Genomic DNA, 109,297 nt, shown 5'->3' with positions numbered 1-109,297 from the left:
AAGCCCTTAACTTGCCAAACAAATTGGCTTAATTTTCCTAGAGAATTTCCCATATTCTGGATTTCTGCTTTTTCGTGGCATAATCTAACTTGTTTCCTTGTATTTCCTATAAATGGAATCCTCACGGCTTTTCTCGTTACATATTATCATCATCTAAACCACAAAATAGTTGAGTGATTATGTTCTTAATTCCCTCAAGGATGGTTCATAAATAACTAGTACCATTCTAGATCAACAGGAGAGAAGTTAATTTATTATATACAATGGATTCCTTAGAACATTAGGGCTTTTCTCCCAAAAACCAAGTGAGAACGACTGACAAGCTCGATTGTATTTAGTTTCGACATTTTATTTGGCAAAAATACTTTATAGAAGGCACTGCAAGATTCATACTGCATTACATCAGATGGCCATATTTAACAAGTTCATCCATTAATTATTGTTGTAGTCATCTGAGCATGGGGAGAATCTATGACAAGAATTGAGTGGTAACTTCTACCAGGAGTAGGCTCATCTTGGGGCCTATATAAGATAACTCATGTGGTACAACACCACGTTGTTTTAATCAAAAGGAATCACTTTGGCTTCTCCTTGGCAGGGTGTGAGCTATGTTAGAGAGCTTCCATACAGCTCACCTCAAACAGTGGTCAGTAATACAGAGAACAAGACCAGAGATGGACCATTCATTTCCACCTTAAGAGAACTATAAAAATCTGAACCAACATATTTAAACTCTTTCACCCAACAGAGTGGGTCCAGCATGCCAGGAGGCTATTTGCTTTTCTCTTCCTCTATAACAGCTGCAATCTCCCAATGTTTTTTTTTCTAAGAAGCATGAAAAAATGTTTAAGATAGGGCACAAGTAAATTATGCTCACCACACTCGGAGAGAAACTGAAGGACATATTTTACTTCTAAAAACAGAATCTAAGTAAATAAACACAGAAAAATAATACCTGCTGCCTCCTTTATCAAACCTTAAATGTCTAGAAGATATAAAAGCAAGAGTTTCTAGCCTCTGTACCCAGTGGGTCATCAATAAAGTTGTTGACTGTCCATCATAAAAGTGTTAAATAGGTAAGGGTGAGGCCTGGACAATTAAGTAATATCCAGGAACAATGGAAGGGAGAGGACACAGAAGTTTACTAAGTCAAAGCAACTGGAGCAAGCTGTTTCACATTGCATGCCTAGGAAAACATGTCATACATGCTTTCTGATTGTTGTTATAGGAAAAGTACAGCATATATATCCCCTGCTACTACCATAATCCTGGAATTAACTCTATCACATATACATTTTCACCTCTTGCTATGGGTTCTGGAAATTAATAAAGTTCCCTTCTAGGTAAGAGCTAAAGCTAAGCTTTCATGGGGTTGTGCCTCTCTTGGTGGGCTCATGTCCACATGATCCTGTAGCCGTCTGTTCTGCCCTTCTATTCCACTGTGACCTACAGAAATTGCATCTACTCAGACAACACAATCAATCCTGGAGTTACAGTAGAGGAGAATAAACTTGTTCCACCCTTATCTCACTGTCCACAAGTAAAACCTACCATCACTCCACATATCAGCATGAAGAACGAATGAACTGAAAAATGAGAAACAGTGAGGTCAAAACTATAAAACAAATAATAAATCCCTAGAAAGTTAGAACTATAGGGTAGATGGAGGCCACTTAGTATAACCCTCTTATTTTACAAAAGAGGAAAGTGCTGCCCAGAGAAACCAAATTATTTGCTCCAAATCACTATGGCAATGAAAACCTGGAAAACAAAGTAAAATGATTCCTAATAACCTTTTTAGTAAACAGCATATTAGGTAAAAGTACTAATCATGTAGAAATATTTGGAATGTTTTAAAGACAAATTTATTGATTCATTTAACAAGTATTGATCGAGAGCCTATTACACAGCAGGCATAGCCTTAAGAACTGAGGCTGCAGCATTAAACAAAAAGAGACAAGAATCTCTGTCCTCATGAAGTATACAAATTAGTGGGGACAGAGAGAAAATAAACATTAGCAAAATATATAGTATGTCATACAGCTGTAAGTGTCATGAAGAAAAAGAAAGGAAAGGGGATATAGAGTACCTGCGTTTGGGGGCCAGGGGGAAGACTGCATTTAAAAATAGCATGGTCAAGGAAGGCCCTCTGATAAGCCATATTTGAGCAAAGATTTGAAGGAGGTAAGGAGGTGGCCAAAAATTTTCTAAGGAAGACATGTCTCCAGGCAAACAACAAATGAAAAAGCCCTGAAGTAAAAGTGTCCCTAGAATGTCCAAAGAAGAATAAAGTCAATGGGGCTGAGTAGAGTGAATGAGGAGAAGGGCAGTTGGAGATAAAGCCTCAGAAGTAACAGGCATCAGATTGTGTAGGGCCTGTATGACATTGTAAGGGCTCCAGTTTTCCCTGAGCAAAATGCATAGCCAAAGGAGGCTTTGAGCAGAGAAATGGCATGATCTTAATTATTTTCACTGTTTTGGCTGCTGTGCTAAGAGCAGTTTATAGGAGGCAAGTATGGAAGCAAGAAACCAACTTGGGAGCTACTGCAAGAACTCAGATGAGATATCATGATGACTTGGACCAGGGTTGTAGTGGGGAAGGCACTGAAAAATAATTACATTTTGAGTATATTTTCAAGGTGGAGCCAATAAGGATTGGATATGGGTTGTTTAAGAAAAGAATGAAGGTTGACTCCACACTTTTTTTTTTGGCCACAAGAAACAGAGGATGGAGTTGTTGTTTTCTGAGATGGGGAAGACTATAGTAAGGAAAACATTTTTTTGTTGGTTCGTTTTATTGGTGAGTGTGTGCAATGATAGAGATCAGAAGGTTGGTTTTGGGATATATTAATATTAAGTATGGCAGCTGTATTGAGAAAATACATAAGGTGCAAACAGGAAGATTACTTGGGAAACTCTTACAATAATCCATGAGAGAGAGAATGGTAGGTGGATCAGGCATATGGCAAAGGGAGCCATGAGAACTGCAGATCTATTATGAAGGTAGAACTGAAATGATTTGCTGATGGAGTGATGAAAGATGAGCAGCGGAGGAGGGAGTCAATGATTTTCATGAGGATTTTGGCCTCAATAACTAGAAAGATGCAACTGCTATTAACTGATATGAGGAAGACTGTGGGAGGAGCAAATCTGTGAAAAACTAAATGTCAAGTAGGCAGTCAGGGTTAGATGAGTCCGGAGGTTAGAGAACAGCTGCAGACCAGATATATAAGTTTGAGAGCTATCAGTATATAGATAATATTTAAAACCATGAGATAAGAAGAGATCAACCAAAAGATCAAGTGAAAAGCAAGACAGAAAACAAGTCCAAGGATTGAGCCCCAGGATACTCCAATATTAAGGGACTGAAGATGGGGGAGAAACAGCAAAACAACAACAACAAAAACAAAAACAAAAAACCTAAGAAGCTATAGCCAGTTGAAGTTGGAAGAAAAATAAAAAGCTCTAGTGTTGTAGGAACCAGGTAATAAGGTACTTCAAAAAAAAAAAGATTGATTAATTATGTTTAATTCTGTTGACAGGTAAGTAAGTAAGACAATAAGATGGAGTCTGAGAATGACCATTGGATTTAGCAGTGTGGAAGTTTTGGGTGACTTTAATAAGGGTACTTTTATTAAGAGGTAAAGGCAAATAGTCTCACTAAAATGCACCTGAGAGACAATGTGAGGAGAGGAATAGGAGCAGCAAATACGCACAACTCAAGGATTTTTGTTATGAAAGGAAGCAGGGAAGTTCAGTGGCAGCTGAAGGAAGATGTGGGATAAAGAAAGGTGTTTTTTTTTTCTTCCTCTCTCCTTTTTTTTTTTTTTTAGTTGGTTGGTTTTTAAGATGGGCCAAATTAAATATGCTTATAAACTGATAGTAATACTCTAGTAGTCAGAAGAAAAACTGATGATGCAGAAGAGAGAGGGAAGAAATGCTGAAGAAATGTCCTTGAGTAGATGGGAGGGAATTGGATCTAGCCACATGTCAGGGTAGGCCTAAGATAGGAGAACGAACAGTTCATCCACATTAACAGGAATTAACAGATGCAAGTAGGTGGGTAGGTATGATGGTGGAAACTTGTGATGTTTCCTTTTGATTGCTTATTTTTTCAGTGACACAGGAAGCACTGTCATCAACTGGTAGTGAAGGTAAGGAAAAACCTATAGGAAGTTTGAGGAAAGTTTGAGTAAGATGAAACAGTCATCTAGGAAATGTTCATTCTTACTTAATCATTTTTCAATTGAAATGCCTGCCATTTACCCTGTTTGAAATTCGGGACTCAAATTTAATCCTGTCCCCCTTGCACTCCTACTGCCCAAATCAAAATCTACTCATTTTGGCTCAGTTCTTTATCTTTACCTCTTCTTTCTTATAGGCCCCTGCTAATCTAGAAAATTGGTAGAATATTTCCATACAACTCTGATTTCACACACTTGTAAACTAAAAAACAAAACAAAACAGAACAAACAAAAAAAAACCACTTAAGATTCCAGGCTCCTTTCCAAAGTACACTGATCCAATCCAAACAGGATTCACCATATTACCATCACAAAGGGTCATGAGACTCAGGTTTCCTCGTTGGTAGCTGCTACTCAGCATTCTCTAACTTCACAAACATAAATCATTAGACATTGTCTACATATAACCAAATTATAATGCAAAAGCACACATATTCTCAGATGAAATTTATATTCATAGGCTAAAAGAAGACTTGAAAGACTCCTAATCTAATGCAAGATCTAATCCCATCATAATTCTACTACTAACTTGATGTCAAACAAGTCAATTCACCTGTTTCAGATTACCAAACCAAAAAAAAAAAAAAAAAAAGTATAATCAAACAAGCAAAATAAAATTGTTGTATAAGACCAAAGAAAGAAATAAAAACCAATACAACTTATCCTGGTAATGCAAAGTAATTTAACACCTGAAAACAATGTAATACAGCATATTAACAGAAAAAAAGGACAAAGAATACATGATAATAATAAATGCAGAAAGAGTATTTGACAAAATTCAACACCTTTCCATAATAAAAACACTCAACAAACTAGTAATAGAAAGAAACTTCCTCAACTTGAAAAAGAACATCCACTGTTAACATCCTATATAGTGGTGAAGGACTAAATGCTTTCCACTTAAAATCAGAAACAGGACAAGGATGTCCAGTTTGCCATTTCTATAAAACATTGTATTGGATATTCTAGCCAGGGCAATTAGGCAAGGAAAATAAATAAGAGGCTATTTATAGATGACAAGATCTTATATATAAACAATCCTAAGGTTTTCTCTAAAAAACTAGTAAGTGCAAAAAAGTAAACTGTATTTCTTTATACCTGTGATAAACAATCTGCAAGAAAACAATTCAATTTACAAGAGCATCAAAGAATAAAATACTTAGAAATAAACCTAAGAAAATAAATGCAAATGTTATGCTTTGAAAACTATAAAACATTGTTGAAGGAAATGAAAGAAAATCTAAATGAATGGGCAGACACCCTATGTTCATTAGTCAGATGGCAACAGTCCCCAAATTCATCAATAGATTTAATGTAATCCTTATCAGAATCCCAGCCAGCTTTTTGTAGGAAGGTGATCTTAAAATTCATATGAAAATGCAAGGGACTCAGAGGAGCAAAACAATCTTGAAAAAGAACAAAGTTGGAAGCCTCACACTTCCAAACTTCAAAACTCACCACAGAGCTACAGTAATCAAGACAGATTGCACTGGCGTGAAGTAAAACATATAAATCAATGGAACACAACTGAGAGTTCAGAAATAGAAGTTCATGTGTATTTTCAATCTACTGGGGCAAATAATAGTCTTTTTCAACAAATAGTGTTGGGATCCTGGTTATATACAAAACAATGAAGCTGGAATACTACCTAACACCATACACAAAAACTTACTCAAAATGGCCTACAGACCTAAATATAAGAGCTAAAACTATACGACTTTTAGAGGAACACTTAGGAGTAAATATTTGTGACCCTGAATTAGGTAATGGTTTCTTACACAAGACAACAGAAGCACAAACCACAAAACAAAAAGTAGATAAAATAGACTTTGTCAAAATTTAAAATTTTTGTGCTGCAAAGAAAATCACAGAGAAAGTGAAAAAACAATCCCCAGAATGGGAGAAAATATTTGCAAATCATACATATGATAAGAAACTTATACGTAGAATACACTGAGAACACTTACAACTCAATAATAAAAAGACAAGTAACCCAACTACAACGTGAACAGAGGATCTGAAAAGCCAGTTCTCTGAAAGACTTAAAGTATATGAAAAGATGCTCAACATTAACAGCCATGAGGAAATGGAAATTAAAAATACAGTGAAATATCACTTTACACCCACTGGGATGGCTATAAGCAAAGACACAGATAATGACAAGTGTTGGTGAACATGTGAAGAAATCTGAACCCTTATATATTGTTGGTGGAAATGTAAAATGCTGCAGTCATTTTGAAAAGTTTGCGGTTTCTCAAAAGGTTAAACAGAGCTGCCAGAAGACCCAGTAATTCCACTCCCAGGTATATATCCAAAAGAAATGAAAATATATGTCGACAGAAAAACTTGCAAACAAATGGTCATACCAGTGTTTGTAATAGCCAAGAGGTAGAAACAATTCAAATGTCTATCAACTGATAAATGGATAAATAAAATGTGGTATATCCATAGAATAAAGCACTATTCAGCAATGAAAAGCAATGAAATACTGATACATGCTACAAGACAGATATGTTTGAAAACATGTTAAATGAAAAAATCTATCACAAAAGATCACATCTGATATATTCCATTTACATGAAAAGTCCACAATAGGCCAATCTATAGGGCAGAAAGTAATTAGTGATTGCCTATGGTTGGAGGGGCATTTTGGGAGAGAAAATGGGGAATGACTACCAATGGGTATGAGGGATTCCTTTATTTTCTATTTAAAAAATTTTTAATTGTGGTAAAAACACATAACCTAAAATTTAACATCATAACCATTTTTTAAGTGTACAGTTCAGTAGTGTTAAGTGTACTTACATTGTTGTGAAACAGATCTCCAGAGCCATTTCATCCTGCAAAACTGCAACTGTATACTCCTTAAACAAAGCTCTCCATATCCTCCTACTTCCAGCTCCTGGCAACCACTATTTTACTTTCTGTCTCTACTAATTTGACTACCTAAAGTACTGCATATGACAGTATTTGTCCTTCTGTGACTGCTTTTTTCACTTAGCATAGTGTTGCAGTGTGTGACAGGGTTTCCTTCCTTTTTAAGACTGAATATTTTATTGAATATATCATATATTATTTACTATTTATCCACTGATGGACATTTGAGTTGCTTCCACCTTGGCTATTATTAATAATGCCACCATAAACATGGGTGTGCAAATACCTGTTTGAGATTCTACTTTCAATTCTTTTGGAGATATACCTTGAAATGAGATTGCTGGATCATGGGGGCTTCTTATTTTAGAGTGAAAATTTTATAGTGGTTATGGTTGCACAACCAGTGAATATACTAAAAACCACTGAATTATACACATTAAATGTGTCAATTATATATAATATGTGAATGATATATCTCAATAGAGCTGTTAAAAAATACAATGCTTAAAGGCTGAATCAAGTTATAATTACTTCAAGGATTTTGGCTGAACTAGATAATCTGGTTACATAACTATTCAATCTTGTTCATGTAATTCTAATTATTTTCAAAGCCTTGGCTAGATGTTTAGGCTTTTATTTATTTATTTTGAGCACAAGCCTAAGTGCTTCTTCAGCACTGTACATCAGAGAAAGTAGAAAAAAGAAACTGTCAGTATGTATATTCAATCATAATATTAAACCTTTTCATATTTTGTATCAGGAAAAATTGCAAGGAAATAACAAAAAATTACGGCAATTTTTATTTTATTTGCCCTGTAGCCATGTCATTCACCAGGATTTTAAAAATAGGGAAATAAAGAATTTACTCACTTTGACTTGAGATTCACTTTTTCAAATGTCACTCACAATTATTTCACATAGAGGATATTCAAAAGACAAAGGATTTATTTACCTTTTCTGCAACAGAAAATTACACAATTAAAAATTCCTATGTCTAGTGTCACTGAATGGGGAAAGAGGCAATATATTTTTAAAAACAAGAGAAAAAATTTTGAGAAAAAAAAGTGCAACAAATTTAAATTCTTATAATCTTGAATTCTTATATACATCTAGAAAAGGTAATGGCAATATAGATGGCCACTGATGTTCAGAAACACATTTCATCACTTTCTTTTCTGCTTCATCCAGACATTTTCAGTATTGTCAAGCTCAAAAACACAGTTTTAGAAAGATGATAAATGAGAGAATCTCAAAGATTTCACATGAGCTCTCTGATCAGAGCAGAGCAAAGTAAGAGAAGCCTTACTTGTCTGATCATATTTTAAAATAATAGGCTCCATATGGTTCACAAGAAAGAAGAGACAAGTAAGTCAGCTTTCAATCTTGGTTCCAAGGCAGATTAAAACAATGATTACAATCTAATTATAAAGACAGTTATTACATGAGACAGTATTTCTTTCCAGAGTATATATTTTATAACTTGAACAGCTTTTCTTAAATAATCTCTCAGGGCTGATTTTAAGTAAAAGCCAAAATACTACCAGTTAGTTTCAGATTCTTATTATAGATTTTTCAAAGTCCGCCTGTGTGCAGAAGCAAAATTATGAATTGCGACTCGAAGAGCTGAATTACCCCCAGGGACATCACAGGAATTGATGAATGAATGTAGTGCCCGAGTATATGCTGCAAAAAAAGGTTTGCACAGCAATGAATAAAGTCAAATTCTAAACAACTCTACCAGCCTCCATCTTATTAGTACTGCTTCTCTACCAAGAGTCTTACAAGTAACTATCTATCGAATAAATATTTATTGAGTACTTACTATATGACAAGCACTCTGTGAGGACAGAAAAGATAATAAAGAGTATGGACACAAAAATAATTAAGTTGCCATGTAATACTTCCAAACCAGAGGTATATACAAAATGTTATCATAGGCCAGGCACAGTGGCTCACACCTGTAATTCCAGCACTTTGGGAGGCTGAGGCAGGCGAATCACTTGAGGTCAGGAGTTCGAGATCAGCCTGGCCAACATGGCAAAACCTCATATCTACTAAAAATACAAAAACTAGCTGGATGTGGTGGCGCAAACCTGTAATCCCAGATATTTGGTAGGCTAAGGCACTTGAACCAGGAGGCAGAGGTTGCAGTGAGCTGAGATCGTGCCACTGCACTCTGGCCTGGATGACAGAGCAAGACTGTCTCGAAAAAAAAAAAAAAATGTCATCATAGAATGAAGCTGGGAATGAATGTACAACTACCTAGGACAGGATGGAAGACTCCCAGAAGTGGTAACACTTAAGATGAGTTTTGAAGAAATAACAAGAGTAAAGGAAATAACACAGAGAACTGAGTGTGTCAGGTGCAAAAGGAGTGAATAATATGGCACATACTGGGAATAGCAACTTTGATAAGGCTGGAGTAGGGCCCAGAGCCAGAGAGAAAATACACCAAATATGCCATGCATCTTATACCGCAATGGGGAGCCCTAGAGGTTTTAGAATAGGGAAATGGCATAATTAGATTTGTGTTTTTTAAAATAAAGCTGGTAAGAAACTCATATCATACAGATGAAGCACTAGGAATATATATACTGGCAGTATTCCTAGTGTATACATGAGGGCTACATAATCTTTACACTATATAAATCAATGTATTTAAGGATGCATAGGAAATAGAAATATTAAAGACAATATGAAGGACTAAGTTTTCTCTACCTGGGATGCTCCTGATAGAGTTTATACTGTTTCTTATTTTCCTCAGTCCCTCCTGGCAGAACCAGCAATCTAATGTGGATATACATGGTAATACATCCATGTTACATACCATTAAAGTATTTGGGTAATAGGGAATTCAACTGGATAGAGTCCTAACTTACATAAAAGGCAAATTCTAATAGTCTTCAGTTAAAGGACCTGGAACTGAAGTCCTTCTACAGTAGAATGAGCTGAAAATATTTCCCCAGCATAAATGGAGACAAGAAGATAACAGATCTCCAAGAGAAATATAACTCATTATAATTTTTTCATTGCCTCATATAGTTATTTTAAAAAGGGTTTATAACAGTCTCTGACACATAGTAAGCACTCAATAAATGGTAAATTACTACTACCACTACTCTTATTGATTTTTCTTATTGCCATTAGGCCCTGACTATTCCTTCAAGAAACTTACCCCTGTGGTTTTTATAGAAAATACAGTTGTTGGCACAGGTATCAGGATGAGCATCCCAAAAATCAGGACCACAACAACATAGTGGAGGTAAAGTAATATTATACAGCTGCATTTTCTCCTGGATTTGGGCTCGTAAAGCTTCTACATATCTGTAAAAATAAAGTATGATCAGGCAAAGTGAACTACTAGAAAGAAAGTGAGCATGAATCCTGACTTTACAGCCAGCTTTAACTGTTAAATCTATTTCTATCTCTGAGCCTTGATATTTCCTCTTTGTACTGGGAAAAATGCAGGGCTACACCCAAGAAGTATTAGGCAATCAAAAAATTTGGTTAAGTTATGAACTCCTAAATGAGGAAAAGTATGAAAAGACACAATCAATTCTCTTCTAAGGAAAATGAGAACAATGACTTTCTACCAAGTCTCCTCTAGAGCCAGAATATCATGAAGACTTTTTCAAATTACCTCAGGTATTCTTTTTCTCTCTGTTGTTGTTTTTCTCTGGCTCCTTTTATTTCTTCAAGTTGTAACTGGGCTAATATCTCACTCATTTTCTCTCCTGAATATGGATCTTCATGAAAGTTCATTCTTAGGATCCTCTGCTCTTCAGCATAACGTTCTTGCTCTCTCTTTTTCTTAATTCTGAGAATAAAATCATAACATGGTTAGGAATTTCCTAAAATTATTATTTAAAATTAGCTTCTTTATCCAAATAACTCAAGAAATTCCCAGAAACTAAGGAGTCAGGAAATCAGTTTAATATCCCAAGGATATCTTCAAAAATTTCTGCTGGCTGCTTTATCTCCTCTCAAAGAGAAATGAGCAATAGCTACTATTAGAAGAGTTTTTCCAGGCTAGGTGTGGTGGCTCATGCCTGTAATCCCAGCACTTTGAGAGGCCAAGGCAGATGGATAACATGAGGCCAGGAATTCCAGATCAGCCTGGCCAACATGGTGAAAACCCATCTCTACTAAAAATACAAAAATTAGCCAGGCAGTGGTGGCACGGACCTGTAATCCCAGCTACTCAGGAGGCTGAGGCTGGAGGATCACTTGAACCCAGCAGGCAGAGGTTGCAGTGAGCTGAAATTGCACCACTGCACTCCAGCCTGAGCGACAGAGCAAGACTTCTATCTCAAAAAAAAAAAGTTTTTCTGTAAGAATGGAGCACAACAGTCTTTTCAGATTAAAACTACAAGTAAACAGGGCTTCTGCTTCTGACCAAATCTGCTTCTGACCAAAACAGAGTAACAGGAACCACATTTGCCCTCCAATCTTAAGCCACCAAAAAAATTTTAAAAGTTTTAAAAAGTACACAAATCAAACAAATACAAGAAATGATGGTTTTCAAGACATTGGACACCAGGTAACAAATGACACTGCTCTTTGACAGACGGGAAACAAGTGAAGTAAACCCTATAACTGCCAGAGATTACTGCCTTGGAAGGTTCCAGGCAGTGGCGCAGGGCAGGGAAATTGAAGTGAAGTCTGATGGGCTCTATGAATTGAAGAGATGGAGTTAAGAGTGCAGGGAGACAAAGGCAATTAGAGTTCACAGGACAAAGTACCAGAGAGAAGAAAGTTGCCCAGACACAGCATCCCAGAGATGAACAGAGAGTCTCCTGGTACACAGCAGAGCACTGATTGGTGTATGTATGCGGTGAAATAACCTGAGGCTAGGGAGAGAACCATCCAAAATAAAAGAGAACAGTGACTAGAGTCCACATAGCTCCAGGAATAATTGGTCCTTATTTCCACCAATCAAACTTGAAAAACTTGTATTTCACAGAACATTAGGTAGAGTATTCAGAATGATCTTATCTGAGCAGTAGGGAATAAAAACTAATCCTAGACTGAGTACTGCACCAGACTCACCTGACAAGTTATAAAAGCAAGTCCTCAAATGAACTTGACTGTATGCCAAAACCAGGTTCAAGAATGTAAAGACATCCAGCAACTAACATGGTAAAACTCACAACATTGGGCATCCAACCAAAGATTATTAAGAACACAAAGAGGCAGAAAAACACAACTCACAATCAGGAGAATAATCAATCAAAACGACCTAGAACTGACACAGTTGTTAGAATTAGCAGAGAAAAACACTAAAGTAGTTACTACAAATATATTTTATATGTTCCAAATGTTAGGATATAAAAAAGACAAATCAAACTTCTAAAGATGAAAACTACAATTTTAAGACTATGATTCGAGATTTAAAAAACAGTGGATGGGAATACTACCAGCATAGATATTGCAGAAGTAAATCTGAAAACATAACAATAGAAACCATCCAAAGTGAAACACACAAAAAAAATCTGAAATGACAAAAAGAGTACAAAATAACACCAAACTAATCATATTAAAAATGGACAAAGGACTTGAATAAACATTTCTCCAAAGATGATATACAAATTGGCTAACATGCATACGAAAAGATGCTCAACATCACTAATCATCAGAAAAAGGCAAACTGAAACCACAATGAAATGATCACCTCACACCCAATAGGATACTTACTATCAAAAAAATAAAAAATAACAGGTGTTGGTGAGGATGTGAGAAATTGAAAGCCTTGTACACTGTTGTTGGAGCTATAAAATGGTATAACCCCTATGGAAAATAGCATAGACGTTCCGTAAAAAACTATAAACACAGCCACCATATAATCTTACTTCTGGGTACATATTCAAAAGAAAGCAAGAGTCTCCAAGAGATGTCTGTACACACATGTTCCTAACAGTGCTAATTCTTAATAGGTAAGAGGCAGAATCAGTCCAAATGTCCACTGATGGATGAATAAACAAAATATATTCTATACATAAAATGGAATATTATTTAGCCTTAAAAATAAAACTGTGTCACATTAAACAACATGGATGAGCCTTAAGGACACAATACTAAGTGAAATAAGCCAGTTACAAAAAGACAAATAATGTATAATTCTACTCACATGAAGGTCTAAAGTAGCTGTGATGGTTAATACTGAGTGTCAGCTTGACTGGATTGAAGGATACAAAGTATTGATCCTGGGTGTGTCTGTGAGGGCATTGCCAAAGGAGATTACCATTTGAGTCAGTGGGCTAGGAAAGGCAGACTCACCTTAACCTCAGTGGGCACAATCTAATCAGCTGCCAGCAAGGCTAGAATACAAGCAAGCAGAAAAATGTGAAAAGAGAGACTGGCCTAGCCTCCCAGCCTACATCTTTCTCCCATGCTGGATGCTTCCTGCTCTTGAACATTGGACTCCAAGTTCTTTAGTTTTGGAACTGGGACTGGCTCTCCTTGCTCCTCAGCCTGCAGATGGCCTATTGTGGGACCTTGTGGTCATGTGAGTTAATACTTAATAAACTCCTTTTGCGTGCGTGTGCGCGCGCGCACACACACACACACACACACACTCCATTAGTTCTGTCCCTCTAAAGAACCCTGACTAATATAGATTTAGGTACCAGGAGTGGTTCCAGAGGAACAGAGTATTAAAGATGGAGTTCTTTTGTTGGTTTGGGGGTTTCTGCAGTTGGCTACTTAATATGATGAAACCCAAAAATGCTAAGGACTCTACTTCTAATAGTATGAAGAACACTGATAGTCCTTGGCGTGAACTGTGTAAAGAGTTATGTCAAATAAATCCATTTGACATTCGCAATTCATCGCTCGTGAGAGGCAAGGAGTTTAGTGACTCTATATATAAAATACCTTTGACCATATGTGGAGCATCAAGGAACATAATGAAGTTGGTTGGCTACTCCTAAGTTCACCGGACAAAGTGATGAAAGAAAATGATGAACTCACGGATTCTAACTCCTGACTTCAGAAGCAGATACTGAGCCTCAAATCTTCTAAGATTGCCCTGAGTAAGAGTCTTATCACCTGTAGAGAAAGACCTGAAATTGTGGAAAATCAGACATAAGCTCTTATCATGCAAGTGGCTGACCTGCAATGAAAGTTGCAGGCACAGCCTTGACTGGTGTCTACTGTTAAAGTGAAGGCATTGATTGGAAAAGAATGGGACCCTGCAACTCAGAATGGGGACATGTGGGAGGACCCTGATGACACTGGGGACACTGAGACTGTAAACTCTGATGAACCTTTTTTGCCAGAAGAAACAGCTTCCCCATCCCCAAGGATAGTGGCAACATCCCCTCCCCAACCCATGCTGCCATCAGCATTTCCACCTTTGTCTGAGGAGATAAACCCTGTGATGCATGAGGCAACAGTGATGGCCTCCCCTGAGGCAGTTGCCAGGCAAGATAATGTTGATTCTCCTCAGGAGCCACCCCCAAAATCCTGTTTGTTTCTAGACCTATAACTGGATTAAAGTCCCGGTGGGCCCTTAGAGGTCAAGTTGAGAGTGTGACCCATGAAGAAGTGTGCTACACTCGAAAAGAACTGCTTGAGTTTTCTAATTTATGTAAACAGAAATCTGGAGAGCAGGCACGGGAATGGATATTAAGGGTGTGGGATAATGGTGGAAGAAACATAGAGTTGCATCAGGCTGAATTTATTGATTTGGGCTCGCCCACTAAGTAGGGACTCTGCGTTTAATGTTGCAGCTCAGAGAGTTAAAAAAGGTTCTAATAGCTTATTTGCTTGGTTGGCTGAAATATGGAGTAAAAGATGGCCCACTGTGAGTGAGCTGGAAATGCCTGATCTCCCTTGGTTTAACGTACAGGAAGGGATCCAAAGGCTTAGGGAGATTGAGATGATGGAGTGGATTAGTCACTTTAGACCTACTCATCCCAACTGGGAGGGTCCAGAAGATATAACCTTGACCAATGTCTTGCGAAACAGATTTGTAAGGGCAGCACCTACATCTTTGAAGAGTCCTGTAATTGCTCTTCTCTGTATGTCAGATCTAACAGTGGGAACCACAGTCACTTAACTACAAAATTTAAATACAATGGGAATAATTGGATTCCAAAGTGGCAGGGGCCAAGTGGCAGCACTCAATCATCAAAGGCAACGTGGGTGTAGCTACTGTAATAGACAGCAGAGGCAAAGTGGCAATTAGAATAGTCTGACTTATGTAGAGCTCTGGCATTGGCTAATTACTCATGGTGTTCCTAGAAGTGAAACTGACAGGAAGCCTACTGCATTCCTACTTAATTTATATAAGCAGAAAACTTCTATGTCAAATGGACAAAAGATTAATTTGAAGTATAAAAACAGAGAATCATGGCCCCTCAATCAATTTCCAGACTTAAGCCAGTTTACAGACCCAGAGTCCCTTGAATAAAGGCGAGGCCGGTACCCTTGAGGAAGGACCCCACTACATTACCGACAATTTATGCAGTGAATCTTTCTCCCATCCTTTCCCAAGGAGACCTCTGGCCTTTCACCGGGGTAACTGTGCACTGGGGAAAGGGAAATGATCAGACGTTCCGGGGACTACTGGACATTGGCTCTGAGCTGACACTGAATCCAGGGGACCCAAAACGTCATTGTGGTCCTCCAGTTAAAGAAGGGGCTTATGGAGGTCAGGTAATTAATGGAGTTTTAGCTCAGGTCTGACTTACAGTGGGTCTAGTGAGTCCCCAGACTCATCCTGTGGTCATTTTCCCAGTGCCAGAATGTATAATTGGCACAGACATACTCAGCAGCAGGCAGAACCCCCACATTGGCTGATTGGTAGGGTAAGGGCTATTATAGTGGGAAAGGCCAAACGGAAGCCATTAGAGCTGCCTCTACCTAGAAAATAGTATATCAAAAACAATATTGCATCCCTGGAGGGATTGCAGCAATTCGTGCCATGATCAAGGACTCGAAAGATGCAGGGTTGGTGATTCCCACCACATCCTCATTCAACTCTCCCATTTGTCCTGTGCAGAAGACAATGGATCCTGGAGAATGACAGTGGATTATCATAAGTTTAACCAAGTGGTGACCCCAATTGCAGCTGCTGTACCAGACGTGGTTTCATTGCTTGAGCAAATTAACACATCTCCTGGTACCTGGTATGTAGCCATTGACTTGGCAAATGCCTTTTTCTCCATTCCTGTCCGTAAGGTCCATCAGAAGCAACTTGCCTTCAGCTGGCAAGGCCAGCAATATACCTTTACTGTCCTACCTCAGGGGTGTATTAGCTCTCTGGCTTTGTCATAATCTTATTCAGAGAGATCTTGATCACTTTCTACTTCCACAAGATACCACGCTGGTCCACTACATTGATGACATTACGCTGATTAGATCCAGTGAGCGAGAAGTAGCAAACACACTGAATTTATTGGTGAGACATTTACATGCCAGAGGATGGGAAATAAATCTGACTAAAATTCAGGGAACTTCTACCTCAGTAAAATGTCTAGGGGTCCAGTGGCGTGGGGCCTGTCAAGATATTCCTTCCTACAATCACAAAAGAGACACAATGCCTAGTGGGCCGATTTGGATTTTGGTATCGACACATTCCTCATTTAGGTGTGTTAACCCAGACTGGCTCTCCTTGCTCCTCAGCCTGCAGATGGCCTACTGTGGGACCTTGTGATCATGTGAGTTAATACTTACTTTCAAGTGACCTGAAAGGCTGCCAGTTTAGAGTGGGATCCAGAACAGAAGGCTCTACAACAGGTCCAGGCTGCTGGGCAAGCTGCTCTGCACTTGGGGCATATGACTCAGCAGATCCAATGGTGCCTGAGGTGTCAGAGGCAGATAAGGATGCTGTTTGGAGCCTTTGGCAGGCCCCCATAGGTGAAACACAGTACAGGCCTCTAGGATTTTGGAGCAAGGCCCTGCCATCTTCTGCAGATAACTACTCTCCTTTTGAGAGACAGCTCCTAGCCTGTTACTGGGCTTTGGTGAAAACTGAAGGATCATCAAGTTACCATGTGACCTGAACTACCTATCATGAAGTGGGTGCTTTATGACCCATCTGCCATAAAGCAGGTCATACAAAGCAGCAGTCCATCATCAAATGGAAGTGGTATATACGTGATCAGGCTTGGGCAGGTCCTGAAGGCACAAGTAAGTTGCATGAGGAAGTGGCTCAAATGCCCATGGTCTCCATTCCTGCCACCCTGCCTTCTCTCCCCCAGCCTGCACCAATGGCCTCTTGGGGAGTTCCCTATGATCAACTGGCAGAGGAAAAGAAGACTAGGGACTGGTTCACAGATGGTTCCGCGCAATATGCAGGCATCACCCGAAAGTGGACAGCTGCAGAACCTCAGTCCCTTTCCAGGACATCCCTGAAGGACAGCAGTGAAGGGAAATCTTCCCAGTGGGCAGAACTTCGAGTAGTGCACCTGGTTGTGCACTTTGCATGGAAGGAGAAATGGCCAGATGTGCCATTATATACTGACTCATCGGCTGTAGCCAATGGTTTGACTGGATGGTCAGGGACTTGAAAGAAGCATGATTGAAAAACTGGTGACAAAGAAATCTGGGGAAGAGTTATGTGAATGGACCTCTCTGAGGGGTAAAAAACTGTGAAGATATTTGTATCCCATGAGAGTGCTCACCAACAGGTGAACTCAGTAGAGAAGGATCTTAATAATGAAGTGGATAGGATGACCCATTCTGTGGACATCACTCACCCTCTTTCCCCAGCCACCCATCATCACCCAATGGGCCCATGAACAAAGTAGCCATGGTGGCAGGGATGGAGGTTACACATGGGCTCAGCAACATGGACTGCCATTCACCAAGGCTGACCTGGCTACAGCCACTGCTGAGCGTCCACTTTGCCAGCAGAAGAGAGAAACACTGAGCCCTCAATATGGCACCATTCCTCAGGGTGATCAGCCAGCTATCTGGTGGCAGGTTGATTATACTGGACCTCTTCCATCATGTAAAGGGCAGAGGTTTGTCTTCACTGGAATAGACACTGACTCCAGATATGGGTTTGCCTATTCTGCACGCAATGCTTCTGCCAAGACTACCATCTGTGTACTCACAGAATGCCTTATCCACCGTCATGGTATTCTACACAGCATTACCTCTGACTTTACAGCTGAAGAAGTGCAGCAGTGGGCTTCTGCTCATGGAATTTACTGGTTTTATCAGTTCCCATCATCCTGAAGCAGCTGGATTGATAGAATGATGGGATGTCCTTTTGAAGTCACAATTACAATGCCAACTAGGTGACAATACTTTACAGGGCTGGGGCAAAGTTCTCCAGAAGGCTGTGTATGCTCTGAATCAGCTTCCAATATATGGTACTCTTCCTCCCATAGCCAGGATTAATGGGTCCAGGAATCAAGGGGTGGAGGTGGCACCACTCACCATCACCCCTAGTGATCCACTAGCAAAATTTTTGCTTCCTGTTCCCACGATATTACATTCTGCTGGCCTAGAGGTCTTACTTCCAGAGGAATGCTGCCATCAGGAGACACAATCAACTGGAAGTTAACCTGGCTACCTGGACACTTTGGGCTCCTCCTGCCTTTAAGTCAATAGGCTAAAAAGGGAGATACAGTGTTGGCTGGGGTGACCGACCTGGACTTTCGAGATGAAATCAGTCTACTACTCCTCAACAGAGGTAAGGAGTATGCATGGAATACAGGAGGTCTATTAGGGCGTCTCTTAGTATTACCATGCCCTGTGATTAAGGTCAATGGGAAACTACAACAGCCCAATCCAGGCAGGACTACAAATGACCCAGACCCTTCAGGAGTGAAGGTTTGGGTCACTCCACCAGGAAAAAACCAAGACCCTCTGAGGTGCTTGCTGAAGGCAAGTAGAAGAAGGTGGTCATCATACCAGCTACAATCATGTGACCAGTGCAGAAACAAGGACTGCAACTGTCATGAGTATTTCCTCCTTCTTTTGTTAAAAACATGTTTGTGCAAGTATACACCTGTACTAATAAAATATCTTCATTTTATTTCCTCTCTCCTTTATCATGTGACATAGATTTATTGATTTCACATCAGCATTTAAGTATTGTTAACTTTATGTAATAGTATTTTGGTTGGGGATTTGTGTGTTTCCGGTTGTATGAAGAATAGTTGAAGCTAGGCATAATTAGGATCTTATTTTTGTCTTTATTTGAAGATTATGTATGATCTCAGGAGATGTGTATGGGCTCAAGTTGACAAGGGGTAGACTTGTGATGGTCAATACTGTCAGCTTGCTTGGATTGAAGGATACAAAGTATTGATCCTGGGTCTGTCTGTGAGGGTGTTGCCAAAGGAGATTAACATTTGAGTCAGTGGGCTGGGAAAGGCAGAGCCACTCTTACTCCGGGTTGGCAAAAATCTCATCAGCTGCCAGCAAGGCTAGAATATAAGCAGACAGAAAAACATAAAAAGAAAGACCAGCCTAGCCTTCCAGACTGTATCCTTCTTGTGTGCTGAATGCTTCCTGCCTTCAAACATCGGACTCCAGGTTCTTTTGTTTTGGGACTCAGAGTGGTTGTTCTTGCTCTTCAGCCTGCAGATGGCCTATTGTGGGACCTTGTGATCATGTGAGTTAATACTTAATAAACTCCCCCTTATATATACTTATCTATTCCATCAGTTCCGTCCCTCTAGAGAACCCTAACACAGTAGTCAAATTCATAGAATTAGAAAATGAAATGGGTCCTAGCCAGAGCAATCGGACAAGAGAAAGAAATAACATCTAAACTTGAAGAAGTCAAACTGTCACTGTTTGCTGATTATATGATCATATATCTAGAAAACCCTAAAGACTCATCCAAAAAGCTCCTAGAACTGATAAATGAACTCAGTAAAGTTTCAGGATATAAAATCAATGTAGTGCTATACACCGACAATGACCAAGCTGAGAATCAAATCAAGAACTCCATCCCTTTCACAACAGCGGCAAACAAACAAACAAACAAACACCAGCCTTAGGAATATACTTAACTAAAGGGGTGAAAGATCTCTACAAGAAAAACTATAAAACACTGCTGAAAGAAATCATAGATGACATAAACAAATGGAAACACATCCCATCCTCATGGATAGGTAGAATCAACATTGTTAAAATGATGATACTGCCAAAAGCCACCTACAGATTCAATGCAATTCCCATCAAAATACCACCATCATTCTTCACAGAAATAGAAAAAAAGAATGCTGACATTCATACGAAAACAAAAAAGGAGCCCACATAGACCAAGCAATACTAAGAAAATAGAACAAACCTGGAGGCATCACATTATTCAATTTCAAACTATACAAGACTATAGATACCAAAGCAGCATAGTATGCGTACATACTTAGTACCTGTAGTACATACATGGTACAGGCACATAGACCAATGGAACAAATTAGAGAACCTAGAAATAAAGTTGAATACTTACAGCCAACTGAATAGGGTAAGGACACCCTATTCAGTAAATGGTATTGGAATAACTGGCAAGCCACATGTAGAAGAATAAAACTGGATCCTCATCTCTCAGCTTATAAAAAATCAACTCAAGATGGACCAAAGACTTAAATCTAAGACCTGAAACTATAAAAATTTTAAAAGATAACATCAAAAGAACTGTTCTAGACATTGGCTTAGGCAAAGAATTCATGGCTAAGAACCCAAAAGCAAATGCAGCAAAAACAAAAATAAATATACAGTACCTAATTAAACTAAAAAGATTCTACACAGCAAAAGAAATAATTAGCAGAGCAAACAGACAACCCACAGAGTGGGAGAAAATAATTGCAAACTGTGCATCCAACAAAGGACTAATATCCAGAATCTACAAAGAACTCAAATCAGTAAGAAAAAAAACAAATAATCCCATTGAAAAGTGGGCAAAGGACATGAATTTGAAATTCTCAAAAGAAGATATTCAAACAGCCATCAAACATATGAAAAAATGCTCAGCATCATTACTTATCAGGGAAATGCATATTAAAACCACAATGAGATATCACTTTACTCCTGCAAGAATGGTCATACTTTAAAAATAAAACAAAATAGATGTGGCATGGATGTGGTGAAAAGGGAACACTTACTCTGCTAGTAGGAATGTAAACTAGTACAACCACTATGGAAAACATCATGAAGATTCCTTAAAGAACTAAAAGTAGAAATGCCATTCAATCCAGCAATCCCACTACTGGGTATCTACCCAAAGGAAAAGAAGTCATTATATGAAAAAGACACCGGTACAGGCATATTTATAGAAGCACAATTTGCAACTGCAAAAATATGGAACCAACATAAATGTCCATCAACCAATGAGTGGATAAAGAAAATGTGGTGTTTATATATACCATGTAATACTATTCAGCCATAAAATGAAATAAAATAATGGCTTTTGCAGCAACTTGGATGGAGTTGGAGGTTATTATTCTAAGTGAAGTAACTCAGGAATGGAAAACCAAATATTGTGTGTTCTCGCTTATAAGTGGGAGCTAAGCTATGAGGATGCAAAGACGTAAGAATAATAGAATGGACTTCTGGGGCTTTGGGGGAAGAGTGGGAAGGGGTGAGAAATAAAAGACTACATATTGGGTACAGGGTACATTGCTCGGGTGATGGGTGCACCAAAATCTCAGAAATCATCACTAAAGAACTTATCCATGTAACCAAAAGTCATCTGTTCCCCAACAGCTACTGAAATAAAATAAAATTTAAAGAATAAATAAATACAAACAAACAACATAAAACGGTAGTTACCAGGAGCTGGAGGTAAGAAGAGTTGCTTAACAGGTACAGAATTTCAGATGTGGAGGAAGCAGGGCAAGATAGCCAAATAGAAGCCTCCACCAATCATCCTCCCCAAAGGAACACCAAATTTTAAAACTATCTACATAAAAAGCATCTTCCAAAGGACCAAAAATCGGGTGAGCAATCACAGAACCTGGTTTTAACTTCATATTGCCGAAAGAAGCACTGAAGAGGGTAGGAAAGACAGTCTTGAATTACCTACACTACTCCTTCCTCATTCCCCGACAGACACCACATGGCGTAGAGGGAGAATCTATGCACTTGGGGGTCGGGAGGTAGAGCATTTGTGGGACTCTGTAATGGAACACAGTGCTGCTAACACCAGGCAGAACACAGTTGGTGGCCAAAGAAGGTGCATTTAGACCAGCCTCAGCCAGAGAGGAATTGTCCATCAAGGTGGTTGGAATTTCAGTTTCAGCACACCTCACCACCACAGGCTAAAGTGCTCTGGGGTCCTAAACAAACTTGAAAGGCTGTGTAGGTCACAAAAACTACAATTCTTGGGCAAGTACTATTGCTGTTCAGGGCTCAAAGCCAGCTAGTGAGATGCCAGCTGGGGTAGCTAAGGGAGTCCAGGTGCCACCCCTCCCCCAACCCCAGGCAGCATAGCTCACAGCTCCAAAATAGAACCCTATCTTTGCTTGAGGAGAGAAGAGAAAAGAGTAAAGAGGACTTTGTCTTGCAACTTGGATACCAGCTAAGCCACAATAGGATAGGGCACTGGGCATTGTCAGGCCTCCATTCCAGGCCTGACATAACTCCTGGATGATATTTCTAGACAGACTCTAGACCAGAAGGTAACATGCAGCCTTGAAGAGAAGAACCCAGTACTAGCAGGATTCATCACCTGCTGACTAAAGAGCCCTTGGGCCCTGAATAATCAGGCGTGACCCAGCACACATTCACAACTGTGGTGGCTACAAGGAGCGATCCCCTTCTATATGAGAAAAGAAGAGGAAAGAGGTAAAAGGACTTTATCTTGAGCTCAGGTACCAGCTCAGCCACAGTGGGGAAGAGCCTTAAATCGACTCTTGGGGTTCCCGATTCTAGGCCTTGGCCCTTAGACAAGATCTGTGGACCTACCCTGGGCCAGAGGGGAGCCCATTGCTCTGAAAGATGAGTCCCAGGTCCAGTAGCATTCACCACAAGCTGACTCAAGAGCCCATGGGCCTTAAGTGAACACTGCAGTACTGTGGCAGTACTCCCCATGAGCCCATGGTGATGGTAAACATGGAAAGACTCCTCTGCCTGGGAAAAAGGGGAGGACAGCGTGGGAAGGTCTTTATCCAGTAGTTTTGGCACTAGCTCAAGCCATGACAGAATAGAGCACCAGGTAGATTTCTAAGGTTCCCACCTCCAGGTCCTGGCTCCCAGACAGCATCTCTGGACCCACCCAGGGCCAGGGGGAACTCACGACCCTTAAGGGAAGAACACAAGACTCACTAGCTTCACCACCTGCTGACTGTAGAGCCCTAGGATCTTGAGGAAACACAGGCAGTAGCCAGATAGTAGTTATAGCTGGCCTTGGGAAAGACCCAGTGCGATACTGCTTTCAGGTCAGACTCAGAGTAATCCCAGTGTGGTGGCCACAAGGGTGTTTGTGTTACCCCTCTCCCAGCTCCAGGCAGCTCAGCACAGAGACAAACTCCATTTATTTGAGAGTCTAAGAAAAAACAACAGAGTCTCTACCTGGTAGTCCAGAGAATTGTTCCAGATCTTATCCAAGACCACCAAGGTTGTACCTACACAAGTCTGCAAGAACCACAGCGTGAGTGCGCTTCAGATACCTCCTAATGCAGATATGGCTACTGTGACCAAAAACTTAGATTATAACATGCAAGTATCACTGAACACCTGGAAAGCGTTCCCAAAAAGGATGAGTACAAACAAGTCCAAATTGCAAAGACTACAATAAATACTTAATTCTTCAATAGCCAGACGCTGATAAACATCCACAATCATCAAGACCATCCAGAAAAAGATGACAGCACCAGATGAACTAAATAAGGCACCAGGAACCAATCACAGAGAGATAGAGATATGTGACCTCTCAGACACAGAATTCAAAATAGCTGTTTTGAGGAACTCAAGGAAATTCAAAATAACACAGAGAAGGAATTCAGTATCCTATCAGATAAATTCAACAAAAATTGAAATAATTAAAAAGAATCAACCAGGCACAATGGCTCATGCCTGTAATCCCAGCACTTTGGGAGGCCGAGGCAGGTGGATCACCTGGGGTCAGGAGTTCAAGACCAGCCTGATCAACATGGTGAAACTCCATCTCTACTTAAAAAAACACAAAAATTAGCCGGGCGTGGTAGTGGGCACCTGTAATCCCAGCTACTCGGGAGGCTGAGGCAGAAGAATAGCTTGAATCCGGGAGGTGGAGGTTGCAGTGAGCCAAGATCACGCCATTGCACTCCAGCCTGGGCGATAACAGTGAAACTCCATCTCAAAAAACAAAAAAAACACACACACACAAAACAAAACAAAACAAAACAAAACAAAAAAACACCAGAAATTCTAAACTTAAAAACTGCAACTGACATACTGAAGAATGCATCAGAGTCTCTTAGTAGCAGAAATGATGAAGCAGAAGACAGAATTAGTGAGCCTGAAGAAAGGCTATTTGAAAATACACAGTCACAGGAGACAAAAAGAAAAAAAGAACAGAAAAGAATGAAGCATACCTACAAAATCTAAAAACTAATAGCCTTGAAAGGGCAAATTTAAGAGTTATTGATCTTAAACAGGAGGCAGAGGGAGGAGGTGGAAAGTTTATTCAAAAGGATAATAACAGAGAACTTTCCAAACCTAGAAGACATCAATATTCAAGTACAAGAAAGTTATAAAACACCAAGAAGATTTAACACAAAGAATACTACCTCAAGGCATTTAATAATTGAACTCCCAAAGGTCAAATATTTTAAAAGGATCCTAAAAGCCGCAACAGAAAAGAAACAAATAACATATTTTAAAAGGATTCTAAAAGCAGCAAGAGAAAGGAAACAAGTAACATACAATGGAGCTCTAATACATCTGACAGCAGAATTTTCAGTGGAAATCTTTCAGGCCAAGGCCAAGTGGCAGAACATAGATTTAAAGCGCAGAAGGAAAACAAAACCTTTACCCTAGAATACTAGATCCACAAAAACATCCTTCAAACATGAAGAAGAAATACTTTCTCAGAAAAAAAAAAAAAAAAAAAAAAAAAAAGCAGAGGGATTTCATCAACACTAGACTTGTCCTATAAGAAATGCCAAAGGGAGGTCGTCCTCAATTTGACATTAAGAAAAGGATGTTAACGAGCCATAAGAAATCATCTGAAGGTATAAAACTCACTGATAGTAGTAAGTATGCAGAAAAACACAGAATATTATAATATTGTGATTGTGCTGTGTAAACTTACATCTTAAGTAGAAAAATGAAAAGATAAACCAATCAAAAATAATAACTTTTCAAGACACAGACAACATAATAAGATATAAATAGAAACAACAAAAAGTTAAAATGCAGGCAGACAAAGTTAAAGGGTAGAGTTTTTACTAGTTTTCTTTTTGCCTTTTTGTTAGTTTGTTTATGAAATCAATGTCAAGTTGTCATCAGTTTAGAATAATAGGTTATACTATTTGCAAGTCTCATGGTAACCTCAAATCTAAAACCATACAACAGATACACACACAAAAAACAGAAAGAAATTAAAACATACTATCAATAAAAAAAAAAAAGTCAGGAAGGAAGGAAAGAAAGAAGAGAAGACCACTACCAAAAAAATAAAAACAGAAAACAAATAACAACACGGCAGGAGCAAGCCCACATTTGTTAATAATAACATTGAATGAAAATGGAGTAAAATCTCCAATCAAAACATGTAGAGTGGCTGAACAAATTAAAAAACAAGACCCAACAATTTGTTGCCTACAAGAAACAAACTTCACCTATAGACACACATAGTCTGAAACTAAAGGGATGGAAAAAGATATTCTATCCAAATGAAAACCAAAAGAGAGCAAGAGTAACTACACTTATATCAGACAAAATGCATTTCAAGACAAAAACTATAAAAAGAGACAAAGTAGGTCACTATATAATGATAAATGAGTCAATTCAGGAAGAGGATATAACAATTGTAAATATGTATACACCCAACACTGGAGCACACAGGTATATAAAGCAAATATAATTACAACTAGAGAGAGAAAGAATACTAGCTGGAGACTTTAACACCCCGCTTTCAGCATTAGAGAGATTACTCAGAAGAAAACGAGGAAACATTAGACTTAATCTTCACTACAGACCAAATGGACCTAATACCTATTTACAGAGCATGTCATTCTCAATGGCTGCAAAATTCCCAGAAATGGGAATTTAAAAAACAGCACTATTTATAATAGCACGGAAAATATAAAACACTTGGGGATAGATTTGACAAAAGACATGAGTGACCCATGCACTGAAAACGACAACATACGGCTGAGAAAAATTAAAGAAGGACTATATAAATGTTAATGGGTCAGCAGACTCAACATTGCTAAGATTTCAATTCTAAATTTTCCCAAATTATTTCTAGATTGAACATAATCCCAATCAAAATCTAAAAATGCTATTTGTAGAAATGGAAACACTAATTTTTAAATTCACACAAAAATGCAAAAGGCCTAGAATAGTCAAGAAAACTCTGAAAGCAAAAATTGGAGGGCTAAGACTATCTGATTTCAAGCTTTATTATAGAACTGGACTAATCAGAACCTCATAGTATTAACATAAAGATAGACAAATATATCAATGAAAGAAGAGAAAGTTGGGAATAAATGCATATAGAGAGATGAATGTACGTATGTATATATAAATATGCATATATATGGATGACTCATTTTTAATGTTATTGAGATGTAATTTTCATATCATAAAGTTCCCCACCACCATAATGTGATTTGAGAACATTTTTATTATGCCATAAAGAAAGCTTATACTTATTAGCAGTCACTCTCACACTCTCATCTGTAGCCCTAGCAACCACTAATTTTTCCATCTCTATAGATTTTCCTAGTTTAGACATTTTATATAAATGGGATCACACAATATGTGGTTCTTTTTGGATTCGCTTTTCATTTGGCAGAAGAGTTTCAAAGTCTACCCAAATTATAGCCATACTTCTTTCCTTTTTATGCCCACATTCTTTTGTACAGATATGCCACACGTTATTTTTCCATTCATCAGCTATTGGACATCTGGGGTGCAAGTTTCCAAAGTGGCTGTACCATTTTACATTCCTCACTAGGAACATTTGGGAATTCTAATTTCTCCACATACTCACCAAAACTTACTGCTATCTGTCTTTTTTTAAATTATAGCCAATCTAGTGAGTATGAGCAGGTATTTCATGGTTTTGATGTGCATTTCCCAATAACTATGATTTGAGCATTTTTTCATGTGCTTATTAGCCACTTGTATACTTTCCTGGGAGAAATGTTAATTTAAATCCTTGTCCACTTTTACATTGGATTAATTGTCTTTTTATTATTGAGTTGTAAGAGTTATTTATATATTCTAGATATAAGTCCCTTATTGGATATATGATTTATAAATATTTTCTCCCATTCTGTAGCTGTCTTTTCACTTTCCTGATAGTTTTTAATTTTGATGAAGTCCAACTTATCAATCTTCTCCTTTATTGTTTGTTGGACAACCGATTTGTGACAAACACACAAAGGCGATGCAATGAAGAAAATATAGCCTTTTCAACAAATGGGTATCCACATACAAAAAATAAGCCTCACACCATACATGACAATTAACTCAAACTGGATCACAGAGTAAATGTAACACTTAAAATTATAATCTTTCTAGAAGAAAACAGAAGAAAATCTTTGTGACCTTGGGTTAGGCAAAGACTTGTTAAATAAGTCATCAAAAGCACAATCCATAAAAGAACAAACTGAAAAACAGAAATTCATAAAAACATATCAAATCCTTTAAATATGTACAGTGTATTGTACGTCAAGTATACCTATTTAAAAATTCCTACTAACATGTAGAGAGGAAATAAGCAGCTCAGTGAGAAAATCATCAAAAAAATACGTAAAGAACTTTTGTTAAGAAATATGACTGACTCAAGACTAGAACTCATAACTGAGTTATGTGCTGGTGAAAATTCTGGGCCTCTATCCATTTGTGGCAGGCTATTGACTCCAGGGGAATTACAGCCTTCCATTTTGTTAGATTAACACAGGTATAAGTTAAAAACCAGGAAGACATCCTACGAAGGCTGAAAGATCAGGCATTGGAAAAACACACAATAAGTGGTATTTGTGAAACCAAGTCTGTCCAGATTCTGACAGCTAATCACTGGCCATCTCTAGCAAAGTGACAAAGCCACTTTAAACAAAGATTTTCTTACAACTACTCTACCATATTTACCAGTTTTTCCTGAGCAACAACTGTAAACCTAATTGACTATTCCTCAAATAGTACAGGACATAAACATCACTTTTATGGTATGATTCAAACTCAAAAGCAACATAAAGTTGTAATAGGGGAGACGTGAAAAATATTATTGCAGCTTTGGCAGAGGGAGATGCTTTTATACTAGTGAAGATAAAGATTTAAAGGCATATAAAGCAGTGTACTAGGAATGTGAGGAAGGCAATATAGAAAAAGGCCAAAACAGACATATAAACATATCACACTTGACTTTAAAATATATGTCATCTTGCTCTCTTAAAAGATCATGTGTAAAATAAGTTAAAGAATGAAAGAAAACTATTAAGAGTACAAAAGTTAAAAGACGAGCCTAAGATCACAGGTGCTCTTGGCTAGGGATCTGCATATATAGAGATCTTATTCCAATAAGAGCCAGTAAAGAAGAGTAAGCATTTTGAAGACATTTATATTTGTTAAGTTTGGTAACTCCAACCTTGTGGAAAAAAGTAAATGATAAAAGATTTTCCTGTAAATAATGAATCAAACTGAAGTTTTCAATGATGGAATTTAAGCAGAGCCAAGTCAATGATGACAGAAAAGTTTAGTTACTGGTATAATTCTCTATATGAATTATTCTCTATACCAGTAAACTAAGGGCTAAGGGAACATGTCACCATTGTTTTTCAAGTGTCAACACCATAGGTCTTGGTAACAGAATGGTTACTAGAAACGATGGAGTCAGCCCCATCCCTCTCCTTGTAGCTATTCCTCTCCTCACAGATATTCCTCTCTTCACAAACATCTCAGGAGTGAGTAGATTTTCTGTCTCTATTTCCTCACTTCTTCATCTGCTCCAATATGGCCTTAAGATCCATCTGCTCCAATATGGCCGTAAGAACTATCACTCCACCAAAACAATTGGTGACCTTAATCACCAGTCACTAGGTCACTTAATCCATCCAGTACATGCATTTTTATTAGGTGCAATATTGTCCCCAAAGAGGCAAAAAAAACCCTTAGATATTAATCTGTGGCTCTCCAAAAACTCACAGTACATAAACAGAGTTATATCTGTGTATTAAAATTATATTGGGGGGGGCAGTTAGAAAAAAATGTCTAAAAAGGTTCAATAGGGGGACCATAATTAAGAAAAAGTTGAGAAACACTGATGGAACATTTTTTCAGTCCGAATTTTACTTGCCCTCTCAGACACATTTACTATTGCTAACCACTCCCTCCTTCCGGAGACTGTTCTGTTCCGTAGCCTCTGTGACACAATACTTTCCCTGAATTTCCTCATATACTTCCTTAGACCATCCTTCTCTGTTCTTCGCAAGCTCATCTGCTCTACACTAGGTGTTCCTCAAAGCTCAACTTCAGGCCTTCTCCTTTTCTTACTCAATACCTTCCCCCCAGGTGATTTTATGTATGCCCTCTGCTTCAGTTACTATACACTACCATCTATAACTCACAAAGCTATAGCACCATCACAGATCATTCCTCTGAGAGTCAAGCCTATTTATCTACCTGCGAATTGGACATCTCCACTTGATGTCTCACAGGTATTCTCTTAGGAAAAAAAATTCACAGCTTTGGTCAGATTCACAGGTTAAGAACCACTGCTTTGTTTGATTTAAAAAACAATTATTCCATAAACAAGTTTCTATTCTCCAATGTCTTCAAAGCCTCTGTTGTAAATACATGTTTTAGTTGATACACAATAGAAACTAGACTAGATCAGAAATCAATATGTCAATTTATCTGTTTCTCCTAGAGCAATGGTGTGAATACAATTATAGTGATTCTCTGGCCATGCCAAAAGGTATTCTGAAACCAGCATCAGGCTTTCAGTAAAAGAGAGGTTAAGAATATAAAAGACTGCAAACAGGTTTATAAAGTGCTATACTGGGTGTTTGCACAACTAAAAAATATGTCAATATTTACATTTCAGAGAGAATGAAAATAGGTGATATCAAAGGGAAACTGGATTTAAAATATATTTTCTTACAATTTCAACAACTTAAAAACTCTTGTTAGTTGTCTTTCATATAATGCCACAGCACTAATCCTTCAATCCAAGTTGAAATAGAGACCTAGAACCAAAAGCAAGGACTATTTCCAAAGCAATCACAGAAATCTGCCAACATCAATACTTTCAAATAAAAGGATTTCTGCTTCTAAGATTAAGAAACAAGCTTATTTACTTCAGGAGTGAAAGAGGTGCCCTGTTGGAAAAATAACTTCCCAAGGAAGTGGAAGAAATCTGCCTCTTTGATATAACAGGATGAAGGTCTAACTTAGAAGTCTAACTTTTTTTCCTGCTGTTCCTGTTTTTTCTGTTCAACCTTTCTCTTGTCTCCCAGTTCCATGATTCTGACAGTATTCTTCCTTATGACTTCAAATGGAACAAATTCTAATGTTTCATAGCAGAGCAGGGTGACTACTGTTAGCAACAATATATTGTATCTTTCAAAATAGCTAGAAGAGAGGACTTGAAATGTACCCCCCACATAGAAATGACAAATACCCTGATTTGATCATTACGTATCCTATGTATATAACAAAATTTCACATAATATGTACTAATATGTACAAATATAATGTATCAAAAAAGAGAGAAATCACTAATAGGAATAATTTAACATTTCCTACCGGTACTCTCTACTTGGATTTCCTTTTAGCACTTCAAGCACAATATGCTCCAAACTAAACTTATCCTCGTCACCTCTACCACCTTCCTGGCAAATCTGTTTTATAGTACAACATGTACCCAGTGGCCTATGCCATAAATCTGGTAGTTATCCTTGAATTCTCCTCTGACAAAATCCTATCAAGTCTCTTAACCACTCTTAAAACTACCTCCTCCTCTTTGCCTCCCTGGCCTTGTCTTATGTGGCAGGCCATGTTATAAACTTCAAAGACGTTAGGTGATAAAGTCAAATAAATCTGGGGTTGAATCCCAGTTCTGCCACTTGCTAAATGTACCCTTAATCCTAGGCAAATTACCTAACCTCTCTAGGGCTCATTTTCTCATCTGTAAAATGAAATGCGTAATAAAATCTACCTTAAAAGGTTATTGAAACAAGTAAATAACCTAGTGCCTCTAAAGCACTCAACACTACGCCTACCACATTGTAAGCACTCAGTGAATGCTAACTGCTGCTACCTTGCAGGATTACTGTGTCCATTAAGAGGAGATAATCTATGCGAAGTGCTTGACACACAGGAAGGACTTACTACATAACAATCTTTTAAAAAATTAATTTCACCTCTCTTCTCTACATATATTATTTCAATAACCTCCTAACAGTCATTTCATCTTATCCCCACGATGCCACTGAGCTCCCTGTTTTCAAGATAAAGTCAAATTTTCTTCTCATGACATACTAAGGTCTTTACAGTCATGTCTATCCTTATTTCTTCAGGCTCACCTATTGCCATTCCTTTAGCTCCAATCACATCAGATTCAGAGGTGTCACATTCTTTCATGAAGCACTGCTTTTGCAATGCTATTCCTTTTTTCTGGAATTCCTGTCCAGCCTTTCCCCTCTCAAATTCCCATTTTGTCTTATACTATTCCCACAAATCCTTCAAAACTCAGCTCAGGAAGTCCGCCACCCCATATCCCCAACTTTGGCTTTAAAACAGTCTCTGTGCTACCACATATTCTTGTACTTTTTTCCTTCTAATGATAAGCAGCAGCTAACATTTATTGAGCACATACTATACTTGTGATTCTGTACTAAGCACATTTACATGTTACCGCATTTAATCCTTGCAGGAACTTTATGAGGTATATATCATTATTATCCTCATTGTATATAGAGGAAACTGAGGATTACAGAAGTAACTCTCAAAGTCACACAGCCGGTAGGTGGCAGAGCTGGGACTTGGAAACATATCTCCCTATGTTCTTAACCATGTGCTGTATTGTCTTATAATACTAAATATATGGTATCATAATGATCTATTTCCAGTCATGTGTCACCCAATTATGGAGATAACATTCTTAAAAAAAATGCATCTTTGTCATGAAAACATCATAGAGTGTCCTTCCACAAACCTAGACTAAAAAATATGTCAATATTTACATTTCGAAGAGAATGAAAATAAGGTGACATCAAAGGGAAACTGGATTTAAAATATATTTTCTTACAATTTCAACAACTTAAAAACTCTTGTTTTTATGGTATAGCCTTATTGCTCCTTAGCTACAAACCTGTACAACACATTACTGGACTGGATCCTGTAGGCAACTGTAACACAATGGTAAGTGTTTGTGTATCTAAACATAGAAAAAGTACAGCAAAAATACAGTATAAAAGATTAAAAACAGTATACTTAAATAAGGCACTTACTATGAATGGAGCGTGCACGACTGGAAGATGCTCTGGGTGAGTCACTGAGCACGTAGTGAGTGAATGTGAAGGTCTAGGACATGATGATAACAGTACTGTAGACTTTATAAACACTGTACACTTAGACTAAAGTTACAAAAATTCATTTTCTTTCTTCAATAATAAATTAACCTCGGTTTACTGTAACTTTTTAACTTTATAAACTGAATTTTTTTACTTGACTCTTATTTTATAACTCTTAGCTTAAAACACAAGCATGTTGTACAGCTGTACAAAAATATTTTCTTTCTTTGTATCCTTGTCCTATGTGCTTTTTCTATTAAATTTTTTTAAACTTTTTAAACTATTTTGTTAAAAACTAAGACATAAATACATGTTAGCCTAGGCCTACAGAGGGTCAGGATCATCAATATTATTGTCTCCTGCCACCACATCCTGTCCCACTGGACGGTTTTCAGAGGCAATAACACTCATGGAGTTGTATTCTCCTATGATAATGCCTTCTTCTAGAATACCTCCTGAAGGACGACCTGGCTGAGGCTGGTTTACAGTTAACTTTTCTTTTAGAATATGACAGTAAATATATAAACTAGTAATATAGGTGTTTATTATTGTCATCAACTATTATGCATTGTACCTAACTGTATGTGCTATACTTTTACACAACTGGAAGCACAGTAGGTTTACACAAGCATCACCATAAACACATGAGGAATGCATTACAATGGCTACATGACTAGGTGACAGGAATTTTTCAGCTCCACTATTATCTTATGGGACCAACAGTGTATGTGCAGTCCATCACTAACCAAAACATCTTTATGTGGGGCATGACAGTATTTATCTACTTCCCCATTGGTTAGTCAAACTTATCTAGCTAGATTCTTGAAGATAGGGATTATGTCTTTTCATTTCTTGCATACCCTATGTCTAGCACCATCCCTACCAATTACAGATGCTCAATAAATAGCTACTAAATCAATGAATGAAACCATATCATTTCATTCTTATAACCACTAAGTGAGGTAAAGTATTACTGTTTATAAAACAGATGTATGATTATTTTAGAATGCTGCTAAGGTGGTTCTGTCTTCAAGTTAAATTATATAACTTCCATGCAAAGAAGGCATAAATGATTTAGTTTCGTAAATACGTAAAAGGCAAAATTAATTTTTAATTATTTGCCAACTAGCAATACAAGATTAAGTCTTCTGATACCATCTGTAAAGCAATCAGTCCTTCATATTTTTTCTGAGGTCAAGAGTATAAACCCAAGAAGAAAAAGATTATCCAGTAGGAAATGGCGATAAAACAAAAGCCTTTAGCAGAAAAGCTTTCAAAGAAGGTCAGAAGTATTGCTCAAGAAAAGTCTCCCACTGACTATGCCATGTGGTAGGCATGTCATGAGAAGATTTAGGTTAGACATCAAACACCCACAGCAGGGGTGTGTTGGCTTCAGTTAAATGAACTGGACTAAATTTCCATTTTGTCTTTTACCTGTTAGCCTGTAAAATGCTTACATATGAGCAATACAGAACTGAAAAGATCTTTTGATGCAGATCAGATCACAATTACAGCTAAAAGATTAGGCTATCATAAGACAAATCTGGCCTAGGTGAGAGAGTGAACTTCCTGAGCTGAGCATCAACATGCTTAGATGCTGAAATTGTTATACTACAGCTCTAAAGAACATTAAAAATAGAAAAGTTCTTTGAAATATTTAAAGAGAATTCTGCTTAAAAGTCACACTAGACAACTTGATGAAGATTTCTTTTTCCAAGCATCCCAACCCCATTTCACACACTTTTTTTTATTTACTTAAAATTTATTATTATATTGAGACCATACAGGAGAAGAAAAGTTGAAGGAAAAACACACAGACCATTTAAACAGTCTCACATACAGACCTACACTCGTACATCCAACAGGTGTTATTTTCCCAAGTTCAGCTAACTTTGCTCTTTGATGTCTTGTGGCAATTTGGGAACTGACTGACCAAATTACCAAGGGTTCCCAGATGTTTTATATATGATATATTTCCCCATTAGATCACCTCCATCATGCACTAAATTATGTCTTTATTATTCTAAAAGAAAATCTAAATCCTTCCCTATTTTGGATTATAGTCTAAAGTCTCATTAAATTAATTTGATGCCCAACAATATTAAGAATAGTCACTCATTTTGATTTTCTAATTGCACCTTCCTCCCAGTGAATGGGTAGAGGGTGGGGCATAAGTAATGCCAGGGCTGTTGTCCTTTCCCAAGTCAAATGGGTCCTGCCTCTTTGTAAAATACCTGTATGCCTTGTGCTCTCAATATTACAATATAGTAATAATGAATTAAATATTTTGTGGCATAGTTTTGTTATAGTTTTATTTTTTAATTTAATCTACCCCCATGTAGAAAAGCTGTATAATATAAGAAACTGACTAGGTATCCAATTGAATCCTTTGTTTTGTTTTGATTTTTGTTGTTGTTGTTTTAGCAGTAAGCTCAAAAAGGACTCTTAAAATAAATAGGCTTCCTGCTATTACACTTCAGTCTACATTTTATGTTTGATAGCTCTAAGAGCTGCTTTTATTTGTACTAGTGCTTTATACTCTTTCCCCTCAGGCCTCATTATCAAGTGAATTTCAAATCTTTACAGTACAAACCTTTTCCTAATTTTACGGCAGCACAGTTTTGTTTTGTTTTTTTTTTAATACTTTAAGTTCTAGGGTACATGTGCACAACGTGCAGGTTTGTTACATATGTATACATATGCCATGTTGGTGTGCTGCAACCATTAACTCGTCATTTACATTAGGTGTATCTCCTAATGCTATCCTTCCCCCCTCCCCCCTCCCCACAATAGGACCCGGTATGTGATGTTCCCCTTCCTGTGTCCAAGTGATCTTATTGTTCAATTCCCACCTATGAGTGAGAACATGCAGTGTTTGGTTTTCTGTTCTTGCGATTGTTTGCTGAGAATGATGGTTTCCAGTTATATCCATGTCCCTACAAAGGACACGAATTCATCCTTTTTTATGGCTGCATAGTATTCCATGGTGTATATGTGCCACATTTTCTTAATCCAGTCTGTCACTGATGGACATTTGGGTTGATTCCGAGTCTTTGCTATTGTGAATAGTGCTGCAATAAACATATGTGTGCATGTGTCTTTATAAGTAGCATGATTTATAATTCTTTGGGTATATCCCCAGTAATGGGATGGCTGGCTCAAATGGTATTTCTAGTTCTAGATCCTTGAGTAATCACCACACTGTTTTCCACAATGGTTGAACTAGTTTACAGTCCCACCAACAGTGTAAAAGTGTTCCTATTTCTCCACATCCTCTCCAGCACCTGTTGTTTCCTGACTTTTTAATGATCGCCATTCTAACTGGTGTGAGATGGTATCTCACTGTGGTTTTGATTTGCATTTCTCTGATGGTGAGTGATGATGAGCATTTTTTCATGTGTCTGCTGGCTGTATGAATGTCTTCTTTTGAGAAATGTCTGTTCATATCCTTTGCCCACTTTGTGATGGGGTTCTTGGTTCTTTTCTTGTAAATTTGATTGAGTTCTTTATAGGTTCTGGATATTAGCCCTTTGTCAGATGAGTAGATTGCAAAAATTTTCTCCCATTCTGTAGGTTGCCTGTTCACTCTGATGGTAGTTTCATTTGCTGTGCAGAAGCTCTTTAGTTTAATTAGACCCCATTTGTCAATTTTGGCTTTTGTTGCCGTTGCTTTTGGTGTTTTAGACATGAAGTCCTTGTCCATGCCTATGTCCTGAATGGTATTACCTAGGTTTTCTTCTAGGGTTTTTATGGTTTTAGGTCTAACATTTGAGTCTCTAATCCATCTTGAATTAATTTTCGTATAAGGAGTAAGGAAAGGATCCAGTTTCAGCTTTCTACTTATGGCTAGCCAATTTTCCCAGCACCATTTATTGAATAGGGAATCCTTTCCCCATTTCTTGTTTTTGTCAGGTTTGTCAAAGATCAGATGGTTGTAGATGCGTCGTATTATTTCTGAGGGCTCTGTTCTGTTCCATTGGTCTATATCTCTGTTTTGGTACCAGTACCATGCTGTTTTGGTTACTGTAGCCTTGTAGTATAGTTTGAAGTCAGGTAGCGTGATGCCTCCAGCTTTGTTCTTTTGGCTTAGGATTGTCTTGGCAATGCAGGCTCTTTTTTGGTTCCATATTAACTTTAAAGCAGTTTTTTCCAATTCTGTGAAGAAACTCATTGGTAGCTTAATGGGGATGGCATTGAATCTATAAATTACCTTGGGCAGTATGGCCATTTTCAAAATATTGATTCTTCCTATCATTGAGCATGGTATGTTCTTCCATTTGTTTGTGTCCTCTTTTATTTCACTGAGTAGTGGTTTGTAGTTCTCCTTGAAGAGGTCCTTTACATCCCTTGCAAGTTGGATTCCTAGGTATTTTATTCTCTTTGAAGCTATTGTGAATGGGAGTTCACTCATGATTTGGCTCTCTGTTTGTCTGTTACTGATGTTTAAGAATGCTTGTGATTTTTGCACATTGATTTTGTATCCTGAGACTTTGCTGAAGTTGCTTATCAGCTTAAGGAGATTTTGGGCTGAGACGATGGGGTTTTCTAAATATACAATCGTGTCATCTGCAAACAGGGACAATTTGACTTCTTCCTTTCCTAACTGAATACCCTTTATTTCTTTCTCTTGCCTGATTGCTCTAGCCAGAATTTCCAACACTGTTGTACAGGAGTGGTGAGAGAGGGCATCCCTGTCTTGTGCCAGTTTTCAAAGGGAATGCTTCCAGTTTTTGCCCATTCAGTATGATATTGGTTGTGGGTTTGTCATAAATAGCTCTTATTATTTGGAGATACGTTCCATCAATACCGAATTTATTGAGTTTTTAGCATGAAGGGCTGTTGAATTTTGTCAAAGGCCTTTTCTGCATCTACTGAGATAATCCTGTGGTTTTTATCTTTGGTTCTGTTTATATGCTGGATTACATTTATTGATTTGCATATGTTCAACCAGCCTTGCATCCCAGGGATGAAGCCCACTTGATCATGGTGGATAAGCTTTTTGATGTGCTGCTGGATTTGGTTTGCCAGTATTTTATTGAGGATTTTTACATCGATGTTCATCAGGGATATTGGTCTAAAATTCTCGTTTTATGTTGTATCTCTGTCAGGCTTTGGTATCAGGATGATGTTGGCCTCGTAAAATGAGTTAGTGAGGATTCCCTCTTTTTCTATTGATTGGAATAGTTTCAGAAGGAATGGTACTAACTCCTCCTTGTATCTCTGGTAGAATTCAGCTGTGAATCCATCTGATCCTGGACTTTTTTTCGTTGGTAAGCTATTAATTATTGCCTCAATTTCAGAGCCTGTTATTGGTCTATTCAGGGATTCAACTTCTTCCTGGTTTAGTCTTGGGAGAGTGTATGTGTCCAGGAAATTATCCATTTCTTCTAGGTTTTCTACTTTATTTGCGTAGAGGTGTTTATAGTATTCTCTGATGGTAGTTTGTATTTCTGTGGGGTTGGTGGTGATATCCCCCTTATCATCTTTTATTGCGTCTACCTGATTCTTCTCTCTTTTCTTCTTTATTAGTCTTGCTAGTGGTCTATCAATTTTGTTGATCTTTTCAAAAAACCAGCTCCTGGATTCACTGATTTTTTTGGAGGGTTTTTTGTGTCTCTATCTCCTTCAGTTCTGCTCTGATCTTAGTTATTTCTTGCCTTCTGCTAGCTTTTGAATGTGTTTGGTCTTGCTTCTCTAGTTCTTGTAATTGTGATGTTAGGGTGTAGATTTTAGATCTTTCCAGCTTTCTCTTGTGGGCATTTAGTGCTATAAATGTCCCTCTACACACTGCTTTAAATGTGTCCCAGAGATTCTGGTATGTTGTATCTTTGTTCTCATTGGTTTCAAAGAACATCTTTATTTCTGCCTTCATTTCATTATGTACCCGGTAGTCATTCAGGAGCATGTTGTTCAGTTTCCATGTAGTTGAGTTGTTTTGAGTGAGTTTCTTAGTCCTGAGTTCTAGTCTGATTGCACTGTGGTCTGAGAGACAGTTTGTTATAATTTCTGTTCTTTTACATTTGCTGAGGAGTGCTTTACTTCCAACTATGTGGTCAATTTTGGAATAAGTGCGATGTGGTGCTGAGAAGAATATACATTCTGTTGATTTGGCGTGGAGAGTTCTGTAGATGTCTATTAGGTCCACTTGGTGCAGAGTTGAGTTCAATTCCTGGATATCCTTGTTAACTTTCTGTCTCGTTGATCTGTCTAATGTTGACAGTGGGGTGTTAAAGTCTCCCATTATTATTGTATGGGAGTCTAAGTCTCTTTGTAAGTCTCTAAGGACCTGCTTTATAAATCTGGGTGCTCCTGTATTGGGTGCATATATATTTAGGACAGTTAGCTCTTCCTGATGAATTGATCCCTTTACCATTATGTAATGGCCTTGTCTCTTTTGATCTTTGATGGTTTAAAGTCTGTTTTATCAGAGACTAGGATTGCAACCCCTGCTTTTTTTTGTTTTCCATTTGCTTGGTAGATCTTCCTCCACCCCTTTATTTTGAGCCTATGTGTCTCTGCATGTGAGATGGGTCTCCTGAATACAGCAAACTGATGGGTCTTGACTCTTTATCCAATTTGCCAGTCTGTGTCTTTTAGTTGGATCATTTAGTCCATTTACCTTTAAGGTTAATATTGTTATGTGTGAACTTCATCCTGTCATTATGATATTAGCTGGTTATTTTGCTCACTAGTTGATGCAGTTTCTTCCTAGTATCGATGGACTTTACATTTTGACATGTTTTTGCAATGGCTGTTGTTCCTTTCCATGTTTAGTGCTTCCTTCAGGATCTCTTGTAGAGCAGACCTGGTGGTGACAAAATAAGCATTTGCTTGTCTGTAAAGGATTTTATTTCTCCTTCACTTATGAAACTCAGTTTGGCTGGATATGAAATTCTAGGTTGAAAATTCTTTTCTTTAAGAATGTTGAATATTGGGCCCCACTCTCTTCGGGCTTGGAGAGTTTCTGCCAAGAGATCTGCTGTTAGTCTGATGGGCTTCCCTTTGTGTGTAACCCAACCTTTCTCTCTGGCTGCCCTTAACATTTTTTCCTTCATTTCAACTTTGGTGAATCTGACAATTACGTGTCTTGGAGTTGCTCTTCTCAAGGAGTATCTTTGTGATGTTCTCTGTATTTCCTGAATTTGAATGTTGGCCTGTCTTACTAGGTTGGGGAAGTTCTCCTGGATGATATCTTGCAGAGTGTTTTCCAACTTGGTTCCATTTTCCTTGTCACTTTCAGGCACACCAATCAGACGCAGATTTTGTCTTTTCACATAATCCCATATTTCTTGGAGGCTTTGTTCATTTCTTTTTACTCTCTTTTCTCTACACTTCTCTTCTTGCTTCATTTCATTCATTTGATCTTCAATAGCTGATACTCTTTATTCCAGTTGATCGAGTCGATTACTGAAGTTTGTGCATTTGTCACGTAGTTCTCGTGTCATGGTTTTCATCTCTATCCGTTCTTTTAAGGTCTTCTCTGCATTGATTATTCTAGTTATCCATTCATACATTCTTTTTTCAAGGTTTTTAGTTTCTTTGCACTGGTTATGTAGTTCCTCCTTTAGCTCTGAGAAGTTTGATCGACTGAAGCCTTCTTCTCTCAACTCATCAAAGTCATTCTCCATCAAGCTTTGTTCCATTGCTGGCGATGAGCTGCGTTCCTTTGGAGGGAGAGATGCACTCTGATTTTTTTAAATTTCCAGCTTTTCTGCACTGCTTTTTCCCCATCTTTGTGGTTTTATCTGCCTTTGGTCTTTGATGATGGTAACATACTGATGGGGTTTTGGTGTGGGTGTCCTTTCTGTTTGTTAGTTTTCCTTCTAACAGTCAGGACCTTCAGCTGTAGGTCTGTTGGAGTTTTCTTGAGGTCCACTCCAGACCCTGTTTGCCTGGATATCAGCAGCAGAGGCTGCAGAAGATAGAATATTGCTGAACAGCGAGTGTTGCTGTCTGATTCTTGCTCTGGAAGCTTCGTCTCAGGGGTGTACCCCACTATGTGAGGTGCGAGGTGTCAGTCTGCATCTAGTAGGGGATATCTCCCAGTTAGGCTACTCGGGGGTCAGGGACCCACTTGAGCAGGCAGTCTATCCATTCTCAGATCTCCACCTCCGTGCTGGGAGATCCACTGCTCTCTTCAAAGCTGTCAGACAGGGGCATTTACCTCTGCCGAGGTTTCTGCTGCTTTTTGTTTAGCTATGCCCTGTCCCCAGAGGAGGAGTCTACAGAGGCAGGCCAGCCTCCTTGAGCTGTGGTGGGCTCCACCCAATTCGAGCTTCCCGGCAGCTTTGTTTACCTACTTAAGCCTCAGCAATGGTGGGCACCCCTCCCCCAACCTCGCTGCCACCTTGCAGTTAGATCTCAGACTGCTGTGCTAGCAATGGGCGGGGGACCCTCTGGGCCAGGTGTGGGATATAACCTCCTGGTGTGCCATTTGCTAAGACTCTTGGTAAAGCGCAGTATCAGGGTGGGAGTTACCCGATTTTCCAGGTGTTGTGTGTCTCAATTTCCTTTGGTTAGGAAAAGGAATTTCCTTCCCCCTTGCGCATCGCAGGTGAGGCGATGCCTCACCCTGCTTCAGCTCTCGCTGGTCGGGCTGCACCCGCGGACCAGCTCCAACTGTCTGATACGCCCCAGTGAGATGAACCCAGTACCTCAGTTGAAAATGCAAAAATCACTCGTCTTCTGTGTTGCTCACGCTGGGAGCTGGAGGCTGGAGCTGTTCCTATGCGGCCATCTTGGGCGCGCCCTACAGCATGGATTTTGTTTGTTTTCATGCCATATCTGAAGTTATTAATGGACATTTTAATTAAATAACATGAATAGCATGGTCAGTGGGTTTGCAGTTCTCCCACTGTCTTTTTGCATTGGCCATTTATTCTTTATATAAAGTACAATTACAATGTCTTCTGTCTAATTCAAACTAGTTTGCATACGCAAATCTTTCTATGACCTCAGTTTATTTTTATATTTTATTTACTTATTTTTTTAAGTTCTAGGGCACATGTGTACAACATGCAGGTTTGTTACATATGTATACATGTGCTATGTTTGTGTGCTGCACCTATTAACTCGTCATTTACATTAGTATTGCAACAGTTTTTGTCAGGTTGCTTTTAGAACAACAGTATTATATTTCAAGGGGGAAAAAAGCATGTGAGGAAAAAAACATACACAAAGGGAATACTAAACACCTCACAGGAAATCTGTTTTCACTAGTGGGATGCCACATTAATATTTCAGGAGTCCTTGTACCCTCTTATACACAATAAACAGGATATTCAGCAGCAAGAGGCCCTCAATCATGCAGATACTGCTTAGTCTTCCAATGTCAAACAAACTAGTGATAAAATATTTGAGAAATTAAGAAATACAGGAAAGATAGGAAAAAATGATTTATCATCCACAGACAATTCTTTAACATCTTCAAATATTTTATTTCAGTATGTTATTCACTGTATGATTGTTGTTGTTGCAAAAAGCTTTGTTTCCATCTGGTCCACAGCTTGGGAGAAGTTCAGGGGCGGTTAAGAAGCTGCCCTGGGGCTAGAGGCGGAGGCTCAGGCAAAAGCTGCAAGTACAGGGGCCTGCAGCAGTGCCCCTCAAAGATCACTGCCAATATTTCACTTGAGGCTTTTTTCATTTATGCTCACAAGAAAAATTAGTCTGTAATGCTGCTTTCTTGTAATGTCCCTGTCACGTTGGTATTAAGGTTATGCTGGTCTCTATAATTATTTGAGAAATATTCTACTTTCCATTCTCTGGAAGAATTTATGTAAAACTTTGTTATTTTTTCCCTTACATATTTAAAAAGAATTCCCCAGTGAAGATATATGAGCTTGAATCTGAACCTGGATTTTTCTTTCAGGATTTTTAATAACTGATTTTATTCCTTTCAGTGATATGGGATTACTCAAATATTCAATTTCTTCTTGTGTCCATTTTAGCTGTTTTATCTCCATAGGAGTTTATTTTATTAAAATTTTCAAATTTTTAAAATGTAAAGTTGTTTATAATGTTCTCTTATTGTGATTTAATGTCTGTAGGCTCTGTAGTAATGGCTCCTTTTCTATTCCTAATACTGGTAAATTGTGTTTTTTTCTTTTTACTGATTAGTAAAAGTGATATATCCTTGGCAAAACAAAATCTTTAAAAGAACCAACTTTTGTCTTTGATTTCCTCTGTTATGTATTTGTTTTAAATTTCACTGATTTCTGCACTTATTCCTATGGCTTCTTTTTTTCTGATGTAATTGGCAGTTTTTCCCAAGCTTAAGATGGAAGGTTAAAACATTGACTTGTAGCCTTTTTTATTTTATATTAATTGTAATCAAGGCTCTGACATTCCCTTTAAGGACTGCTTCAGCGACATCTAAAAAGTTTTAATATGATTTATCTTCATTATTATTTTCTCAAAAGTATTTCCTAATTGCCATTATAATTTTTTCTTTGATCCATGATCCTTTAGAAATACACTGCTTATTGATTTCTAGTGTAATATCACTAAAGTTACAGAACAGACTGAAAAATAACCCAAAGTAAGATCAACTTTGGAAAATGTTCCATGGGCACTTGATAGGAATACATTCTGTCACGATTCAGTGTTTTTACAAATGTTTCCACTTTTCTTAAATTTCTAGGCACAAATTGGTTGGGTCATATAGTAGGTCTATATTTAACTGTATAAGATATTAAACAGTTTTCCAAAGTGGTTGTGCTCTTTTCTACATATGATACTAATACATGAGTTACAGCTGTTCTTCATCCTTGCCACTATCGGGTACTGTTAAGTTTGTTGCCTTTCCCTCCCTAAGCTAATCTAGTGAGTCTGAAGTGGTACCTCATTGTGTATATAGTGAGTTCTTATTTTAAGATTATATTTTTGGCTGGGCGCGGTGGCTCAAGCCTGTAATCCCAGCACTTTGGGAGGCCGAGACGGGTGGATCACGAGGTCAGGAGATCGAGACCATCCTGGCTAACATGGTGAAACCCCGTTTCTACTAAAAATACGAAAAACTAGCCGGGCGAGGTGGCGGGCGCCTGTAGTCCCAGCTACTCGGGAGGCTGAGGCAGGAGAATGGCGTGAACCCGGGAGGTAGAGCTTGCAGTGAGCTGAGATCTGGCCACTGCACTCCAGCCTGGGTGACAGAGCGAGACTCCATCTCAAAAAAAAAAAAAAAAAAAAAAAAAAAAAAAAAAAAAGATTATATTTTTGTATTTGATTCTATTTTATAGATTCCAGTTCTTTGGTGAAATTCTCCATATTTTCATCAATTTTCTCCATCTCTTCCTCTAGTTACCTGAGCACATTCATCAATTATTTTAAAGTCTACTAATACTAGTATCTTGTGTCACTGGAGTCTGCTTCTGTTGTCTTTTCTTTCTCTTGGCTTTTGGACATCTAGTTCCAAGTATGTACTTAGAAACTTTTGATTGAACACTGAATATTGTTTTAATTTTTTAGAGGCTCTAAATGATATTATCCATAACCAGAGAAAGTTCATACTTTTCTCAGCTAGGCACAAAGTACACAGTTCATCATCTTAATCTAGTCCAGACATCAGCAGAATCAAGGCTGCTTTGTAATTTAGGTACAGTTTATTCTATTGCCAGCTAGACTATGTTCTTAGTGTATGCTCTCCCTAGCTCACCTGAAAGCCTGGTATGTACATTGAGCCCTTTCTCCCCTCCCCTAACCCAGTGGGTCCTGAACTCTACATCTCCTTGTCATCACAGACTAATAGATTCTTAGTCTGTTTTCCACATATTTTCCATTTAGCCTTCATGTTTTCTTAGACTTTGACAAATGTCTTGGGGAGAAAACTGATAAAATGTTTGAGACCCTCGAGTCTCCAATTTTGTTACTGCAGCTCCTTAAGACCACCAAAATCTCTGCTTGTTTCTCTGTCATCCAGCAGCAGCCCTGTACCTTATCCAATGTCATGCTGAAACATATTTTGAAAACTCCTTAAGAAATATTTAGTTCCTATTGTTCCCAGAACTTTAGTTATTTTCACATGCATATAAATCAGACCTCCCTTAATATTTCACATGCTCCTTAAGCTCATGGTCACAAACTGAACTCACTAGCTTCCCGAAAAACCTGTTCTTTGAACATTCCCTATTTATGTTAATGGTACTAACCGTTCATTCAATTATCTAAGAAAAAAGTTAGAAACTACCCTTGACCCCTCTCTCAACACCAAAGCCATCAAGACTAAGAATTTGGTTATCAAAAATCTATGGATTCTACTTCTTAAATATTATTAAATATGTCACTCTCTGTTCCCAGTGCCCTCATCATCCCCCACAACTACTACAATAACTTCTTAACTGGACTCTGCCTTAGTTTTCTTTTTTAGATTATTCTATATGCAGCTGCCAGACTGATCTTTCTAAGATTCTAGTCAGATTATAAGACTTTTGCCTTAAAATCTTTCAACAACTTCGTTATAGATTCTCTGCCACTTCACTTCACTTGGGGTTTAGCCACCCCAAATTTTTATTTCCCAGACATACCTTATGCTTCATACGAAGCTCCTTGACCATCTGACAAACTTCAATTCATCCTTTAAGATCCTTTAAGATCCTTAAGGATCCTTAAGATCCTACATCCTTAAGATGTAGCTTAAGTATTAACTCATCTATAAAGCATTTCTTGACCTCCCTAGACTATCCCTGCCTCACTTTAAGCATTATAATTATTATCTCTTTTTCTCCTACTGTCTGTCCTCTCTTGGTGCTCATCCTATTAATCTTCATCATCATCACTACTACCACCACTACATCATCATGGTAGTAACAGGTACTTTTTATTGAGATCTTATTAAATGTCAGATACAATGTTAAGTACTTTACATACATTTCTCCATTTAATGCTATCAACAAACTAGAATATCAATATTATAATCTCCATTATATAATTAAGGATATTGACGCTCAGAGATGAAGTTACTTGCTTAAGTTTACGAAGTTCATATGGGATACATTCAAACTTAAGTCCATTTGTAAATATGTACTATCCTGTCATATATTCTAGTTTTATATTCTTAGCATATAGGACAGTCCCTGGCATGTTGTAAGTTTTCAATAAATGTTTGCTTTGTTGTTGAAAAGTACTAAACAAGATAATATATGATACTCCTTGTCAATTACAAAATTCTGCATGAATACTACTATTATTTCCTCTCACCTTGACTCTGTTTATGTATGTTTTCCTAATTCACCATCCTTATCCCCTTCCCTGCAAAACACGTATTTATCCACCCACACCCAACTGAAGTATAATATTTTCTCTAACTCTCCAGATAAAATCATTAACCCCTTCTTCTGTGCTCACATGGACTCTGTACCTATCTCTGCAACTGCACTAATTATATTACTAATTTGAATAATTTGTTTCTCATCCTCCCTCCCCAACTTAAGATTATGAGTTCTTCAAGAAAAGGAATGAATTTTATTTATCTTTGTATCATCTGAGTCTAGGACAGTGCCTATGATATGGAAGATAAAAAATAAATGTTTTCTGAATAAATGCAGAATCCCTCTTAGACCTGGGTAAGAGGGGAGAGCTTATCACGAGACCCACATTTTTAATAGTCCCACTTTGGCCTGTCTCTGACCATATCTCTTCCCATAGTCCTCAGAGACTAAGCGACTAGGGGAAGGTATGCACCTGAAGCCTATGACTGCCCATCTATACTCTGCTCCAAGTACCCAGGCCCCTGGAATTCTTTACTCAAACTTTCCAAGGCCATTTTTAGGGTATACACAGTTCTGTTCCCCACCTTTGTCTTCCTCAGAGCAGACTGCAACTCTCGTGTGCATCTAGGCTCAATGGGACATTAAGGGGTGACTACTTACAAGGCATATACTTAGAACTTGGAAATCTGGGCTGAGTTGAACCATAGCATGTATCCAAAATTCTTTGAGTACAAAATATAGGCATGAGTAAGAATAGAAAGCAGGTGGACTGGAGGCTGACTCTCCCCAAACTGCCACTCATGTTCCTTCAGGTAACTCAGGGGAGTTCAAGAATTACAAATTTGAGTCTGACCTTCTAGTCACTATGAAATCATATTTGTCAAGGTAGGACAATAGAATATCTGTCATTTAACAGTTTTTTTTAGCTCAGCTTATAACATTTAAATACTTAGATGTAAGGTACATAAACTTGTATTTGTAACGTAAGCCCAGTACCGCAAATATTAGAGGCAGGTTTAAATCAATTATTCCATGAATAAACTATACATAAATGAAAATACATGTGAAAGCACTTAAAATAACACAATAAATATTTCCTTTGACATGGCTACTATACCAGCAGTCACTGTTTTTTTAAATGAATTGTTCTAAATAAAGAATACTTCTATTACAGAAACAGCTGCCCATTAAGATGAAGGAAAACTTATTAGTAATACAAGAGAAGAAATGGATTACTAATTAAAAGGTTTTTTTTTTTTTTTTTTCACTGAGATGAAATAGCATTGAAAAGGAACTAGGAAACTTTTAGGTCCAATGACGACCTATTAGGTAAAGGACTCTTTATTAAATAAATGTTGCTGGGGTAACTGGCTAGGCAAATGCAGAAGAATGAAACTGGACTCCTACCTTTACTATACACAAACATTAACTCAAGATGGATCAAATATTTAAATGTAAGACCTCAAACTATAAAAATCCTAGAAGAAAACCCAGGAAGTACCATTCTGGACATCAGCTTTGGCAAAAACTTTATGACTAAATCCTCAAAAGAAACTGCAACAAAAGCAAAAACTGACAAATTGGACTCAAACTAAAGAGCTTCCTCACAGCAGAGAAACTATCAAGGGCATAAACAGACAACCTACAGAATGGTAGAAGATATTTACAAACTATGTACCCGACAAAGGTCTGATATCCAGTATCTGTAAGGAATTTAACAATTTGGCCAGGCGTGGTGGCTCACACCTGTAATTCCCCCAATTTAGGAGGCTAAGGCGAGTGGATCACCTGAGGTCAGGAGTTCAAGACCAGCCTGGCCCACATGGCAAAACCCTGTCTCTACTAAAAATACAAAAATTAGCCAGGCGCGGTGGCACATGCCTGTAGTCCCAGCTACTTGAGAGACAGGCACGAGAATCACTTGAACCCGAAAGGCAGACGCTGCAGTGAGCTGAGAATGTGCTGCTGGACAGAGTGAGACTCCATCTCAAAAAAAAAAAAACAAAAAAACACCAAGCAAACCAAAAAACAACCCCATTTAAAAAGTGGGCAAAAGACATGAACAAATACTTCTCAAAAGAAGACATACAAGTGGCCAATAAAGAAGAAAAAATGTTCCACATCACTAATCATCAGAGAAATGCAAATCAAAACCAAAATGAGATACCATCTAACACCAGTCAAAACAGGTATTACTAAAAAGTCTAAAAATAACAGATAATTGCAAGGCTGCACAGAAAAGGGAATGCTTATTCATTGTTGGTGGAAATGTAAATTAGTTCAGCCACTGTGGAAAGCAGTTTGGAGACTTTTCAAAGAACTTAGAACTACCATTTGACCCAGCAATCCTATTATTTGGTACAATGAATCCTTCTACCAAAAAGACACATGCATTCATATGTTCATCGCACCACTATTCACAACAGCAAAGACACAGAATCATCCTAGGTGCCCATCAGTGGTGAACTGGATAAAGAAAATGTGGTATGTATACACCATGGAATACTATGCAACCATATAAACGAATTAAATCATGTCCTTTACAGCAACATGGATGTAGCTGGAGGCCATTATCCTAAGCAAATTAACACAGAAACAGAAAACCAAATACTGCATGTTCTTACTTATAAGTGGAAGCTAAACTTTGGGTACACATAGACACAAAAATGAAAACAATAAACACTGAAGGCTACTAGACGGAGGGAGAGGGGAGAAGTAAGGGCTGAAAATTACCTATTGGGTACTATACTCACTATCTGAGTGACAGAATCATTTGTACCAGAAACTTCAGCATCATGCAATATACCCATAAAACAAACCAGCACCTGTACCCCCCGAATCTAAAATAGAAGTTGAAATTATAAAAAACAAAACCAAAAAGACCCCAAAAACTATTCATTATGCTATTTGAACACATTTCTAGCACTTTACAGTAACCTATAGCGATTTTGTTATAGTATTATATAGTATTTCAAAATAAAAGTGTTATTGCCTTATACTTTATAGCACTTCACAAATTTCAAACTATTACACATATTAGCACTTTGTTTAGTGCGTTATGCATAGTATGTCAATAACATCTGATGAAGTAAATCCTCATATTAGATTTCATTATAACTTTTTTTTTTTTTGAGACGGAGTTTCACTCTTGTTGCCCAGGCTGGAGTGTAATGGCGTAATCTCAGCTCACTGCAATCTCTGCCTCCTGGGTTCAAGCAATTCCCCTGCCTCAGCCTCCCAAGTAGCTGGGATTACAATCATGAGCCACCACACCCAGCTAATTTTATATTTTTAGTAGAGATGGGGTTTCTCCATGTTGGCCAGGCTGGTCTCAAACTCCTGACCTCAGGTGATCTGCCCACCTCAGCCTCCCAAAGTGCTAGGATTACAGACGTGAGCCACCGTGCCTGGCCCATTATAACTTTTTATGCATTGTTTATAAGTCAGTAGGCACAATGAAGTTTGTCAAGACAATGGGGTTGAGCTCTAAGGAACACAGTAAAAACCCATAGCCTGTAGTCCTAGCTACTCAAGAGGCTGAGGCAGGAGAATCGCTTGAACCAGGGAGGCAGAGGTTGCAGTGAGCTGAGATTGCGCCACTGCACTCCAGTTTGGCAACAGAGAGAGACTCCATCTCAAAAAAAAAAGAAAGAAAAGAAAAGAAAGAAAAGAAATGCAACTGATAGAGAAGAACTTCTTCAACTTGATAAAGCACATCTACAAAAAATTTACAGCTAACATCATACTTGATGGTAATAAATTGTAAGTTTACCCACTAGGATAAGAAACAAGGCAAAGATGTACCCTCTCATTAACATCATACTGAAAGTCCGTGCTAATGAAATAAGGCAACGAAAGGAAATAAAAGGCATACAGATCAGGGAAGAAGAAATAAAACTATCTTTGTTCACAGGTGATATGATCATATAATAACAAAAAAGTCACTGAACAAGCTACTGGAACTACTAAGTGATTACAGCAGGGTTGAAGGATACAAGTTTAACATACAAAAGTCAATCACTTTCCTATATACCAGCAATGAACAGGTGGAGTTTAAAATTAAAAGCATAATACCATATAAATATACCAGCAATGAACTTTCCTATATACCAGCAATGAACAGGTAAAGTTTAAAACTAAAAGCACAATACCATTTATATGATTTCCAAAATGGAAGACCTAGGAATAAGTCTAACAAAATATATGTAAGATCTATAGGAGCAAAAACAACAAAACACTGAAGAAAGAAATCAAAGGACAACTAAATAAAATGGCGAGATAATCTATGGTCATGGATAGACTCAATATTGTCAAGATGTCAGTTCTCCCCAACTTGATATATACATTAACTGCAATCTCAGTAAAAATCTTAACAAGTTATTTTGAGGATATTGACAAACTTATTTAAAGTTTATGTAGAGAGGTAAAGCCAACACAACATTAAAAAAGAAAAACAAAATTGAAAGACTGAAATTACCCGACTTCAAGACTTATTATAAAGCTACACGCCACACCCACTTACGCCAGCACCCAGGTAGAGAACCAAAGGGCCTGAGGACAGGACTGCCTCACCCACTACTGCCAATGCAGGCACTCATGTTTGTCATCTGGGTGCCTGGGGATCAACCACTTATCTTATCCACAATGAGATACCATCTCACCACAGTTAGAATGGTAATTATCAAAACAACAAAAAGTAACAAAAGCTGGTGAGGATATAGAGAAAAGGAAACTCTTATACTCTGTTGGTGGGAATGTAAATTAGTACAGAAACTATGGAAAACAGTATGGAGATTTCTTAAAAAAAACTTAGAACTTCCAGATGATCCAGCAACTCCACTATTGGGTATCTATTCAAAGGAAAAGAAATCAGTGTATCAAAGGGCTACCTGTACCTCCCCCCATGTTTACTGCGGCACCATTCACAATTGTCAAGATACTGAATCAACCTAAGTGTCCTCAACAGAGGGACACAAAGAAAATGTGGTATATATACACGATGGAATACTATTCGGCCATAAAAAAGAATGAAATCCTGTCATTTGCTGCAACACAGATGGAACTGGAAGTCATTATGTTAAATCAAACAAGCCACACAGAAAGGCAAACATCGCAAGTTCTCAATCACATGTGGGAGCTAAAAACGCTGATCCCGCAGAGGTAGAAAGTAGAATGAGAGTTAACCAGAGAGTGGGAAGTGAGGAGGGGATGAAGAATGGGTTAATGGTTAATGGGTATAAACATACAGTTAGATAGGCAGAATAAATTCTACTTATTGGTAGCACAGTAGGGTGACTCTAGTTAACAATAATTTATTGTATATTTCAAAACAGCTAGAAGATTTGAAATGTTTCCAACACAAAGAAATCATAGTGTTTGAGATGACAGATATCCTAATTACTCTGATTTGATCATTACACATCACACATTTGATCATATACATTGCATGGTATCAAAATATTACATGTATCCCATAAATATGTACAATTATTATGTATCAATAAAAATATGTAAGTAAAGCTATAATAATCAAGATAGTGTGGTACGGCAAAAGACAAATAGATCGATGGAGTAGAACAAAGAGATCAATGGAACAGAACAGAGAACCAAGTCCAAAAAACAGAACCACATAAATGCAGTCAACTGATTTTTAACAAAAGAGCAAAGGCAATACGATTAATAAAAGATGGTCTTTTCAACAAATGCTGCTGGAACAACTGGACATCCACATGCAAAAAAAAATGACTCTAAACACAGATCTTACACCTCTCACGAAAATTAACAAAATGCATCACAGAGAAAAATGCAAAATGCAAAGCTACAAAACTCCTAGAAGGTAACACAGGAGAAAATCTAAGTGACTTTGGGTATGACAGTGACTTTTTTTTTATATATAACACCAAAGGCACAATCCATGAAAGAAGGAACTGATAAGGCGGACTTCATTTTGCTCTGCAAAAGATACTGTCAACAGACGAGAAGACATGCTACAGACTGGGGAAAAAATGTTTACGAAAGACTGATAAAGCACTGTTATTCAAAATATACAAAGAACTCTTAAAATTCAACAATAAGAAAAACAAATGACTCAAAAAATTGGAAAAAGATCTGAACAGACACATCATCAAAGAAGATATACAGATGACAAATAAGCATGTGAAAAGGTGTTCCATATTATATGTCATTAGGGAAGTGAAAATTAAAACAATGAGATACGACTAAATACCTACTAGAATGGCCAAAATCCAAAATACTGACAATATCAAATGCTAGCAAGGATGTCGAGCAACAAGAACTCTCATTCCTTGCTGGTGGGAATGCAAAATGGGTATAGCCACTTTGGGAGATAGTTTGGTATTGTCTTATAAAGCTAAATATATTTTTACCATATGATCCAGCAATCATACTCCCTCAGCAACCATACTCCTTGTTATTTACTCAAATGAGCTAAAAAGTATGCCCCCACAAAAACTTGTACATAGATTTTAAAGTAGCTTTGTTCATATTTGCTAATATTGGTAGTAAACAATATGTCCTTCAGTAGGTGAACAACTAAACTGTGATACATTCAGATAATGGGATATTATTCAGTACTAAAAATAAATGAGCTATCAAGTCATAAAAAAAGCACTAGAGGAAACGCACATGCATATTTCTAAGTATAAAAAGCCAATCTGAAAAGGTTACATACGTACTGTATGATTCCAACTATATGACATTCTGGAAACGGCAAAACCACGGAGACAGTAGAGAGTTCAGTGGTTACCACAGGATAGGGTGTAAAGAGGGAGGAATAGGCAAAGCACAGAGGATTTTAGGGAAGTGGAAGTACTCTCTGTAATACCATAATGGTAGACACATGACATTATGTATTTGTCAAAACCTATAGAATGCCTAAAACTAAAGGTGAACCCTAACGTAAACTATGGACTTTGGGTAATAATAATGTGTTAATGTAGGTTCATCAGTTCTAATAAATTGTAACACTATGGTGCAGGATAGTGACAGTAGGAGAGGCTACGCGTTTGTGGGGCAGAGGGTATACTCTCTGTACTTTCTGCTCAATTTTGCTGTGAGCCTACAACTGCCCTTAAAAAATCAAGTCTAATAGAAAATCAAACCAAAAAACCAAACCATAGCTCTTCACCATCTTCCAATACTTCCCCCAGATCGTTAAAAACAGCTGTTTTCAACATGGATCAGAGGGCAAAACCATTACCTTTTTCTAAACTTCATCTTCCAAAAACATCTTAACTGGCAATTTAAGGCTCACAGGGCAGATCAAATAACTTACTTTTCAATTTTCTTCTTTTGTTCTTTTTGCCTTTGTTGTTCTTTTACTTGTTCTCTCTCAATATCCATGAAAAGTCGTCTATGTCTCAGGTACTGCTTTTGACGCTAAGGAAAGAAGTTAAAATTACTAAGATTCTGCTTTCAGAGGAATTTCCAAGGAAGAAAAATATTCTTATACCATAGACAAAAACAAACAGCGAGCAAACAAAAATAGATGATATAGAAGTTACATGGGATTAAGTCTTTAATTTCCTTCTGTCTGTGGTCACTCAGGATGTCACATACACAAGAATTTTATATTTTCAAGCACATAGCTATTATATGTTAATAGGCAAACCAGAGAAAGTATTTACTCTGTGTTACTCTGAAATATTTATTCTGTGTTCCCAAGTAGTAAGTACCATAAAAGCAGGGCCACAGAAAGAATGTAGAAGATATTTTGTAACAGAACAATAGTTACTTTAACTTTTCAAAATTAAAACAGTATCACAAAAGCATACTCTAAGCCTAGCCTAATATGGCACAGAGGAGGGTAGAAGGGCTGAGGTATAATAAAGCCTCAGACTCATAAACAACATGAGTAGAATAAAAGCAAGTCCTACTAGACTGTATGTGATCTGTTCGTACCTCTGGATTTATATACACTCTTTTAAATACACAAGCTATTCAATGAGCAAAAAGCATGTCTATGTATATACCAGAGTAGTACAGGGCTTTTTGCTAAAAATTATTGAAGGTCTATACTCAATACTGAGGATGCATGAGAATCACCAGTGGTATTTTTAAAAAACAAAAATGCCCTAAACCTCCGTTTTCAGATATTGATCTGGTGTATCTGGTTTAGATCTAGGCATATTTGTATTTTGAAAAAAACTTCCCATCTGATTCTGGTGCATGGCCAGGTTTAAGAACTATTGGTTTAAACTAACTTTAGATTGAAAAGAGAGAGAGAAAAAAAAGAAAGCCATAAAGTAATTATCTTCCTTTAAATAAGTTACAGTGGCAAATATACATTAGCTGGAGAAATTTATTAGTATCAAATAATTGGTTTCATATCAATGTACCCTAACTCATAGGAGCTTGGAAAAGAAATTCAACACATTATAACGAGTGAAGCAACTTTTATTTTATTTATGAAATTTGTGGTATTAGCTCTTTTATGTGTTAGGACACAACAAATTGTTTCCAATTTCTCATATATTAATACTATCATAGTAGAAATATTGGTGTCCAAAAGCAGTATCATTACATACCTCTTTCTTATCTTCTTCTTTATCTATGCCAGACTGAAATGCGAGTGGAGCTTGGAATTCAGTGCTCAATCCTGATCGATATCCATCATAAGCCTGTTAGAAGGTCCAGTCACACAAAGTGACAAAATTACCAAAAACTACCTCATGAGCCATTTTGATATTTTTATCTAGTCTTTTCTTTTGCAAACTTGGGCTCAATTGGATAAAGCAGCAAAAAATAAATAAACAAATAAAAAGGGGGATATAAAGAATAAAATCAAAAAAGAATGAAAGGAAGCCATTTCAGAAGGAATTAACCAAACACAAAATAATAAATTGAAGAAAAGGGTTCAGGTCAAAAATATGAATAAACAAAAAATTAAAATGTTCAGAATGAAAATTCTTTTAAAGTGGTCACTTGAAATCACTGTCATGAGTGTACTTGGAATAGAATCTAGGATAAATAGCCAGATTCCTTAATATTTCAATTCTACATATGACCACTTTGAATTTATAAAACCCTCTTAGTGTGCATGAGTTGAGAGAAAATATGATATCAACAACTGGAATGGCATGGAGGAAACAGGCTAATTTCCACCCATGTTTACTGGGAAAGCCTTATAACTTGGTATATCTACTTGGACATTATATAGGTCAAATGATGATCTCCAACTTTTAGAAATAAAAAGTTTAAAATTATTTAATCTCTAAAGTTTAAAAGTTATTTATCTTTCAACAAGGTTGCAGGATACAAGATCAATATACAAAAATCAATTGTATTTCTATACTTGTAAAGAAAAATCTAGAAAGTAAATTAAGAAAAAATTTACAATTACAATATCTTAAAAAAGAATAAAACACTGAGAAATTTAACAGAGGAAGTGTGAATTTTACACTCTGAAACACACAAAACATTGTTTTAAAAAAATGAAAGATGACCTATATAATGGAAAGACATCCCACGCTTATGGACTGGAAGACCTAATATTGGCAGCATTCCCCAAATCGATCAACAAATTTAATAAACCTCCATCAAAATGTCAGTTGATTCTTGGCAGAAATTGACAAGATGATCCTAAAATTCTTATGAAAATGCAAGGGACCCAGAATAGCTAAGACAGTCTTGAAAAAGAACAAAGTTAGGGGACTCTTCCTAACATCAAAACTTACTACAAAGATACAATAATCAAGACAAACTGTACTAATTCAAAGATAGATATGCTATAGATCAATAGAATAAAAGTGAGAGTTCAGAAATAAACTCTTACATTTATAATGCATTGATTTTCAATAAGAGTGCCAAGACAATTCAATTGAAAAATAAACGTCTTTTTAACAGATGATTCTGGGACACAGGTTATGCACATGCAAAAGAATGAAGTTGGACCTCTCCCTAACACTATACACAAAAATTTACTCAAAATTGATCATAGGCCTAAATATAACAGCTAATACTATAAGACTTAGAAGAATGCATAGGAGTACATCTTCATGATTTTGGGTTAGGTAATGGGTTCTTAGATACGACAATAAAAGCACAAACCATGAAAGAAAAAGTGGACAAATTAGACTTTGTCAAAACTAAAAACTTTTGTGCTGCAGAGGAAACCACCAAGAAAGTGAAAGGCAACACACAGACAGGAGAACATCTGCAAATCATATGTATCTGATAAGGGACTTGTATGTGGAACATATTATGAATTCTCACACTCAATAATCACAACACAAATAACCCAATTACAAAATGGGCACAGCATCTAACAGTTCTCCAAGCAAGATATACAAATGGTCAGTAAGCACATGAAAAGGTGTTCAACATCATTAGCTATCAGGAAAATACAAATCAAAAGTATAGTGAGGTGCTACTTCACACCCACTTGGATGGCAATAATTAAAAATACAGATAATACCAAGTGTTGATGAGGATGTAAAGAAATTTGAGCCCTCGCATACTGCTGGTGGGAGTGAAAAATGGTGCAGCCACTTTGGAAAAATCAGTTTGGCAGGTCCTCAGAAGGTCAAGCACAGTTACCATACATTCCACCAACTCCACTAAGAGGTATACGCCCAAGAGAAGTGAAAAATATGCCCACAAAAAAAAATTGTACACAAATGTTCACAGCAGTATTATTCCTAACAGCCAAGAAATAAGCCAAACTTCCATCATTTGATGAATAAAATGTGCTATATGCACAAAATAGAATATTTCTCAGCAGTGAATAGGAACGAAGTACTGCTATATGCTACATCAGTGGATTTTGAAAACATCTGCTAAGTGAAAGAAGCCAGTCACAAAAGGTCATATCTTTCATGGTCTCCTTTGCACAGACTATCCAGAACAGGCAAATCTGTAAAGACAGAAAATAGCTTAGTGGTTGCCTAGGACTGGAGGTGGGGCTAAAGGGAAAAGGGGAGTGGTACAGGACTTTTAGGGGGTGATAAAAATGTTCTGAGACTGATTGTGGTTAATGCCACAAACACAACCTGTGATTTTTGCACAACCCTGTAAATACTAAAAACACTGTATACTTTAAATAGGTCAATTGTATGGTATGTGAATTACAATCATTCATTATTTGCATATTATATATTTGCAGATTTGCCTATTCACTAAAATTTGTGTGTAATCCCAGTACTCAAGGTGTTTTTGCAGGCCTTTGCAGACATGCACAGAGCTGTGAAAAATGTGAGTCACCCAACATGCATGTTGCCAACTGAGGCTGACCAAGGTGATACTCTGCCTTTTTGTTTCAGCTGTCATGCTGTAAACAAGTGTCCTTTTTGCAGTCTATTTGGTACCACGTGTTTGCATGTTTGTGTTCTATGTTGGTGATTTCACTGTTAAAATGGTCCCCATGCATAGCTGAAGTACTATCTATTATCACTAAGCACAAAAAGGCAGTGGTGTATCTTATGGAAAAAATATGCGTGTTAGATAAGCTTCATTCCAGCATGAGTTACAGTGCTGTTGGCTGTGAGTTCATGTTAACAGATCAACCATGTATATTAAATAAGGTGTTTTAAAGAGAAATATATATAAAATAAGGTTATGTAGTGATTAGCTAACAAAAATTGTATGACCAGAGGCTTGCAGGAATCTAACCCAGTTATCTCCCCTAGGAGCAAAAATTCAGTATTTCCTGATTCAGTGTTTGTAACAACTTTATATAACACAACTACTATGAATAACAAGAATAAATTGTTTATATCAATAAAGCTATTATTATTTTAAAAGTTATTTGTTTTGTGACTCTAAAAGTCTGAAAATCTACACAGCAAAATGTTAATGAGAAGTATCTCTAAAATTTTGGTTATCTTTTTCATTTGTGCTTATCTTCTCTATAATAAAAATGAAATTACTTTCTGTTTTCAATAAAGGAAACTGGACTCCCAGTACTCGCCAACGATGAAGCACACTTTGGGCTCTCTCTCTTGCTCTCATTGATTGTAACTAAGACTTCTAGGAAATGTAGCTCCTGGGATCTGGAGAGCGTAGGGGGTAACCTAGAGAGAAGTGAGCTAGAAAGTGGACCCCTTAATTCTGTGTGTGAACTCGCACATATCTCAGAATCACCCCTGAACTGTGCGTGCATGGGACAGACCTATAGGAATATATTAAAAGCTTTGAAAACTAACTAAACATTGGAGCCACTGTGCACAGGAGAGATCACTTACAGTTGGAATTTAACCAGGTTGACTGCCTGCTAGAATAAACAACAAAAGAGACAATATTCTTCAGAGGATTTTAACAGAAACCAGAGTCTCAAAATATAATATTAAAAATGTTAGCCTGGTGGCTAACATGGTGTCTCATGCCTGTAATCCCAGCACTTTGGGAGGGCAAGGCAGGTGGATTACTTGAGGTCAGGAGTTCAAGACCAGCCTGGCCAACATGGCAAAACCCTGTCTCCACTAAAAATAAAAAATAAAAAAATTAGCCAGGAGTGGTAGCACACGCCTGTAATGCCAGCTACTAGGGAGGCTGAAACACGAGAATCACTTGAACTCAGGAAGCAGAGGTTGCAGTGAGCCGAGATCACGCCACTGCACTCCAGCCTGGATGACAGAGCAAGACTCCATCTCAAAAAAAAAAAAAGTCTAGGATACAACTTAAAGTTAGTTGACATAGAAAAAAGCAGGAAGATGTGACCAACTTTGAGGGGTGAAGATAATAAACAGATCCCAACTCCAGGGTGACCCAGATGTTGAATTAACAGACAAAACCTTTAAAGCAGTGATTAATACTATATCTATGAGGAAAAGGCAAACCCAATTGAAGTGAAAGAAAATACAGAAGTTCTCAGCACAAAAATAAAAATTATTTAAAAATACAGATCCAAATTTTAGAGACAGAAAAACACAATACGTGAAATCAAAATTTCACTGGATAGACTCAATAGAAGAATGAAAAAAAAGTCAGTGAACTTGAATCTACTGGATCAATATAAATGATCCAATGTGAAGAACAAAGAGAAAAAACAAGACTGGAAAAAAACCGAACAGCATGTCAATGATGCATCTGTGGGACAATATCAAAAGGTCTAACATTTGTGTCAATGGAGTTGCAGAAGGAAAGGAGAAAATAATTGGTACATAAAAAACATTTGAAGACATAATGGCAAAAAACTTCCCAAATTCGGTCAAAGATACAGATTTACAGATTGAAAATGTTCATCATACCTGAGATGGGATAAACTAAAAAACATTAAGCCTAGACACATCATAATTAAACTGCTGGAAACCAAAAAATAACAAGAGTTCTGAAAGTAGCCAGAAAAAATAGACATATTACATATAGAAGAACAATGACTCAAATAATTATAAATTTGCTATCAAAGACTGGAAACCAGAAGACAGTGGAACAGTATTTTTAATGTGCTGAAAGAAAAGAACTGTCAATCCAGAAATCCATATCCAGTAAAAATAAATTTTAGGACTGATGACAAAAGAGATATTCTCAGATGAAAGAAAATTAAGCAAATGCATTGCTACAAGACCTGCACCACAAGAAAAGGTAAAGTTAGCTGGAAAATGATACCAGGGAGGAATTTGAAACTTCAGGAATGAAAGACAAGCAACAAAAAGAGTCAGTTAAGTAGAGACTCTCGGCCGGGCGCAGTGGTTCACACCTGTAATCCCAGCACTTTGAGAGGCGGAGGCGGGTGGATCACCAGGCAGGAGTTCGAGACCAGCCTGACTAACATGGCGAAACCCCATCTCTACTAAAAATTCAAAAATTAGCCAGGCATGGTGGCATGCACCTATTATCCCAGGTACTCAGGAGGCTGAGGCAGGAGAATAGCTTGAACCCGGGAGGCAGAGGTTGCTGAGCCGAGATCACACTACTGCACTCCCGCCTAGGCAACAGAGACTCTGTCTCAAAAAAAAAAAAAGGTAGAGACTCTCTCAAGTTTTTCACAAAAACATGTATGATTATTGAAGGCAAAAAAAAAAAACGGAGTTTTCAGTGTAGGCAGATGGAACACCTATGACAATTTTAACATAAAGGGGAAAGGGTAAAATGACCTGTCTGATTATAAAGCTTCTACATTTACTTAATGTGGTAAACTATTAACTCAAAGTAGACTGTGAAAGGTTTAGTATGTATACTGTAATCCTCAGAGCAACCATTATAAGATAATATGAAGAGATAGAGCCAAAAAGATAATAGGTCAATTAGAATGAAATTAAGTAATATTCAAATAAAGAGACTTCTGCTTGAAGCCACAGTACAATAATAGAACAGAATTTACCTTCCTCCTGAAGACTGAAGAAACAAAAAACAAACAAAAATCTATAAGACAATGGTTTTTAAACACTGGCTATAAGGAAGCACAGGATAATTATTTCTCATAGACAGGAAACAAATGTGGTCAGCACTACAATTGTCCCAGCTTACTGCCTCAATAATTTCTAGTACACGACATGGAGAGAGGGATTCCAGACAGACCTTGGCAGCCTCTCTGGGGAATAACAAGAAGAAACCACACTGTACCTTTAGCATTTTGCTTGCAAATCTCAGCTAAATTTCCAAGTTCATTGCTTGCAAGTTATGCCTTCCATACAACTGTAGGACACAATTTAGCTAAGCTTCCTACCACTAAATAACAAGGATTACCTTTCCCCCAGTTTCTAATAACATGTTCCTCATTTCCTTGAGCTTCACTGGCAGTATTTTTATTTATTTTTTATTTTATTTATTTATTTATTTATTTATTTATTTATTTATTTATTTATTTTTGAGACAGAGTTTTGCTCTTGTCGCCCTGGCTGGAGTGCGGTGGTGCGATCTTGGCTCACCGCAACCTCCGCCTCCTGGGTTCAAGTGATTCTTGTGCCTCAGCCACCCTTGCAGCTGCGATTACAGGTGCATGCCACCATGCCTGGCTAACTTTTATATTTTTAGTAGACAGGGCTTCACCATGTTGGCCAGTCTCAAACTCCTGGTCTCAAGTGATCCGTTCACCTCGGCCTCCCAAAGTGCTGGGATTATAGGCATGAGCCACCATGCCCAGCTGGCAGTATCTTTAATGTACACATTTCCACCAATATTTTGCTTCTAAAAATGAAGATATTCTCTAAAATGACGGCCAGGAGCAGTGGCTCACACCTGCAATCCTAACACTTTGGGATCCTCCTCAGCCTCCTCAGGCAGGAGGATCACTTGAGGCCAGGAGCTCAAGACCAGAGTAGGCAACACAGCAAGACCCCGTCTCCACAAAAATATAAACATTAGCCAAGCATGGGTAGCACAACCTGTAGTCCTAGCTACTTAGAAGGCGGAGGCAGAAGGATCACTTGAGCCACCCATTTGCGCTTCAATGAGCTATGATTATGCCACTGCAATCCAGCCTGGGCAACTGAGTGAGAGTCTGTTTCAAAATACAACAATAATTTAAAAAATGATAAAGGCTTTCTCTGTCAGGGGCCTCAAAATTCTTCACCTCTATCCATTACCCATTTTTTTAGCCATTTCCACATTTTTTCAATATTTGTTGTAGCAGCACCCCATTCCCAGTACCAAATAGCTACAAACAGGAAACAACCCAGAGGTCCATCAATAGGAGATTGAATAAACAAACTGTGATATATTCAAATAATGGAATGCTACACAGCAATGCAAAGAACACATTATTGATGCAGCAACATGAATGAATCTCAGAAACATTATGCTGAGTAAAAGGAACCTTACACAACAGGATTCATACTGTATAGGAAGGTCTAGAACAAAGAAAACGGATTGTGAAGAGTCAATGGATATATGGGTAAACAAAACGTAGTATATACATTCAGTGGAATGCTATTCAGCCTTAAAAAGGAAGTAACTCCTATAATATGCCATAGCATTATGCTAAGTGAAATAAGGCAGGCATAAAAGGACAAATACTGTATGATTTCACTTACATGAGGTACCGAGAGTAATCAAATTCATGAAGACAGAAAGTAGAATATGGTTGCCAGGGACATGGGGAGAAGAGACTGAGAAATTACTGTTTAACGTGTATACGGTCTCAGTTTTACAAGATGGAAAAAAACTCTGGAGATGGATTGTGGTGATGGTTGCACAACAATGTGAGTGTACCTAACACCACTGAACTGTATACTTAAAAAGGATTAAAATGGGAAATTTTATATGTATATTTTATCACAATTTTTTAATGTGTCTACATTTACATGTGTATAAATGCTTATAAAGAGGACTCAAAGGATGCATACAACTCTTGACAGTGATTAACTTTGAAGAGCAGAGAATATAGCATGTGGGGCTTGAAGAGAAAACTTTTCCTCCGAGATAGTAAGAATAAGTAATAACAGCAACAAAAAGAAAGTAAATGGTTAAGGTAGTTATTGTGTGATAGCTTTTATTTTCTGTATGAAAGTTGAGAATATGCGGGTGCAGCAAGAAGTTTAAGGAGTGTTTAAGATTTAGAATAGTCAGTGTAGAGCACTGGAGAGCAAGGTGGTAGGGAATAGGCAAGAAAAAATACTAAGCAGCCCTGGGAACCTAGCTGTGACTGGAAACCCTAAGTATGAATATGGTATAAATCTATACTACTGAAGTGTTTTGTTCAAAAAGGCTAGATTATTTGGCAGCGTAAAAGGAGAAAAGATGGCCAGGCGCAGTGGCTTACACCTGTAATCCCAGCACCTTTGGAAGGCTCAGGCGGAAGGGTCACCTGAGGTCAGGAGTTTGAGACCAGCATGGCAAACACGACGAAATCCCATCTCTACTAAAAATACAAAAATTAGCCAGGTATGGTAGGACATGCCTGTAGTCCCAGCTACTCAGGAGACTGAGGCACAAGAATCACTTGAGCCTGGGAGGCAGAGGTTGCAGTGAGCTGAGATTGCACAACTGCACTCCAGCCTAGGTGATAAAGTGAGACTCTGTCTCAAAAAAAAAAAAGGAGAAAAGGCTATTCCAGGGTTGAAAATTTCCAGGGACAGTAACAGCAGAAGGACAACAGACTCAGACCACCAAAGCTGTAACCTGAACTGAATAGTCTGGAGTAAGTACCCCTCTTGTGTGCTTTGTGAATGCCCTATATGTCCTCTATTGCTAATTACGCTGCTTCATAATTATGTTTATGTATCAGTCTCTCTTCTTTAGATTGCCTGAAATTTGAGTGTTGTGTCTTGCTCACAACTGTATCTTTGATATTTAGTATTTAAACGATGGCTAAAACCTAAAAGGTGCTCAATAGATGTTTGATTGATTGGCTAATCCGTTCAAAACATATCTACCCAGTGACTACTAGGTACCAGCCACTGTGCCAAGTGCTGTTCATATAATGGTAAATAAAACAGGTATGGTACCTCTCTCACAAAGCTTATGGGCTAGTGGGAAATCTCTAGACAATAAGAAAACAAGTAAACTAGTAACTAACTACAAATTGTTTTGCACTGAAAAGGAAACAAACAGAATGCAAGGATAAAGAAAAACAGAATGCAAGGATAGAGAAAAACAGAAAAGAGGAGATCTATTTTTGATAAGGTGGTAAGGACGGTCTTTTCCAAGGAGGTGACATTTAAGCTGAAACCTGAAGGATAAGAAGGGACCGACTTTATGAAGGAAAAAGGGAAGACTACCCAGACAAGAGGAAAAAACATATGCAAAAGACCGGAGGTAGGAAAGAGCCTGGCAGGGCTCAGGATGTATAAATGACAATGTAGACTAAAACACAGCAGCATACCCTTAGGCCAACCTTATAGACCCAAACTAAAAATCACCAAGAGTTGCAGTTCAGTCCTGAAAACCTCAGCCCAAACTCTCTTTTCTGCTTCTTCGCCTCCTTAGAATTCTGCTCTCTTAAAGAGGCCGAGAGAAAATGTCTCTCCAGTCTCTTTCATACAGCCTAACACTGCTGGTTGCCGTAAGCCTTTGTTTTTCAAAACATAAAACTGGAAAATAAAAATTATGCAGAAAGGGGTAAAATTCCAGTGATAAAAACCAAACTTCAGTTAAGCCACAGAAAAATCTTAGTAGGCCAGGACATTGTAACATTTTCTTGAAAAACTACAGATCTTAACTCAATGCCCCCAAACCTTAGGCAAGAGGAACCTAACAAGCTCCAGCCCAAACCTGATTAGTTTATTTCTTGATGCTCCTGCCTTATGCTCTACCAGCTTACTGATGGCGATCTAGCCCTGGCCATGGGGTGGAAGATCCTCATAATCCCCGCCCTCAGAACTGCTCATTTCTTCCCCTCTCACACTGTAAAGGACAATGGCCATCAGAAATATGCCTTTTATAAAAATACATATAAAATTATAGTTTTTCAAATGGGCAATAAATGCTCCCCAAAATACCCTAGGTTTCAATGAGAGACCTCAAATAATCTTAGGATTAGGATAATAATCTCAGGACACATTTTGCACTATATGAAATAAAACAGGAATGTGCTTCTTGATCAGCCTGACCACTCCCAGTTTAGTAGGTACCTACAATTTTGTTTAAATTCCACTGCTCATACCCTATGGTGTGCTCTACCTGTCGTCTGCCGGAAGTATCTCTCTGGTGCGTGGGTGAAAGGTGGTAATGGCCACCCAGAAGCAAATCCTCTGGCCATCTTTCAGCTGACCGACCAAACAGATGGCTGCTGCCTAAAGTCTAAGTTCTAAAAGATACAAAAACACTTCCCAAATTGTGTGAGCAGTGGTATCACAGTAGTGATAATACTGTAGGCTTCAATGATAGCCCTGAAGTAATCTAAGTAAGTCAGAATAGTCTGATATATTATGGCATAAAAGTAGACATTATACTTCTTGTCACCGTTCTGGGTCTTAACTCTACCTGCAAAGCAATCTTAAATGTCATCTATAAACCAATGATAATAACAGTATCTATCTTCTATGGTTATTATGAAAATCAAGATACTTCATATAAAATTCTAAAACCATTTTGGCTGTGGTAAGTGTTCAATCGATGTAAGCTGTTATTCATAATATTAATAATACTATTGCTAATATTAAAAACAAATAACACAATCATCATGATCTTTTTTGGTAATGAATCTATGATAAGCCCAACTCCAACTCTAACTAATTTGCTTTCTGCTGCTTACTCTTTAATATACCCTGCTCTACCTGCTCTCTGGCAGAGCCTGGATCTCGGATTTCATGTAAAATATATCCATGGCGCTCTGGAAGTAACTCCTTTCTCCATCTCTCATCTGTCATATCATGTGAGGTCTGCTCATAGTTCCTGTGCTAAAAGACAACATAAACACTGAACATAAATTATCCAAGCAGGATCATCCTTCCTGTGACAATAGTAAAAGCTTCAGTGAAGACGAGTGAAGTAGTTTCAATAGGTCAGAATGGTGTGATACATCACAGAACAAAAGAATGTTATATTCTTTGCCCATTATTACTGACCTTAATGCTAAATTCCTGAAGCAGTTACACTGCCCTGTCAATCTTCAGCCAAAAAAAAAGCAATTTACACTCTGCTACTTACTCAATATATTCTGCTCTACTTCTCTAGGAGAGACTAGATCTTGAATATTGTGTGAAACATACCGATGGCACTCCAGGAGTATTTCCTCTTGCAATCTCCCATTTCTCAAAAGATGAGGGTGGTTTGAAATGCTTGTTCTAAAGGAACAACAAAATACAAAACTGATTGTCTAAGCAGAAATGATGGGCTAGTGACAATATTATAGACTTCAGTGACAATCCCAGAGTAATGACACTAGATGAGGATAACAGAACACAGTTAAAGCTCTGTGTGTGTGTGTGTGTGTGTTTTTCAACATAAAAATTTCCAAACATGCCTCAAAGTAGGAAAAAAAAAGTATAATGAATCTCAAGATTCAACAATTACACAGATTCAACAATTAGCAACATTTTGCTTTTTAATCTATCTCTTCTCCAACGTTTCTCCTGGAGTATTTTAAAGCAAATTCCAGATTACTCTGGCACATTTTGAAATGACCAAAAACATTATACTCTTAGCTTAATTCTGGAGGCCTTAATTCTATGTATCCCACAAACAAGCTGGTTTGACAGGCTTCGGCCTCAATGTTATATAATTTAGCCTTGTTCCTCTTTTAGAAAGTACACAGTCCTCCTACTGTATTCGGTTCTACCTGTTCTCTAGGAGAGTCTTGGTCCTGGATTTTAGGTACAACATATTGATGACAGTCCAGAGGCAATTCTTCTCTCACTCTCTCTTCTCTCATAAAAGATGCAGGTTGCTTGAGAAACATGTTTTAAAGGAAAAACAACAATAGAAAAAAAACTGTGTAATGCTAATCATAATATCATAAGCATCAGTGAAAACTCCAGAGAAATGAAACTAGGTAAAAATATTCTGATATATTTTGATATGAGGGAGATGTTAAACTTTTAGCTCAACTATGTAGACCTTAATTCTTAATCCCATCATGGACAGAACAGTCTGATGAACTCACCAAATCCTAAGTATCTTCTAGATCCTACATTGTTCATGTAGGGGCATATACTTGCAGCAATACTATTGGCTTTGGTAAGAGCTGAATAATTATCTTGTTAAATTAAAATAGTCAACTGATTCTGGAATAAGATATGAACATGATACATCAGCCTCAGAAAGCACAGAACTGATTTTGACTCATATAGTTCCCTAGACCAGGGTCTTTTGTACCACTGAAGTACAAAGTAGAAGAGAAAAATAAAAAAAAAATTAAAAAAAAGAGGAAACCAGGAGAAACTGAATTGTTTAGGGTTTAACACTCTATGCTCCTGAAGAGCAGTTCCTCTGTTCTAATAGGACTTAGGATAATCTTCCCACTAATGTGGGAAGGAATAAAAAATACTATATTCTGGCCAGGGACAGTGGCTCACGCCTGTAATCACAGCACTTTGGGAGGAAGAGGCAGACAGATCACCTGAGGTCAGGAGTTCGAGACCCGCCTGACCAACATGTTGAAACCCTGTCCCTACTAAAAAAACAAAAATTAGCCGGTCATGCTGGCATGTGCCTGTAATCCCAGCTACTCGGGAGGCTGAGGCAGGAGAATCGTTTGAATCCAGGAGGCAGAGGTTGCAATGAGTCGAGATTATGCCACTGCACTCCAGCCTGGGTGACAGAGCAAGACTCCATCAAAAAAAAAAAAAAAAAAAAGCCACTATTTTCTTAGGTTAGCTCCAAAGTCCCTCATTCTAAATTACCAGTTGTTGGGATGTATAAAACCCGGGTACTTTCTTCCTGTTTATATCTTTTTCATTCTGCTCTACCTGGTTTCTGATGTCATCCTGGTCCTGGGATTTGGGAGGCAAACACTGATAATCTGCCAGAGACAAGTCTTCTCTCCCTTTCTCATCTGTCATATCAGAGTATGGCTCCTTAAAGTGTACTTTCTAAAAGAGAAAATAATCATAAACTATAAATTGTCTAGTAAGGCTAACATGATAGCAATAATATTCTAGGCTTCATTGAAGGCCAAAGGGTAGTTTTTTTCAGGATAATTTAAGACATTATGGAATAAAAGAGAAACCCATACTTTTTGTCAATTCCAAAGTTTAGCTAAGAACAACCTTTGAAAACTTCAAACTACACTCTAAATAATTCAGTTCCTGTTGGTCTCTTTTTTCTTTTCTACCTTGCCTCTGATGGAGGCCTGATGATGCCTGCATAGAAGATCCTGATGGACATCCAGAGGAAGCGCCTCTCTCCCTCTCCTATCTATCAAAATGGATGTTGGCTGCTTCAGATCTGCTTTCTAAAAAAGAATAAACACAACATACCAATTGTTCAGTTAAGAATGACAGGTTAAGACTTTAGGTTTTAGTGAGAATTCTGGAGTTAACTAAGATCAGAATATAACTGAGCACCTTATGGAATAAAACAAAAAACTACACTCCATTGCACAAAAGTCCAACCACAACCCTAAGTAATCTAATTCCTGTTGCTCTCTTTCTTCTTCCTTGTTGCCAGAAATTTTTTCCTAATGAAGAAGATTAAAAATAAAAAGTTAAATTGTTCATAAAATCTGGGTAGAGTGTTGATTTAAAAAACTAAAGATAGAAAAAGAAAAGAAACAGCAAATTGTTTATTTGGAGTAATATGCTGCTGGTAATACTATAACACTCAGTAAGAGATTTGGAGTTTTGAGAAACCAATCAAGAAACTATTTTTTCCAAGTATGGATCTCCAAATCAGGTACAATATACAGCATACCTGGTTTTATTATGCTTTGCAGATACTGTGTTTTTTACAGACTGAAGGTCTGTGGCAATCATATGTCAAGTCAATCCACTGGCATCACTTTTCCAATAGCATGTGCTCACGTAATGTCTCTGTGTCACATTTTGGAAATTCTCACAATATTTCAGACTTTTCCATTATTATTGTATCTGGTATGGTGATCTGTGATCAGTGATCTTTGATGTTACTATCCTAATTGTTTTGGGGCGCCATAACCACACTCATATAAGACAGCAAACCTAACTGATAAATGTTGTGTGTGTTCTCACTGTTCTGCCACCTGGCCACCCCCCACCTCTCCTTAGGCCTCCCTATTCACTGAGACAGAACAATATTGAAACTAGGCCAATTAATAACCCTACAATGGCCTCTAAGTGTTCAAGTGAAAGAAAGAACCACATGTCTCCCACTTTAAAGCAACAGCTAGAAATTATTAAGCTTCGTGAAGTAGGCCTGTTGAAAGCCAAGACAGTCCAAAGGCTAGACCTCTTGTACCAAACAGCCTTGTTTTGAATGCAAGGGAAAAGTTCTTGAATGAAATTAAAATCTACTCCAGTGAATACATGGTAAGTAAGAAAGCCTTATTGCTGATATGGAAAATGTTTTAGCGGTATGGATAGATCAAACCAGCCACAACATCTCCTTAAGTCAAAGTCTGATCCAGAGCAAGGCCCTAACTCTCTTCAACATTATGAAGGTTGAGAGAAGTGAAAAAACTACAGAAGAAAAGTTGGAAGTTAGCAGAGGTTGGTTCATGAGGTTTAAGGAAATAAGGTCTCTATAACATGAAAGCACAAGGTAAAGCAACAAGTGCTGATGAGAGGCTGCAGCAAGTTATCCAGAAGATATAGCTAAGATCACTGATGAAGGTGGCTACACTGGACAACAGATTTTCAGTGTGGACAAAACAGCCTTATAGTGGAAAAAGATGACTAGGAGTTTCACAGCTAGAGAGAAAAAATCAATGTCTGGCTTCAAAGTTTCAAAGGACAGGCTGACTCTCTTATTATTGGCTAATGCAGCTGGTGACTTTAAGTTGAAGCCAATGCTCATTTACCATTCCAAAAGTCCTAGGGCCCTTAAGAATGGTACTAAATCTACTTTTCTTGTGCTTTGTGAAGGGAATAACAAAGCCAAGATGACAATACGTCTGTTTACATGTTTTACAGAATATTTTACACTTACTGTTGAAACCAACTGTTCCAAAAAAAAAAAAAAAAGATGCCTTTTAAACGGCTCATTGACAATGCACCTAGTCACCCAAGAGCTCTGATGAAGATCTACAAGGAGATTAATGTTGTTTTTTCATGCCTGCTAACACAACATCCATTCTGTAGCTTGTGGATCAAGAAATAATTTTGACTTTCAAGTCTTGCTTTTTATAAAATACATTTCTTAAGGCCTATCTGTCATAGACAGCGAGTCCTCTGATAGATATGGACAACGTAAGTTGATACCCTTTGGAAAGGGTCCACCATTCTTAATGCCATTAAGAACATTCATGAATCATGGGAGGAAGTCAAAATATCAACTTTAACAGCAGTTTGGAAGAAGCTGATTTGAACTCATGAACTTTGAGGCATTCAAGACTTCAGTGAAGGAAGTAATAGTAATGTAGTAGAAACAGCAAGAGAACTAGAATTAGAAGTGGAGCCTGAAGATGTGAATGAATTTGCTGCAATCTCATGTTCAAACTTAAATGGATGAGGAGTTACTTCTTATGATGAGGAAAGAAAGTGTTTTCTTAAGATGGCATCTACTGTGAACATTGTTAAAATGATAACAAAGGGTTTAGAATGTTACACAGACTTAGTTAATAAAGTAGTGGCAGGGTTTGAGGGAATTGATTCCAATTCTGAAAGAAGTTCTGCTGTGGATCAAATGCTATCAAACATTATCACATGCTACAGAGAAATATTTCATGAAAGGAAGAGTCAAATGATGTGGCAAACTTCATTATTGTCTTAAGTAACTTCCACAGCCACCCCAAACATCAGTAAACACCACCCTGATTAGTCAGCAGATATCAACATTGAGCCAAGACCCTTCACCAGCAAAAAGATTATGGCTTGCCGAAGACTCAGATAATCGTAAGCTTTTTTTTTTTAGCAATAAAGTATTTTTAAATTAAGGTATGTATTTTTTTTAGGCATTATGCTATTGCACACTAATAGACTACAGTATAATATAAACATAACTTTTATACGTAATGGGAAGCCAAGAAATTTGTGTGACTTACTTTATTCCAATATTTGCTTTATTGCAATGGCCTGGAACTGAACCCACAATATCTCCAAGGTATACTTGTAGTCCTTACAAATCCCTCCTCAAAACACTAAGTAACTTATTTCTTCTTCTTGTGTCTCCTTTCCACTCTATTTTACCTGATATTTTGGTAGAAAATCTTGGTCCTGACATTTGGATAGAATATTCTGGTTGCTGGAGAGAACATGCAGGTCTCTGGGGAGAAAATCCCGGTCCTGACATATGAGTAGAATATTTTGGTCTTTGGGAAGATAACCTCGGTCTCTGTGTAGAAAATCCTGGTCCTGACGTTTGGGTAGAATATTCCAGTCTTTAGGGAGAACATGCTGGTCTCTACATATAAAATCCTGGTCTTTAGGTAGAAAATCCTGGTCTTGATATTTAGGTAGAATATCTTGGTCTTTGGGGAGAACATGTTGGTCTCTGGGTAGGAAATCCTGGTCCTGATATTTGAGTAGAATATTCTGGTCTTTAGGGAGAACACAGTGGTCTTTGAGTAAAACATCCTGGTTTTTAGTTAGAAAAGCCTGATTTGGGGGTAGAAAATCCTGAGTTTCCAACACAATACTCCTTTCTTCTAGCTCAATACTCTGGGCTTTCAGCATAATACCCTGAGTTTCTGTCTTAATAGCCTGGCCTTCTGGCTCAGTGGCCTGGCCTTCTGGCTCAGTAATCTGAACCTTCAGCTCAACAGCCTGGGTATCTGGCTCAACACTCTGGATTCCTGTCAAATCACCCTGGGCTTCCAGCAAATCACCTTGGGCTTCTGGAAGATAATCCTGAGCTTCTGGCAGAATATCCTGAAGGCCCTCAAAATGTATCTGCTTTTGTTGTTCTTCTTCCATCAGAACAAATAATGGATTTTTGAATTTTACTTTCTAAAAGTGAACATAAACACCAAATACAGAATGTGAGTTAGTAGCAATACTCTAGGTTTTCCAAAAGATTCCTAAAATAATCTCAAAATGATATGGCAGTGAAGCAAATTACTAGAATAAAATGTGAAATTATAATCTTTGTCCAACTTAACAAAAGCTAAATCTACAATCCTAAATCAGTACAACATTACTGGCAATACCTAGTCCAAATCACAGTTAATTTAATTTCTTGTTGCTTTACCTGAACTCTGCTGAAAGGTTCGTTCTTATCTTCAGAAAGGATATCCTGCTGGTCCTGCTGGTCTCTCCCAAATAAATCTTCTTTCGCTTTCTCATCAGTTACAAGAGATGGAGATTTCTCATAGTCAGGTTCCTCATAGTCAAGTTCCTAAAGAAAAAAACAATGAAAACGTACACACACACACACACACACACACACACACACACAATGTAGCTATTACAGACATAATGTGATTGCAATAAAATTCTAGGCTTCAGGTCACTGCTATTATAATTTTAGTAGGTCAGCATAGTCAAATGTTCAAATGTTATAAAATGTTTACAGTATAGGATTGTATAATGAAAACGATAATAAATGAAAGATAAAAAGATAAATGAAAAGATAAATGAAAGATAAATGAAAGAAATGACAGATAATCAAAATAAATGGAAAGACATAACATGTTTATGGATCAAGAGTAAAGATTGGTAAGATGGTAATATTTCTCAAATTTATAACACTCCCTATCAAAATGCCACTTGGCTTTTCCTTGGCAGAAATTAATAAGTTAATCATAAAATTCACATGGAAATGCAAGGGACGCACAGTAGCAAAACACCTTCTTGAAAAAGAAGAACAAAGATAAGGGTCTCACTCCTCCCAATTTCAAAAGTTACCACAAAAGTTAAAGGAATCAAGACATTGTAATACTGACACATACAGAACAATGCAACAGAACTGAAAGTTCAGAAATAAACCCTCAAATTTATAGTCAATTGATTTTTGACAAGAGTACCAAGAAAATTCAATGAGGAAAGAATAGTCTTTTCAACACATGATGCTGAGACAACTAGATACCTATATTCAAAAGAATGAAGATGAACCACTTATTTACAGCATACAGAAAAATTAACTCAAAATGGATCACAGACCTAAAATCAAGAGCTAAAAATTATAAAATTCTTAAAAGAACACATAGGAGTAAATCTTCATGATCTTAAGATAAACAATTATTATTAGATAATTCATCAAAAGCACAAGCAACATAAGAAAAAAAGAAGTGACTAATTTAAAAATGTTGTGCCATAAACAATACTATTAATCAAGTAAGATAACAGTCTATAGAATGGGAGAAAATACTTGCAAATCAACTATCTGATAAGGAACTTGTATCCAGAATATATATATTTTATGTATAAATTTATATATAAACACTTAACAATTTGATAACAAAAAGACAACTCAATTTTAAAAATGGGCAAAGCACATGCATAGATGTTTTATCCACGAGAGTTATACAACTGGGCAACAAGCACATGAAGAGATACTGAAGATCATGAGTCATCAGGAAAATATACTACAAATCAAAAGTACAGTGAGATACCAACTCACACCTACTAGGATAGATATAACAGAAGAGAAGGACAATAATAAGTGTTGGAGAGGATACAGAGAAATGGGAACCCTCACATATTGCTGGTGGAAAACTGTTTAGTAGTTCTTTGAAATGTTAAACATGGAATTACTATATGATCCAGCAATTTCACTCCTAGAAATGAATGTCCTAAAAGAAGTGAATGTCCACACAAAAATGTGTACACAACTGCTCATACACAATCATTCATAATTCACAAACACCAAAAAACCCCAAAGTCTACCAACTGATAAACAGATAAACCAAATGTGGTACATCTATACAATAAATTATTCATCAATAAAAAGAATGAAGTACTGATACATCCACTACAATGTGGATGAACTTTAAAATATTATGCAAAGAGAAAAAAACAGTCACAAAAGACAATATATCATATAATAGCTTTCATATGAAATGTCCAGAATAGGCAAACCTATACAGACAAAAAGTAGATCAGTAGTTGCCCAGGACTGAGGTTAAGGGCAAGGAGAGAATGAGGTACAGGGTTTCTCTAAGGAAAGAAGAAAATGCTCTAGAGCAAATCCCAAAGGCAAAATAGCTGGCTAGAAGCAGCCCAGAGGAACATCTGCTACCGAGACACTGGAACATTAGGAAGATGGTACACTCCTAGCAGATCTTTGGAGGGAAGGCATTAAGAGTGGACAGAGGGAAGACATAGACACTGGGCCAAAAGGGGAGGAAGCTGGGAACCTTGAATGGGGCTACCGTGCACCAGGACTCGTCCCTGGCCCCCAGTGGCTCCTGAGGAAGGGATGAATTGAACAAGTAAGGAGCGACCTGCTTACTCCACAGACCTCTGGAATCCTGGCAGCAGGAGACCCCACAACCCCCACCGACACTTGTGCTATCAGGGAGAGCTGCTTAGAGAGGTGGTGGGGTAGAATTCCAGCCAGTGCAAAGCCTAGAGCTTTTGGTACAGGAGTATCTGTAGTGGGACATGGTCAGGCTGCCCATCCCCCAAGGCCCACTTTGCTCCCCTAGGAGACATTAGCCATAGAGGAACTGTTGGACGTGAACAGTGCAGGGCAATCTTGTCCGTGAGACAGGGCCAGTTTTACATGAGTGCACCCGTCTACCAGCCTCTCCCAGGGCACCAGCCTGGCTGCACTTGCTTGCAGTACAACCTCAGATGACCACCGGGGTGCCTCCCAGAGGCCCACATAATAGCTCCTGTGCTGGCAGACCATGCCTTACCATCACAGCGAACCACACCAACCAGCATGAGCCTGCCTATGCCCTTCCCCCACTGCATCCTCCCTCATGCCACTTTTCCAGCATGCACTCACCCACAGCAACCCCAACATCATTTTGCTCACGTGTGTGTGCAGGCAGACCTCGCCTCCCCTTCCCCACCAGTGTGCATACACTCCACATGCCACTGCTGCCAATGTGAGTGCACCCTGCCTGCAATAGTGTGCCGCTACTGCCAATGCAAAGGCATGCAAGGAGACGAGTAGCCCCACCCCTTGCCCTGCACAGCCATTGCTGCACATGAGTGCCTACATGGAGGGCACCAGCCCCATGCCTGCGAGCAGCCCATGACATGCTGACACTGCCACCAGAGTGAACATGCACAATGATGCCAGTAGGCCCCACCCCCACTGCTCCATCCTCTGGTGCAGCACTGCAACCACCACGACTGCAAATGCCTACAATGAGGCCAGTACCCCTGCACCTGCCAGCATCCCACCATGGCATGCACCCTGCCATGCTGCCACTGCTGCTGGCACATAAAAACAAGCATGAATCCCACTGCCACCACCCAAAAAAGTGTTTTGGCTGGCACCATCCATCAGTGTGTTGGGACCAGCAGCCTGGGAACACCTTAGCTCCTCCATTGTGGCAGGTTCCTAACCGTAAGGGGCCAGAGAACAAAGCCAGGGCCAATACCAGTCCCCCAGAGTTAGAGCACACAGTCCAAGAGTCATGAGCTGAGTCCTGGCCCCTAAAATCTTCCAGAAATGAAGCCAGTCAACTGACTCCACCTTATACCAGAATCAAACCCCCAAGGACATCAAACAGGATTTTTAAAAAAATCCAAAGGACAGCAACTTCAGAGACTGAAGGAATACAGTCCACAAACATAAGAACCAGTGCAAGAACTCAAAAAGCCAGAATGTCTTCTTACCTCCAAATGACTGCACTAGTTCCCCAACAATAATTCTTAACTAGTCTGAAATGGATGAAATAACAGGAATAGAATTCAGAACATGGATAGGAACAAAAATATCAACATTCAGGAGAAAGTCAAAACCCAGTCCAAGGAATCTAAGTATTACAATAAAACGATACAGAAGCTGATAGACAAAACAGCCATTTTAAAAAGCAAACTTATCTGATAGAGCTGAAAAACCACACTGCGAGAATTTCATAATGCAGTCGTAAGTATTAATTACAGAATTACCAAGCTGAGGAAAGAACCTCAGAGCTCAAAGACTGGCTCTCCAAAATAACTCAGTGAGACAAAAATACAGAAAAAAGAATAAAGAAGAATAAATAAAACCTCCAAGATATATGGAAGTATATAAAAAGACAAAATCTATGACTCATTGGCATCCCTGAGAGGGAAAGAAACCAAGCAACTTGCAAAATGTATTCATATTTTCATATCATCCATGAAAATTTGTCCAACCTGGTTAAAGAGGCTAACATTCAAATCCAGGAAATGCAGAGAACCCCTGCGAAATACTACACAAGAAGAAGACCATCCCCCAAACACACAGTTATGAGATTCTCCAAGGTTGAAATAAAAGAAAAAATGTTAAAGGCAGCCAGGGAGAAGAGGCAGGTCATCTAAAAAGAGAATCCCATCAGGTTAATAGCAAGTCTGTTGGCAGAAAGAAACCCTAAAAGCCAGAAGAGATTGGGGGCCTATATTCAGCATTCTTGAAGAAGAGAATTTACAACTAAGAATTTCACATCCAGCCAAACTAAGCTTCATAAGTGAAGAAGAAATAAGATCTTTTTCAGACAACCAAATGCTACGGGAATTCATTACCATCAGACCTGCCTTACAAGAGGTGCTGCAGAGAGTGCTAAACATGGAAAGGAAAGACTATTACTGGCCACTACAAAAACACACTTAAGTACATAGACCGGTGATACTAAAAAGCAACCACATAAACGAGTCTGTATAACCAGCTAACAACATGATGACAGTATCAAATCTGCACACACCAAATACTAACTTTGAATATAAATGGACTAAATGCCCCATTAAAAGGCACAGAGTGGCAAGTTGGGTAAAGAAGCAAACCCCAATGGTATGCTGTCTTCAAGAGACTCATCTCACATGAAAAGACACAGATAGGCTCAAAGTAAAGGGATGGAGAAAAATCTACCAAGCAAATGGAAACCATCAAAAAGTAGGGGTTGCTATTCTAATTTCAGACAAAACAGACTTTGAACAAATAACAATTTTAAAAAAGACAAAGAAGGGTATTACATAACAGTAAAAAGCTCAATTGAACAAGAAGACTTAACTATCCTAGATACATATGCACCCAACACAAGCGCAACCAGATTCATAAAGCAAGTTCTTAGAAACCTATGAAGAGACTCAGGCCAGGTGCGAAGACTCACGCCTGTAATCCCAGCACTCTGGCAAGCCGAGGTGGGCAGATTGTCTGAGATGAGGAGTTCAAAACCAGCCTGGTCAACATGGAGAAACCCCATCTCTACCAAAGAATACAAAAATTAGCCAGGCATGATGGTGTGCACCTGTAGTCCCAGTTATTCAGGCGGCTGAGGTGGGAGTATCACTTGAACCCAGGAGGCGGAGACTGCAGTGAGCTGAGATCATGCCACTGCACTCCTGCCTGGATGACAGAGTGAGACCCTGTCTCAAAAAAAAAAAAAAAAAAAAGAGAGAGAGACTGAGATAACCACACAATAACAGTGGGAGATTTCAACAGCTCCCTGACAGTATTAAAGAGATCACTGAGTTCAAGGCCAGCCTGACCAATATGGTAAAACCCCATCTCTACTAAAAATACAAAAATTAGCCAGGCATGGTAGTGGGTGCCTGTAGTCCCAACTACTCAGGAGGCTGAGGCAGGAGAATCGCTTGAACCCAGGAGGCGGAGGTTTCAGTGAGCCAAGATCATGCCACTACACTCCAACCTGGGTGACAAAGCAAGACTCCATCTCCAAAAGAAAAAGAGATCGTTGAGGCAGAAAACTAACAAAGATATTCAGGACCTGAGCTCAACACTTGACCAAATGGACCTTATAGATATCTACAAAACTCTCCACCCCAAAGTAACAGAATATACATTCTTATCTGCACATGGCACATACTCTAAAATCAACTACACAATCAGCCATAAAACAATCCTCGGCAAATTAAAAAAAAAAAACAAAAATCAACCACACTTTCAGATCACAATGCAATAAAAATAGGAATCAGTGCTAAGAAAATCACTCAAAACCATACAGTTATATGGAAATTAAACAACCAGATCCTGAATGGCTTCCAGGTAAATAATGAAATTAAGGCAGAAATCAAGAAATTCTTTGAAACTAATGAGGAAAAAGATACAACATACCAGAATCTGTGGGACACAGCCAAGGCAGTGTTAAGAGGGAAGTTCATAGTTTTAAACATCCATATCAAAAAGTTAGAAAGGTCTCAAATTAACAACCTAACATCAAACTAGAACTAGAGAAACAAGAGCAAACCAACTCCAAAGCTAGTAGAAGACATGAAATAACCAAAATCAGAGCTGAACTGATAAAAACTGAGAAACAAAAAACACACAAGAAATCAATTAATCCAGAAAATGGTCCTTTGAAAGAAGTAATAAGATAGAGCACTAGCTATACTAATTAAAAAGAAAGAGAATATCCAAATAAACACAATCAGAAATGACACAGGGGACATTACCACTGGCCCCACAGAAATACAAAAAAACCCCTCGGAGACTATGATGAACACCTCTATACACACAAGCTAGAAAATCTGGAAGAAATGGCTAAATATCTGGAAACACACAACCTCCCAAGATTGAACCAGGAAAACACTGAATCCCTGACTAGACCAATGACAAGTTTTTAAAATGAATTAGTAATAAAAAGCCTACCAACCAGAAAAAGCCTAGGACCGGACACATTCATAGCTGAATTCTACCAGATGTTATAAAGAAGAGCTGGTACCATTTCTACTGAAACTATTCCAAAAGATTGAGGAGGAGGAACTCCTCCCTAACTTATTCTACAAGGCCAGCATCATCCTGATACCAAAACCTGGCAGAGACACAACAACAACAACAACAACAACAAACTTCAGGCCAATATTCTTGATAAACATAGATGCAAAAATCCTCAACAAAATACTAGCAAACCAAATCCAGCAGTGCATCAAAAAGCTAATCCACCATAATAAAGCTATCCCTGGGATGCAAGGTTGGTTCAACATACACAAATCATTAATTGTGATTCACCACATAAACAGAACTAAAAACAAAAACCACAGAATGATCTCAACAGATGCAGAAAAGGCTTTCACAAAATTCAACAGCCTTTCATGTTAAAAGCCCTCAACAAATAAGGCACCAAAGGAATATACTTCAAAATAATAATAGCCATCTGTAACAAAAACCCAGAGCCAACATCATACTGAATAGGCAAAACTGGAAGCATTCCCCTTGAAAACCAGAACAAGACAAAGATGTCCTCACTCACCATTCCTATTCAACATAAGCCAGAGCAATCAGGCAAGAGAAAGAAAAAAATGACATCTAAGTAGGAAGAGAGGAAGTCAAACTATCCCTGTTCGCAGAAGATATGATTCTATACCTAGAAATCCCCATAGTCTCTGCCCAAAGCTCCTTGATCTGACAAACAACTTCAGCAAAGTTTCAGGATACAAAATCAGTAGCATTCCTATACACCAACAATATCCAAGCTAAGAGCCAAATCAAGTATGCAATCCCATTCACAATAGCCACAAAAGAATAAAATACCTAGGAATACAGCTAACTAAGGAGGTGAAAGACCTCTATAATAACAATTTTAAAACAATGCTAAAAGAAATCAGAGATGACACAAATGGAAAAACATTCCATGCTCATGGATAAAAAGAATCAATATCGTTAAAATGGCCATACTGCCCAAAGCAGCATACAGATTCAATGCTATTCCTATCAAACTACCAATGACATTCTTCACAGAATTAGAAAAAAACTATTTAAAAATTCATATGAAAACAAAAAAGAGCCTGAATTGCCAAGGCAATTCTAAGAAAAAGAACAAACCTGGAGGAATCACATTACCCTACTTCAAACTACACTACAAGGCTACAGTAACCAAAACAACATGGTATCAGTACAAAAACAGATACATGGACCAATGGGACAGATAGAGAGCCCAGAAATAATGCTGCACACCTACAACAATCTGATCGTCAACAAAACTGACAAAAACAAGCAATGGGGAAAGGACTCCCAATTCAGTGGTGCTGGGATATATTTGGCTAGCTATATGCAGAAGATTGAAACTGGACTCATTCCTTATGCCATATATAAAAATCAACTCAGGATGAATTAAAGACTTAAATGTAAAACGTAAAAGCGTACAAAACACTAGAAGATAACATAGGAAATATCAATCTGGACATAGAAACAGGCAAAGATTTCATGATGAAGATGCCAAAAGCAACTGCAATAAAAAAAAAAAATGACACATGGGATCTAATTAAACTAAAGCTTCTGCACAGCAAAAGCAACCATCAACAGAGTAAACAGACAACCTACAGAATGGGAGAAAATATGCATCAAAGAAAGGTCTGATATCCAGAATCTACATGGAATTAAACAAATTTACAAGCAAAAAACAACTCCATACAAGAGGGCAAAGGATATTAACAGACACTTCAAAAGAAGACATACACATGGCCAATGCATGTGAAAAAACGCTTATCACCACTAATCATTAGAGAAATGCAAATCAAAATCACAAGATAACATCTCACACCAGTCAGAAAAAGCCAAAAGATTACAGATGCTGGCAAGGTTGTGGACAAAAAGGAAAGCTTATACACCACTAAGGGGAATGTAAATTAGTTCAGCCACTGTGGAAAGTAGTTTGGTGATTTTTCAAAGAACTTAAAACAGAATTAGCATTCAACCCAACAATCCCATTATCTGGTATATATCCAGAGGAAAATAAATCGCTCTGCCTTAAAGATACATGCACACATATGTTCACTGCAGCACTATTAACAATAGCAAAGACACAGAATTAACCTAAATGCCCATCAATGGTATATTGGATAAAGAAAATGTGGTACATATACACCATGGAATACTATGCAGCCATAAAAATGAATGAGATCATGTCTTTTGCAGCAACATGGATGAAACTAGAGGCCATTATCCTAAGCAAACTAATTCATGTACAGAACACCAAAATACCACATGTTCTAACTTATAAGTGGGAGCTAAACATTCAGTACATATGAACACAAAGAAGGAAACAACAGACATCAGGGCGTACTTGAGGGTGGAGGGTGAAAGGAGGGTGAGGATGGGAAAACTACCTATTAGGTAATGTCACGTGACAAAGTAATCTGTACACCAAACCCCTGCAACATGCAATGTACCCATATAACAAATCTACACATGTACCTTTCAACCTAAAATAAAAGTTATTTTTAAAAATTAATTTAAAAATTAAAAATAAAATGCTCTAAATTAGATTGTGGTACAGCTGCACAACCCTGTGCAAACTGTGTGTACTGAAAATCAATTGCTTTAAATGGGTGAATTGTATGGTATATGAATTATATCTCAATAAAGTCCATTAAAAAAAAATATTGGACATCTTAACCCTTTATCCTATCCTTAGTTAGCTGTGGATAGTTCTAATAAGCCATCTTTCCCCTCTACTTTTTATATTTCCCTACCTGATTTTCCATATAATTCTGGTAAGGTACAGCAGCTAAAAGACCTTGATGAACCTTAATGGGCAACTCTCCTCTTATTCCTGTATTTATCCCAGTGGATGCTGGTTTCCTAGAAAGCACTTTCTGGAAAAAAAAAAAAAAAATTACTACAAATATAAATAGGTCTAGAGGAAGCAACATATTCATGAGACTAAGTTGAGTTTCTGTGAAAGATCTAAAATTATCTTAATAGGTTTTGGTAGTCAACAAAGGGAAAAAACATGAGTTCTACTTCATCTGTACAAACAAAGCAGTCACATATAAAAACATATGGAATGAAACAGGAGAATATAATAACTTTATAAATGACAACTGGCACCTATTCTAGCCAGTAACAATTTCAGAAGACTCATGATTTTAGTCTTGGCGACCTGACAGAGTACAAGCAAGTATGTGTTCTACTTGTATCTCCAAATCCGAATCAATAACAACCAGACAGGTTCTAATGTCACTAAAACTAACAAGGAAATAAAACCAGGGTTCAACCCAATCATAGATTGTTCTTTCTGACTTGCAAATTCCCACTTCACACAACTAAGAGGGTAGAAAATTGTTGAGATTTGAGGGAAAGACTTGATACAAGTAATAAGAAAAATTTCCCCAATTTCTTAGATCATTCCCAATTGTATTGAGTAGATTTGTTTTTCATATTTTTACCTGAAAAACATATATGCATTCCTTGGAAGCAAGTAGGTAGCCTGAATTCATCATTATCACCATAACAATAAAGAATTACACTTAAATGACACCTCTGACGTATAAAACTGGTTTATACAAAGATGTTATCTCAGACTTAATCCTCCTGTCTACTGGATAATTATTTCAGTCAGAACTGTGAATATAGTACACCTTCTGGAAAAACACCAGTTGAAAGGTCTGAGCATGTTTCCAAACAATATAAATGACCATCTCTAAGATCTTGTAACTGTCTGTTTTTTTTTTTTGATTTAGTAGAAAGTGTCTAATCACCTCATCTAACAGAACCCTGGAGTCAGTCTAATGGCCCAAACCATTGTACTGCCAAACCACAAGAGGTATGAAAACTGTCACAAAACCAACATCTGAAAATAATTGAGGTACAAAAGAAACTCTATCTGGGGAGCCATGAGGCAAAGTCAGAAAAAGACAACCATACTGAAGGCATGTGGGATACGTTGCCATATGTGGACACATATCTATGCCCACTTGTTTTTTAAATTTAACTATAAATTTCTTAGTTATAATTAAAGAGAAAAACATTACAGTTTAGTATTCAACCAACTGCCAACACATATGAGACAAACATTTTTGATGGTTGTGTCAAGATACACAAATAAATACAAAAATTATATATATAAAAAATACATATGTCACATATAAGTATATTTATATATTATATGTATATTCCAGGAAAATATAAGAGTATACTAATTAGGAAGTAAAACTGGGAAAGAACTAAATGAGGCAGTTGATGATGGCAAAAAAAAATTAAAAAATAAATTAATGGTCTATTTTACTAGATGCTGCCTATCAAACATTGAAATTAATGCCAAAACTAAGTACACACAGGAAAACACATAAATTTAGGATCCAAATTTGTGAATTCTGAGGTAGGCACCAAAACAATGTCATTTTATAAGTGTAGACTTAAATATCCTCCTAAGCCTACCTCTACACTCTCACTTAAGTTTTGAACCAAAAGAATTTTTCTTTTTAAAAATTAATAGTATCAATTTTTTTCCTGATTAGAAAGTAACATACTTTATGACAACTTTTAAAAATAAAAAACAGAAGAAAATCACCTGTAATACTACTACCCAGAAATAATCAGTATTAACCTCTTGTGCCATTTCTACCTAGGCTTTTGTCTATGCACATGGAAGTCTTTTCATCTTTTTATTTTGCTGCATTTCTCTTCATAGCACTTATCACTTGAAATTATATTCTATATTTATTTGCTTGTTGATTATATGCTTCCCTACTAGCACAGAAGCTCCTTGAGTGATCTTTGTCTATCTTTTCACCACTATTAGTCCTGTTTCTAGAACAATGCTGCAATCACAGACATTCCATAAGTATTTGTTGAATATATATACATATATTTTCATTAAGATCATCTCATTCTTAATTTCGTATCCAACTGTTTTCTTAACTTTATATCACAGACACTGTCCCTTATCTTCAGATATTCTTTGAAAATTATATTTTTAGAAAGACTGCATATGGATATGTCAAAATTTACTCAAGCATCCCCTACTATTGGGTATTTAAGGCTATTTCCAATTATTTTACAGTTCTAAATTATGCTGAGATATAAGTAAATCTTTATCTGTATTTTTTACCTGTATTTTTTTTTTAATTAATGTATTAGAAATTAATTTACCTCTCGGGTGGGAAAGCTTTTCCTTCCATCATCTGGAAACACTGATCCCTTTTTTTCACTCACAGTTTTAAAGGATGCTAGCCGGTGACGTGCCTGTTTCATAGTTTGACTAAGCTGCCAGGGAAAGGGGGAAAAAAGCAAACAAAAGCAGGGTAAGTTTTAATACCAAATGCGCCAAGTATGCCAACAGGAAAACAGGTCCCTATTATTTAAAAAATGTCAGATCTAAGACAACAAGACTACTTGCAAAGGAGACTTTGATCTGCTGATAGTGTGGTACAATATTATTGTCATTATTCTAGAGATTGTACTTCGTAACTTGGTTTAAGGGCGGTTACTCAAACAGTTCTTTAAGAAATTATGTATACTTTATATAAAGCATGTACACAAAAATATGAGAACCTAAAGTCTGAATTAATACACTTGTAGATCACTGACCAGACACATTCCTTACCTTCTATCCACCTTTTTCAATAAGGAGTTACTTCTTCAAGTGCTCCATATATGCTTAATTGTTTTCATCACTGCTTGCTAGGAGACTCTATTCCTAGTTTCCTTAAAGTCCTTTTATCCCCAATTTACATGACTCCCTTCTCCACCCTCAACATTTGAAGACTATATATAGCTACTTAAAGTCTTTTCTTGAATCTCCCTTCCTCTTCCTCCAAGAAGCCTTCCTAAATTAACTTAGAACACAAATTCAAACATCTCAAAAGAACCAATTTGTTTCAACTACTTTAAGTAACACCTAATAAATGACTACTAATATTAAATGTTGATTTCGTGTTCATTCCTTATCTCTAGTAATTTCAGTATGCAGCTATTTTTATTTATTTTTCAGAGAGGCACAGCCTATTTTATATCTCACAAATTTGCAAAGAATATCTCATTAGGGAAACAAAGAAATAAAATATATATCATTTTTAAGATAAGCACTGTAGGCCGGGCACAGTGGCTCACACCTGTAATCCCAGCACTTTGGGAGGCCGAGGCGGGCGGATCACCTGAGGTCAGGAGTTTGAGACCGAGACCAGCCTGGCCAATGCGGTGAAACCCCATCTCTACTAAAAATACAAAAATTAGCCAGGCGTGGTGGCATGCACCTGTAATCCCAGCTACTCAGGAGGCTGAGGAAAGAGAATTGCTTGAACCCAAGAGGCAGAGGCTGCAGTGAGACGAGATCATGCCACTGTACTCCAGCCTGAGCAACAGAGAGAGAGTCCATCTCAAAAATAAATAAAAATACAAATAAAAAAATAAAGATAAGCACTGTATCACGTGGAGGAAAAGTATATCTTGTACCAGTCAGTAAAATTATGGCAAAGCCAAGACCACTACTAACCCATTCACTGAAAGTTTAATAATATCAATTCTCCCTTGAAGAGAAATGATGACTATGACTTCTCCACAGAAAATACAAAAAAAAAAACTGCCGTGGTTACAGACACGCCTGTAGTCTGTAACTCAAGAGGCTGAGGTGCGAGAGATGGGAGGATTGCTCGAGCCTGGAGATCAAGGCAGAAGTGAGCCGAGATTGCACCATTACACTCTAACCTGGATGACAGAGCAAGACTCTGTCTAAAAAAAAAATAAAATGAACTTTATGGCTTTTGCTAATAATTACCTAAGGATGAAAACATTCTACCAGCCCGGATTTTTTACAGCACATCACCTCTATTTATACTTGTTTCTAGGGGCCTATACCTCTACCCAGAGAAATCAGCTTGAAATATACTACTCTTTGTTTTGCCAAGAGGAAGGCTTATAGATTTGGTCAGCTGCCGAGTGGCCAAAGAGAATCAAGATAGAGTTGTTCACAATGCAAAAAGAGGTATGTGTAGCTGAAATTATAAAAAAAAAATAGCCCCATGACTATGTCTGTTTTATTCATTGCCACTTAAGGTAGGTGTTATTGCCCTGCACCATGTGACCAAGGATTCAAAAATCCCCATTGTAATAAATTTGAAATAGGGGTTCGGAATTTTCATTTCCCATCAAATCCAAACCTCTATTAGAGTCACATTGATTATAGGCCCTTAAGCAGGATATTTCAACTGGTTCAGCAGCTAGAATATACACTATTTTTCTTCCGTTTCTCTACAGTTACCATAACCCTTCACCAAGCCTCAATCTTGGAAAGGCTTTTTCCATGACATGCTTTGAGGACTGTCATAGGGTGAATAATGGCCACCCAAAGATACCAGGTGTTAATCCCTAGAACCTGTAAATATTACTTTATAAGAAAAAATGGCCTTTGCAAATGTGATTAAGTTAAGGATCTTGAGATCTTAAGGACGTTGAGAAGATAATCCTGGATTATCCATATGGGTCCTAAATGCCATCAAAAGTGTCCTTATGAGAGAAGTAGAGGGAGATTCAACATACAGAAGAGAAGGTGATGTGAAAATTGCATGCAGAGATTTATGTGATGTAGCCATAAGAAAAGGAATGCCAGCAGACACCAAAAGCTGGAATTGTCAAAAAACAAACTTTCCCCTAGAACCTGAGGATGGAGCACAGCCCTGATGACACCTTCATTTTGGTTTAGTGAAGCTGATTCTGGACTTCTGGCCTCCAGAACGGAGAGATAATAAATTTCTGTAGTTTTTTAAGTCATTAACTTTGAACTAATGTGCAGCAGTCACCAGAAACTAATACAAAGACTAAAGTTAATGTTAACAAGCAATTTAACAAAAACATAGAACCCAGAGGGATATTATAAATTAAATTATGTAATAATTAAAATGAACAGGTAGACAAGCACATTTCTCTTCAAGATGATGGTGGTCATTACATATATGTGTAACTGTGTGAATGTTTGTGGTATACATATACACATTTTTATGTATACTTACATATATATGTTTAAATGTACATATGCATATGTGCATATGTTATATGTATGTCAACATTCAAAACATAAAATTTGACCAAAAGTCTTTTCTATCTAGAACCTTAGGCACACTATTGATTCTTTTGTAGTTGTTAACTGTTATTAACAAAGACTACCATTAAATCTCTGACTAAGGCTTAGATTCCCTGATGGAGATGAATTACTCATAATTAGATAAATAGAATACCTAGCAAATGAAAAATCAATATAACTCCAGATAAAACAAAAAGCCATACATAGAAGGAAAAGTAATCATAGTTTACTCATGGATCAGTTGTGATTAATGTTTATATAGTCATAACAACATAAATGCTTAACATAGATCTCAGCAAAATTATAATAAAACTATAAAGAGAGGACGGGGTGGAAAGAGTGCATGTGTAGTGGTGGCAGCAGATAGCAAGAGGAATAAATCCTCATCCTTCCTAGTGGAAAATCAATAAAAATGCCTAATTTTGTTTTAATTAAGAAGGAATACTACTAGCATGTTACTTGGAAATATGAGTATTAACACCAAAATATAAAAGAATTCAAATAGTTGCTTTTGAGGAAGAAGAAAGGAGGAAATGGACCATACTGCCCAAGTTAATTTATAGATTCAATGCCACCCCCATCAAGCTACCAATGACTTTCTTCACAGAATTGGAAAAAACTGCTTTAAAGTTCATATGGAACCAAAAAAGAGCCCGCATTGCCAAGACAATCCTAAGTCAAAAGAACAAAGCTGGAGGCATCACGCTACATGACTTCAAACTATACTACAAGGCTACAGTAACCAAAACAGCATGGTACTGGTACCAAAACACAGATATAGACAAATGGAACAGAACAGAGCCCTCAGAAATAATACCACACATCTACAGCCATCTGATCTTTGACAAACCTGACAAAAACAAGAAATGGGGAAAGGATTCCCTATTTAACAAATGGTGCTGGGAAAATTGGCTAGCCATTAGTAGAAAGCTGAAACTGGATCCTTTCCTTACTCTTTATACGAATATTAACTCAAGATGGATTAGAGACTTAAATGTTAGACCTAAAACCATAAAAACCCTAGAAGAAAACCTAGGTAATACCATTCAGGACATAGGCATGGGCAAGGACTTCATGTCTAAAACACCAAAAGCAACGGCAACAAAAGCCAAAATTGACAAATGGGGTCTAATTAAACTAAAGAGCTTCTGCACAGCAAATGAAACTACCATCAGAGTGAACAGGCAACCTACAGAATGGGAGAAAATTTTTGCTATCTACTCATCTGACAAAGGGCTAATATTCAGAACCTACAAAGAACTCAAACAAATTTACAAGAAAAAAACAATCCCATCAAAAAGTGGGCAAAGGATATGAACAGACATTTCTCAAAAGAAGATATTCACACAGCCAACAGACACATGAAAAAATGCTCATCATCACTGGCCATCAGAGAAATGCAAATCAAAACCATAATGAGATACCATCTCACACCAGTTAGAAAGGCGATCATTAAAAAGTCAGGAAACAACAGGTGCTGGAGAGGATGTGGAGAAATAGGAACACTTTTACACTGTTGGTGGGATTGTAAACTAGTTCAACCATTGTGGAAAACAGTATGGTGATTCCTCAAGGATCTAGAACTAGAAATACCATATGACCCAGCCATCCCATTACCAGGTATATACCCAAAGGATTATAAATCATGCTGCTATAAAGACACATGCACACACGTATGTTTATTGCGGCACTATTCACAATAGCAAAGACTCGGAATCAACCCAAATGTCCATCAGTGACAGACTGGATTAAGAAAATGTGGCACATATACACCATGGAATGCTATGCAGCCATAAAAAAGGATGAGTTTGTGTCCTTTGTAGGGACATGGATGCAGCTGGAAACCATCATTCTCAGCAAACTATCGCAAGAACAGAAAACCAAACACCGCATGTTCTCACTCATAGGTGGGAATTGAACAATGAGATCACTTGGACATGGCAAGGGGAACATCACACACCGGGGCCTATTGTGGGGAGCGGGGAGTGAGGAGAGATGGTATTGGGAGTTATACCTGATGTAAATGACGAGTTGATAGGTGCTGATGAGTTGATGGGTGCAGCACACCAACATAGCACATGTATACATATGTAACAAACCTGCATGTTGTGCACATGTACCCTAGATCTTAAAAGTATAATTAAAAAAAAAAAAGAAAAAAAGAAATGAGGAAATGGGCAAAGTACTTATCTTTTTTAATAACAATGCACACAACTGTTTACTTGTTCAAACTACGTACATATATACTTTTAATAAAACTCAGTGTAAAAAATGAAAAAAAAATCCCAGACAATCTCTCTCAAAAAGCTTCCTCTCCATGAACAACATAAACATATAAATGCATTTTTTGTTCTCATATTGCATATATAAATACATATGTACATATATCAGACCTCAGGAATATCCTAGAGAACATGAGCCTACATTTTAGCTCGGAGAAGTTTGTTATTACCGACCTTCTGAAGCCTACTTCTGTCAACTCATCAAAGTCATTCTCCGTCCAGCTTTGTTCTGTTGCTGGCGAGGAGCTGCGATCCTTTGGAGGAGAAGAGTCGCTCTGGTTTTTAGAATTTTCAGCTTTTCTGCTCTGGTTTCTCCCCATCTTTGTGGTTTATATCTACCTTTGGTCTTTGATGATGGTGACCTACAGATGGGGTTTTGGTGTGGATGTACTTTTTGCTGATGTTGATGCTATTCCTTTCTGTTTGTTAGTTCTCCTAACAAACCAATGACAGCAAAACTTCACTTGCACTGACCCCTAGAGACTATATCCCAGATATACCAGACAACCAAATCACAGTACCTTCTAAGGAATACTGCCAGGCCCACAAGTCCTATTAAAGGTGTAGCCTTAGGCAACTTCCTCCCTAGCCTTAGCTGACTGGAGCAAGGGTTGTGTAGTAGTATATCAAATAAAAACAGGCCTTGATGCAATGCCTTCTGCACACCAAAAAAAAATGTCTATTTTGCACACAGAAACATAACTTTAACAATAAGCAAAAGCACTTCTTTGTAACAAAACAAAAATTGTACTATGTAAATTTTAAGATTTAAATCTTAAAATCTAAAGTAAACAATGATTAGATAGTAAAATTTAAAACATCAAGCAAATATGAAGGATAAAATTTGAGAAATATGGATATATATGACACTGTTCATATATTCTTCAGTTCTTTTTAACTTGTTTGTGCAATTTTTTAGCCAATCAAGGATAGGACAGAATTTATATGTAATGTATAAATGAGACAATTAGTAATACTATGTAGGTCATGGGAAAAGACTATAGATGAGATCTAATATTTATAGAATTTCACCTACTTTATTGTCATGGAAGACCAAAACCAATTTAAAGTGTATTCTTAATGCCATAAAAATCTAATCAAAGTTGAATTTTATTCAAGTACGATGTAGTTTATTTGCAAACGATATCATACTGATTTTTAAATGTGTTAGACTTTTCAGTGACCAGAAAATACTATACATTAAAAGTTGAACTCACATGAGCCACTTTTTATAACCCATGAATCCCAATGCAATGCAGCGAGTTGCATTATCTTTCTTTTGTCACAATTGCTATCAATCTATAAGATGGCCAGTAATGTAGACCTAATGCAAAAAGGCAAGCTGGGCCAATAAATATTCATTACCTCAGATAATAAACTAGGAAATATCCAGAGAAAAGTTAGAGAGAGGACCTGAACATAAAAGGTCCTAAATTGGAAAAAAGAGGCTAACAGGTCCTCAAGGATACCAAAGTTATGAAGCTATGATGAAGAGATGACAATACCAGTTAGTGGTAGAAAAATGAGAAAATAAGAGGGAAGCATACACGTAGAAACAAGGGGACCAACTATACTAGTTTACCTAGAACTGTCTCAGTTTTAGCACTGAAAGTACTATGTGCTGGAAACCCCTCGATCTTACACTAATAGGGCAGGTTGGTCACCCTATGACAAGAACTGAATCAATCAAGCTACTGATTAAATATGAGTGTGAAGATCAAAGATTTCATGCTCTTGAGGTTACTGGAGCTACCTCACATCCAGAAAAACTCTCCAGTTGCATTCCTGAAGGGAGTTTGGATTTGTATAAGATTCTGATTCTTCCCTTATTAACCCATGTGTATTCTTAAAATAAACTTCCCCTTGTTTGGGTTAGCCTGAGTTCTTGCAGCCAAAAGTGCCTGACTGAAATACTGGTTTTTTCAATGGTAGATTACAAGAATTTAGCAGGCTATTTCACATTACTTAAAGCTTTACTACAAAAAGTAATTATTTCCATGGTTTTAAAAAGCTGGAAAACTAGCACTGTAAAGAGAGAATAAAAATAGAAATAAGATAGTAAAAGATTCAGTGAGAAACAAAAAGTGGAACAAACCATGCCAGAAAACAGTAGCAAACCGAATAGGGACAGATCAATAAAAAGTTATCATATGCTAAGACTAAAACAATGATCAGTTGTTCTTTAATTCCTCACCAAAATGCAGCTGTCAAGGGACATCACAGAAACTCAATCCCTAAAGATAAATATCAGTCCTAACGAAAAGAAAATACTGCTTCTATTTTATAAGAGCGCTTGAAATTTCTTCCAGTCTATAATTTTAGCTCCTAACTTTAGGCAACTAATCTTAATTGACCTTTGAACAAGTAGGTAATACCAAGTACTATCAAGTAGAGGGTGAGGTGGGGGTATGGATTAAGAGCAACAGTGGCCAAATCATATTTGAAATACTGTATTGTGTTGTTTTTGAGGTCCTATTTCAGAAGAATATTGAAAAACAAAATAGTATTCAGAAGAAATCAACAAGGCATTAGGAATATAGAAACCCAAAAAAGAAAAATGATAACTATAATCAAATACTTGAAGTGCTCTCAGATGGTATTTTATTTTTTATTACCTGAGAGGGCAAAATTAAGACCAATGGATAAAAGTTATAGGGAAGAAGATTTTTGACTCAACATGTTGAAAAAACAAGTGTAATAATTTCAAGTCTTCTAAAAATAAAAGGACCAGTCTGAAAAAGTAGTGAGTTATCCAATAGTGGAGGTGTTGTGGCAGGAATTAGATGCCCATATATAGAGATAACATAAAAAGAATTGTGGGGGGTCTGTTCCAAGATGGCCAAATAGAAACAGCTCTGGTCTAGCAGCTCCCGGCGTGATCCAAGCAGAAGACGGGTGATTTCTGCATTTCCAACTGAGGTACCTGGTTCATCTCACTGGGACTGGTTAGACAGTGGATGCAGCCCACAGAGGGTGAGCTGAAGCAGGGTGAGGCGGGAAGCGCAAGGGGTCGGGGGATTTCCTTTTCCTAGCCAAGGGAAGCCATGACAGACGGTACCTGGAAAATCGGGACACTCCCGCCCGCCCTAATACTGCACTTTTCCAATGGTCTTAGCAAACAGCACACCAGGAGATTATACCCCGTGCCTGGCTCGGTGGGTCTCATACCCATGGAGCCTTGCTCACTGCCAGCACAGCAGTCTGAGATTGAACTGTGAGGCAGCAGCCTGGCTGGAGGAGGGGCATCCACCATTGCTGAGGCTTGAGTAGATAAACAAAGTGTCCAGGAAGCTCGAACTGTGTGGAGCCCACTGCAGCTCAACGAGGCCTGCCTGCCTCTGTAGGCTCCACCTCTGGGGTCAGAGTATAGCTAAACAAAAGGCAGCAGAAACTTCTGCAGACTTAAACGTCCCAGTCTCACAGCTCTGAAGAGAGCAGTGGTTCTCCCAGCACAGAGTTTGAGCTCTGAGAATAGAAAGACTGCCTCCTCAAGTGGGTCCCTGACCCCTGTGTAGCCTAACTGGAAGACACCTCTCAGTAGGGGCCGACTGACACCTCATACAGCCAGGTGCCCCTCTGAGACAAAGCTTCCAGAGGAAGGATCAGGCAGCAATAATTGCTGTTCTGCAATATTTGCTGTTCTGCAATATTTGCTGTTCTGCAATATTTGCTGTTCTGCAGCCTCCGCTGGTGATACCCAGGCAAACAGGGTCTGGAGTAGACCTCCAGCAAACTCCAACATACCTGCAGCTGAGGGACCTGACTGTTAGAAGGAAAACAAACAGAAAGGAATAGCATCAACATCAAAAAAAAGGACATCCACACCAAAACCCCATCTGTAGGTCACCATCATCAAAGACCAAAAGTACATAAAACCACAAAGATGGGGAGAAACCAGAACAGAAAAGCTGAAAATTCTAAAAACCAGAGCGACTCTTCTCCTCCAAAGGATCGCTCCTCGCCAGCAACAGAACAAAGCTGGACGGAGACAGACTTTGACAAGCTGACAGAAGTAGGCTTCAGAAGGTCGGTAATAACGAACTTCTCTGAGCTAAAGGATGATGTTCGAACCCATCGCAAGGAAGCTAAAAACCTGGAAAAAAGATTAGACGAATGGCTAACTAGAATGGACAGTGTAGAGACAACTTTAAATGACCTGATGGAGCTGAAAACCATGGCACGAGAACTACGTGACACATGCACAAGCTTCAGTAGCCGATTTGATCAAGTGGAAGAAAGGGTATCCGTGATTGAAGGTGAAATTAATGAAACGAAGTGAGAAGAAAAGTTTAGAGAAAAAAGAGTAAAAAGAACAAACAAAGCCTTCAAGAAATATGGGACTACATGAAAACACCAAATCTATGTTTGACTGGTGTACCTGAAAGTGACTGGAAGAATGGAACCAAGTTGGAAAATACTCTTCAGGATATCATCCTGGAGAACCTTCCCAACATAGCAAGGCAGGCCAACATTCAAATTCAGGAAACACAGAGAGCACCACAAAGATATTCCTCAAGAAGAGCAACCCCAAGAAATGTAATTGACAGATTCACCAAGGTTGAAATGAAGGAAAAAATGTTAAGGGCAGCCAGAGGGAAAGGTCAGATTACCCACAAAGGGAAGCCCATCAGACTAACAGCAGATCTCTCAGCAGAAACTCTACAAGCCAGAAGACGGTGGGGACCAATATTCAACATTCTTATAGAAAAGAATTTTCAACCCAGAATTTCCTATCCAGCCAAACTAAGCTTCATAAGTGAAGGAGAAATAAAATCCTTTACAGACAAGCAAATACTAAGAGATTTTGTCACCACCAGGCCTGCCTTACAAGAGCTCCTGAAGGAAGCACTAAACATGGCAAGGAACGACTAGTACCAACCACTGCAAAAACATGCCAAATTGTAAAGACCATCGATGCTAGAAAGAAACTGCATCAACTAATGGGCAAAACAACCAGCTAACATCATAATAACAGGATCAAATTCACATATAACAATATTAACCTTAAACGTAAATGGGCTAAATGTCCCAATTAAAAGACACAGACTGGCAAACTGAAAAAAGAGTTAAGTGTGATGTATTCAGGAGACCCATCTCACGTGCAGAGACACACATAGGCTCAAAATAAAGGGATGGAGGAAGATCTACCAAGCAAATGGGAAACAAAAAAAAAGCAAGAGTTGCAATCCTAGGCTCTGATAAAATAGAACTTTAAATCAACAAAGATCAAAAGAGACAAAGAAGACCATTACATAATGGTAAAGGGATCAATTCAACAAGAAGAGCTAACTATCCTAAATATATATGCACCCAATACAGGAGCACCCAAATTCATAAAGCAAGTCGAGACCTACAAAGAGACTTAGACTCCCACACAATACTAGTGGGAGACTTTAACACCCCACTGTCAATATTAGACAGATCGATGTGACAGAAGGTTAACAAGGATATCCAGGACTTGAACTCAGCTCTGCACCAAGCAGACCTAATAGACATCTACAGAACTCTCCACCCCAAATCAACAGAATATACATTCTTCTCAGCACCACATTGTACTTATTCCAAAATTGACCACATAGTTGGAAGTAAAGCACTCCTCAGCAAATGTAAAAGAACAGAAATCACAACAAACTCTCTCTCAGACCACAGTGCAATCAAATTAGAACTCAGGATTAAGAAACTCACTCAATGGCCGGGCGTGGTGGCTCAAGCCTGTAATCCCAGCACTTTGGGAGGCCGAGACGGGCGGATCACGAGGTCAGGAGATCGAGACCATCCTGGCAGACACATTGAAACCCCGTCTCTACTAAAAAAAATACAAAAAAACTAGCCGGGCGGGGTGGCGAGCACCTGTAGTCCCAGCTGCTTGGAAGGCTGAGGCAGGAGAATGGTGTAAACCCGGGAGGCGGAGCTTGCAGTGAGCTGAGATCCAGCCACAGCACTCCAGCCTGGGCGACAGAGCGAGACTCCATCTCAACAACAACAACAACAAAAAAAAGAAACTCACTCAAAACTGCACAACTACATGGAAACTGAACAACTCTGCTTCTGAATGACTACTGGGCAAATAACGAAATGAAGGCAGAAATAAAGATGTTCTTTGAAACCAATGAGAACAAAGACACAACGTACCAGAATCTCTGGGACACATTAAAAGCAGTGTGTAGAGGGAAATTTGTAACACTAAAGGCCCAAAAGAGAAAGCTGGAAAGATCTAAAATCTACACCCTAACATCACAATTAAAAGAACCAGAGAAGCAAGAGCAAACAAATTCAAAAGCTAGCAGAAGGCAAGAAATAAGTAAGATCAGAGTAGAATTGAAGGAGATAGAGACACAAAAAACCCTTCAAAGAATCAATGAATCCAGGAGCTGGTTTTGCAAAAAGATCAACAAAATTGATAGACTACTAGCCAGACTAATAAAGAAAAGAGAGAACAATCAAATAGACGCAATAAAAAATGATACAGGGGTTATCACCACCGATCCCACAGAAATACCAACTACCATCAGAGAATACTATAAACACCTCTACACAAATAAACTAGAAAATCTAGAAGAAATGGATAATTTCCTGGACACGTACACTCTTCCAAGACTAAACCAGGAAGAAGCTGAATCCCTGAATAGACCAGTAACAGGTTCTGAAATTGAGGCAATAATTAATAGCCTACCAAACAAAAAAAGTCCAGGACCAGACGGATTCACAGCCGAATTCTACCAGAGGTACAAAGAGGAGTTGGTACCATTCCTTCTAAAACTATTCCAATCAATAGAAAAAGAGAGAATCCTCCCTAACTCATTTTATGAGACCAACATCATCCTGATATCAAAGCCTGGCAGAAACACAACAAAAAAAGGTAATTTTAGACCAATATCCCTGATGAACATTGATGTGAGAATCCTCAATAAAATACTGCCAAAGAGAAACCAGCAGCACATCAAAAAGCTTATCCACCAAGATCAAGGTGGCTTCTTCCCTGGGATGCAAGGCTGGCTGGTTCAACATACGCAAATCAATGAAAGTAATCAATCACATAAACAGAACCAACAATAAAAACCACATGATTATCTCAATAGATGCAGAAAAGGCCTTCAACAAAATTCAACAGACCTTCCTGCTAAAACATCTCAATAAACTAGGTATTGATGGAATGTATCTCAAAATAATAAGAGCTATTTATGACAAACCCACAGCCAATATCATACTAAATGGGCAAAAACTGGAAGCATTCCCTTTGAAAACTGGCACAAGACAGGAATGCCCTCTCTCACCGCTCCTATTTAACATAGTGTTGGAAGTTCTGGCCAGGGCAATCAGGCAAGAGAAAGAAATAAAGAGTATTCAATTAGGAAAAGAGGAAGTCAAATTGTCCCTGTTTGCAGATTACATGACTGTATATTTAGAAAACCCTATCGTCTCAGCCCAAAATCTCCTTAAGCTGATAAGCAACTTCAGCAAAGTCTCAGGATACAAAATCAATGTGCAAAAATCACAAGCATTCCTCTACACCAATAACAGACAAACACACAGCCAAATCATGAGTGAACTCCCATTCACAATTGCTTCAAAGAGAATAAAATACCTAAGAATCCAACTTACAAGGGATGTGAAGGACCTCTTCAAGGAGAACTACAAACCACTGCTCAACAAAATAAAAGAGGACACAAACAAATAGAAGAACATTCCATGCTCATGGATAGGAAGAATCAATATCGTGAAAATGGCCATACTGCCCAAGGTAATTTATAGATTCAATGCCACCCCCATCAAGCTACCAATGACCTTCTTCACAGAATTGGAAAAAACTGCTTTAAAGTTAATGTGGAACCAAAAAAGAGCCCGCATTGCCAAGACAATCCTAAGCCAAAAGAACAAAGCTGGAGACATCACGCTACATGACTTCAAACTATACTACAAGGTTACAGTAACAAAAACAGCATGGTACTGGTACCAAAACAGATATACAGATCAATGGAACAGAACAGAGGCCTCAGAAATAATACCATACATCTATAACCATCTGATCTTTGACAAATCTGACAAAAACAAGAAATGGGGAAAGGATTCCCTACTTAATAAATGCTGCTGGGAAAACGGGCTAGCCATATGTAGAAAGCTGAAACTGGATCCCTTCTTTACACCTTATACAAAATTTAATTCAAGATGGACTAAAGACTTAAATGTTAGACCTAAAACCATAAAAACCCTGGAAGAAAACCTAGGCAATACCATTCAGGACATAGGCATGGGCAAGGACTTCATGACTGACACACCAAAAGCAATGGCAACAAAAGCCAAAATTGACAAATGGGACCTAATTAAACTAAAGAGCTTCTGCACAGCAAAAGAAACTACCATCAGAGTGAGCAGGCAGCCTACAGAATGGGAGAAAATTTTTGCAATCTACCCATCTGACAAAGGGCTAACATCCAGAATCTACAAATAACTTAAACAACTTCACAAGAAAAAAATCAAACAACCCCATCAAAAAGTGGGCAAAGGATATGAACAGACACTTCTCAAAAGAAGACATTTATGCAGCCGACACATGAAAAAATGCTCATCATCACTCGCCATCAGAGAAATGTAAATCAAAACCACAATGAGATACCATCGCACACCAGTTAGAATGGTGATCATTAAAAAGTCAGGAAACAACAGGTACTGGAGAGGATGTGGAGAAATAGGAACGCTTTTACACTGTTGGTGGGACTGTAAACTAGTTCAACCATTGTGGAAGACAGTGTGGCAATTCCTCAAGGATCTAGAACTAGAAATACCATTTGACCCAGCGATCCCATTACTGGATATATACCAAAAGGATTATAAATCATGCTACTATAAAGACACATGCATGCGTATGTTTATTGCGGCACTATTCACAATAGCAAAGACTTGGAACCAACCCAAATGTTTGTCAATGATAGACTGGATTAAGAAAATGTGACACATATACACCAAGAAATACTATGTAGCCATAAAAAAGGACAAGTTCATGTCCTTTGTAGGGACATGGATGAAGCTAGAAACCATATTCTGAGTGAATCATCTCAAGGACAGAAAACCAAACACCACATATTCTCACTCATAGTTGGGAATTGAACAATGAGAACACTTGGACACAGGGCGGGGAACATCACACATTGGGGCCTGTCATGGGCTGGAGCGGCAGGGGAGGGATAGCATTAGGAGAAATACCTAAGGTAAATGACAAGTTAATGGGTCCAGCACACCAACATGGCACATGTATACATATGTAACAAACATGTATGTTGTACACATGTACCCTAAAACTTAAAGTAAAAAAAAAAAAAAAAAAGAATAGAATTCCTTGGAGAGAGAAAGGACCAGATAATATCCTTTTCTAACATTTAATAAAAGTGTAAATAAATTCAAACCTATGGAAAACTTCAAACACACACAGAAGTAATCAGAACACTACAATGAACCACCATGGAGAGATATGGATACTTCACTTTAGCATTATCAAATCCTAGACAATCTTGTTTCATCCGTAACTCCCTTCTTTACCTCATTCTTTTATCATTTAAGTATATTCCGGACATCAAACAGTTTCATGCATAAATATTTCAATATGTCAGATCAATTTTTAAAACTCTTCCAACTCCAAGATCCCATGTTTCTATAACACCAACACAAGAAAACTGAGCAGTGTACTAAACATTCAGAAAGTGAATTATGTGTACCATTTACCCAACCAGTTCTAGATAAACTAAGGGAGTTCGTGCCCGAACTGTCTCATTGCCTAGTTTTATGGTGACATCTAGTGGATTAAAACTGCAACAGACGTGGTAAGATCAAAAAGCATCTATTGTCATGGAGTCACATGGTCAAAGTTTACAGGCTCAAAGTCACTGAACATTCTTCAGTAGTTCATATCCTTTCTAGAAAAAAAAAAAAAAAATGCAGGGGTATTATAAAAACTTTTAAAAATCTTGTGACATTTGAGGTTTTTCATAACCTGATTTCCTCCTCCCTATCCAACCCCATTTTTGGTTATTCTCCATTACAAACTATCAATTAGAAAGTTTCCATCACTTATTCCCAAATACACCAAGCTCACTGCAGATTCTAGGCTTTTCGTTTGTTTGTTTTTTAAGAAAAAATTACCTTGACCAGGTGCGGTGGCTCATGCCTGTAATCCCAGCACTTTGAGAGGCCAAAGCAGGCAGATCCCTTGAGCTCAGGAATTCGAGACCAGCCTGGCCAACATGGTGAAACCCCATCTCTACCAAAAATATAAAAATTAGCCAGGCATGGTGGCAGGCATGGCAGGCACCTAATCCAGCTACTCAGGAGGCTGAGGCAGGAGAATCAGGATATTCTCTTGAACCCAGGAGGAGGAGGTTGCAGTAAGCCAAGACTGCACCACTGCACTCCAGCCTGGGCAACAGAGTGAGACTCTGTCTCTAAGAAAAACAAATTATCTTGAATTTACCAACTCAAAATGTGTAGTTCAATTCTCTCTCTCCCATGAATTCTTCCCCTACTGTTTTCTTAAAATTTTCTGAACTCCCATAGCACAACTTTATTGCAAAACACAGAAAATTTCTCTATATTATTATATAATATAATGAGTGGTCTATTAGTTTTGTATTTCTACCTGAAAATATAAACCCATGGAGTGTCCTAGTTCACATTTCCTTAGTATCGCTACAATCCATAACAAATAGCATATGCAAATACTGCTGACTGATGAGTTCTATTTATGTATTACACAGGTGAAGTTAAATCATCACTACAGTGGGACTAATAGCTACAAGCACCACGAAAGCAAGGACTGTGTCTGTCTTAAGTCAATGTTCTATTCCTTGTACTTTATGCAGTGCCTGGCTCAATAAATATTTGCTAACAAATAAAAATGATTATTACAAACTGAACAATGACAAGAAAGAGTCAAATAGTTGTGGACAAAGAAAAAAATGTTAACAGTATTTCAACATGATAATGTGTGCTTCTAAAGCTTTTCCTATTTATATTAATAGCACAATTAAATTATGACAAAGTATGTTAAGCAGTAACACAGCTTTTATTTTCACATACTCATAATTTTCCACATTTTCTCTCTTCCTCTCATTATTTCTAGGAATACATCTTAAATAAGATGAAGAACAATTACTGAAGCAGAGTTGAAGACTGTATCAACTGGACAAAAGCTCAGGTATACTAAAGTGGGGGCTAAATGGACAGAGTCAAGCAATTTGAACGGATGAATCTACTCACAGTGGTTAATTTTTAAATATTGGGTATATCAAATGAGTCATTAAATAAAAATTACATTTTTCCAAAAACTCTGGATATGTTAAGAATTTACTATATTATTCTTTAACCTACAACTATAGATTCATTTATTGTGATAATCAGATTAAAAAACAATAAGAAAAATGAGACAAAAAGAAATAATAAATGAAATGCCACCTATGTGTACTGAATTTCTTTGCAACAAAGCTAAGAATTATTTCTCTCTGTATACTACAAATAGTAGCTTACCTAGAATGTAATTTCAATATAACTGGGAAAATCCATGTTCTTGACCTAAAGTGCTTTCTAATAAGTTTTGAATTCTAACACTTTGGCACCTTTCTTTAGATAATTTTAGAGTGTCTTACCAAACACAAATAGATGTATATTTAAAATTTTTAAAAAGCATTATCCCACTATTCCCCACTTTACAAAGCTAAAAAAAATAAGAGGTGATTATAAAAAGTGAAGCTGAGTGTGCTAACTCTTAATCCCTACCTCATACCCCAGATGTCGTATTTATAGTTTAGGGGATGGGGAAAATATCAAAGACATAAAATAAAATGAACAGGTACTTACAGCCTGGGCTTGTTGTTGGAATAATTCGTTCTGATTCTCTTCATCCTCTATTCCATCCCCAGGCATCAGGGAAGGAGGTAACCTAGAACTTCCAATAGCAGCATTCAAACTGTTTGGAAAAACACTTGTCCTTTTGGAAGTTAAGCGTGCTGCTGAAGACTGCATGGCTACAGAGCCTTCTTTTTCTGCCTACACAAAGGAAGAAAGGGGGAGAGTAACATTCTACCCCAATCCAGGGCAATCAAATAATGCCTCTAAAGGAGTTCAAGAGATTTTAAATTGGGGTGGGGGGTAGGGGAGAGGCTTTAGCTGGCAGAGGAATGAACATTTACCAGGCACCTCCCATGTGCTAATAATTTAGGTTATCTCATCTAACTCTCACGCAGTCCTATGAGAGAAGTATCATATCCTTATTTTATGGATGAAGAAACTACAATCAGTGAAGTAAAGTAATTACCCGAAAGTCAATAGCTATTAAGTGGCAAAGCCAGAATTCAAACTCAAGTCTGAACCCAAACTTCTGACATTGCTTTTAACTACTTGGTAAAAGTAAAAAATGGAGTCAGAACACAGGAATAAAACATTATTTCTCTACAAAAAAAGTCTATTGTCCTCACTAGTTCATCAGATTATATTAGGCATGTAATCAAAGGAAAGTAATTCTGTTACTGCCTAATAGCTTATCTCATAACATACATATTTTCCATTCAGTCTTTACTCAGGCTCACTTTTGAACTTACTCTTTCATGAGACTTCTGAAGCTGCTGCTTTTTTCTCAACCTAATTTGTTGATTTACTCGGTATTTAACTTGTTTCTGAAAATGTTTCAAAGCTTCTTGTTTTCTTCTTAGCTGTTCCTTTAGTTCTTTTTCAATCAAATATGCTGATGTCTTTAAAGACGAAAGATAGAAAATGAACTTAAATGTCAGCAGTTTTGTCCATTAGGGCTGTTTTAAACACAGAACAGTCAGGATAAGGATACAATCCTGAAAAAAAATAATTCCATTCTGTACAAAAAAATTGGAATGTATGAGTACTCAAATCAAATCTTAAATTTTTTATTGAACTGGAACTAATGATGTCTCATTAAATCTTAATGAACCAAATAAAACCTACCATATGTTACACACTTTCTAAAATGGAGTAAATAGTCAAGACACACCAGGTTACTTACCACTCAGCAAGTATGTCATGTTGTAAAATGTCTTCATATTCGGCATTATGCTCCATTTTTAACCTAGCATGCCCTTCCTTTCATCTCCACCTAGTAAAGGCTTACTCAGTTTTCACAACCATTTAATACCCACTCCCCAGTACCTTCCACAATACTTTCTTCCTCTAAACCCTCTTATGCTATAACACTTCTCATTTCACCAATGTTAACTGAGTATAGTACTTCTTGACTTCCCTACTAGATTATGAACTCTTTGAGGACAGGATATGTATTCAATTCTCCTTTATTTCCCCTACGGCATGTAGTAGAGAGCCTTGACTATAAGGGTAATCAATATATATTTATATAATTGCTGAATTCCAAAACATATTCTAAACCAGGGGTGTCCAATCTTTTGGCTTCCCTGGGCCATGTTCGAAGAACTGTCACACAAAATACATTAACACTAACAGTAGCTGATGAACTAAAACATACAAATAAACTTTAAAAATCACAAAAAAATGCATAGTGTTTTAAGAAAATTTATTAATTTACGTTGGGTCGCATTCAAAGCCATCTTGGGCCACATGTGGCCCATGGCCGCATGTTGGACAAGCTTGTTCTAAATAATCTGGAACACTTTATCCCACTTGAGTTCTTGATCTGCATTTATCTCCTCTAAGTGCTTTGAATAATAATCATCATAGTCATCATCATAACAGCACTTATCATTATTATGGATCTATTACGTGACAAGTATTTTAACTACATTGTAGCACTCTATTCTCAAAACCACCTTTGGTAGTAGGTATTCTTATCCCTTATGTTACAGATGAGGAAACTGGGGTTCAGGAAGATAAAGTAATTTTAATATAGCTAACTAGTAGCAGAACTAGAAGTTTCTGACTCCAACAATTATGTTCCTCTCTACACTGCTTTACTCTAGACTGCATATGTCTCTCTTTCACTAGGAATTTTCAAATTAAATAAAATCATCATCATATCTCCTACCTATTCCTTCTAACTCAGTGATTCTGACTTCTAACTCTGAAGGGTGCCTCTGATCATTTTACAGGCTGTCATTAAATTCTCAAAATCAAATGCATTCAAATTTCAATTTAAGTTAAAATTTCCAAGGTGTCTATCCCATAAACTATTCTAGTAGAGTGTACAACTGTCAAAGAACAATTAGGTAGAAAAATTCCAGTGGAGAGATATATACATAATGAAGCCTGAACAACTGACTCAGCTTAACTCAAGGCCCAGACAAGTTTAAGCCATTCAGCCTCTTTCTTTTACCTCCATTTTCTCTGCTCCTCTTTTACTCCACAAGATTACAAGTCAGGTCATAAAGAAACTTCCACCTGGGTTCTTAGAGTGCTCATTCTGAAGGAAGTCAGCACCATATAAAAATTCATACTACCCTGAGATTACCATGCTGTGAGGAAGCCCAAGTTAGTCAAACAGAGAAGCCCATGCGAAAAGAGAAATGTATCTAGCCAGCACCCAGACATTCTAGTTATCCTAGCCCAAGTGTCAGCTATATGAATAAGAAAGCCATCTTGGACATTACAGCCCAGCAGATGCCACATGACTGGGACAGCTTGATTATTTTCTAGCTCCAACCAATAGCTAGAAAATAGTCAAGGTGACTCAGACATGTCCAGTTATTTGAGCCCCAGCTAAGGCCCCAGACACTATGGAGCAGAGACAAGCCATTACTACTGTACCCTGCTCAAATTCCCGATACATAGTATTATTTGCTTTATACCACTAAGTTCTAGGGTGGCTGGTTACACAGCAAAAGCTAACCAGAACAAATTATAAAACAATGCAATCCCATATATGATGATAGAACAGCAGTGTCTTTTGATGCTAATTTATTAATAATTATTGGGGGGAGGTAGTCTAAAGCTATGACATTTTTAGGAATCCTGATGGCCTCCTGAAATTTTGGGGAGAAAAATGAGTAGAAGTTCCCCTTTAGAACAGACATGATCTAAGGGCCAAGCTTTAGAAGTAACTATTCAGCATTTATTTTGAGCTGAGAGAGCTATATCCATTAATAAGGGTGGATACCCACACTAGATATGCTAAAGCTATAAGGAGTTCTATCAGATGCTTGATCAAACTCCCTTTGGCTGGAACTGATCAGAAATTTTTAAATCAGGAAAAGGAGATGTGTTTATCCATGTTCCAAGACTTTAATATTTTGAGTTAATGTGTGTAAATACGATATTCAATACTTCTTAACATAGAAAAAGTTTGATACACTACTGATATTATACAGATGTAACTTGAGCAATTAAAAAGGTGTCAACAACTTAAACACCAAAATATCTTTATACCAAATCTTATCGAGACTTGTGGGGTGTTTCTTGCATTCATCCCTTCTCATTCCACTTTTTTTTTTCCAGAGATGGGGTCTCATTCTGTTTCCCAGGCTAGAGTGCAGTAGCATGATCATAGCTCACTGCAGCCTAAAACTCGTGGCTCAAGCACTTCAACCATCCTTTTTCAAGGCTTTTCTTCTCTATTTCTTACCCCTAACAAAGTTTTGATGCTATACTCCATGCGTAAATTGTTATAATTATATTCTAATTTATCCCCAGGATCCAATCACTCCCTATCCTTCAAAACCTTTGAAGCAATTAATCTAATCAAAACACTGGTTGATCATGACATTCACCTGTAAATATTTTAAAAAGTCAATTCCTTCTCCAAAATTTCCTATGGTACTCCACCATCCCTATTTTCCATAATCCTGTCAATGACCATTCTCCTACTAAACTTTCCACTCCAATCGATCTAATCTACCCTTAGAATCCTCAACCTTGCTTACTTTTTACTCTCCTGATTCTCCTTAATAGGAGAATCTTTCCCTTCCCTTCTCCGATCAAATTATTCATTACACTTTCCTGGGTCACATCAACCCAATGTCATAGCTTCTTGATTAAGCATTATATTCTTAGAACTTGTATAGATATACCACCTAGACTCTTAAAATCCTTTTTGAAAATAGGCAGGGTAGAAATAAATCAATGAATATACATACATATGTGCAAACATAAATAAAATGAATGAATATAGTATATTGCATTGCTTTAACATTTAAACATGTCTCATTTCTCCTCTGAGATCAAGTACACTAAGGGAACATACCTTATCCTTTTTTCATCCATGTTCAGCACCTTGTCTACACATACAGATGACATTTTGTGCCTTTCATAAATATTTCATGAGTGTCTATATTAGGCAGTATTTAAGATAAAAGTGGGAATGTGATGATAAATGAGATTTGTTCTCTATGCTCAAGGAGCTCACACTGCATAAGGAAAAGATATATAAACAATCTACTATAACACAATGTGGTAAGTGCCAAGTTAAATTTGAACAAATAGCTATGGGGCAGAGTCTGGTGAAAGACCATCAGAAACCGTGGAATTTCTAGTTAGACTTTTTCAGATTACCAAAGTTCATCTCTTTCTCCTTTATTCTATTACTCCATTTTGCCTGAATCCTCATTAGAAAATTTATCATAAACCTTAAGCAACCAATTAATGTTACTTAAAGTATGCCAACTATCATCCATACTAAGTTGCAGTGTCTGGAAGATGTAGATAGTGCCTATGTCTTGGGCAGAGCAAGCAATCAAGAGTCTGACGTAAACTGATATACAGATATATATCTATATAACCTGTTCCATGTAGATTATGTTCTATATATTATAGTAGGTGAGTAATAAGCATTTGATTATGCCAACTAAAGCTGCAGTCAAGTTTTGGCAAATACTTGTTTGTTCTATAATCCTGATGCAAGAACATAAACTATTTATGGCAGAATAGAAACAGCATCCTCGGACTGTTCATCTTTAAGCACCCAGGATTAGAGAAGACTAATAAAAACGGTGGTGGGGAACCCCACCATATTTGGATCAAACTGACACTCACATATGCTGGGATTTCCGAGCTACCTGGTGAGGCAGGTTCCACCCATGCCCCAACTGGTACTATAGCCTGGTTCCTCTCAGCCAGCACTGCCAACACGTCCTTGCTCTTCAGGGGGTTTAAAGCCAGGGGCAACCTTGTGGTATTTCGAGGTTTCTTTGGGGCCATACTTCCCAGCATCTGTGACTCCTGGTTAGGAGAAAGAAAAAGCTTAAAATCTTCAAACGACTGCATTAAAAGTTCAACCTCCTAACACATGAGCCACAGGCCCATGAAAAGGAGAGAAGCCCTGGAGGCAGAAGCCTGGCACGGAGTGGAAACACAAGTATTCTAGAGAAAAAGGAAGAAAAGAAGGGAAGAGAAATGAGCATAAAGAGGCAAGGAAAGGTTTTTAAGTTGCCTTCTAGAAGAAATGGCGATGAGAGGGAAGAGAAAGGATGGGAATGACAGAACGATGACTGTGCCCCGCTGTGGGCGCAGCGAGGCGGGAAGGGAGGAATGACAGCAGCAGACCGGAGAAAGAGGGAGGGGCGGGGACCTGTGTCTGCAGCTGAGAGTCCCAATAATCGGTATCCGGTTATGGGAAGACGCGCTGAACGGCTGGGAGCCTCGGGCCAGATAAAAGTCTGCTTCTGAGGCCCCGAGGTCCACTCCGGCTGAGATGGCACTGGCCGGGAATCGGCCCGCAATTCGCCACAGACTCAGTCTACTCGGTGTACTAAGGTAACCGCCTCAAGTAAACCGCCACTTTGGGGCGGACTGCTCCGTCCCGCCCCTCCGTAGCCTTATGCCCGCCCCTTCCGGACTCCGCGTCCCCTCCCGGAGCTGGGAAGGCGTGAGAGGTGGGGTTTTGAGCGTCCGTGGTATCTCCACTTCCTCTTCCTGCCCGGCTGAGGGGGCGGGAACGTATGGGTATGCGCGGTAGCTAGGTAATGCGCCATCTGAGGCGTGGTGGGAATGTAGTAGCTGGACCACCGCCAAGACCTCCTAAATCCCTCCGGAAAGGGATGCGTTGGGCCTGTGATCTGGCAGACTGGGCGGGCCAGGGGTCCCAGTAGAGGGAACCACGGGAAAAGAATGAAAGAGGGAGGCGAGCCTGGCACGGCTTCCTGGGGAGACAAATTAAGCTAACAAATTTTTCGCATCCTCTGTGCAGCTCATTTTACAACACTGTTTCGTACGTGTTATTGTATTTGGACATCACGGCCTCTTGAGTGGTCTCCCTCTCTGCTGCAAGCTCTGCTGTAATCCAGAGACACTCGACTATCTCTGTAGGGTAATTTATTCATTCAGTTAACATACATTACTACGAGCTTTTTATATACCAGTGCTGTTCCAAGCACCGGAGATACGTAGCTATGAACGAAACAAATATCCCTGCTCAGGGAATTCACAATAGAGTGAGGGGAAATAAACGAATAAACAATGAGTAAGTAAATGTCTGTGATGTGGAGTAAAAGCAAAGAAAGCGGAGAGGGAGTGTGGCGGGCAGGGTGGGAATGGGAAGGATGAAATATTAGAATGTCCAGAGAAAGCTGCACTGCGATACTTTTCAGCAAAGACTTAAATGAGATAATAGAAGAGGCCACTGTGCTCTTCAACGGAGGCTTTATAAACACGTTCCAGATACAACAGCAAGTACAAACGCCCCAAGGTGGGAGCATTGGCTCGTTGAGAAAAAGTCAGGAGGATAGTGTGACTGGAGCAGAGGGAAAGGGGAAGAATGCTGAGACAGTAGGTCAAGCAGGCAATCCAATCGAATATCGTCAGCCACCATAGGTGTTGAGATGGGGAGCCACTGGAGCAAGGTTTGGAGCAAAGGAACACCATAATGTGACTTAAAATTAAAAAAAAAAAAAAATTCCGAATGCTGTAGTGAGAATAGACTGTAAAGACCAATTAGGTGGCTATTGCAATAATTCAGATAAGGGATTATAATGTCTTGGATCAAGGAGGTGGTGGAGATGATGATAAGTGGTTGAATTCTGTAGGTATTTGGGAGGCAAAACTTTCAGGGTCTGTGAAGGTTTGGATATGGATTGTGTGAGGGAGAGATGTCAAGGAAAACTAGGGGCTTCATCCCGAGCAGCTGTCAGGATGAAATTACTATTTACTGAAATAGTGAAGATGGTGGAAGGAGTAGATTTGGAAAGGGGAAGATCACGAGTTCAGTTTGGGGCAGATTAAGTTTTATTTATCTAATCAACATCCAAGAAGATAGTATGAGAAAAAGTGTCGGGAGCTGAGAGAAGAGTGGTGGGCTGCAAATACAAATTTAAGAGTTGTTAGCCTGTAGATTGAAAGCCATGAGACTGGATGGACTCATCAAGGGGTTGAATAGAGACAGATGAAAGAATAAATCCTAAAACAGCCCCAGGGTATTTCAGTATTACAGAGGCTGAGAAAAAGAAGAGGAGAATGCTAAGAGATTGAGAAGGATTAATCAGTAAACCAAGGAAGAAAACCACAAGGGTGTGATACCTTGAAAGCCAGGTGAAAAAGAAATGTTCCATTGAGGGCAGACCATCTGTGTTAAATCCTGCTGACAGATCAAATAAGGTAAGGACTGAAAATTGACTATTGGATTTGACCATGTGGAAGTCATTGATAACTTTTAAAAGAGCAGTGTCTTTAGAGCAGTTGGAGAGCAAAAGCCTGATGGGCTAGGCAAGAAAGAGTAGGAGAAGGAATTGGAGACAGCAATTTTAGACAATTCTTTCCATGAGTTTTGTTGTGAAGGGACACAGCGAAAGAGGTGGCTGAACGTAGAGGTAGGATCATTGGAGAGTTATTTAAGATCATAGCATATATTTTTTATTGATGGAAATTAACCAGTAGACAGGAGAAAACTAATGATGCAGGAGAGATAGGAGAGAATTTGGGGATCTACAGTCATGTGTCACTTAAAGATGGGGATACGTTTTGAGAAATGTTAGGTGATTTGTCTTTGCACAAACCTCATAGAGGAAATGGAAGCTAGTGAACAAGTGGAGGGATTGGCCTTAGATAGCAGGAGGTATGGTTAATTATAATAATAGCAGAAAAGTTAGAATACCCAGGAAACGGATAATTAGGTAATGTGGTGGTAGGAGCTTATGGAAATTCTCTTCTGATTACTCTGTTTTCTCTGTAAAATAGTATTGTAGCCAACCTCCAAGATGGCCCCTAATGATCCCCACCTTTGTGTAGTCCCCTCCCACATTGTACCTAGGTTGGTCTGCATGACCAACAGAATATGGCAGAAGGCGTGGTGTATTACTACAGAGGTTAGGTTATAAGAGACATGCTCACATGCACTTGCTTGCTCTCCCTCTCTCCTTTCCTCCCTCCCTCCCTCTCTCTCAGATCTCTTGCTCTGAGAGAAGTCATGTAAATAATTAGCAGTTCTATAAAGAGGATCACATGGCAAGAAACTGAAACATTCTGACAGCAGCCCTGTGAATGAACTTGGAAGTAGACCCTCCAGCCCTAATCAAGTCTTCAGAGACTGTGCTCTCAGCCAACAATTGACTGCAACCTCATAAGAGACCCTGAGCCAGACCGCCCAACCAGAAACTTTGTGAGATAATGTTTGTTGTATTAAGATGCTAAATTTGAGGGTCATTTGTTATACAATGAGAAGTAGAAGGTAAGGGACAGTGAAAAGTTGGTAGAGTCAAGAAGTTGTAGGTCCCTGTGGTGGTCTAAGGTTTGCTAGAACAGGATACTCAAAAGAATGTGCTAAGATAAGAGGTGGTGGTCTGAGAGTAGGATGCTTGTGGTCTGAGAGTAGGATGCTTGGAGCTGAGTGTATGGAGAGGCTGTGCTTATTGGTGCTGTCAAAGTCTATGGTATGACCAAACAAGGGAAAGCTAAGGTAGGTTAAAGA

General features: G+C 38.0%; 1 protein-coding gene across 12 annotated transcripts; it reads right to left on the bottom strand.

Moving 5' to 3' along the window:
• Positions 1-8,573: 8,573 nt before the first annotated feature.
• LOC105476274 (coiled-coil domain containing 15) lies at positions 8,574-106,224 on the bottom strand. 12 transcript variants are annotated; one of them, XR_011611243.1, is made up of 19 exons: positions 105,968-106,222; positions 105,433-105,618; positions 101,070-101,219; positions 100,330-100,518; positions 83,278-83,391; positions 80,877-80,999; positions 71,557-71,703; positions 70,557-71,315; positions 67,568-67,687; positions 67,203-67,325; positions 66,074-66,181; positions 65,505-65,579; positions 65,070-65,192; positions 54,504-54,596; positions 53,252-53,355; positions 18,227-18,313; positions 16,800-16,925; positions 14,091-14,182; positions 13,393-13,438 (listed from the first exon to the last, which is right to left on the bottom strand). XR_011611243.1 is itself a non-coding variant. In XM_071075994.1 (18 exons), exons 2-18 carry the CDS (start codon positions 105,607-105,609, stop codon positions 8,683-8,685), a joined length of 2,853 nt encoding a protein of 950 aa, XP_070932095.1. In that variant the 5' UTR covers positions 105,610-105,618; positions 105,968-106,217; the 3' UTR covers positions 8,574-8,682. The 12 variants fall into 12 exon arrangements, 7 of the variants coding, with proteins under 7 accessions (XP_070932095.1, XP_070932097.1, XP_070932096.1 ...); XM_071075994.1 differs by lacking the exons at positions 13,393-13,438; positions 14,091-14,182; positions 16,800-16,925; positions 18,227-18,313 and adding exons at positions 8,574-8,804; positions 10,297-10,445; positions 10,762-10,938 and having other exon boundaries at positions 105,968-106,217; XM_071075999.1 differs by lacking the exons at positions 16,800-16,925; positions 18,227-18,313 and adding an exon at positions 10,802-10,938 and having other exon boundaries at positions 13,398-13,438.
• Positions 106,225-109,297: the final 3,073 nt, after the last annotated feature.

Source organism: Macaca nemestrina, chromosome 12, assembly GCF_043159975.1.
Source record: "Macaca nemestrina isolate mMacNem1 chromosome 12, mMacNem.hap1, whole genome shotgun sequence".
In the NCBI taxonomy this organism is placed as follows: Eukaryota; Metazoa; Chordata; class Mammalia; order Primates; family Cercopithecidae; genus Macaca; species Macaca nemestrina.
Note: the sequence above shows the minus strand (reverse complement) of the source record. Positions and strands in the feature narration are given on the sequence as shown.

Coding starts and splice junctions, on each gene's coding strand:
- LOC105476274 (XM_071075994.1), bottom strand. CDS start 105,609: ATGCTGGGAAGTATGGCCCCAAAGAAACCTCGAAATACCACAAGGTTG. Junction 65,193..65,504: donor ATACTCCTGGAGTGCCATCG/GTATGTTTCACA, acceptor GTTGTCTTTTAG/CACAGGAACTATGAGCAGAC. Junction 10,446..10,761: donor AGAGAAAAAGAATACCTGAG/GTAATTTGAAAA, acceptor TTATTTTTACAG/ATATGTAGAAGCTTTACGAG.